Consider the following 132,950-nt stretch of genomic DNA (forward strand, 5'->3'; position numbering starts at 1 on the left):
GATCATGAGAGACTCAGCCTCTGGCCTCCATAAAGTCTGAGTAGCCCATCTGTGGGTAACTGACTGTGTAACTGTGTGATTACTGGGAGATGAGATCCGAATGAGCTTTAATGATGCAATCCAGAACTCAATCATTATGTATTTTCTCAGTCAAAAGATAACAAAAGTACAACTATCACCATATGGTCATGGTCAGGGAAATTTTTTTGGGAAATAGAAAGGTTGGGCTGGGTTCTGTAAATTACCTTAAAATAATTTAAAATTAAAAATAAATAAATAATTAAAAAGGTTGGGCCGGGCACGGTAGCTCACACCTGTAATCCCAATGCTTTCAGGGGCTGAGGCAGGGGGATTGCTGAAGGCCAGGTGTTCCATATCAGCTTTGGCAGCATAGTGAGATCCCATCACTGCCAAAAAAATTTTTAAATTATTATTATTGAGACAGAGTCTTGCTCTGTCGCCAAGGCTGCAGTGCAATGGCGCGATCTGGGCTCACTGCAACCCCCACCTTCCAGGTTCAAGCGATTCTCCTGCCTCAGCCTCCCAATTAGCTGAGATTACTGGCAAGCCTACCACACCTGGCAAATTTTGTGTTTTCAGTAGAGACGGGGTTTCACCATATTGGCCAGGCTGGTCTGAAACTCCTGACCTACAAGCGATTCACCCAGCTCAGCCTCCCAAAATGCTGGGATTACAGGCGTGAGCTCCCGCTGCCGGCTTAAATTTAAAAAATAAAAAGGTTATCAGCTGCCATCCTACACAGCCACGTGGGAGAAACGGCTTTGGGCCACCAGGGGGCGCTGTATCCCTTGTGCAACACCAAAGCTGAAGCCCACGGTAAGCAGGCAGCACTAAACGGAGAGAGGGGTGGGGTCAAAGTTCTGGCCCAGGCTCTATAGACCACACTTAAGACCTGTTAGACCTAAGACTCTGTAAGGGAGGTGTCTCTCCAGAGCTGGGGGAGGTAAGGGTCCTAGAAGGGGGTGACCCATCCCAGGTCTGCAACACTAGACCCACACCTGCATAGGGGCCTCTCTGGCAGCCAGTGGCCATTTCTGACTGGTTGGACCTTGGAGGCATAGAAACAGAGCTTCTCAAATTCCACCTCAGCTATCCTCAGACAAGAAGGGACTGAGAGGAGAAAAGTTTCCTAACAAGGCACGATGGCCGTCCCAAGTGAGTGGCTTCCCACAGACCTCGTGAGTGCAGGGAATCGATGGAGACCTATGCAGTCAGGGAAGCTGTTCTGAAGGTGGAGCTGAGACAATCAGAGGAGAGGAGGAAGGTCACGCCAGGCAGGGAGGTTTGTCTAGAGAAAGAATAATTCTGAGATCTTTGCTGACATGCGGGGACCGCCTTGTCCAGCAATAGAAGGCTGCAGCTCACTTCCAGAAGAGAGGACTGAGAGGCCAGGACCTTCCTTCCACTCCCTTCCCTCCCCTGCTGAACCCCAGGCAGAGCTCCACCCAGCTCCGCCACTCCAGCCAGGACTTTCTCCCAGGGAGGGGCCAGAGAGCCTCACAGGGAGAAGCCAGCCAGAGGCTGAAGCCCTCTCCACTCATAAACCGTCAGGATCCAGAAAATCTTCTGGCCCAACCTGAATATACACTCAAACAGAGGGACACCCACCATGATGAGACACAGGGACTCTATCCTACCATGGGAAAAACAGACAGAAAGATACACATGCACACACACACACGCACACATGCATGCACACGCACATGCACACACACACTCAGGGCTGATTTTAGCAGAACAAATGCAGTAGGATCCAGGGCCTCCGGCCTCCTAGCTTCTCAGGTGGGATTGATGGACTCCGCCTGCCCCGCTCCTGCTCTAGAGGTGCCACCCTTCTCCTTCCCAGCCAAGCCCCACTCACCTGCTCTTCCCTTCTCATGGATTTCAGCTGACTCTGAGTTGCGAATTCTTTCCCACAACCTCTCTGCCCTAACTCCCCTCCACCCCTTGCGTGGGCTGTAGGCACCATCCCTGTCCCCCAGGCCTTGTGCCTCCCAGGATTCTTCCTCCCACCCTCCCACACCTCCGATTCTCCCACAGTGCCTGTCTGAGGTTTGCCAAGTGAGTGCTCCCCAGAAGACAAGGCCAGAAGTGGAGGCAGCCAGAAGAGCAGGGCTGTTCATGCTGGCAAGGCTTCCCTAGGTGGCAGAGGACAGCAGGACAGGCGGGCAGGCCAGCCACTCTGGAGAGGGTGCATGCACCCTACCTACCCCCTTTCTCAACAGGACAGTCTCCCAAGCTTGGAATTTTGGTTCCAGCATTTGCCCCCACATACCCAGCCTGGTCTGTTTCTCCGGGGCCCCAGGGCCTGCTTCCTTACTGCCTACCAAGCTTTTCCCATCTGCCTTCCAGGGAAACCCTCATTCAGGGAATGCAGAGAAGCTGACTTCCTCCAAATTCAAAGTCTCTTCCAGCCTTCTAGAGACAAGGACATATGAAACCTGGAATCGTTGCAGCTGCCCCATTTACAGCCCACCCCTTGCACCTCCCTCCCATCTCATTCCTCCTGCTCCTCCGTGCCTCCCTCCTGCCTCTGTGAAGCCTTCAAGGCTGGGAGGGAGGTCAGAATGGAGCCCATCCTGGCAAAATGAGAAAAGATTAGAGCAATACATTTACTGTCAATGGCAATAAGGCTGCCTGAGCAGGGGAGGAGGAATATTTGATTTCAGGCTCTCCGGGGGTCTTGATGGAAGAGCACTGGCAGCTTGCAGCCCCAGGCCTGACGTAGTGAGGAGGACTGGTCCCAGGCCCCGCTACCTGGGGACCCTGGTGTCCCAACCCTCCCATCTCTATATTGACCCCATCCTCCGCAGTCACCAGCAGGGCCCAAGCTCCCTCCTCCTCCCCGCCCCTCCTCTCTCCCTCTCAACTGCCAAACTTGTTTCCCCGCAGCAGTTTTTCTACCCAGTGCAGGGTGATGGTGCAGAAAGAACACTGCTCTGGGGACTGGAGAGGAGGCCTGGGTTCTAACCCCCCTACAGCTTCCAAGTGCAGGGATTTCGTTCAAGTCACTGAAACTCTCTAAGCCTTGGGGCAGCGTGGGTGGGGGAGAGAACACTGCATTCGGTGGCCTAGACCCTAGCGGAGGCTCAGCCACTCGCCGCTTCACTGATCCTGGGCAACATCATTTAACCTCTGAACTGTGGTTTATTCATCTATAAAATGAGGATGACGCAAATGTAAGGCCTGCGCCCTAAGGTAATAGTGAGTATCAACAAAGCCAGAGATATGAAAGTTATAAACAATCGTACCAATAGCATTGTCCACTTACAAGACAATGAGATTCGGCTGGGTGCAGTGGCTCATGCCTGTAATCCCAGAAGTTTGGGAGGCTGAGATGGGCGGATCACGAGGTCAAGAGATCAAGACCATCCTGGCCAACATGGTGAAACCCCATCTCTACTAAAAATACAAAAATTAGATTAGCCGGGCGTGGTGGCACATGCCTGTAATCCCAGCTACTCAGGAGGCTGAGGCAGGAGAATCATTTGAACCCAGGAGGCAGAGTTTGCAGTGAGCCAAGATTGTACCACTGTACTCTAGCCTGGCGACAGAGGGAGACTCCGTCTCAAAAACAAACAAACAAAAAAGACATTGAGATTCCTGGTGTGTTCCCTGGCTGAAGGCTGGGCCTGGACACGGATTCATAGGGTTCCTTCTTGTCTTAGGATCCCAGTTCTGAGCCCTGCCTCCCGAAGTGGGGTGAGGGCACAGTCTGTCTGGGAAAGGAGAGAGGGCAATTTCTTGGACAAACAATGCTGAACTGAGAGGAGGAGGTGTCAACTCTCCTCAGACCAATCCTGAAAGACATTCTGGAGGGGGAGGTTTGAGAGGCAGTTGGTCATAGTGTGTCCTTCCTAACTCCCCCTACCCTCTTGTCTCCTGTGAATGGTGCCCCCTGGAGTGGTGCAGGGTGGCAGGCCTGCCTGGATACAGAACGAGACAACTTCCACCCAGCCTCCAGTAAGTGGACAAGGTGATAGAGAGGAGACGGTGGATGGAGGCTGGTGATGGAGTGAGCAGGCTGCCATGTGCCAAGCACCATGCAGATATATGAAGTGTTTTTCATCTCTCTGGCCCATACAACAGCCTGAGAGGTAGTAGGTATAGTGGATGTGGCAGTTGAATAATTGCCCGTTGTTACCAGCTGGAGGAACTGAGACTCAGGTTGGATGGATCCCATCGCTCCATACTGCCTCCCATTGGAGCAGAGAGTTGGAGGCCTCAGCCCCAGGCCTGTCTCCCCAGGCCTGAGCTGGAAACTGGACAGATCTTTAAACTGCTCTAAACCATAGTTTTCTCATCTGTTAAAGAGGATGGCACAGAGACTGCTCTGGAAAGTATAGGGTCATGCACAAATGTATAATGCATTATACCTCCATATGCTTCTTTTCTGGTTCCAACCTCATCTCTCACTGCTCTCCTGCTTGGCCTTCCCTCTGGCTAGAGCTCCTCACTTCATTTTTCACCTGAAGCCTCAGGCTGACTCATGTCTTTCCCTTCCTCCTCTGCCTAGCCAAATCTCCATGATCCCCTGGATTTGGGGACCCCTCCTCCATGAAGCCTTCCCTCCCACCCTGACCCACAGTGGCAATAAGCATAGGCTTCCTTAACTTACCACTTTTTTCTTTTTCTTTTTTTTTTTGAGGCAAAGTCTCACTCTGTCACCCAGGCTGGAGTGCAGTGGCGCGATCTTGGCTCACTGCAACCTCTGCCTCCCAGGTTCAAGAGATTCTCCTGCCTCAGCCTCCCTAGTAGCGGGGATTATAGGTGCCTGCCACCATGCCCGGCTAATTTTTTGTATTTTTAGTAGACATGGGGTTTCACCACGTTGTCCAGGCTGGTCTCAGACTCCTGACCTTAAGTGATCTGCCCACCTTGGCCTCCCAAAGTGCTAGGATTACAGGCATGAGCCACTGCACCCGGCCTTACCATTCACTTTATCTGAATGTGTCCTAATCTCTTAACTAGAATCCCCAGCTGATTCTCTGAGGGCACAGACTATGTCTTTTGTCTCTTCATAACCTTGGGGCTTACATAAGGTCTGGCACATACTGGATACTAGGAAGAATTTTGCAGCTACTATTGATGACTGTGGTGATGATGCTCATGATGGGATCCATATTTAAGTATGAAGTAGCGGTGGTGATGGTGGTGATGCTGTGATGGCAGTTTTTGTGGTAAGTTTGAGAGCATGGTGGCGATGGGAGTGATGATGGTGATATTGATGATGTGAATTTGAAGATGGCGGTGGTGATGGTGGCTCTATTAGTTATCCCATTGCTGCATAACAAATTACCCCAAAAACTTAGGAGCTTAAAACAACATGCATTTATAACCTTGCAGTTTACATAGGTTAGAAATTTGAGCATGGCTTAGGGCTGGGTGCCTCTGGCTCAGGGCTCTCACAAAGCTGCTACTGAGATGTCGGCCGGGGTTGTAGCTTCATCTGTTATCTCAACTGGAAGCAACCTACTTCCAAGTTCACACACATGATTGTTGGCAGGATTCAGTCCGTTTTAGGCTCTTGGACCTTGATGAGTGTTGGGCTGGGGTCTTCCTGAATTCCTTGCCATGTGGGCTTCTCCATGGGATAGCTGACAACATGGCAGCTAGCTTTCCTCAGGGCAAGTGAGAGCATGGCCAAGACGGAAGCCACGGGGTTTATGTAGCCTAATCGTGAAGTGACATCCCATCACCTCTGCTGAAGTCTATTCACTAGAAGTGAGTCATTAAATACAACCCACACTCAAAGGGATAGGACTGCACAAGGGCATGAATGCCAGGTGGCGGGGGTCACTGTGAGCCATCTTAGAGGCTGCCTACCACAATGGCAGTGGCGGTGATGATGACAGTAGAGAAGGTGGAGAGTGGTGATTAGATCAGGGATGCCAGGGTATTTGAGAGTGAAAGCATTGGTACCCTACTAGAATTGAAAAGTGGTTCCTTCAAACTGGATCTGAGCAGGGGCATTCACTTGGCCAGAGCCAGATATACGAGACCCACTCTCCCCCACAGTTGTTCTAGCCCCATTCCAGGTCCAGGCCCGCAGCCATTCCCCTAGAGTCCTCGCAACCCATTGCTTTCTCTGCCAATCACTCCCACTCCAGGGTGCTCTTCTCTTTCAGACAATTAATAAGTTAAGTAACGGCCAAATGGAGAGCAATTACCTCCAGCTCTCCAAGGGTGGATGGGAAAAATGTGGTCAGAGGCCCAGGGGAGATGGAAAGGTGCTGCCAGTTTAGGGGCTGGACTGTGGTTCTTTCAACTTGGATAAAGCCATCTACCCTAATCTATACTGAACCCCAGATACTTGGTCTGCCACACCACTGTAGACACCGCCCACCCCACCATCACCTTATCTTCCCTCTCTCAGTCCTTCACGTAGGCTTTAGATCAGAGCTTCACTGAGCCCATGGGAGCCCATCCACTCTAGTCCCGGCCTCCATGTCCTACCTCTAATTCTCCCTACTTCTGATGATCTCCTATTTCTTGAAATCCCCCCAACATCACCCCAAGTTTTTTGTTTTGTTTGTTTGTTTTGAGACAGAGTCTTGATGTATTACCCAGGCTGGGGCTGGAGTGCAGTGGTGCGATCTTGGCTCACTGCAGCCTTTGCCTCCTGGATTCAAGCAATTCTCCTGCCTTAGCCTCCTGAGTAGCTGGGATTACAGGCACCCACCACCACGCCCAGCTAATTTTTGTATTTTGGGTAGTGACAGGGCTTCACCATGTTGGCCAGGCTGGTCTCGAACTCCTGACCTCCAATGATCCACCTGCCTCGGCCTTCCAAAGTGCTGGGATTACAGGCCTGAGCCACTGTGCCTGGCCCACCCCTGTTTTTGATAAGCACAGAAAGTGGTAATCTTTTTTTTTTTTTTTTTTTTTTTTTGAGAAGAAGTTTCACTCTTGTTGCCCAGGCTATAGTGCAGTGGTGCAATCTCGGCTCACTGCAACCTCTGCCCCCAGGGTTGCAGCAATTCTCCTACCTCAGCCACTCGAGTTGCTGGGACTACAGGCACCTACCACCACGCCCGACTAATTTTTTGTATTTTTAATAATAGAGATGGGGTTTCGCCACATTGGCCAGGCTAGTCTCAAACTCCTGACTTCGTGATCCACCTGCCTTGGCCTCCCAAAGTACTGGGATTACAGGCATGAGCCACCACAACCAGCTAGGGCTCATCTTTTCTGAAGCCTTTTCCCTGCAATGATCACCACCAAGTCCCTTAATAAGACCCCAATGCAAGGGCTTTTAGGCCTGGCAAGCCATAATAAGGACTAATTTTTTTTTTCTTTGAGATGGAGTCTCACTCTGTTGCCCAGGCTGTAGTGCAGTGGCACGATCTTGGCTCACTGCAACCTCTGCCTCCCAGGTTCAAGCAATTCTCCTGCCTCAGCCTCTTGAGTAGCTGGGATTACAGGCATACACCACCACACCCAGCTAATTTTTGTATCTTTAGTAGAGACAGGGTTTCACCATGTTGGTCACGCAGGTCTCCTGACCTCGTGATCTACCCACCTTGGCCTCCCAAAGTGCTGGGATTACAGGCACGAGCCGCCATGCCCTGCACAATAAGGACTAATTAATAGCAAAGTCTCTTCAGGCAGCCAGATGATAACGGGTACTACGGGGGCCAAGTCCTCTTGCAGTAGTGTCACCAGGAGTAAAAGATATTAGACAAGGAGTCAACAGACCAGGATTCTAATCCTGGTTTTGTCACTAATTATGCCTGTGATGGTCTCTGGCCTCAGTATCCTCATCTGTTAAATGATAAAGGTGAAAGATGGATTGGACCATCCAGTTCCATAAACACATGCCTGTAATCCTAGCTACTTAGGAGGTTGAGATGAGAGGATCCCTTGAGCCCAGGGGTTCAAGTCCAACCTGGGCAACACAGAGAGACCCTGTCTCAAATACATACATAAATAAGGGGGGGAAAGGGGGAAAAGGTTAACACTGACATAGATAACCTTGCAATTTATACCAATTTGGTTTTTTGTTTGTTTGTTTTGAGACGGAGTCTCGCTCAGTTGCCCAGCCTGGAGCACAGTGGTATGATCTTGGCTTATTGCAAACTCCACCTCCCACGTTCAAGCGATTCTTCTGCCTCAGCCTCCGGAGTAGCTGGGATTACAGGTACGCACCACCATGCCCAGCTAATTTTTTTTTTTGAAATGGAGTCTCGCATTGTTGCCTGGGCTGGAGTGCAATGGCCCAATTTCAGTTCACTCCAACCTCCACCTCCCAGGTTCAAGTGATTCTCCTGCTTCAGCCTCCTGAGTAGCTGGGATTACAGGTGCCTGCCAACATGCCCAGCTAATTTTTTGTGTTTTTAGTAGAGGCGGGGTTTCACTATGTTGGACAGGCTGGTCTCTAATGCCTGACCTCGTGATCCATCTGCCTCGGCCTCCCAAAGTGCTGGGCTTACAGGCCTGAGCCACTGCACCCAGCCTTTTTTGTGTTTTTAATAGAGAAGAGGTTTCACCATGTTGGTCAGACTAGTCTCGAACTCCTGACCTCAAGTGATCCACCTGCCTTGGCCTCCCAAAGTGCTGGGATTACAGGCAGGAGCCACCATGCCTGGCCAAAATTTTTAAGATAAATATTATACTAGAAAAAAAAATAGGTTGGGCATGACTCACACCTATAATCCCAACACTTTTCGAAGCCAAGACAGGCAGATCCCTTGAGCTCAGGAGTTCAAGACCAGCCTAGACAACATGATGAAATACCATCTCTACAAAAAATACAGAAATTAACCAGGTGTGGTGGCATGGGCTTGTAGCCAGCTACTCAGGAGGCTGAGGTGAAAAGATCACCTCAGCTTGGCAGGTGGAGGCTGCAGTGAGCCGTGATTGTGCCCCTGCACTCCAGCCTGTGTGTCAGTGTGAGATCCTGCCTCAAAAGAAAAAAAAAGAAAAAGAGAAAAAGAAACTCGGCTGGGCGAGGTGGCTCATGCCTGTAATCCAAGCACTTTGGAGGTCAAGGCGGGCGGATCACCTGAGGTCGGGAGTTCAAGAGCAGCCTGACCAACATGGTGAAACCCTGTCTTAAAAAAAAAAAAAGAAAACAAAGAAAAAAAGAAACTCATATAATTCTGCTTCCCAGGAAAAGGGTGGAGGTTGAGTGGAAGATGCTCACTGCACTAGAAGACTGAGGGCCACATGGCTGAGACAGTAGTTTCTGTTTGCAAAGGAGAATCAAGCCTAGTCACAATAGGGTGCCTTATTTTCTGTGCATTGTAGGAACCTAGGGCCACCCCAACCTTCCTCTTCTGAATCTGGCCAGGCCTCAGGTACAAAAACTTAACAATTGCCAGCCCTCATCAATGTGTCCAGTCAGCCACCATCTGCAGTTCCCTCTAAGATATTCCTTCGTTTCATCAACCACTATGACCTACAGCCCAGGTGTGTCCCAAGAGACATCCTGACACACCCAGACGGTTCCCACCTAGTTCAGGTCTTCACCACCTCCCTCCTGGGCCTCTGTCACACACTTGTAACTGTTCCCTTGCCTCCCACACTCTCGGCCTATGGGACATGCCTCCTCTCCAGTTCTTCTCCCATGTCTTTGGCCAATCTTTCTCAGGTCTCTTTGTCTTTCAGCCTCTTACCTGCCTCCCCTTTCCGTTCACCCCTTAAATTTGGATGAAACCCCGAAAGTTTCATCCTTGGCAGTCTCATAATAGTAACATAACAAAAGCAGAAACAACCAGGACTTAATGGGGCTTATAAGGTACAAAGGGCTTCACACGTGTTTTCATTTGATTCTATGAGGCAAGCTATTATCCCCCATTTAATAGAAGTCAATTTTGCCTTCATGGAGTGTCTGAAAACTGTCATTTCCTTTTTCTTTCCATTGCCACTGCCCTAATTCGAGCTCTTAATACCACGTCTTAGCCCCTTGCTTCAGCGCCCTAGCTGACAATATTGTAGGTCTTAGCAGCTGATGAGAAGGAAGGGATGTAGTTCCAGTTAACCAATTGACCAAGGGCTTTCGACTTAAGTGAACCAGACCAGGCTCCACTCAGAACAGTGGTTACGTGGTGGGCTGTGCTGTAAAGATAAGGTACTCAAAACTAGAATTATTTGGAGAAAAGATTAGAGTCACACGCACACAAAACTAGAACCTATGATTGGTATGAACATAAAGAGGACAATTTCTGATGAAATAGGTGAAGAGCTGCATAATGAACTCCCAGAGAATCTCCTTGGAAGCCCCACCCTGCCAGGATTTGTGTGCCTGGTCCCAAACCATCTCCAATCAACCCCTTCTGCAGTCTCAGACTGTTGGAGGAGGTAAACCTCTACTCCCTAGTTTGTCAGAAAAAAAATCCTATCTCTGAAAGAAAAAGAATAAGAATAAAGAATGTAATCTTAGAAATATTAAACAGAGAAATTTAAATTCATGAAATTGTTTTCATAATGGGTGGGTGGACTTTTTTCAATAATTGTACTGTTGCATGTTTTGTCTGCTTTTAAAGGTATTTAGAGCCTTTTGTTTGTTTGTTTTCGAGACAGAGTTTAGCTCTTGTTGTCCAGGCTGAAGTGCAGTGGCACTATCTCAGCTCATCGCAACCTCCGCCTCCCGATTCAAGCAATTCTCCTGCCTCAGCTTCCCAAGTAGCTGAGATTACAGGCATGCACCACCATGCCTGGCTAATTTTGTATTTTTAGTAGAGACGGGGTTTCTCTATGTTGGTCAGGCTGGTCTCTGACTCCCAACCTCAGGTGATCCACCTGCCCCAACCTCCCAAAGTGCTGGGATTATAGGCATGAGCCACCACGCCCGGCCGGTGTTTAAAGTTTTTAAGCAAAACTGAGGCAGGAGGATTGCTTGAGACCAGGAGTTTGGGACCCACTTGGGCAATACAGCAAGACCTGGTCCTATAAAACAAAAATTAACCAAGAGTGGTGGCACACTTCTGTAATCCTAGCTACTTGGGAGGCTGAGGAGGGAGGATTGCTTGAGCTCAAGAGTTCAAGGTGCAGTGAACTATGACTGTGCCACTGCACTCCAGACAGGGCAACAGAATAAGATACTGTCAAAAGAAAGAAAGAAAGAAAAAGAAAGAGAGAGAGAAAGAAAGAAAGAAAGACGGATAGATTTATGAAGAGTTTGATGTTTAATTTCATTTGCAAACAATGTTTAAATATTTGAGGAAATATAACATGCTAAATTTGTGGGTTTTTGTTTTTGTTTTTGTTTTTGAGACAGAGTCCCACTCAGTCACCCAGGCTGGAGTGCAGTGGCACGATCTCAGCTCACTGCAACCTCCCATTCCCTAGTTCAAGCGATTCTCCTGCCTCAGCCTCCTGAGTAGCTGGAATTACAGTTGACTGCCACAATGCCTGACTACTTTTTGTATTTTTAGTAGAGATGGGGTTTCTCCATGTTGGCCAGGCTGGTCTCGAACTCCTGACCTCAGGTGATCTGCCCGCCTCGGCCTCCCAGAGTGCTGGGATTACAGGCATGAGCCACCGTACCTGGCTAATTTGTGAGTTTTTGATTTATCGGTTGTATAAATAATATGGGACTATTTGGAGAAAGTTGAATAGAAATTAATGAATTGGACATCAAAGTACAAAAAATAATATGCCTTTCCATACTAAAAGCACCTGGGATGTTAAAGAATTTATCCTAAGCTTCCTGTCTCTAATTTCTGAGTCTTCAATTGATCCCCATTCTATTGTTTGCATCTCTGTGACTCTATTTCCTCATCTATAAAATGGGATGATACTGCCTAAGAAGGTGGCTGTGAGGATTTAATAACTCCTTCTGAAGCACTTACTACAGTGCTACATACTTGCTAAATAAATGTTGGCTATCTTTATCATATCCCAATACTACCTTGATCATGCCAACTCCTGCTCAAAACCCTTTAATTGCTCTCCAGTGACCCCAGGGCAAATCCAAGTTCCTCCACACTTTATGTCCTCACCTCTTCCTGCTTCCCAGCCTTGGTGCTCACTATTCCCTGCCACCTCCAGCCCACCAGACAGATTAAATTCCTTCCTGTGCTTCACCCTGGTCCCCCATCATCATCATTTTTTTCATACTATTTCTCCACCTGAAACGCCTTGCCTCCCTCCCATGCCGTTACATCCAGTTCAAACTCCTATCATCCTTCAAAACCCATCTCAAAAACCCTTTTTTCCAATATCCTTTCATGGATATTGAACTCCAACTTTCCAACTCTCTTGTTCTTGAGAACAAGCAAGAACAACTCTCCCCTGCCTCTGAACACTTTATTAGTACCTCATTCCTGGCAAGCATCACATTCTTTCTTGCATCAGTCAATTACCTATGTGTCTGGTCATCCCTGCTGAGCCATAAGCTCCTTGAAGGCAGGACCCACTTCTGATTGATCTTGAGAAACACAGGGCTGCTTGGCTCAAGGCCTGGCATGTAACAGGTGCTCAGCTAACGGATGGTGGATTTCACTAGCTCTGGGTAGTTGTGTCATCCAAGCAGAAAAGGCAGGAACCTGCAGGTTTCCCAGGCCACCCTCACCGACCTGTGTAGACCACGAGAGCATAGAAAGCCAAGGCAGCCAGCAGTCTGCACGTGCCAGGGTCCACCAAGCAGATGGCAAGAAGACGGCAGCGCCAGATTCCAGGAGCATGTGGAGCTGTGTGTGCTCAGCTCATCAACATTCCCCGACATTTAGCCCCTCAGTCAGTCAACATTGCTGTTTTAGTCTATTCTGTGCCAGGCACTGTGCGAGGTGCAGTAGACACCAGCCTGGTGTCAGTTCCCAAAGAGGTATGCCTGTGTGCCCGGAGCTCCTGTGTGTGCACATACATGAGCCCACGTGCACACTCCACACGGCCTCGAGTTCCAGCTCCTGACAAGCTGAGCCGCCTGTGAGCCGAGGCTGAGAGGGCCGCCTATTACCCTGTTTCCAAACAACTCCCCTTTCTGAGCCAGCGCCGCTCCCTCTCCCGTCTGTTTGCCCCTCGCCGCCTCCTCCCTCTGTTGGGGCTGCCGCTGATGATGAAATTTGGCTTGCAACACCCTTTGCCTCCCCTTCCTGCAGGCCTGGGAGAGGATTAAGCCGCTGGAGTCTGAAATCGGAAAGATCCCAGCTTCTGCTCCCCAGCACCTCCCCTCGCCCCCTCCCCCTCCCCGCCCATGCAAAACCAGAAAATTAATCTCCCCTTCTGCCTGTGATATGGCGGGCTGCATTACAAGCTGGGCGTCGAGATAAAGCGGGGAGCCGCGGGACGGCGGCCCAGCGCCGGGGCCCCGGGTGGGGCCGGCCAGGGAGATAAGGGCCTCCCAGCCCCATGAATTATTCACCGGCACTGCCTCCTCCGGCTCAGCGGCCGCCCTGGGCGCTGAGATTGCGCCTTCCAGAGGGGCCTGGGTAGGGTGGGAGGCGGGTCCGTGGGGAAGGGCAGCCGGCTAGCCGTAGAGGGGTCTTCCTATGGGGAATGGGGAGAAGGGAGGACTGTACTTAGCTGGGGGACAGCTCAGAGACACAAGCGCCTTGAAGAGCCAACGGATGCAGGACAAGAAGGTGTCCCCAGGCCCTGGGAAGCCCAGACCCAGCCTGAGCCCCCGCTGGGGTGCTCATTATACAACTCATTAAACGCTATTGAGAGACTACAATTGCCAGGCTCAGGCCAGGTCCCGGCACCCCAGAGCTGGAGAGCCAGTCCCGCCTGAGGGTGCCCTGAATACAATGCACCTACCAAAAGCGGGCCGTGTTTGGACCTGGACGAATTCCACTCGCACCGCCTGTCTCAGCCACATCCCTCCTCGCTCCCCTCCTCTGGTAGTCAAGACAGCTGCTGCTCGCTCTGGGGGAGCACCCCGACTTGAGGGGGTGCAAGAAGAGGACAGAGGACAGATCTATTCCCAGGGCAGCCAGAGTCCCCAAAACAGAGAAAGCAGATGGTGTCTGGAGGAAGCGGGGGTCAGTGCTAGGGTGGGGACATAACCTGTGAAGTTTCCTGGGAGAGGAAATAAACCTAGGCAAGATGTGAACCTTTTGTTTCTCTCCTTTCTTGCTTGTTCTCAAAGACCCAGAATTTGAAAGCAGGGAAGGACCTTAACAGTCTCTTCCTATCTCAAAGTCTCTATCTTTCCATCTCTCCTTACCTACCCTTCTTTCTCTCTTCTATCCTCTCAATCTCTGTCTTCATTCCTCCCTCTCACTCCATATTGTGTGTCCATCTGCCCTTTGAAGCTCTGCCTTGGCTCCGATTTCTCCACCTCTCTCTTTCTCTCTCTCCACGGAGTCTCCCTCTGTCTCCCAGGCTGGAGTGCAGTGGCCCAATCTCGGCTCACTGCAACTTCTGCCTCCCAGGTTCAAGGAATTCTCCATGCCTCGGCTTCCTGAATAGCTGGGATTATAGGCAACCGCCAACATGCCCAGCTAATTTTTGTATTTTTAGTAGAGATGGGGTTTCGCCATGTTGGCCAACTCCTGCCCTCAAGTGATTCACCCACCTCAGCCTCCCAAAGTGCTGGGATTACAGGTGTAAGCCACCGTGCCTGGCCTATTGTCTTTTTAATGATCCTTTCCTTCTAAAGTCTTGACTCTCCAAATGACATGTTGACACACAAATTGTAATGTGTCATAGAGGAAAGGTGGTCATCTGCTACCCCCACCACCCTAACTGGGGAGAAAAAAGAAGGGTTCAGCATGGTCCTAGATGTGCAGACAAACTGCTGAGACCCAGACAGAGGCAGCAGTATGGGGGGAGAGATGAACTGGCACAAGAAAGAGAGCCTGAGACAGGAAGGAGAGGTGCTGGGAGATGGTGAGGACCAGAGGGCACTCCTTCAGAATTGCAGAGGCAGACACCTGCCTGACAGGCAACCTTGAACCCATCGACTCCTGTAGCAGATATAGAGACCTATGTTCATGAACCAGTGGACAAGGCACATTTGTTGAGACCCACATTTAAGTTGGAGAGAGAAAGGTGCTGAATGGGAAAGGGAGAAGAGATGGAGAGTGAAGAGGGGGCTAGATTAGAAGAAGGAAGAGGGGAGGAGAAGAGGGTGAGTCCCTGAAGGATGAAGAAGACAGAAACTTGAGTGGGAAAAGGGAGAAAAGCTGAGTGGAGGAGGAGAGAGGAGATTAGAGAGAGGAATGAGAGAAGAAAAGAGACAGGATGCATAGGGTGGGGGAGAAAGCGTGGGTGAGGATAGCAGATAAGTGTGGGAGTGGGGTAAGAGGAGGATTTGGACCAGCAAAAAGAGAAAGTAGTGGAGAAGATGAGGGTTATGGGGGCACGGGCAACGTGGAGTGTGGAGGGTGGGGGAGGCTGTGTTGCTGGGTCCCATCAGCCTTAGGTCCCCAGCCCCTTCCCAATGTGTGCTAATTAACTCCTTAATTGTCTCTGCATTTGCTGAGCCGGCAGATGAAGTGGATGCAGACAGATTGGGGCTCGTGTGATTTCACGCACGGGGGAGCGGAGAAGAGCTGCCTGGAAATCCCAGGGGGCTTTGTTCCCCCTTTACCCTCCCTCTTCACCCATCTCTGAGAGGCTGGAGGGCGCTTCTGCACCTAGAGCAGATGGGGCCATCTGCAAGGGAAGCATCCATGGGGAATTTGCCCCCATCAGCCTTTCAGGGAGGATCATAATGCTTGCTACTATTGATGGAACACCCCCTACTGTTTGCCAGACACACATTGTTTCAACAGCGTGGGCATTCGCTGGGTTTTATGGTTTCTGGTGATTCGCTGGGTTTTATGGTTTCTGGTGAAAAGCAAGACTCAGACAAGCTAGGTTACTTGCCCAGGGCCACACAGCACTGCTGTGACAGAGCTGAGGTTTGAATCCAGGTGAGCACAAGGCCAAAGTCCTAGGTGGGTCCTGGCTAGATGCCTCCTGCCAGCAGAGGGAGGGAATATCTTGAGGCCCATTTCCCTCTCAGTCTGCAGCAGAGATAAAGGGTACTGAGGTCTAAGGACTGCAGGGACCAGAGAAAACGAAGCATGGAGAAGAAGCTGGGAGGATGCTGAAGGAGCCAGGATCCCCTGTCAGGCCCTGGACAAGGGCTGGGTGGGTCAGAGAAGCAGAAAGAAGTAATGCCACACTAACCACAGCCTGTGGCCTCCTCAAGTGTTACCTTACTGAGGCCCTGCCAACACCAACCTCTTTTCCTCATCCCTGCCTCACAAACCCCTGTCAGAGTGACTGCCCCCCTGCCTCTCTCTGCTGGCAGCCCTGGCTCAGCCCTCTATTTCACTCCTGGCTTTTGCACTAGAGTCACTGATCAACATGTTTGTCTCTCTTTTCACACCGGGTTATTTTGAGGGCAGGGACTCTGCCAGTCCTCACCGTATCCACAGGGCCAATCTTGGGGCTTGATCCAGGAAAAGCCTCAGTGAAGGTTTGCTGCAGTGTACAGGGTAGGGATGAGGGGATATGTGTGTGCAAGGACCCATCACTTTTCAAATGAAGATGAAACAACAGCATGAGGAATTTAGGTTGTATATAGGAAAGAACTTCCTAAGACTGGGACCTGTGACACTATAAAACCATGATTCAGACCCATAATTTCTGAAGAATGTTGCTCAAGATTGGCTACATGTTAAAGGTCTCAAAAAGTTGGGCGGGCCGGGCACAGTGGCTCACGACTGTAATCCCAGCGCTTTGGGAGGCCGAGGCCAGTGGATCACCTGAGGTCGGGAGTTCAAGACCAGCCTGACCAACATGGAGAAACCTGGTCCCTACTAAAAATACAAAATTAGCCGAGTGTGGTGGCGCATGTCTGTAATCCCAGCTACTCGGCAGGCTGAGGCAGGAGAATCGCTTGAACCCGCGAAGTGGAGGTTGTGATGAGCGGAGATCGCACCATGCACTCCAGTCTGGGCAACAAAAGTGAAACTCCGTCTAAAAAAAAAGTTGGGGCAATCTGGGCCCCACCCCCAGAGATTCTGATTTAATTGGTCTAAAGTGGAGCCATTGCATTGCAGTTTTGTTTTTTGTTTTTTGTTTGCTCTGTCACCCAGGCTGGAGTGCAGTGGCAGTATCGAATCACAGCAACCTCTGCCTCCCAGGTTCAAGGAATTCCCCTGCCTCAGCCTCCCAAGTAGCTTGGATTACAGGTGCACACCACCACGCTTGGCTAATTTTTGTGTTTTCTGTAGAGACAGGGGTTCATCATGTTGGCCAGGTTGGTTTCCTGACCTAAGTGATCCACCAGTCTCGGCCTCCCAAAGTGCTGGGATGGCAGGCGTGAGCCACTGCACTTGGCCAGCATTGCAGTTTTATCTTTATTTTTATTTTTTGAGATGGAGTTTTGCTCTTGTTGCCCAGCCTGTAGTGCAATGGCACAATCCCTGCTCACTGAAACCTCCACCTCCTGGGTTCAAGTGATTCTTCTGCCTCAGCCTCCCGAGTATCTGGGATTACAGGCGCCTGCCACCACGCCCAGCTAATTTTTGTATTTTTAGTAGAGACAGGGGTTTCACCATGTTAGCCAGGTTGATCTCAAACTCCTGACCTCAGGTAATCCACCTGCCTTGGCCTCCCAAAGTGCTGGGATTACAGGAGTGAGCCACCTCGCCCAGCTGGTACTGCAGTTTTAAAAGCTCCCCAGGTGATTCAAATGTGCAGCTTGGGTTAAGAACCAGTGCCTTAGATTCTGCCCTGATTTGGCTGCACTGATGGTTTTACCACTGGAGCCAAATGCTAATGCTAATAATATTTATTGACTTATTGCGGATTTACTAGGTATATGCCAATGTCTTAAGCCCTTTCCATGCATTAGCTCAAGTAATCCTAAAAAAAAACTCCTGTGAAATACATACTATGTCTGCCTTACAGATGAGGAAACCGAGGCCCAGAGAGGTCAAGGGACCTGCTCATGCTAATGAATGGCAGGGACCCGGAAGCTGATTCACCTGATTCATACCTTCTGTCTTCCCCCAGACTTCTCCTAAGGCTGCTCGTTGGCCTCAATTAGTCCTCGCCTTCCTCCACCTCACCTCATCACCTTCTCTCCACCCCCGCTGCTCCCTCAGTAACATCCCAGGTGACTGAAGCAATTTGCAGCCATTTGAAGAGGCTCCATGTGTCAGTCAGCCTGCAAGCGTGAGGAGGTGGGGGAATTACAGATGCTCCAAGATGGTGTTCCCCTCCCCCTGAGGATATTTGGAATTCAGGAATCAGATTCTGCCCGATGCTTCCTCAGGTCTCTCAGACTCTCCCAGGTGATTTCCCACTCCCAAATGCCCCCATGAGTTGATTCTAAGTATCTGGGAGAGTGCTGCCACCCAGTGGCTGCCCGGGGACATGGCAACTCTCCAGTACTGCCTGGTACTGCTGAACAGCTCCCCAACCCAAGACCTGAATGGAAGATCCTCCCTTCCTTTGGGCAGCTAGGTGTCCAGTCCTCTAGTAAATGGATCTCGCCCTCCCTCCTCCACAATCCTAAGTCCACTCTCCCACTAGGGATCTCCAGATCCCTCCTCTGGTTTCCTACATGTCCACTACCCTCAACGCCCGCAATGCCTCACAACTTATCCAACTTCTTTCCAATGTGCCATCCTCTTCTCATTGCAGGTTCTTTCTTCCAACTTAAAGCCTGGCACCATGTCCTAGGAATACATCTTTCAGCATCCTTCTCCCAGAGCCGCACCAGCCTGCAAGTAGAGCGAAGGAGCCACTAGAGACAGCATTCTGGTCCCCCGCACCCTCCTCCTCATCATCTGACACCATCAGACCTCAACAGCCTCTGTGCTAAGAGCCCCTAATGAGCATCAGCAAATTAACAACTTCCCCTTGATTGCTCCTTCTCTGTTAATTGGATAGGGAAGGCCCCCCCCCCCCCCACCCACCCAAGGCCTCTCAGAGAGGAGGAGGAAGGCAGGGAAGGAGAAAGGTGAGAGCCACAGGAGCAGCCCTCAGGCCTGTGTTCTGTGCTCAGACTTCTGCTCCATCCCTGAGCATAGCTCCCGGTTCCAACCCTTCCTTACCCTGTCCCCCTCACTCCCTTTCCCCGCTTCCTTCTATCCAACTTCCCTTGACCTCTGGCTATTTTTCATTCCTTTTCTCTGCTCCTTCTTTGGAGATTTGGCAGTAAGTGGTTGCGACCATGCCCCTCACAAACCCAAAGCTACAAGGATGCGGTCTGAGTGGTCAAGGATGCGTGTTGGCTCACATATGTGCACGTATGCGTGTGTCACATGTAGGTGGGGAGCAGGGATAAGAGCAGGGGTCAGGCCCCGGGATATGTGGGCATCTGTGGGTGTGGGTGTGTGTGGCTGTGAGTGGTGTGGTGTGACTCTGGTCGGTATGTGTGGCTCTCTCCATATGGGCCAAGTGCTTGAATTAGTCAAGTGTGACTCGGAGCGCGTGTGTGTCTGTGTACGCGCGTGTGTGCCACCAGAGGAAGCAGCAGCAAGAGGCAGGATCATCGATCCGAAGGAGACAGCGCGGGGAGGGGGACGCTAGGGGCAGACACCCTCCCTCCTGCGCGCACACGCGCGCGCGCGCACACACACACCATACACAGAGGCACACACACAAGCCATAAGGCCTCGCAGGCAGGGAGACGGCTCCGGGACTGGAGAGAGGCAGCGCCGCCGAGAGCGGCCGCGAGGAGGGGCGAGGCGGCGCAGGGAGCCGTGGGTCTCGCTCTCTGGTCCGGGGCCCCGCGCGCACACCGGCCCAGAGACAACCTCGCAGACACTCGTAGACGCGCACGCGCACCCTCTCCCCTCCCCCTCCCCTCCCGCCGCCTCCCGGCCGGACGATGGATCCCTGCAGATCCCAGGGCTGAGAGCACCGCGCACCGCGCCGAGCCCAGGCGGACCGAGCCAAGGCAGGCGAGCGAGCGAGCGAGCCAGCGCGCGCGGGCGGGCTGACAGATCCGAGCGGAGCCGGGCCGGGCGGGCCGCTCCCTGCAGGGCTCTCCGCGGCGTGCCGCGGCGGCCGCGGGCTCCGGCCCCGGGCCATGAGCCCCTCCACGACTCGGCGCTGAGCCCGCGACTGGCCCCGCGCCCCAGGACTCGCTGCCGGCTGCCGGCTTCCTGAAGCCCCCTCAGGTGGGTTTCCGATACCCCCGCCTTTGGCCGCGGGGCTGCTTGGCACCCCGAAGCCGGGACTCTCCTCCCTCTGGATTTCCCCTGCTGCTGGGGCGGCTCGGTAGCTGGGGAGGGGGGCGGGGGCCGAGTAGGGTATCTGACTGCGACGAGAAGCTGGACTGGGGGGTGGGGGTGCGTCCGGGGCGGGGACAGCTCGCTGTCATAGGGAACCGCGCCCCCCCCTCCAAACATCCACCTCGGGCAGCCAGCCACCCCCCACTCCCAACATACACACACACAGCCTGCGCCTGCGAGAGAACTGGAGATACCCGCAGGTGAGGACTCAGGCTGGGCCCCTCCCTAGAGGTAGCCACCTCCCTGGGGGTTTTCTGATGGGGGACCACAGCCCAGTTCTGGGAATACCAGTGACCAGGAGAGGAGCTCCTTACCCTGGGGTCAGCCCATCTGGGCGAGTTTTCATCTCTAGGATGGGGTGGACATTCTTGTCCCAGAGTGACCCCACATCTGGAGGGAACTCCTGCGCCTGCCTGCAGGAGCATCAGGACTTCCCCCTCAACCTCGGATGACTGTATCTGGGGTCTCCCTGAGCCTGGGAGGCTTCCCTGGGAGAGCATTCTCTTGGCCTGACCTGACCCCCTGTGCCTCTGTATTTGGAGGAACCCTGAATATGTCCCTTGGTCAGCCACCTCTCGGCTTGTACAGCAGGGAAGTCTTCTGCCTGAGTGACCTCTGGAGATGGGGATTCTGGATGGACACGTGGAGGGGCCCCATGTGGACTTTCATCCTAGGACAATGACAGACTGTCCCTCCCTCCTTCCCCAGGATCCCCTGGACAAGGATGGAACTGAAGGCCGAGGAGGAGGAGGTGGGTGGCGTCCAGCCGGTGAGCATCCAGGCCTTCGCCAGCAGCTCCACGCTGCACGGCCTGGCCCACATCTTCTCCTACGAGCGGCTGTCTCTGAAGCGGGCACTGTGGGCCCTGTGCTTCCTGGGCTCTCTGGCTGTGCTGCTGTGTGTGTGCACGGAGCGTGTGCAGTACTACTTCCACTACCACCACGTCACCAAGCTCGACGAGGTGGCTGCCTCTCAGCTCACCTTCCCTGCTGTCACGCTGTGCAACCTCAACGAGTTCCGCTTTAGCCAAGTCTCCAAGAATGACCTGTATCATGCCGGGGAGCTGCTGGCTCTGCTCAACAACAGGTGGGTGGCTCCCCCCGCCGATCCCCACTCCCAGAGCTGTGTGAGTTCCAGTCAGGGTGTCTGCCTCCCTAACCCACCATAGAGCCTAGCCAACCCTGCCCTTTAACCCACCACCACCCCCAAACCTGCCACTCACAGCAGAGGAGTTGGAGTGCTGCTGATCACCCAATTAAGGGCACCCAGCCTCTGATCCTGGCATAGTCCAAAACAGCTTGGCCCCTCCCCAGCCTGAGGTGTGAAACATTGTCACTTTCTCTGGAAGGAGCTTTACCCTCGTTCTGGCCACTCTGTCTTGACCTTCTCATCAGTTGGGGGATGGGGACAGACCATCTTTAAAGGGTGGCGACTACAGTATAAAAGCCACAGCCCCTGCCTTATCTCTCTGCCTACCTTATCCATGCTTCCTCTCACCCATGTGCTGGCATGCCCTGCCCCGGGCCGCCACTACAGATCCTTCTGTCATTTCAGACCCATGTGGTAGATCCTCTGCATGCCCAGCTCTCCTTCCTTGCCTACACCTGGGCCTGATCCCCAGGGCTGGAGGCTGCTCACCCAAGTTGGGAGTGGGACACTGATGGCTGTACTGACCCATGTGTCACTCACCCCTGGGCCCCAGGTATGAGATACCAGACACACAGATGGCAGATGAAAAGCAGCTGGAGATATTGCAGGACAAAGCCAACTTCCGCAGCTTCAAACCCAAACCCTTCAACATGCGTGAGTTCTACGACCGAGCTGGGCATGACATTCGAGACATGCTACTCTCCTGCCACTTCCGGGGGGAGGTCTGCAGCGCTGAAGACTTCAAGGTGGTAAGTCTCCTGGTGTGGGGTGTGAGTCAGCCTGGCTCACAGAGGAGGAGGAGGAGGAGGAGGAGGAGGAGGAGGAGGAGACAAGGAGCAGGCTGGGCCTTTCTGGATGCCTGCTACTCTGGGAGAGGAAGTTGTGTGTTCTGGGGCTTGCTTCTAGTAGAAGGGGACTTTGTTCAGCATAGAGGCACATTTGCACTCATGAGCCTCAGCCTTGCATCCATGATGGCAGGAAAGAGAGTTTACAGTGCACAACTCACACATATATGCACACACATGCGTGGCCTGGCATAGCCACAAACCCAGCAAGCTTACCTTCTGGGCCACAGGTGTCAGAGCTGAGCAGGGAGGTGTGTAAGCCTTGTTACTTGAAGTGAGCTCCAGGACTATCAATTGGGAGCTTGAAAGGAATGCAGGACTTTGCCACCCTACTTCCCAGACCTACTGAACCAGAATCTGCATCTAATAAGATCCTCAGATGACTGGAGTGTACACTAAAGTTTGAGAAGCACCATGAAGCACAAGGGAAACCTCTTAAATAGCTGGACAGTAACTCCCTCTGTGCCATCTGCACCCCATACATATGCACATATACTGTTTGGTTAGGTTCTCTGCTTGCCAGCAACAGCCATAGAGCCAGGGTCTGGGGAAAGGAAGGCCATCGGGATACCCAGTCGTGGCAGCCCTGGAGGCTTCCTTTGCATCTTAAAATGGAGATGCCCCACAAACACATCACACCCCACAGATGTGGCTGCCTCAGGCCAGCACCTCAGGGAGGGTGTAGGAAAACTGATTTTGGCATCCGATGTGCTGGGCAACCCTGGGCAAGTCACACAGATTCCTGAGGGTTACACTCTGGACCGGATGGCAAAGAGACCAAAGGCCCTGGAGCCATGTAGAAACAATACCACCAAGTGAGTGGACACGGCTTGTAACTCTTCAAATGCTTTCTAGGATCCCCTCAGTCCCCTTGATGCATAATCACGTTACCTCTATTTTACAAATGCATGAACTGAGACATAGGGAGGCAGAATGATTTACCCAAACTCACACAGTTGGTGACAGATGACAGGTTCAGGATCAGAACTCATGTCTCTTTCAGCTGAAAATGTCCTTTACTCTTTTCATTAATATTGTGGACCCCGGAGTTATTATGTCCACTTCAAATTCTGGCCAGTCTTTTCTAGGACCCTTTGCTCTCCATGCCTACTCTGCTATCAGATCCTTTCCCTTCCTCCTGCCCATTTTCTCCCCGCTTGCTTGCTTCCTCCTGCAGTATGGGAACATGAACTGTATTTGTGCAGAAAGGACGACGCCATGGTCATGCTTAGTGTTTCCTGCTGAGGTTACACATGACTTCACAATCTCCTTAAGTCTTGCTCTGCAGACCAGTTTCATGGGCCTTTGTCAATCCTGCTGGACAAAGGTTACATGACCAAATTCTTTGCTGAGCCAAGTTGATGGGGAGCTTAGCTGAGATGCAAGGACCACTTCCTTCCCTCTTGGATTCCCCAGAGCTTGAGACCAGAGAGTTCCCGGTCTCACAAATGATGCTCCCAAGAGTAATAGGACTGTAGGTGAAGGTGAAAGCGAAAACCAGAGCCCCTCCCTCCAACACACCCAACACACAAGCAGGAGAGACCCCTGAGAAAGATGGAGAAAACCTATTAGTTTGAATGCTTTGTAGTGTTGGGTGAGGGAGGGAACTGCTTGGCTCAACTTGAGGAGGTGCTGAGATACAAATCTGGGCACAGTTAGTTCATAAAAATTGTTCAGTTGAGGCTCCATCTGTCCATCATGTCCAGAAAGATTCCAAGTGGTGATGCTAAGATAATGTTTGGCTGTTGGTAATGGAGATGCTGAGATGTGATTGGTCCGTGCTGAGTGGACCATTCTAAGGAGTCAGATAGAGATGTGATTGGCTCACAGAGTTCTGGAGCAGTTTGAGTTGTTCCTCTTACTGTAGGGGAGAGACACACAGGCTAGCACCCTGCAGCCCCATCTGTGCCCCTTCTTGCTTCTGGGTTGTCAGGGAAGACTAGGTTTTTGCTGTTTTGCAGCCCATATCAAAGACCTGACCCTGAATTTTGCTGGACACAAACCTCTGACCCCTCCCTCTCTCTAGCTGATTACATTGCCAGCCCCTCTCCATGTCAAGAGCTCTACCCATAGGGATGTTCCCACACAGATGGGCGTCTGGCTGGAGTCCACGTCTGACACCTCCCCAGTGGAGAAGGGCCTAGCAGGCTTTCTCCTCCAGCTCCCCCGTCCTAAGGGCTCCCACACTCCTTGCCTGATGCTCCACCCTCTCCCTTCTCTCGTCGGTCTCATTAACATCCCTGCCATTCTCTGCTAGGCCCACAGGTGTGTTGGGAGTGTGTGTCTAGCCCTGGGCAGATGTAGCACTGATAGAAAACACCTGTCTATAGGGTCAGGGTCTAGGGGAGACCATATTGACATCTTCTGCAGCCTTCAGAGCGGAGGTACTTCACTGAGGAAAAGAGGTGGTCAGAGAAGAGAGGCCTCGTGGTTGGGGCTTTGGTTGCTCTTTCAGTAGCTAGGGAAGCAGCTGCTGGAGACCAAGAAGATTGCTGTGGGGATACCTCACCCCTCACTGTCCAAGACCTTGATCAATGCATTTGCAAAATATAGTGTGCAGGAGCACGTGTGGACTGTTTTGTGGATTTTTTTTTTTTAAGATGGAGTCTCACTCTGTTGCCAGGCTGGAGTGCAGTGGTGCTATCTCAGCTCACGGTAACCCCTGCCTCCCGGGTTCAAGTGATTCTCCTGCCTCAGCCTCCTGAGTAGCTGCGATTACAGGTCCCTACCACCGCACCTGGCTAATTTTTGTATTTTTAGTAGAGACGGGGTTTGACCATGTTGACCAGGCGGTCTCCATCTCCTGACCTCATGATCTGCCTGCCTCGGCCTCCCAAAGTGCTGGGATTCAAGTGTGAGCCACCACACCCGGCCTCGTCTTTTGTGGATTTCTAAGGGCAACCCTCATCTCAACAATAAGAACCCTGTTTCTCAAGGCTGCTTGAGGGAGGCATAAGAGGACAATTCAGGGAGGCTACTCTAGTCACTCGAAGACCCCTGCTCCCCTGACAAGAATCTGCAGTAACAGGCATTTCTCCAGATGTGCTTCTGGATCCAGCTCAACCCCAGGGAGTGCTTGGTGGTCACAGAGCATTTGGCCAGGGTCCAACCCCCAGGTGTGGCTGAGTCAGCTTGGGAGGGTGGGGGTGAATATGGGGAGCCTAGCTGAATCTGGGAGAGACTGGTTTGGCAATCCTTCAGGACAGAAGAGGCAGAAGGGCAGGGCAGGGAGTACCCCCACAGCAACCTGGCTGAGAAGGTCTCAGTAGCTCCCTCCTGAGCTACCGTAATGGCCCAACCACAAGACCCCCTCTTCCCGGCCACCTCCTTTCCTTCCTGGTAGGGTGCTTTGTTGCCAAGGCAACGGGGTCTGCGGTTCCTCTCTCCTGCCCCACCTTGAGGCCAGCCAGGCCAAGGCAGGGCAGGGGTTCCATGGAGCGGGGCTGGGGTGCAGCTGTCTGCTGGTGTCTGGGAGGGGGCCAGGGGAGTGAGCATAGTCGCAGCTGGTGCCAGCCTCCAGCTGCACCTTATCTGTCCCTGGCAGTGGGAGCAGCTGATGTGGCCGGAATGCTGAGCAGCAGCACGGGGAGGGGGCTGGCAGATGGTCGCCCAGTCTGCCCTATGCCACCTCCTCCTCCGCTGAGACCCAGACCCTTTGCCTAGGGGAGAGAGAAGCAGGAATTCATTTCTGGGCCCTGGAAGAGAAGGAAGAGGAGGGCAGAGAGTGGAAATGCTGGGGTGGGTGTGTGGTGTGGATCATAATCTCTCTCAGAAGGGTGCAACGGGGGGACAGGAATCCCTGGGAGGGTCCACAGGAGTCCTTCTCAGGACCCTGGATTGGAGACCGGAATCTCCCAGGGAAGAAGTGGAGTGAAGGAGGTGAGCACAGAAGCCTCCCCTGCAACCTGCTGCAAGGTTCCAAAGGGGGCAGGCATCCCAGGAGCACCTAGGGAAGTAAGATGCCGCAACCAGAGGTGGCTTAGGGCGCCTGATCCTGGGACCCAGAGCGGGGAGAAAGAGGTCATCTTAAAGCAGGAGAGCCAGGGATGACAGCACCCAGCAAGAGCCAGGACTAGCATGGAGCTTCTTCATCCCCAGGGCTCACTCCTTATCCCCACACCCCATTGCCGCCCCATAGAAGCTCAGACCAGAAGTCCTTTGGGAGGGCCTGACCTTACTACTGGGGTCTGTACCCTCCAGCCAGGCAGGGAGTGGAGGGGCTGCTGAGGTGAAAGGCTGCCCAGACTGCTGTGCAGAGAGGGGAAGGGAGGTCTGGGGCAGCCCCACCCAGAGGCCTGGTGGTCCTCATGGGTGGGAAGAGGGAACACACACAGATTGCAGAGGGGTAGAAGAGGCTGACCTGGAGACGTGAGGTTTGGAGGAGGGGTTCATGGGGATCATGAACTTTGGGGGAAGGGTTCCCACCCTAGGGGTTCATGGCTACCGCCTCCTGCCTTATTCTTCTCATCTGTCCCTCCCTCCCAGGAAGTGTCTAAACTGAACACAGGTGGGTGGAGAGAGGAGACAGGAGCAGACCCCATTGTAGTTGCAGGAATCCAGTGGGTGGGCCCTGGGTTGGAGTCTCAGATGGCTCCTTTTCCTTCTCCCTCAGAAACAGATACACACAAACATACTTCGGGTAACCCCGTTTCCTCTCTCACCTCTTCCCCTTCTCCCCAGACCCCAGCCATTTCTGATTCCACCCCTCTCTGACTGCTATCAGCTAAGAGCTACTCTAAGCCAATTGATCTCTGGGCTGTTGGCTAAAGTAATAGGGAATTGAGTAACTAAGTGCCTCTGGGGGCCAAGCCTGGAAGTGGAGGGCTGAGGAGGAGGAACGCCTCTAAGCCTTGGGCCTTTATCACTGTGCAGCTGGTGGAGAACTCCTAGCTGTGGCCTCGTCATGCCCAGTGTGTCCAGGAGGCAGAAGAGGAGACCACAGAGAGGCTTGGAACCTTCTGCTGTGGGTGGAGGTTGCTTCTGAGTATGCTTCAGTTTTGTGGAAAGTAATTTCAATTCTCAGGGGATGGCGAGGGAGATGGAATATTCGGAATGAGAAGCTGGGATTAGAGGAGCGTCAAGCTCCAGTGGATTCATTCCCATAGCAGACAGTGCCACTTCCCTGTGCCAGGTCCTGCATTGGGGCAGTTAAGGGCAGCTCGGGAAGCTCGGGGCTGAGAGCCATGGCGGTGGTACTAAGGAGGCCAGGTGGTGTGGGCATCAGAACAAGGGGGAACAGGCTGCAGATGAGCAGACTCTGAACATCCAGGGGGGGTCCTCCCAATCTCCCCAGACAAGCTCAGCCTCTCAGAAAATGCCAGGTTCGTAGAATGTGTTGGTGTCTCCCTAGCTCAGTAAATCAGCTGGCCAATTCCCTCCAGCAATGGCCATTCTTCCACCTTGACCAGCCCCTGCCCACCCCCACCCCCAAGCGTTCGCTCACTTACATGTTTGAGGTGGCCACTCTAGAAGCCTCTACCCTCTGACCTATAACATCCCAGTTGGAACCCTTGGGTGGGCATTCTGGGAGGCAAAGCTGGAAGGAGACAGCGAGAACGAGAAGGGGTGCCTAGCTGGGTGGAGGATGGGACTGGGCATTACGGCTCCTGGTCTCTATTTTGGGCAAAGTTCCACCTGGCCGCACTTCTTAGCTTCTAAGCCCAATCTATCTCCTGTCGGGAGGTTGTAAAATTATTTTTTATTGAGGGGCAGCCCTTTCTCTAGGATTCTCTGGCCAAGCCCACGCTGCCCCATGTATAATGGATGTCCAGTGCCAACCTACCTGGACACAGGAACTGGACATCTTCGTCATAGAATATTTAAAAATAAGCATGAAGTTGCTGTGTATTCACCTTAAAGGGATGTTGCCTTAAGGCGCTGCAAGGATAGACACTCTGCCACCCCAGGCTCTCCAAGGCTACTCCTGAGGGAGATGGAGGGCCAGTGTGATCTTTTGGAGATCCCATGAGTTCTTGGATTGAAAACCCTTTCCCAGCCTTCTGCATGCCTTCCACGTGGCTGACAGTACTGGAGGCCCAGGAGTTGGGCTGTGCAGTTTAGTGCTGTGTGTCTGTAGTTGGTGTCACATCAGCATTCCAGGCTGGAACATCCCTGGGGGTGAGACTGCTGCAGTGGCCCTGGCCGTGGACAGCAGCCATCTCAGACTTCCTCACAACATGCTAATTGCATGTGCACCCTGAGTGTGTAAGCACACATGTGCACCTCTGTGTGTGTCGGGGGGAGAGTGTGGATATAGCATGTGAAGTGGAGGCATGTGGAGGTGTTTGGGCCTTGCAGCTTGGTGTGTATGGTTGTGGGAGAAAGCTTTTGTGCAGGCAAACCTCTAGTTGCATGCAGAGCACATACCAGCAAAATTAATCATCTCTTTCAGTTGTGCTTTGCAATTGACAAATTCCCTTTACTTTAGCTCATGTGATCTTCGTAATTCTTGGGAGGTAGGAAATAGTTAACATCTTCATTGGAAAGATGAGAAAACTGAGGCTCAGAGGAGTTATGTGACTTGCCTGAGGTCACACAGCTGGGAAATGACAGAATGGGACCCTAACTTCAGATCTTCTAAGTCCAGGTTCTTTGCGTGTGGCTGTAGGAGCAGGAGTGTATATGGAGGAGGGTGGTGCTCAATATATGTTAGCTGTCGTTACAGCTATGTATTTTAAGACGGGAGCATCTTCAGCATGTTTCATTGTCAATGGGATGCCACTTGAGAAGGAGCGACCAACTGTAGAGCAGGCAGAGACAGAATTAGCAGGAGAAAGTTCCTAAAAAGGCAGAAGGGAATCAGATGAAAACACTAGGTTGAGACTTTATCCTAGATAAGATGAATGTTCCCTTCCAAGGCTTGGTACCCAGAAGAAGGACAAGATCTTGTCTGAGGCTTCTGTTTTCTCAGTGAAGTAAGTGGGAGGCAAGGTCTCCCTTGCAGTGTGGGAGGCAGTGTGGGAAGTGTGAGAAGCAGTGTGGGGAGGCAGGAAGGGCAAGAAAGGGTGCAGAGTAGAGACCCTGGGAATTCCATCCCTAAGTTGAGTAGGCCCCGTCTTTTGATGCTTGTCTTTTCATTGCACCATCAGGCCAAGTGCCAATCTTGGGTGAACCCAAAACTGACTTTCCCCAGGGTCACACCAGGGCAGCCAGGACCTATATGAGGGAGTTACATACCAGGGCAGCTTAATATCACATCGTGTTCATGTTCAACACCCTTAAATGAGTGTGCAGTGATTCCTGGCAACCCCTCTGTGCTTTCCTGGTCAACTTGCTCTCCCCAATGACTACTGCAAACTTCTCCACTCTTCTCAGCCATCCTTCCTAGCTCCTCTCTCACCCTCAGAAGATGACCTTGCCTCCCACTTACTTCACTGAGAAAACAGAAGCCTCAGACAATATCTTGTCCTTCTTCTGGGTACCGAGCCCTGGAAGGGAACAGTCATCTTATCTAGGATAAAGTCTCAACCTAGTGTTTTCATCTGATTCCCTTCTGCCTTTTTAGGAACTTTCTCCTGCTAATTCTGTCTCTGCCTGCTCTACAGTTGGTCGCTCCTTCTCAAGTGGCATCCCATTGACAATGAAACATGCTGAAGATGCTCCCATCTTAAAATACATAGCTGTAACAACAGCTAACATATATTGAGCACTTGCTATGTATCTGTCTTTGTGCTAAGATAAAAACTAAAACATACATAGCTCTCAACTCCATAGCACCTGCCAGCTCCCATAGTATCTCTCTGCTTTCCTTTACGAAGTTCCTCAAAGTGATGTGTTTATTTCACTGTTTCCATTTCCTCACCTCTAACTCACTTTCTGATCCACTCCAGGCTGGCTTCTTTCCCTGTCCCCACCACTTCTCCTAAATGGTTCTAGTTAAGGACAGTGGTCACCTTCGTGTTGCCAAATCCAGCAAACATTTTTTTTTATTCTTGATCTCTCAATAGCATTCAAAATAGTTGCCTATGACCTCTTTTTTTTCTTTTCTTTTCTTTTCTTTTTTTTTTGAGATGGAGTTTCGCTCTCATTGCCCAGGCACCACAACCTTCACCTCCCGGGTTCTCGATTCTCCTGCCTCAGCCTCCCACCTTCTTGTGCCTGTAGCTGGGATTACAGGCACATGCCACCATGCCTGGCTAATTTTTTTTTTTTTTTTTTTTTTTTTTTGTATTTTTAGTAGAGATGGGGTTTCTCCATGTTGGTCAGGCTGGTCTTGAACGCCTGACCTCAGGTGATCCGCCCGCCTCAGCCTCCCAAAGTGCTGGGATTACAGATGTGAGCCACCACACCAGGCCCCCACCACCTCTTTTTTGAACTACTCCCTTTCTTGACAATCATACTCTCTTGGTTTTCCTCCTATGTCTACCCACTCCTCTGTCTCTGCCAGTTCATTTTCTTCTACTTGGTCATTTAGTGTTGTCACTACTCAAGGCTCAGTCCCAAGCTCTGATCTTCTTTTAAATCGTAAGAGTACAATGCACCAGTATTATAGCTTGAAGAATATTTACACTGATATGTCTTACAATGTGGTATTTTGCATATTACATTCATTTGTATTTACATTGATATAAAACATTTCCGGCACCCCAGAAAGTTCCTTCAGGCTGTTTCCTAGTCAATGCTACCCCACAAACGTTAACCACTATTCTATCAGTATAGATCAATTTCATTCATGCTTGAACTTCCTGGAATATGCGTATCCTCTATACAGTATATACTCTTTTGTGTCTATTTGTTTTGTTTTGCTTGTGATTATGTCTGTGAGATTCAGCCATGTTGTTGTGTGTGGCAGTGGTTGGTTCTTGTCTGATGCTATATAGTATCTCATTGTATGACTATGCCACAGTTGATCCATTCTACTGATGCTAGATATTTGGGTTGTTACTAGTTTTTGGCTCTTATCTCTAAAGCTACTATGAACATTCTTGTTCATGTTTTTTGGTTGATATATGCACTCATTTCTCCTGGGAATATGACTAGGAGCTATGGTTAAGTCATAGGGTATGATTCTGTTTAGCTTTAGTGGATACTGCCAAATCAGACCTTTTTTTCCTATCTTTTTTTTAACTTTATATTCTATTCTTGGGCAGTCTCATATTCACTCATGACTTCAATTACCATCTACACACTGACAACTGCCAAATTTATGTCTCAGCCCAGCTCTCTCCTCTTAGCATCAGCCCCAGTCGCCAATTTCCCACTTAACGTCTCTACTTGGATGTCCCTAAGACTCCTCAAAACCAGCATGCACAAAACCAAAGCATTATCTTAACTCCCAAACTAGCTCTCTACCTGTGTGCCTGATCTAGTGAGCCACGCCACTGTTCGCCCCATCATGCAAACCAGAAATCAGCCCTGACGCTCCATCTCCCTCACCTGCCTTGACAGGATCTGCCAATTTTGCTTCATAAACATCTCCACTCTGCCCCCTCGTTCTAGGCCGTCCTACCTGCGTGCCTCACCTGGGCCACTGTAGTGGCTCCTTGACAGGCCTTCCAGCAGCCCATCTAGATCCTTCACTCTGCAGCCAGAGGGGTCTTTTCAAAACAAAGCTCTGATCACTTGAAATCCTTCCACAGTGAGTCTTTCATTGTCCTTGAGCCAGAATCCTCACCGTGGCCTTTAAGGCCCTGAGTGACTTGGGTCCTCCCTGCCTTTACCCACCTCTCAAACCACACCTGCCCCTTCTCATATCTCTCCTTCAGGACCTTTGCACACACTCTGTTCTCTCTCTGGAACACCCCCCTCTTCCACAGGGGCACATGCTACTGCACACACACATGCACATACACATGCGCGCACATGCGCACGCGCGCACACACACACACACACACCTCATTACCTAATTATTCCTCTTTCTCCTTTTTTTTTTTTTTTATTGCAACAGTCTTGTTCTATCATCCAGGCTGAAGTGCAGTGGTACAATCTTGGCTCACTGCAACTTCTGCCTCCTGGGTTCAAGCAATTCTCATGCCCCAGCCTCCCAAGTAGCTGAGGTTACAGTCATGTGTTACCATACCTGGCTAATGTTTATATTTTTCGTAGATATGGGGTTTTACCATGGTGGCCAGCCTGGTCTTGAACTCCTGGCCTCAAGTGATCTGCCCACCTCGGCCTCTCAAAGTGCTGGGATTATAGGTGCGAACCACCTCACCCAGCCTCCTCTTTATTCTTTAGACTGTAATTTAAAAATCATTTCCTCAGAGAAAGCTTCCTTGATTCCCCAGTCTGGGTCAGGACCCTCTGTCATTCACTCCGATAGAGCCATAAATTTTTTTTCATAGCACTTATCATGGTTTGCAATTAGATATTTATTTTTTTCAGTTTTGAATTGATGTCTGTCTCCCCTGTTAGACAGTAAGCTCCATGAAGGTCCAGTCCATGAGGGCAGGTCCATGATCTGTTCTCCACTGGGGTAAGGAATAAATGAGAGAATGAAGAAGCAAGGGATTTGGAGACAGATGACCTCATTCCAGCCTCCAGCCCACTTCTTGCTCTCCCTGAGACTTTAACAGCCTGGTGTGGCTCAGTCTTCTCACTTGTCAGATGGGAGTGAAGTTACTCATACCTGCTTATTTCACTGGATTGTGTAAGGATCCCATGAGATAACAATCGAAAATCATGAGGCGTTACACGGACGTGAGGGGTGGCTGGAATGAAGAAAGAGACATAGAAAAAGTCAGAAATCACTCAGTCAGCACACACTGCTGAAGAGAAGGTCTGGGTGGGGAGGGTTGCCTGCTTGGACAGAGAGTTCAGAACTGAGTGCAGCTCTGTGTGTGTGTGTCTGCATGGGCGCCTCTCCAGGGGCCCTCTGGGTATGCCCTTCGACACTTTCCTCACCTCCCCATTACTTGAACGAGATGAAGATGAGAGAGAATGTTAGAAGAATAAGCACTTGCTTGAGCAAGCATACAGGTGATGGAGAAGAGAAGATGTGCAGTTGGGTGTCTGTGTGTGTGTTGGTGTGTGTGTGTTGGGTATGTCTGTGTGTTGGGGTGTATGTGTTGGTGTGTGTGTTGAGGTGTGTCTGTGTTGGGGTGAATGTGTTGGAGTGTGTGTATGTTGGTGTGTGTGTTGGGGTGTGTCTGTGTGTGTGTTGGGGTGAGTGTGTGTGTATGTTGGTGTGTGTGTTGGGGTGTGTCTGTGTGTGTTGGGGTGAGTGTGTACGTATGTTGGTGTGTGTTTGTGTCGGTGTGTGTGTATTGGGGTGTATGTTGGAGTGTGTTGGGCTGTGTATGTTGGTGTGTGTATGTGTTGAGGGGTGTGTGTTGGGGTGTGTCTGTGTGTGTTGGGATGTGTGTGTTGCAGTGTGTGTGTATGTTGGTGTGTGTTTGTGTTGGTATGTGTGTGTGTTGGGGTGTGTGTGTGTATGTTGGAGTGTGTGTTGGGCTGTGTATGTTGGTGTGTGTATGTGTTGAGGGGTGTGTGTTGGGGTGTGTCTGTGTGTGTTGGGATGTATGTGTTGCAGTGTGTGTGTATGTTGGTGTGTGTTTGTGTTGGTATGTGTGTATGTTGGTGTATGTGTGTGTTGAGGTGTTTCTGTGTGTTGGGGTATGTTGGGGTGTGTCTGTGTGTATGGTGGTGTGTGTGTGTTGGTGTGTGTCTCCGTGTGTGTTGGGGTGTGTGTGTCAGGGTGTGTCTCTGTGTGTGTTGGGGTGTGCGTGTATGTTGCCCCACACCAGGGCTGTATGTCTGTGTGGTAATGTGCAGGTGTGCAGTGTGGTCTTGGCTGCTGTGGGGGAAGAGGTATTCAGCTGCACCCAACTTGCTGTCCTTTGGCGCTGTCTGTGTGTGCACACCCTTCTCTTTGCTGGGGCTCCAAAGCTGGAAGCTCTCGCTGCCTTAGCTGCTTCTGGAAATCAATCTACTTCCCCTTCCAAAACATCTGAAGGAGGGGGACAGTGCCCTCTAGTGGGAACATATGCGCAGCTGCAGCTTCCTCCACCCATGCCTCATGCCCCACTCCACCCAAGTCTGGAAGTGTCCCCTCTGAAGCCCTTCATGGGGAATGCGAAGGAGGCCCTGCCCTCTGAGAGCTCAAGATCTGGCAGGCAGGAAAAAGATGCACATGGGACAGGACACACGGGTTCAGGCAGGAGAAGACGGAGGTCAGCAGCTGAAGGTTGGGGGGGGTCTCTCCTAATCTCTGCAGTGACTTATCTCTGGTTGCCCTGGGTATTCCTGGCCTTCCTTGCTTCCTGTTCCTGCACACGGTCTCTTGGTCCTGCTCTATTACTCTCAGTTATTACTCACAGCTGTAGGGCCTTGAGGAGAACTGGACCCTTCAGTTCATTCCCTGAGTGGGCACTAACAGCGCCCTGTGCAGTCCGGGGAGGCTGCTTGGAGGAGGTAGCATGGGAGTAGGGTCTTGAAAAAGGAGTAGGAATTCTTCAGATGGAGTCCAGGGAAGGCATAGGACTGTGGATGAGTCTCGTGTGTCTGGGGACGGGTCGTGGCATCTGGATGCTGGCCTGGGGTGGAGAGAACATTGCATTGCTTTCAGCTTTGTGGGGCCACAAGAGATGACTAAATTTTGACAGGAGGCAGTGGGGAGTGAGAGAAGGTCTTTAAGCAGAAGAATGATTAGAGTCACACAGCACAGACTAACAGTGGGGAGAAACTGCAAGGAGGCAGAGACCCATTGAGAAGTTGTTGTTTCGGCAAAAGAGGATGAGGCCAGTCTGAGGGCAGAGGCAGAAGGATGGAGAGGGGCCAGAGCTTAAGGCACCACTTAGGGGACCTCTCTGTCCCTGGCAGCAAAGCTGAGGCCAAAGGTTCCACATCACTCAGTTCTGCTAGAACCTGGCACCCTGCCTCTCATCCCCAACACACTCTAGGGTCTCTGCAAATGGAGAAGGGAAGATGGTGGGAGCAGGGAGGGAGAAGAAAGGAGGAAGAGGGAGAATGTGGCCTGGGGCTAGGGGATGCTTAAGGAATGGGGGGACCCAAGCAGACACACCTAGCCCCAGTCTAGCCCCATGGCTCCTCCTCTGGCCCTGCAGAGAAAGAGTTAATCTGCTATACCTCCCTCTCCTCTGCCCCCCTTCCCCTCCTCCCCTCAGGTCACCTTCTTGGCCCTGGAGACTTGGCTGGTGGCTCAAGTTCCTCAACCAGTGGCCCTGAGTAATCAGAGGACACAGAGGGCCCAGGGGCCTGGGGGCAGGGAATGGTAAATTAGGGGCAGGAGAGCCTCAGAGACTGAGAGGCCGGGAGTCTGCAAGGCTGAGGGTTTCGGGGGGAACCCCAAGTTGGTTCCCAATACTCTCTACCTGACCCAGGTTCCCCCGCCTCGCCCAGCACTGATCTCAGTTTCTTCCACCCACCAGAGAATTCCTCGAGCTCTAAATTGTTGGGGAATGGGGGGCAAGTTGAAAGGGGTAGTGGTGATCTGCCAGGAAGCTTTCCAGCAGCAGGAGACAGGGTCCCTCCCCACAGTGCCGGGAACTGTCAGAAATGAGTCTGTGGTCAGTGAGAAACCGCTGCTAATGGAACCTGGGCTGGCCCACAAGCCACAGGAGGGGTGAGGGAGAGGAGAGGAACCAAAATACAGCTCAGCATGGGGGGTGGGTTGAGGCTGGTAATGCTGACCTGAAGTAGAGCTGGGGCCAGGGAGGGAAGGGAAGAGAAACAGGGTGGGGACTGGCTAGAGGGACCTTGGGGGCAGGCAGTGATTGCAGGGGAATTGGGGATTCAGCGAGTAACTGAAAAGTAAATTGGGGTCAGGACAGTGATCAGAAAGGAGCTAGGGATGAGAGGAATAATTAAAGGGGAAGTGGGGTCTCGGTGGATTGGGAGAATTGGGGGTCAGTGCAATACTTGGGTGGATTATGGGTCAAAGGAAATGAGAGAGGAATTGGAGGTCTGAGAGAGTGCCCGGTGGGGGGGGTACTGGGGGGCTCAGATATCCCAGAGGAATAACTGGACCAGGGGAGAATAGGGAGAGGACCCAGAATTGGGATAAGGGCACTGAGGGACATGCTGAAGACTGAAGGATGACAGAGAGCATGAGTGTGTATTGTTTGTGTCCTGGGGGTGCAGGGACTGTTGATGCTGTGATCATCATGGCAGTGGGCGCAAAGGATGGCGCCAGATCCCTCCTCACCTGGGAGGGGTAGTTTCCACAAGCCCCAGCCCTAGGCTTTTCCAGGGTTTCCACTCTATCCTAAGACCCCTCTGTGCTGCTGGAGCTGGTGACAGGAAAGGGACTCCAGCCCCCTGCTCTCCATCAGCCTCCCTTTCCCACTGCCATCAATTATTCATCAGCCCAGATGCCCGCCCTCCCTGGCAGGGCAGGCTGGTCCTCCTCCCATGCCCCGCCCCAGCCACACTGCCACAGAGGCCCTGTGAGGAAGGACGGCTGGCCGGGCTGTGGAGACCTGGCTGAAGAGCTGGGTGGCTGGCTCTGCTGGACTCTGCCAGGGTCACATTGCCTTCCACTCTGGCACCTTCCCCCTTCCTCCTGCCAGTCCCTGGCACCAGGAAGCCCCTGGAGAAGATGCCCATCCAGATTTTCTGCTCCATGTCATTCTCCTCTGGAGAGGACGCCCCAGGGCCCTTGGGAGATATCTGGGGTACCCACCACCATCAGCAGCAGCGGGACAACTCAGAATCAGAAGAGGAGGAAGAGAAGGAAAAGGAAGCAGCGAGGAAGGAGGCCAGTGAGGGGCATTCACCCATGGACTTGGTGGCCTTCGCCAACAGCTGCACCCTCCATGGCACCAACCACATCTTTGTGGAGGGGGGTCCAGGGCCAAGGCAGGCACTGTGGGCAGTGGCCTTTGTCCTGGCACTGGGTGCCTTCCTGTGCCAGGTAGGGGACCGCGTTTCTTATTACCGCAGCTACCCACACGTGACCCTGCTAAACGAAGTGTCCACCAGGGAGCTGGCCTTCCCAGCGGTCACCCTCTGCAACACTAATACCGTGCGGCTGTCCCAGCTCAGCTACCCTGACTTGCTTTATCTGGCCCCCATGCTGGGACTGGATGAAAGTGATGACCCTGGGGTGCCCCTCGCTCCACCGGGCCCTGAGGCCTTCTCTGGGGAGCCCTTTAACCTGCATCGCTTCTACAATCGCTCCTGCCACCGGCTGGAGGACATGCTGCTCTATTGTTCCTACCAAGGGGGGCCCTGCGGCCCTCACAACTTCTCAGTGGTGAGTGGGGCCCCATGCCTGGCACAGCACCCCGAGAGTGTCTGCCATGGCTCTCCCGGACTGTCACCTCCTGGGGCTGGGGCTGGGGCTGATGACTGTGCTGCTCCCTACCTCACCTGGTTGACCCAGGCCAGAGCTCACCCGGGAGTCCAGGGCCTGGAGCTGGGCTGATATTCCAGGTCCACACCAGTACTGCTTTTCCTGTTAGAAGCTTGAAACACGTCTGTCTTAGTTGGCCCCTGTGTGTCCTCCAGCCCTACCTGTCCTTCCCAAGACAACCTCATGGTCCAGCAGGGCCTGGGACCTTGCTCCATCTGTGAGGTCAACCTTTGATCTGTTGGTGAACGCCAATGCCTGGCCAGTTGTTCACTATTTTGACTGGCATCTGTGGACTGAAGCTGGGGTGGGTGTTGCCTGGTCTCTGGCGGTACAAGAGAAGGGAGTGAAAGGGAGACAGTAGAAGGGTGGGGACCTCCCCCACCCCCACCCCTTCATGCCCCTTGTCAGCAGCTCCCGCAGCAGGGACTTCAATGCGTCTTCACTTGGTCTTCCTGTGCCCTCCTATGGGCACCCCACCCCACCAGCTCTGTGTGTGTGTGTGTGTATGTGTGTGTGTGTGTGTAAATAAAAGGTCTCTAAATCATATCCCTATCCCCAGCTTTAAGTGGCCAGGGACCCTCTTCCTAGGGGAAGCTCTCACTGGGAACTGTCCTCCTGCTTGGCCCCCCACCCAGGGGTCTAGGGCCTTACCTGCTAGTGGGCCACCTGGCACCCCAATGTCTCTCCTTAGTTCATCTTCCAGGTCTGTCTGGCCTGACTGCTGTCCTGCCCCGCCAGCTCCCAGATGCCAGGCCTTCCCAGGTCCTCCACCCCTTCTCTAGTGTAGGGGCAGGGTGTGTAATCATACCCATGCATCATCGGATGACTGCAGGATACAGAGCCCTGGGGGTTTGGGCCACTGGGCCTCAGGAAGGCTTCCTCTGGTCCTGAGGGTAGAGCAGACACTTCTCACCCAGGCCCACCAGGTGGCAGCAGCAATCCACTTTACAGCAGCCCAGTCCTCTGAGCCAGCACAAGGCTAGGAGTCCTAGCTGGCCTCAGACACCTCTAAATCCCATACAGCTCCTGATGGAGTGTAGGCATGGGCATGGGTCCCACCTGCAGCCTGTGGCTGGGTGTCACAGACCTGGTTGTGGATCTGGGGACTAGGAAGCCTTGGAATTCTCTTTGCCTCATCTCTGTACCTCACCCACAAAATGGGGAGTATGTCTCCTTTTCTGGAAGACAGTGGAGGAGGCTGTTCTAGGAAGGGGCAGGCTACAAAGACCCTATACCCTAGTAACCCATTGCCATTGCTGCTCCAATCTGGCCTGAAACTCTTTTGTCTCTCCCCTGCTCTGGGCTGTATTGACTCACCTTGTGACCTGTTTTGTGGACTTCATTAACATCCAGCAGTAGTAAAAGCACAGCCACCCCAACCTGGGGACATTCAAGGAGGCTGTGGGGAAAAGGCCAAGAACAACTTGTTTGCTTATCTCTCTGCAGCTTTGCAGTCAGCACTGTGACCAGGGTTGCACTGAGGCATGGAGTGGGGAGAAGACTGGGGAGACAGCCCCCAGGGCTGAGATAGCTTCTGAGGCGCTCCTAGTTTTGCAAAAGCATTAACACACATGCCATGCCGTGGGGGCTCAGTCCCAAGTGCTGGGAGGAGAGGTGCTGGTGCGTGGTTGAGCATGATCCTTAGCATGGCAACTGGGTCTGCCTTCAGGTTGTGTTGATAATGGAATAATGATGGACCCAAGGGGCTAGTGGCTGAAGAAAACCAAAAAACTGAGTTTGGGCCGGGCGCGGTGGCTCAAGCCTGTAATCCCAGCACTTTGGGAGGCCGAGGCGGGTGGATCACGAGGTCAAGAGATCGAGACCATCCTGGTCAACATTGTGAAACCCCGTCTCTACTAATACAAAAAAATTAGCTGGGCATGGTGGCGCGTGCCTGTAATCCCAGCTACTCAGGAAGCTGAGGCAGGAGAATCGCCTGAACCCAGGAGGCGGAGGTTGCGGTGAGCCGAGATCGTGCCATTGCACTCCAGCCTGGGTAACGAGAGTGAAACTCCGTCTCAAAAAAAAAAAAAAAAAAAAAACTGAGTTTGGCCTGGCACAGTGGCTCATGCCTGTAATCCTAGCATTTTGGGAGGCCAAGGTGGGCGGATCATTTGAGGTCAGGGGTTCGAGACCAGCCTGGCCAACATGGTGAAATCACGTCTCTACTAAAAATACAAAAATTAGCCAGGCATGGTGGCAGACACCTGTGATCCCAGCTACTCAGGAGGCTGAGGTAGAAGAATCGCTTAAACCTAGGAGGCGGAGGTTGCAGTGAGCCAAGATCGCGCCACTGCACTTCAGCCTGGGCAACAGAGCAAGACTCCATCTCAAACAAACAAACAAAGAAATAAACAAAAAACTGAGTTTGGGTCTTGGGGAAAGCAGAATTTCAGATTTCCAGAGTGAAATCTAGGAAAAGAGAGATGTCTCGGAGGTGGAGGCCTCAGGAGCTTGGGCCTGAGGAAAGGGTCCCAAGCAGGGGCCAGGGATCTGGCCATGATAGGATCCTGGGGATGAAAATGCATATGTTTCAGGGTCCTGGCAGGAAAAAGACAGCCCCTTGATGATTCAATTGAAGACTTTAACAAAGGGACTGTTGACAGAGCTGTGGGCAGGGTTAAGTAGACCAATGAGGGGCGCTGAGGCAGCAAGCAGTACTAGGAAATCGTTATCACTTCTAGGCCGAAGAAGCACAAAAGAAGACAGTGCTGTGTAGGGAGCTCTCCTGGCAGGGTTTGTAATCCTGGAGGGCCTAAGCTGCTACTAGAGCTAGAGGGGCAGGGCTGGGGAAGGACTCATACCCCAGTCTTTCCTCCTGCCTTCTGATCCATGACCGATACTTCCCAATGGTCAAACCCAACTAGAAGCCCATGCAGCTGGCAAAGGAGCTCAGGCAAAGCTCCCTACAAGGAACAGTTTTCCAGGGCACACAGAGGGCAAGGAAGGGTGGGAAACAGGTGGGAGAGGGGAGCAAATGGAGATTGGGCTGTACCCCAAAGGGTCTTGAGATCCCAAAGCTGGGATGGCTGGGAACAGCCCTTGGTGAGCAGAGGGTGCTGGCAGGACTCTCAGGCTCTCCACTCTGCCCCGCCAGGTCTTCACACGGTATGGAAAGTGCTACACGTTCAACTCGGGCCGAGATGGGCGGCCGCGGCTGAAGACCATGAAGGGTGGGACAGGCAATGGGCTGGAAATCATGCTGGACATCCAGCAGGACGAGTACCTGCCTGTGTGGGGGGAGACCGGTACGTCACCCCTCTCAGGGGCCCCTCCACATGGCTTTAGGCCCCAGCCTCTGCCAGAGGATTCCTGGGCTTCACCGTGAGACCTGGGCAGGGCCTGGGCTTTCCCCTCTGCCCCCAGCATCTCACCATCTCCATCACTGACTCTACCTGACTTCCACACTCATATCTCTCTGACTCCCCCTTCCTGGCTCAGTTACTCTCCAAGGTAACCAGCCATCCTTTTCCATCAGCAGCCGCCACTCACTCTATAAATAACTCCCTGTCTTCTCAGGCTGCCTGCCTGTCGGGTCTCGGGGGGGCCTTGGGGCAGAGAGAGATGGGGGAGAAGGGAGAAAGGTGGGGGGAGAAATGGAGAGCATCTGAGACAGTGATACTCTGGGAGAAAGTATTTGAAACACCAAGAAGCAGAGCAGAAGCCAGGTAAGAAAAGAAGTTTGTAGGATACAGGGGTCATGGGAGCAGCACGGAGCTGGTAAACCCAGAAGGAGGCTGGGGTGTGGGCTAGGACCCTATAGACGTCCCCCACCCCAGCCCCAGTGTATGCTATGCTTATTCCCAGGAGAGGTAGGACGCCCCCAGGTCCGAAGGGGATTAGGGAGTCAGGAGCCTCCCAACCCACACACCCCTCATTCCCCTAGACGAGACGTCCTTCGAAGCAGGCATCAAAGTGCAGATCCATAGTCAGGATGAACCTCCTTTCATCGACCAGCTGGGCTTTGGCGTGGCCCCAGGCTTCCAGACCTTTGTGGCCTGCCAGGAGCAGCGGGTGAGAGGGCCATGGGAGGCTGGTCCTGGGGTGGGATGTCGAGGGGTCCAGATGGAGTGGCGGGCAATCAGTAATGGGAAGGACAGGTGAGTGAGGACCTGGGTGGTAGTCTGGCTAGTCAGAAGCATGAGTGATGGAATGAACAAGAATGCTCTGTAAATTCTGAGACCTTTGGAGGCTGCAGAGGGAGAGGGGGGCAGAACTCCAGAGATCTACATCTTGTCAAAGGAGTCCATCAAGCTGATCTGGGGAGAAGTCCCCACGCTCCCCCAGCTCCCTGGCTCTCCCAGCAGCTCATCTACCTGCCCCCGCCCTGGGGCACCTGCAAAGCTGTTACCATGGACTCGGATTTGGATTTCTTCGACTCCTACAGCATCACCGCCTGCCGCATCGACTGTGAGACCCGCTACCTGGTGGAGAACTGCAACTGCCGCATGGTGCACATGCCAGGTCAGGCCCCGAGGCTCCGAGCACACTCCTGGGGCCCCTGGGCCTCCACTGCCCCTCACTAGCTCCCCATCCATATCAATCTCCCCACCCCAGTTCCAGCCCACCCTATCCCATACCCATCTGGCTCTTGTCTCTCTGACCTTAGTTCCTGCCTTCACCTCCAGGGATGGGCGGGAAGGGTCAACGAGGTATGGACTGGGAATGGGTCACTTCTGGGGCAGCATGGGGGCCAACCAGTCCTCTCCTCCCATTCTCTCCCAGCTCACACCTTCTAGGCCTTTATTTGGTACTACCACTATCACCAGACCCCTTGAATCCCCCATCCTGCATCACTGTCTTTTCTCCTCTGTAGGGGATGCCCCATACTGTACTCCAGAGCAGTACAAGGAGTGTGCAGATCCTGCTCTGGGTGAGCGCCCCTAGCCTGGGGCAGTCTGGGGGAGGGAAAAGGTACTGACAGCCACGTGCACGGGGTTTCAGGTCAAGCTCCCAGAAGCCTCAGATAACTCCTGGACCGGGCTGCACCCTCTCCTGTGTCTGACTTTAAAGCTGGGAATGGCCAGGCGTGATGGCTTACACCTGTAATCCCAGCACTCTGGGAGGCTGAGGTGGGCAAATTGCTTAAGCCCAGGAGTTTGAGACCAGCCTGGGTAACATGGTGAAACCCCATCTCTACGAAAAATACAAAAAAAAAAAAAATGTGGGTGTGGTGGCATGTGCCTCTAGTCCCAGCTACTCCAGCGGCTGAGGTGGGAGAATTCCTTGAACCTGGGAGGCAGAGGTTGCAGTGAGCCAAGATTGCACCACTGCACTCCAGCCTGGGTGACAGAGCAAGATCCTGTCTCAAAATGATAATAATCAATAAAGTTGAGAATAGCATCTTCAGAGGCTCCTATGAAAAATGAACAGAGGTCATCTGGGGACGGGCTTCGTCTTCTTTCATCAGCCCCTCAGCCAGTTGACCCTGGAGGGCCCTGAGGAAGTGACATAAGAGTAAGAAATATCCATGGGGAGGCTTGGTGAGGGTTAGCACAAGGTGGACACAGCTGTGAGGGGGCAGCTGGGGGTCTCCTCCCTCTCCTAGTTCTCTCCATCTACATCTTTGGTTCAGTGGCCTGCAGGGTTCAGCAGGTAAAGTCCTCAAACATGCCTCAGGCTGGATGGTGAGGTAGGATGTTGGCAGAGTTTGACATCCCGGCAGGACACGGAAAGAGAAAGGGGCCCAGGGTTTCTCTGGGCAGAGCTAGGATGGGCATGTGGGAAGGTGCTAGCAGAAGGGCACCACTCAACTGGCACCTCTCACCTGGCTGAGTGCAGACTTCCTGGTGGAGAAGGACCAGGAGTACTGCGTGTGTGAAATGCCTTGCAACCTGACCCGCTATGGCAAGGAGCTGTCCATGGTCAAGATCCCCAGCAAAGCCTCAGCCAAGTACCTGGCCAAGAAGTTCAACAAGTCTGAGCAATACATAGGGTAAGGGCTCTGGCTGGGTAGAGCAAGACCCTTGGGCTGGGACTGTGGAATGTATGAGTGGGGTTTGATGGAGGTGGGGGCTGACAGGCAGGAGGAAGTTGAGACAATACAGGGAAGGTCCAAGAGGCAAGCAAAAAGTCTAGGGTGGGTATGCAGGAAGATCAAGCCAGAATAAGCAAGGGAAGCACCCCTTTCTCCTCCCTCTTCATCCTTATTGTTGGAACCGGAGTTGCCTTATACTTGATGCATACGGCATACAGTGCAGAACATTTTTTCATATGTGGCATCTCATTTAACCCTAAAAGGCAGGTATCTCCATCAGCATCTCACTTTATGGACATGGAAACTGAGATTCAGAGAGGCTGACTTGCTAAGATCACTTGGCTAGTAAGAGACAGAGATATGACTTGAACCTAGGTCTCCTCCCCCAACCCCTGTGCAGGGAGAACATCCTGGTGCTGGACATTTTCTTTGAAGTCCTCAACTATGAGACCATTGAACAGAAGAAGGCCTATGAGATTGCAGGGCTCCTGGGTGAGCTGCTGATGGCACCTGTCCCCTTCCCATGCCATGGGCATGACGTGGCTCCTTGTCATCCAAAAGCAGGGTGCTCACTTCTGTCCCATGAGGGCCCTCCTCCCCAGAGGCCCTTCCCCAAACCCTGTTGTCTTGGTAAGTGGTGGAGGAAGGGGACTGAGCCTTCTCTTAGGGCATAGGGGAATAGACAGGTCTGTGGACATGAGGGAGGGATAGGTGTGGAAGTGGAGAGTATTTCATATGCCCCTAAAATTGGCCCCAAAACTAAGAGGGTTGTGGTATTTTGTAAATGATTATTTTTTCTGAAAAACACCTGCTCGTTTTAGAAAAGTAGAAAAATGCAGAACTAAGCTTAGGGAAGAAAATAAAAATTCCACTTGAATCTGGCTTAGCAATCCTTCTGTGCGAAGGCTGCCAATCCCTTTGAGAATACAACTTGCCTACCCCAGTCCCAGTAAGCCCTGTTGCTGCCCCCACGGTGTCCTGACCCCTTGGCCCCCGCCCCCGCAGGTGACATCGGGGGCCAGATGGGGCTGTTCATCGGGGCCAGCATCCTCACGGTGCTGGAGCTCTTTGACTACGCCTACGAGGTAAGCGGGGGCGGAGCCCGGCGCGGGGCCACATGGGGGCGGGGCCCAGCCCGCCCACCTGCCCCGTCCGGTCCTAGGTCATTAAGCACAAGCTGTGCCGACGAGGAAAGTGCCAGAAGGAGGCCAAAAGGAGCAGCGCAGACAAGGGCGTGGCCCTCAGCCTGGACGACGTCAAAAGACACGTGAGGGAGCGAGCGAGGGCGCCCTCCGGCCTGCCCCTGCCTCCAACGCCCCAGGAACCCCCGTCCACCCCCGCCCACCTGCCGCTGCCACCACCTCTTCTCCTTTGCCTCCCCAACGCCCCAGCACTACCTGAGGCTCTTCTGAGGGATAACCCGTCCCTGTCCTGTGCCCTTCCCCCAGAACCCATGCGAGAGCCTCCGGGGCCACCCTGCCGGGATGACATACGCTGCCAACATCCTACCTCACCATCCGGCCCGAGGCACGTTCGAGGACTTTACCTGCTGAGCCCCGCAGGCCGCTGAACCAAAGGCCTAGATGGGGAGGACTAGGAGAGGGAGGGGGCCCCCAACTGCCCCCACATCTGCCCTGGGGACTCCCCACACTCCGGGGCAGATCTTTCCTCTTGTCTGTGGTGAGGAAGGAGTCTTGACCATAGAGTCCTCTCCCTGCCTCTATCCCATTCTTTTTACATTCAACAAAACTAATCTAAAAAAGAACTAAAAAGGGAGAATGGGGCAAGGGATCTCAGGCTGCCCCTCTCTCCTCCATGCTGCCTCCCTAGCTCCCAGCCTGAATTCTGTCTGTCTGGCTGTCATCTGAGTGTCCACCTACATTCTGCTGCCACCAGTCACCAAAGCCCCCTCCCAGTGAGGGGTGGAAGGGATCCCTGGGGCCTGGAATTTGGCCCCAAACCAGAGAATGTACCTTAAGAGGGAGGGCTAGTGTGGGGGAGGGCGGCTTCCCCAGCCTTAAGAGACCCTCTTAGCCCAGTGACTGTCCCCAAACCCAAGTCTCCTGGCAGGAACTAAAACCTCAGCCCCACTCTCTCACACCACATGGAATCTCATGGGGGTCGGAGATCCCCTGAAGAAGTAGAAATGGGGACAAGATGTGGCCCTGGTGCTGTAGGCTACATCCTGATACCTATAAGTTCCCCCCACCCCCACCCCACAGCTGCTGGAGAGAAATCCCAAGAGGCAGCCCTCCCTCACCATCCCATAAAAGACCTGGCTGGTTAGTGTCCAGCTCAGGGAGAAGGGCGCTGGTACCCAACCTCGCTGGTCCCTCTCCTGGAGGCCCTTGTAGAGGGCCACGTCCATAAATTTTCTTATGGAACTCTCCCACATCCTCTTCCCCAACTTCATTTGCTTCTCTCAACAACCTCATCTGCATTTTCTATTTCTATATGATACAGACTCTATATTGCTATATCTCTGTATATACTTTCCCCCACCCTGTCTGTCTTAACCCCATCCCCTCTTGTCTCTGAGAACCATTCTCCCACCCCAACTTCCACCTTCTGTGTTTCTGCCCCCTTCCTGGTCTCTGAATGCCTTCGCCTGTATAAAGAGTTGGACTCTCTCCCCTGGTGTCTGTACTGTGTACACACATCCCTCTGAGAAGCACAAGGAGACGACACGCGCATTGTAACCTTTGCACTGTCTCAGTGGCGACAAAGGAAGCTGTGAATCACAAGCTCTGCCTCTTTCTGGCCTCACCCTCTCCCTGAACCTGGGCACCCTCAGCTCTCCCTGCAGCCTTAACATTCCCTTCCCCTGCTCCTCCTATCCCGTTGCCCTTTGCCCAGCTGACCGTGGCATCCCCAGGGAAGGGGTTGCTGTAGAAATAGCCCCTACCCAGGGGATGGAGGTCTGCTCTGAACACTAAGCCGAACGTGTCAGAGATGGAAGGGAGCTGGGGATTGGCAACTCCTGAAGCTGGGGCAGTGGGATGCTGACAGGCAGAAGCTGAGGTCCTCAGTCAGTGGCCTTTCCTCCTTCTGGGTGCCCAGCCACCTCTTCTCACCTGATACCCAAGTCCACCACTTTTATTTTCTGGTGAGGTGGGCTTGGGAGGAAAGAGAGGCCTAGAGGAGGAGTTGAAAGCTCTGCTGTTCTGTCCCTCCCTATCTTAATGAGAGACAAGTGAGGTGGAGGCCCAACCCCCCTCCCTCCACCAGACACTCCTCCCAGGCCTGAGCCCCAACCCCTCTCCAGGCCTTCTTTCCCCAGATGTGTCTTGGTCTCCAATCCCAGATCAGGACCTGTGGGCAGGTCACCTGTGCATTGGCCTGGAGCTGGAGAGTAAGGCTATCGGATCTTTGGAAACTCTTGGTTCCTAGGAGTTTTTCAGAGATCATACCTCCCCAGAGGGAAGCAGGAATGAGGCCAAAAAGTGTGCACTGGATAGGGAACAGTAGGCAGGGCTCCGGGTGACGCATGCCTCTGGGTCTAATAAACTGGGTTTCAACCATCTCCTCTTCAGTGTTGTTCTCTTATTTGAAAAGTATTTAAGTATTCTCACTAAGTGCCTAGAGCTGAGCTTGGTTTGGGGCCAAACAATTAGGGGATGAGTAAGGAGAAGGTTTGAGTAGGGAGAGTGTGGTCCTTCTGGAATGGGACCGGCTGACCGTCATACCCAGGATAGGTTTGAATCACTGGGCAGGGAAAGAGGGAGAAGTCAAAGGCAAGAAAGGTCCAAAACAATCCCCAGCACCACAAACGATGCTTTAGTGAGAGAGCAGGGTCAAAATTCAAGATAAACTGGAACTTATTATAAAATCTGAGAGCAGGCTGGCACGGTGGCTCACACCTGTAATCCCTGCCCTTTGGGAGGTTGAGGTGGGCAGATCACTTGAGGTCAGGAGTTCGAGACCAGCCTGCAAAACATAGCGAAACTATTTTTTAATATTCAAAAAAACAATCTGAGACCAAGCACAATAACTCACACCTGTAATTCCAGGATCTGGGGAGGCTGAGGCAAGCGGATCATTTGAGCATAGGAGTTCGAGACCAACCTGGGCAACATGGAGAAACCCCATCTCTACCAAAATACAAAACAGCCTGGCATGGTGCACCACCATGGTGCCTGTGGTCCCAGCTAGCTACTCCAGAGGCTGAGGTGGGAGGATCACTTGAGCCCGGGAGGCGGAGATTTCAGTGAGCTGAGATCGCATTACTGTACTCCAGCTTGGGCAACAGAGAGAGACGTCATCTAAAAATAATAATAAAATAATCTGGAAGCAGGTTAGGCCAGAGACAAAGTTAGGTTGAAGTTCCCACATGAGGTAATTATTGAGGCACTTTATCTGTGGAATGAGTCCCCTTATGAGCAAGGAGATCTGGAATCTTGGCTTCGGCTTTACCGCTAACTTGCTGGTTGACCTTTGCCAAGTCATTCACCTTCTGTGAATTCAGCTTTCCCATTTGTAAAATGGAATAAACTGTGCGCTTCCCTCCTCAGCCCCTGACAGTTATAGCAGTAAGAAAATGAAACGAAAAGCAATCAAAGCGTTTTGGAAAGTTAATGCCATGCGTCAAGAAGAAGCTATTACTCCAAGCCCCTCTTCATCAGAGGGCTAGAGTCAGGGCAGGGTTGAGACGGGCTGAGGCTGTGGTCCCCCTTTCCAGGTCCTTGTCTTCCTCCCGTCGGCCTGGGGGCGCCCGCTCACGGGGCTTTTCTATCCCAGAGCTCTTCTCTATGGTTTTCCCTCCCGGACCGTGAAGGCGGGAGGGCGTGGCTAGCACGCCTTTTCCGCTAGTCGCCCCCCTCTAGCCCACAGTCTCGCTGCCCTGAGCCTCCCGTGCCGGCCGGCCGGCCGGGGAAACAGGCAGGAGCTCGGGGGGCGCGCGGGGGGCGGGGGGAGTTCCGGTTCCGGTTCTTTGTGCAGCTGCATCGGCGGCTCCGGGAAGATGGCGGCCCGGGCGGGTTTCCAGTCTGTGGCTCCCAGCGGCGGCGCCGGAGCCTCAGGAGGAGCGGGCGCGGCTGCTGCCTTGGGCCCGGGCGGAACTCCTGGGCCTCCAGTGCGAATGGGCCCGGCTCCGGGTCAAGGGCTGTACCGCTCCCCGATGCCTGGAGCGGCCTATCCGGTGAGTGGGGCAGGAGGAGGGGCGCGCGGGCCGGGGGCGGGGCCGAGCGGGACCTGGGAGTGACAGGGGTCGGGGAAGAAGTAGGAGGGACTCCCTTGGGAGGGGTTCGGGCTCTGGGTGGGGGTTGAGGGAGGCAGTTAGCGTCCCCACCTGCTCCTAGGGGCATTGTTTCCCTGGGGAGTCGGTGGAGAACCAGGGTGGGTGAAGTGGGTCCGGGATACCATTACGAGGGCCGGAGTGCAAAGGGGCTTGAGCAGCTCCATCCAGTGATTAGAGGAACACAGATGTAGCTGGCAAATTGAGGTCAGCTTCTAAAGAGATGGTAGTTAGCAGAGTAAATGTGGAATTCGAGATGTCCGATGTGTCCGATCCAAAATAAGACTGAGGAGAATTTCAATATAATCTGACTCTCTCTTAGCTTTTGGACCCCATTTTTCTATGGAGTCACTACTGGAGCAAAGGGTTCTCCTCTCATTGTCCTCCATTCCATCCCTAAACCTTACTTCATTCAAATAATTCAGGCATCCCCTGCTTTTCTGTCTTGGTGGGGTTTAGCAGGTGAAACCATGACATCTCTGGGTCCTTTCCCCTCTGTAGAGACCAGGTATGCTGCCAGGCAGCCGAATGACACCTCAGGGACCTTCCATGGGACCTCCTGGCTATGGGGGGAACCCTTCAGTCCGACCTGGCCTGGCCCAGTCAGGGATGGACCAGTCCCGCAAGAGACCTGCCCCTCAGCAGATCCAGCAGGTCCAGCAGCAGGCGGTCCAAAATCGAAACCACAAGTAAGATGATCCTAGGGCAGAGGGAGGGAGGGAGGAGGCCTGGGAGGACACAGGTGGTGGGAGTACCTGAACCAAGAAGTGGTGGTGCTTTGTCAGCGATGGTCCTACAGGACTGATCCTTGAGAATGCTTGGTGGTGGTGATGGTGGTGGTGGTGGTGGTTCTTTGATTTGAGAGAAGCTTTGCAATCCCTTCGCATTACTATAAATGGACATGCTGACAGCTTATTTTCACATTCTGACTAGTTCTGTCTCAACCTGATAATGGTATGTATTCCCAACAGTGCAAAGAAAAAGAAGATGGCTGACAAAATTCTACCTCAAAGGGTGAGTCCAGGCTATAGGTCTTCTGGAAAGTGTGGTGAGTTTGAGTATAGAGATGATCATCCTAGATCACATTAATTTTTCTGTTCCTAAGATTCGTGAACTGGTACCAGAATCCCAGGCCTACATGGATCTCTTGGCTTTTGAAAGGAAACTGGACCAGACTATCATGAGGAAACGGCTAGATATCCAAGAGGCCTTGAAACGTCCTATCAAGGTAACACAGGAAAGCACTAGGCAGAGAGCCAAAGGAGAGGACCCAGGAGCCTTCAGCAGGCTTAGCATGAGAAATCAAAGGCACAGCACAACTCTCCTTGGCATTTAAATTGCATCTCTCCCTTCCGCCTACAAACTGAGAATTACATTAGGAGGATAAGAACAGAATGGCAAAGGGGGAGGGGCTCTTGATGTCTCTTGCACTAGAAATATACCCTTGTCCATGTTTTTGCTATAACTGCTCTGCTACCTTGGGAACCTGGCACCTTGCATGACTTTGTCCACCTGGCATCCCACTGTATACAGTTGTACTTAGGCTGATGGCTAGTACTCCTCTTCTAAATGGAATCTTTATCCATCCATCCAAGGGACTGGGTAGACAGTAAGCCAGTCTATTAGGAGTAATTTTGGGGTTTGGGGAGACCCTTGTCTTCAACATCAGACCACTGAAGCCCCACGATCAATCCTGTTTCTGCCTTCCTCAGCAAAAACGGAAGCTGCGAATTTTCATTTCTAACACTTTCAATCCGGCTAAGTCAGATGCCGAGGATGGGGAAGGGACGGTGGCTTCCTGGGAGCTTCGGGTAGAAGGACGGCTCCTGGAGGATGTGAGTTCAAGGTCCATCATGGTTGGCATCTAGGGTGGGAGCTGCTGGGAATGAACAGTGTTGTCTGGTCAGCAGGAAGCTTAACTGGTGCTCACAGCTCCTTTTGGGAGCAGTAGGGAGAGGGATGCTCTGTTCCCTGCACAAAAGACAATAGTCCTTTGTGTTTTGCCCCCACACCTTTGGCCCTCACTGGTATCATTTGGAGAACCTTATTGTCCTGGGATCTGACTTGTTGTTTACCTTCCTCTTGGTGCTGCTGGCTGTTGGATTTAGCCATATTTGTAGATTATTTAGGTTTTTTTTGTTTTTTATTTTTGATCAAGTGAGTTTGCACTCAATTTGAGGCCATGTTTCCTCTCTGAGTCCTTGTGGTATCTCCATCTTCCCAGCTTTCATTGGAGACACCCTGCAGTTTAAGTGGGATAGATTTCTCTGACAGGCTCTTTGTTGCTTCCTGGGGAGCATCAGCTGACAGGTGATAGCCCCCAAACTTCCCACCCCAGAAGCTCCTCGGGGAAGCTCACCTTTCTCTCATTCCCTTACATTCTCTGGCTCTATTTTTAGCTGCTCACAGGCAAGCTAATTGGAATGCACTTTTGCAGGAGATCCAGGGCTCAGTGTCAGAACCTCCTTCTCTATATAGGTCTGGTCCATCTGCTGGTGGTGTCATTCTGTCCAAATAAAGCTGTTTTTGTTCTGACTGCTTATTGCCTGTGATTCATTTCCCCTCTAGAATCAGACTTTTCCCTGCTCAAACTCGCTTAGTTATGTGTAATGGTTTGCTTAACTTGCCTCATTTCCCTTGGGCAAATGAGGTGGGGTGAAACAGTGACCCTGTAGGTGTTCTAGGCTGCTTCTTCAGGGTTCTGTTGCTACCATGACTGGTTTAATACCTGCAGATGCCTCCTTTGCCTGTCTCTCCTAAGAGATATTCAGAAGATATTTTAAAGTTTTTTCCCATTGCTCTTGGGGTTCCTTTTTCATAGGATTTTGTCTTGGGAAGTTTCTTCTGGCTGTTTCTAACATGATTTTTCTTTTTTCTCCTCTAGTCAGCCTTGTCCAAATATGATGCCACTAAACAAAAGAGGAAGTTCTCTTCTTTTTTTAAGTCCTTGGTGATTGAACTGGACAAAGACTTGTATGGGCCAGACAACCATCTGGTAGAAGTGAGTAGTTCTGCCTTCTGGGCTTTGACTCTGATTGGAGGATGATGGACTTGGGAGCCATATTTGAATGTCTAAGAACGGGAGATAGAAAGTAGTCACTTTGGGTGTACACAGTACTACTCCAGGTATACAGTTTGCACATTGACCTCTAGGTGGCACTAGCATGTTTAGTTAGGACCAAGGGCTCTTGTAATCTAACTTGTCTCATCTTTTAATGTTACTATCCTGGTCACTGCCGCCTCTTTCAAGGGAAATTCTACTGGTGGCCTCTTGTACATGCCAGGCCATCTCTGCATCTTGCTTGCTAATGATGGTGATACGTAGTTATCCATGCACCAATCATACTTTTTCCTGGTAGCAGTTGCTGTAATTAGAGGGATTGACTGATAGGGTACTAGTACTTGCCAGGGTCACCATCAGGAACTTCCTCTTGGTCTCTGCTCCGTTTAGATTTACATTCCAATTCACCAAAAATCCTTTATTAAGATGTCTCATGGCACACCGTTTTGAGGCCCATGTTAGCAACAGTAGTCTTTGGGATACAGGCAAAACCAGAATGATAGTCCAGCCAGCACTCCAAGTGAACTTAACCAGCTCCTTTCTTTGCCAGTGTAGCTGCAGCCCCTTAACCTCAACCACTAAGAGACATAGGAAGGTCTTTATTACCACCTAATAAGGGAAGTAAGTCATAGAATCAATAGAAATTTGTAAATATATTTAACTTAATTTTATAGCAATAGAGTATAGTGGTTAAGAATGTGGACTGTAGAATCAGACACACCAGAGCTCAGATTGCAGCTCCACCACTTATTGGCTGTTTGACCTAAGCAAGTTACTTTATTCTGCTGAGCGTTAGTTTTCTCATCTGTAAAATAGGTATAAGTGTGCCTGTCTTGTATAGATGTTTGGAAAGTGATAATCCAGGTAAATGTCTTAGAATATTCTTGCACATGGTACTCAGTAAATGATAGTTATGTTATGTTAACTGTTCACATGTGTATTAGCCATTTTGTGGATAAAATTATCACTGGACATTCAGGCTTATTTAAATGTAGCCACAAACAGAATTAAAAGGTTCATCTACTTATACACAGACAGTAATCCCAAAGCCATATGCAGTTTTTAAAAATGCCTCATGCTATTGCTATTACTCTTCTCCAGTAGCCTCAATAATCAAAGTTGAATATTCAGTCATTACAGAAGCTCTTCCCTCCCACCCCAGCTCTTCCTCTGGGAGAGCACCCCCTGACATCTTCCTCTCTGTAGTGGCACAGGACCGCCACTACCCAGGAGACCGATGGCTTTCAGGTGAAGCGACCGGGAGACGTGAATGTACGGTGTACTGTCCTACTGATGCTGGATTACCAGGTATTCTGTGGTGGTGTGAGGGGGGTCCAGCTTTCATAGCCACATCCAGTCAGCAGTCTCCCCTTAAAGGGTTTATGTCTAGTTGTGAATAATTTGCCACTTTGGCATAGAGATAAGAGTCTTAGTGATCTCTGAGTTCTTTCTAGAATTTTTCTGTCCCAGAGAAAGCTCTACATTGTTTGTTGAATAGCTTGAATGTATTACTGCATATGGACCCAGCTAACTAGCTTCATACCCTATACCCTTTGGTTCCCTGCAGCCTCCCCAGTTTAAATTAGACCCCCGCCTAGCTCGGCTTCTGGGCATCCACACCCAGACTCGTCCAGTGATCATCCAAGCACTGTGGCAATATATTAAGACACATAAGCTCCAGGATCCTCATGAGCGGGAGTTTGTCATCTGTGACAAGTACCTGCAGCAGGTAAGTAATGGATCCATTGTTTTACTAGAATCCATTAGACTACTAGTTACACTCAAAATGCTAACCTCAGGTGCTTCTGCCCTTTGCTACAGATCTTTGAGTCTCAACGTATGAAGTTTTCAGAGATCCCTCAGCGGCTCCATGCCTTGCTTATGCCACCAGAACCTATCATCATTAATCATGTCATCAGGTAGGCCTGTGTGTGAGAGGCAGTGCTGTGCTGGAGCTGCCGTCTACCAACTTGCACAAGCCAGTTGTCAAATTTTCAGGAATTTTGCAAACAGGTTGTTAAACAAAGCTGTTATTTACAATTAAATTACATAAACTTATAATTAAATATATTAGACTAAAAGTGGGTAACATATACTCAAAATGTATTACTTCCTCATTATTACATTTTATTGTATTTGTGCTCTTGAGGTTATTTTTGCCTATTGTATTTGCCTGTTATATTTGCCTATTTTTATCTGGTGGAAATATGATATAATGTGTTTATCTGTTATCGCACATCTCTTCCCAACTCTGAACAGTAATGTGATGTTGGTAGCTTGAAATCAGAATATTTAAGCCCCAGAGATCAGCAAATGCCACACACCCAGGCTCTTCTTCCTGCCCTCCTTTGGAAGATCAGTTGTTAAACATTTACCAGGTCTTCACTGATAGAAGGGCTCAGGGCCCATCTTTTCTCTGGATGGTTCAGCATTCAAGTCTGAGCCTCCAATTACATTACTTCTATTCACTCTTTTGTTTAGAAGATGGAGAGGAAGGCACCTCTAGGCAGATAGGGAGTGAAAAAAAGTCATTTCTTCTCAAAGCAGCATGTCTCTGTAGTTGGATATAGTCTCCTTGCCTTCCTTCCTTTACTCAATATTAATTCCAGTAAGGGTTTGTTTTTTTTTTCTTTTGACCCTGAACCTCCAAGATGATAGAGAGGAAGATTAAAAAAAAAAGATAAGACCCTGAACCATCACTAGTAGTAACTCCTCAACCTATAAATTAGGTCAGTAGAAGTTAGTCTGTCCTGTATTCCTATGCTTAAAGTTAGACCACTTTAAATTTTGTGTTTGACTTTCATTCTGGGGTCAATTTTAGTTTAAAAGGGAGAAAGCCAGGCACAGTAGCATGTTCCTTGTAGACCCAGCTACTCCAGAGGCTGAAGTGGGTGGATTGCTTGAGCCCCAGAGTTTGAATCCAGCCTGGGCAAAGTAGCAAAATCCTGTCTCTGACACAATGAAAACAGGTTTGTTTGTTTAAATATAAAGACTCTCACTCTGTCACCCAGGCTGGAGTGCAGTGGCACGATCTTGGCTCACTGCAACCGTTGCCTCTTAGGTACAAGCGATTCTCGTGTAAGTAGTTGTAATTACAGGCATGTGCCACCATGCTGGCAAATTTTGTATTTTTAGTAGAGATGGGGTTTCACCATGTTGGTCACGCTGGTCTTGAACTCCTGGCCTTGAGTGATCTGCCTGCGTTGGCCTCCTACAGTGCTGGGATTATAGGCATGAGCCACCACACCTAGCCAAAAAAGTTTTAAAAATTACTATTTTTTTTTTTTTTGAGACAGAGTCTCTCTCTTGCCCAGGCTGGAATGCAGTGGTGTAATCACGACTCACTGCATCCTCAACCTCCTGAGCTCAAGTGATCCTCCCACCTCAACCTCCTGAGTAGTTGGGACCACAGGTGTGTGCCACCATGCCCAGGAATTATTTTGAAATGTTTTGTAGAACCAGGGGTCTTACTGTGTGGTGTAGGCTCGTCTTGAACTCATGGGCTTAAGCAGTCCTCTCACCTCAGCCTCCCAAAGTGTTAGGATTACACGCCTGAGCCACCATGGCCCACTAAAAAAAAATTTTTTTTTTAGATAGTCTTACTCTGTCACCCAGGCTGGAATGTAGTGGCACGAACTTGGCTCCCTACCCTCTGCCTCCCAGGTTCAAGAGAGTCTCCTGTGTCAGCTTCCCGAGTAGCTGGGACTACAGGTGCGAGCTACCACACCTGGCTAATTTTTTAGTAGAGAAGGGGTTTCACCATGTTGGCCAGGCTGGTCTCGGACTCCTGACCTCAGGTGATCACCCATCTCGGCCTCCCAAAGTGCTGGGCTTACAGGCGTGAGCCACCACGCCTGGCTGCCAAAATTTTTTTTAAAGGGAGAAAGATAGCAGCGATTTCCTGCTATGGTAGTGATTTCCTCTAAAGAGGAAGGAAACACTTTTCACTGGATACCTTTTGTACTGCTTGAATGTTTACCATTGACTTTTTAAAGAAATCAACTCTATTGAAGTATAATTTATATATAACAAATTATACCAATTGAAAGTGTGGTTTGAAGACTTTGATAGATGTGTATGCCACATAGCTGCCACAATAAACATTTCTGTTACACCCAAAAGTTGGAGTTAGCCCCCTTTTGCAGTTAGCCACCTTTCTCTTCATCCTGGGCCTTCTTTTTGACCCTGTGTAATTAGGTCTTAGGGGGCAAGGACAAGCTCTTTACCAAGCCCTTTTGGTTTCCTGTCTAGTGTTGACCCGAATGACCAGAAAAAGACAGCTTGTTATGACATTGATGTTGAAGTGGATGACACCTTGAAGACCCAGATGAATTCTTTTCTGCTGTCCACTGCCAGCCAACAGGAGATCGCTACTCTAGACAACAAGGTAGGGGTCTGTGCCCTCGATAGTTGGGTACCACCAACCCCCATCACAGTTTCAAGGCCTCCTTTTGATTCTTAGTATTCATTCAAAATATGGTGATACCCAGTATATGTCAGGTACTGTGCTTGGTACTGGTTTGAGCCAGACTCAAATGAATTCTGATTCTGGGGATACTCTTAATAGCACTGAGCATCGGTTTCTGATTTGTAGAATAGAGACCATAGTACCTATTTTTTTTTCCCAGAAGGAATCTCGCTCTGTTGCCTAGGCTGGAGTGCAGTGGTGCAATCCCGCCTCACTGGAACCTCCACTCCCTGGGTTCAAATGATTGTCCCACCTCAGCCTCCCAAGTATTTGGGATTACGGGCACCCACCACCACACCCAGCTAATTTTTGTATTTTTGTAGAGACGGGGTTTCACCATGTTGGCCAGGCTGGTCTCCAACTCCTGACCTCAAATGATCTGCCCACCTCAGCCTCCCAAAGTACTGGTATTATAGGCATGAGCCATAGTACCTATTTTAAGCCCAGCCCATAGTACCTATTTTAATCAGGTTGCTATGATGATTAAATGAGGAATTGTATGTAAAGACATGAGTCCGTATCTGGCACACAAGAACAACAAGTGGTAACTCCTGCTACTATTATTGTTATCGTTATTATTAGACACAGTTCTTGCAAATAAAGCCAACAGTTCTTTGGAAACACGAAGGAGAAAGGGAGGCTTTCCTGGAAGAGTTGATGTCTCAACTAAATCTTGAAGGACAAAGTGGGTGTTAATGAAAGGGCAAAAAGGATAGTGGTGTTAGGGGGGGTATAGGAGGCAGAAGACATTCCAGAAAGAGGAAATAGGGCACGTAAAGGTCCACAGAGGAGAGAGAGCGCCTGGTGTCTTCAAGAAATACAGGCTGTTTAGTGTGCTAGAGGCAGCATAGGGTGCCAGGGACAGGATGCTTTGGGAAGACAAGCTAGATAGAGAGCCAGATACCTAGTCATGAAGAAGCTTTGATTCAGAGAAAACTGGTTTATGTTTTATCCTGACGACTGTGTATGGCAGCTGGTTGAGAGATCATTACCAGTGGAGGGACTGATGCTATTTGTATGTAGAATGATCATTGGAGGAAGGTGGAGAATAATTTGTCAGAGGGCAGGGCTGGAGGCAGGAAGCCCAGTTAGGAGACTGGTGCAGTAATCCATATGAGATGTGTTGAGGCCCCAAATTTACAGTCCCGACAGTGAGCATGGAGGTAAGTAGATAGATTTGAGAGATGTCAAAGTGGAATTGAAGGAATTTGGCCACTGGTTGGATTAGAGTGAGGGGTGAGGGAGAAGGAACTGTTAGGATGACTCCCAGGTCTCTAGCTTGGGTAGACGGTAGTATTAGCTATGACTGGGAAGAGGGGAGGAGGAGCAGGTATTGGAGAAAGGGTAGTGAATTTAGTTTTAGAGATGTCAAGTTTAAGCAGTTGGATTAGTTGGAATTTATAAAATGGACTCTGGGCTGTAGACTGGGGATTCATTACCCTGTCATTGGTAATGGAAGACATACAAGTCAAAGAAATTACCGAGAGGAGTATGTAGAATGAGAAGAGACTTGAAAACAAAACCCAGAGATGCGAGCTTTTGAGGCAGTCCCATATGCCAGTCCTTTTCTTCCTGAGAGCACTTTTGGACTTACTTGTGCTGTGGAATAAGTATTCATCGTGTAGCCTTGCTCATGGTGGGCATTGAGGAGACCTAAAGGAAAACTTTCCATGCAAGGGGATACAGAGAGACAGAGACGAGGGCAAATTACCTGCTGAAAGAATGCCAAGGGTCGGAGCAGTTGGAGCTCTGTATGGTGGTGCCAGCTCTGGGCAGCACTGTGCCTAGGTTGGGAGTGGCATGTGGAGTTGTCAGGTACCACCTGCTATTTAACTTCTCATTTTTCTAGTTTGAAAATGGTACGAGCTGCGTTTTTCCTTTCAGATCCATGAGACAATAGAAACCATCAACCAACTGAAGACTCAGCGGGAGTTCATGCTGAGCTTTGCCAGAGACCCTCAGGGTTTCATCAATGACTGGCTTCAGTCCCAGTGCAGGGACCTCAAGGTAAAGAACCTAGGAGAGCCTGGCTAACACGGTGAAACCCTGTCTCCGCTAAAAATACAAAAAATTAGCCAGGCGTGGTGGCATGCGCCTGTAGTCCCAGCTACTCGGGAGGCTGAAGCAGGAGAATCGTTTGAATCTGGGAGGCGGAGTATGTCTCAAAACAAACAACAAAACAAAACAAAACTAGGAGAGGTCTAAAGGGACTTAGGTCAGTGAGGCACACAGCTGCTTTTTATATGTAGCAGCTGGTAGGAGAGCCAGAGTAAGGAATGAGGGGCCAGATTTTTCTTTAGCACGTTCCAGGGTCCATTTTGCAATTAAGTAGGGAAATGGGGGCAGAGCCATCAAGTGTTAATTTAGTACGTACTTTGTCACTCTGCTTCATCTTGTCAGGGATACAGAGTGGAAGACCTGATCTCTGCTTTCAAAGCAGCGTACATTCTGTCTGAAGAAACTAGGCTAGTATGGCTGGGCGTGGTGGCTCACGCCTGTAACCTCACTTTGCGAGGCCGAGGCTGACGGATCACTTGAGGTGTCAGGAGTTTGAGACCAGCCTGTCCAACATGGTGAAACCCCATCTCCACTAAAAATACAAAAATTTAGTAGGCATGGTGGTGCATGCCTGTAAACCCAGCTACTTGTGAGGCTAAGACAGGAGAATTGCTTCAACCCGGGAGGCAGAGGTTGCAGTGAGCTGAGATCGTGCCACTGCAATCCAGCCTGGGTGACAGAGCAAGACTCCATCTCAAAAAAAAGAAACTAGGTGGCTGGGCATGGTGGCTCACTCCTGTAATCCCAGCACTTTGGGAGGCCGAGGCGAGTGGATCACCTGAGGTAGAGAGTTTGAGAACAGCCTGGCCAACATGGTGAAACCCCATCTGTACTAAAAATACAAAATTAGCTGGGTGAAGTGGCAGGTGCCTGTAATCCCAGCTACTCAGGAGGCTGAGGCAGGAGAATCACTTGAACCAGGGAGACGGAGGTTGCAGTGAGCTGAGATCGTGCCATTGCACTCCAGCCTAGGCAACAAGAGGGAAACTCCATCTCAAAAAAAAAAAAAAAAGAAACTAGTATGATAAAAAGTAGTAAACCATATAAGACATTATCAGTGGAGGGACTGATAATGGCTGGGCACAGTGGCTCATGCCTGTAATCCCAGCACTTTAGGAGGCTGAGGAAGGCAAATGACCTGAAATCAGGAGTTTGAGACCAGCCTGACCAATGTGGTGAAACCCCATCTCTACTAAAATACAAAAATCCGCTGGGCGTGGTGGCATTTGCCTGTAATCCCAGCTACCTGGGAGGCAGAGGCTGCAGTGAACTGAGATTGTGCCACTTGGACTCCAGCCTGGCTGACAAGAGTGAGACTCTGTCTCAAAAAAAAGACATTATCAGACTGACCAGGACCAATAAGATAATTCAGAGAAGGGAGATAGCAAGGCTGGAATCTCTAAGGCTTCATGGAAAATTTGGGATTTGAAGACATTTCCCAGATAGGGAAGCACAGTAAGCTCAGGCAGTAAGATAGGAATGGGCACAAAGTGTATACCCATCAGTTCTCACCCCTCCTGTGACTAGTCAGACGGAGCAGAGGAGCAAGGGAAAGGGGGTGCCAGGAAAGATCTCAGAACAAGGCAGCAACTTGCTGATTGTAGGAGTGACTGGCTGTTGTATCATTTTGCTGAGGCTGCTGTAGCAAACTACCATAAACTGGGCAGCTTAAACAACAGGCTTGTCTCACATTTGTGGAGGCTGGAAGTCCAAAATCAGTGTGGGCAGCGCTGCTTCTTTCTGCGAGCTGGGAGGGAGACTCTGTTCTGTGCATGTCTCAACTTCTCGTACCTCAGGCGTTCCTTGGTTTGTAGGTGGTGGTCTCCTTGTGACTTCGTGTTGTCTCTTCTTCTGTACGTGTCTGTCCAAATTTCCCCTCCTTATAAGGGGACCAGTCATATTGGATTAGGGCCCACCCTAATGACCTCATGTTAACTTGATCATCTGCAGAGACCCTATACAAATAAGGTCACATTCACAGGTACTAGGGGGTTAGGACTTCAGCATTTTTTGGGGGGATACAATTTACGCAATAATGGGTGTGAAGGAAAGAAACAAGCCTTTTCTCTCTCTTCCCCCACCGTGCATCTCCATTTCCCTCAGACAATGACTGATGTGGTGGGTAACCCAGAGGAGGAGCGCCGAGCTGAGTTCTACTTCCAGCCCTGGGCTCAGGAGGCCGTATGCCGGTATTTCTACTCCAAGGTAAGTACCGGAGGTGCACGGGGGAAATTGACAAAAGACACGGGGTCTTCACCCCTGATGGGGGTCAGTAGTGTTAAATACCAACTTCTGGTTTGTCTCATCTTCCACTCCCTTCACTATTTTCTCCTTAGGTTCAGCAGAGACGACAAGAATTAGAGCAAGCCCTGGGAATCCGGAATACATAGGGCCTCTCCCACAGCCCTGATTCGGCTGCACCGATTCTTGATTTGGGCCCTGTGCTGCCTGCCTCATAGCACCTGCCTTGGTCTTGCTTGGGGCGTTCCAGGGGATGCTGTTGGTTCAAGGACAACATCAGAATGAAGAGGGTCTCACATTTCTGTCTCATAAGACACCTTTTATCCTCTTCTCTCACCCCATCCCTTCCTACCCCCAGCTTCCCTTTGCCCCACAAAGTTCCCATGTGCCTCTATCCTCCCCTGGTCTACATAAGACCTCTAGATAGTGTTAGAGAGAGAACCTGTAGTGGTAATGAGTGCTCAGAATGGATTGGGCCTAAGGCCAGGTGGTCTTTGAGGGGACCAGCTACACTGATCCTGCCCTTCAGAGACCCAGGAGTTGGGAGTTTTAGCCCCTTCTCCAAGACTCAGGCCTGGGGGCACTCTAAGCTAGTTGATCTTGACTCTCCTGGTAACAGAATCCAATTTCCTTCCTTCCCTCCACAGGTTTGGAGCAAACTCTCCCTTCACTTGTTGCCCTGTAGCACTAAAGAAACCCTGGTTCTTGGGCTCCACGGGGCCCCAGGTCAGTCCCCAGCCCTCTGGGTTGGCCTGCTCTCTCAGTGCTTTTCTCACTCCTTAGTTGGGGTCCACATCAGTATTGGAGTTTGTTCTTTAACTTTCGCTCCCTCCCAGACACTCCCTGTGACTGTCCTTTGTGATTCCCTCAGATCTGCCCTAACCCCAGGCATTTGGGTGGGGGAATCTTGCCTTTCCCTTTCAGAGCCCCAGAGTTCTCATCTGGGGAACTGTCACTGCCAGCAGAGGCTGTTCCTTCCTGCTGTTGTTTGGAGATGTGACTCATTCATTCACTCCATCCTGTCTCCCCATCCCTTAATGGAGAAACAGGCCTAAAACCAAACGGGTAAAAAGCCCTGGGCCATCCCTGTCTTCCTGTCCCTTGCCTGCCCAGTTGACACCTACTGGTGACTTAGGGCACTGAGGAGTGAAAGCGCCTAGGGCTGGAGAATAGCGCTGAGTTGGGTTTGTGACTCTTCCCTCTCCCTGCCTCACAGGATTGTGACTCCCCAGCCCCCGCCCTCAAAGCTTCAGACCCCTCAGGTAGCAGCAGGACCTTGTGATCTTGGCCCCTTGGAACTGAGATGGTTTTTGCATCTTTCCAGGAGAGCCTTACATTCTTCCAGGTTGTATCACCCCCGAGTTAGCATATCCCAGGCTCGCAGACTCAACACAGCAAGGGTGGGAGACAGCTGGGCACAGAGGGGGAATTCCGTTCAGCATGGGCTCTAAACCCACAGAACTGACAAAGCCCCTGCTTCCCCACCCCCTCCTCAGGCTCCTGCGAGCACACCCCCACCCCCAAATCCCTGCCTGTTCTACACTGGGGACAGCAGAATTTTCTTCCCATCTTCCCCTTCCCACCATTTTCCATCCCTTGAAAGGTTGACACTGGACAACCTTGGGGCCGCTGAGCCCTGGCCTGCCTCCTGGCTGGAACCATGAGAAGGAAGCTCAGTACTTCCACAGTGTCCCTGTTGAGAACTGTTTTTATTAACTGAATTATTATGTTTTTTTCATGGACCAAAATTTTTTTTGTACTGTCCCCTTATTGATGTTACCCAATTTTAATAAAAGAATCTTCTGAAGGATGAGTCCCCCTACCTGCTGTGAGAGAGCTCTTCCCTGAGCTCTTCTTCCTTCAGTACCATTAGCCATGCTCATAGTGTTTGTTCATTTTATTTGACATATATTTATTGAGCACCTGCTATGTGCTAGTTGTGATGCTAGACATGAGAGGTACAGTGGCAAATGAGATTTCTACTTTTGTGGACCTCAGGGTCTTAGAGATTGCTCTGTCTGCCCCAGTGGTCCAAGCAGGCTAGTTGCTAGTTGGGATTATTGGGCTTCACCACTGGATCTTAGAGCCCTTCCCCAACTTTCCTTGTTAGGCAGGTACTAACAGGTCAGTAGCAGTCATCTTCCCCCTTGTCCATCTGAGCTCCTCAGGGCACTTGCTGGCTGGAGTGAGCTTTGGATGCCTGTGATCCCTTAGGTTTGACGAACCTGAGCCTCCTTTGGAGGAGTTTCACTTCACCCCCAGGGCTTCTCTCTAGATATGGGCAGGACCTGGATGACCAAAGACATTTTTGCTTTTTGTGCTGGCTGCTCTTTAAGGTTCCACTTTCATGGTTCGGGTAGGAGTTCAGTTCTTAAGAGCAGCATGGAAGTTCTGTGTTGTCATCCTCCTACTGTAGACAACCAACCCCTCCTTGGCAGAGTTGGGAAGACAGCTCAGGAGGGATTCCCATTAACAATCACTTGAAACTCTCCTGCAATTCTTCCTGCTTCCCACTTGGGGGCTCATGACTTTTTTCCTTCGCCATTATCGGAGAGTGGGGTTTGGAATACAGGATGAGTGCAACCACTTTCCAAAGTTGTAGTTTAAAATTATCCTTTGCCTCTTTGGATGAGAACATTCTAATATTGCCTGTTCAATATATGTAATCAAACCCACCAAAAAATCTGACCACTGTTCCTACTGTGGAACTTGGGGTTTTATCAGACTTGAGAAGGGGAAGCAGAGAGTAGTGGTTGGGCCGATAACTAGGAGTGGAGAAAATTGATGTCAAGGACATTGAAATGGCATCTGTTTTTACCCAGGCTAATTACATGTGTAATGAATGGCTGATGACCCATTATTAATTTCAAGCAAATAATCTATAGTTTGCTCTTGGGAAAAGAGCTCTAGTGATACAGATAACTTCCTGTGACAAGCCAATTCTGAATCTCTGCACCCTCTTTATTCCCATGTAAATGAGCACATTCTTCGTCTCCACACTACCTAAAATGATTGTAGGAGCAAAATGAGAGAGGGAAGCATTTAGGCAAAAACAAGGGGGTTATTTTATGCATAAACATCCATTCTTTGGGGCTCCCGTCATTTGTGCCAGGGACAGAAGCATCCTTTCTCTTCCATCACCCGTAATCAGTGCTCCCAGCTGGCAGCCTGGCACTGGAGCCTTCATCTCAGTGCCAGTGCAATAAAGGAGTGGTCTATAGGAGGCTGTTTCTGTATTAGGCACTGTGCTACGCTAAACAGCCAACTACTGATTTCATGTCCGTTTCCCTATGGGAACCCACTGGCCATGGAAGGAGAATATGGTTGGCTTTTCCTGGGCGGTCCCTGGAACTTAGCCATTTCTCCCCAGTCTTGACCTCCTGCCCACTTACCCTTACCCATGGGTTGCACACAAACTCCCCTCTAGCCCAGTGCTTGTTACCAGTTGCTAACCAGCAACAGCCCAGGAGGATGGCAACACCCACCTAGCTATCTGCCAACCCACGAGGTCAGCACGTGAGCACACAGTGCTGTCTGCCTTCTAGGCCAAGGTGCACAGTGTTGGGAACCTCTTGTTCCACTCTCCAGATTAGCCTGGAAACCAGAGCTTCCTTTGTCTTAGTCAAACAGATGGCTGTGGGCGGTGCAGAGCTCTGAACAGCTGAGTGTGTTCCCTCCCCCAAAAACACACACCAACCTTACCCCAATCATGCGTCTGAGACCACAAAGCCCCATAGACACAGCTGCCCCGATCCTGCCTCCCTTCCCCTTTTCTGGTCTCTGCAAACTAACCATTCACCCGAGGACGTCCCCAGGGCAGTAACTTGGAAACCCCTGAGAGGAGGAGTTGAAGGAGGCTCAAAGCCTGTCAAGGGCACTGTGTACTATGCTTGCCTCCTATCCTCTCCTGTCCTCTTAAGCCCAGACTCTACAACAGAATTGTGTGCCACAATTCTGACAGCCGTCAGCTTTCACCTTTCCCGCCTTCCCTAGAACACATTTTTGGGTGGGGATCATCTGAGGTGAGAGGCCTATGGATATGTAAGTCCCCGAGATGACCTCTGTGGGTGACCAAGATGACCTTGTCTTTTGAGGTTCCTGGCGTCTCTTATCCTTCTTTGAGCTGGGCTGTCTTCAAAGCAGGCCCTTACCTCTTATATGGCCTCATCTTTAGAGTGGGAAAGATGGGCCCACAGCTCTCACCCCAGCCCTGCAGTGGAACTAGCACGGGCCTGCTAGAGGACAGAACTGTAGAACGGGGTCCTGGGAGGGTACATGGCAGCGCTGGGGATAAGGCGTCATGGAGGAGAATTCCTACCTCTGAAAAGCACTCCCCTCGCTGCTACTGAAGCTAAATCCAATTTATTTCATGCTGGGGGGCAGAGGGAGTGAGGGAGACCAGTCACCTGCTCCTTATCTGGGCTATTTTCTTGGCAGACCCCAAAATGGGACGATGGTGGGGAGGGAGTGGGAAGTTGGGCTGGGGCCAAGGGAAGAAGCTTGCCAGCACTGTCAGCCGAGCCCAGGAGGAAAAGCCGGGCCTAGCCTCTGCCCCATTCCTGTTCCCCACCTGTCTCTACCCCGTCTCCCCTTTCCCTGGTTCTTCCAGACTATCTCCCTGGGCACCAGCCTCCCCACCCACCCCTGGAGGGCGGGGCTTGGCTGCACCCACGTGTGGTGGAGTTAAATGCTCCTAGCCGGCAGAGGAGCTAGGGAGTGTGGCACTGAGCCGGCTCAGGCAGACGCGGCACCATGGCTAGCAAGAAAGTCTGCATTGTAGGCTCCGGGAACTGGTAAGCAGCTCTCTCAAGCGATAAGGGGGAAGGGTGGGCCCCCCAGGACAGAGGTGGGTAGGAGGCAGGGTGGGTGGGAAAGGCCCTCAGGTTCCTGTTCAGCTCCTGCTGCTATCTTCTATAATAGCAGCACAGGACAGACGGTGCCCAGCCCTCTCCTGGCCCCTGCCCGCCTGGGCAGCTGCACCTGTTCACCACGGGAAGGCGTCTCCAGAGCGCTCGTGTGAAAAGCCACTCGAGTTGGGGGTGGGGAAATGAGAAGGCGGGCTCCCTTCTCTAGCAGCAAAGGGTGAGGAGACTGAGTCTCCTTTCTACTGCCAGGTCACTGTGGACATACTTGTCCAGGGAGCAGAGGTGATAAGGAAGGTGGGAGTGAACAGCCTGAGGGGCTGCTGTGAGATCCTGAGGTGGGGCACTGCCCCAACTCCTGCCGCTGTTCCCTCCTCCTCCACTTTCCTGTGCTCCCCCTCCCTCCAGGGGCTCAGCCATCGCCAAGATCGTGGGTGGCAATGCAGCCCAGCTGGCACAGTTTGACCCACGGGTGACCATGTGGGTGTTTGAGGAAGACATTGGAGGCAAAAAGCTGACCGAGATCATCAACACACAGCATGAGAATGTCAAATACCTGCCAGGGCACACGCTGCCCCCAAATGTGGTGAGCCCCAACACCCTGCAAGGAACAGGGAGACGGAGGGAGGGCCAGGAGTTGGAGCTGACCTTACTCAACAGGTGCTTCCCACTGAGGGGGCCGCTTCAGGTGCAGCAGGACTTGGGAAGGCCTCAGGAGGGCTGCTCCGGGTCCTTTCCTGAGGATTAAGGAGAACGTGTGCTTTCCCCTCACAGGCTCCAAGGCAGGTGGGTGGGGAAGGGATGGGAGAACAAGTTGGTCTCCACGGCAACCAAAAGACAGGGCTCCCAGACTTGGGGTCCGGTAGTGCCTGCCTCAGGCGCTAATCCTGTTACTCATTCACTGAGCAATTAGCCAACTTGGAGGCTGCTCCTTGGACTTATGGTCTTTGGTGAAATCCACGTGGCTCTCCCCACCTGGAAAGAGGAAGCAAGGAAGAGAGCAGAAAGGCTGGGGCTCCCCCTTCCCAGCTGGGGTCCCTAGGAGCTCGGTGATGTAATTTTATTTGAGCTCTTTCTTCTGCCAAGCCCAGGCTGCTTTTGGCCTCCCTCAACTGTCTCACAGCCAAGGGACAGGAGAGTGCTGGGATGAGGTTTCCAGGAGTCCTCAAGAGCCCGGGACAGCTGGAGGGAGAGGGAGTGTGGCTGCGGGGAGGGAGTGGAGTGTCATTCCTCCAAGTTCAGTCCTTCTAGATTCAGTCCTGTTAGAGACAGAATATTGACTTGCTGAGAAAACTTTTTGTCTGAATGCTAATTTTTCTTTGCAGCAACTAGGAATATGCATTCTGTCTCAAACAAGTCCCAAACAAGCCTTCCTTCTCCCTTACCGGCCTCACTCTTTGGCTCCCAGATCTCCTGAATGGGGTTCCACAGGGGCTAGGGGAGGTCTGCCAGGCCCATGAGCACTTGGTCACCCCCACAGGTGGCTGTCCCAGATGTGGTCCAGGCTGCAGCGGATGCTGACATCCTGATCTTTGTGGTGCCGCATCAGTTCATCGGCAAGATCTGTGACCAGCTCAAGGGCCACCTGAAGGCAAACGCTACTGGCATATCTCTTATTAAGGTGCCAGGGACACCTTCATGTGGATGGGGGAGGGTGCAGCTCACTGCTGTGGGGCTCAGGGTGGGTGAAGCAAGGAGAACAGAAAATGGCAGACGTGGGCCGAGACTTTGTTGGAGAGAAGGGAGGAAGTGGCTCTGGAGAGGCTTAAGAAAGCAGTGAGGTGCCGGGGACTGATGGAAGGGAGGCTGAAGGGAGGAGATGAGAGATTGGTTTGGAGGTCCTGTTTCCCGGGGAGTTTGAGAGGTGTAAAGTGATGTGGGGGGATATGAGAAGGGGGCTGGTTTGAGAATGTGAGTAGCTGGTCTGGAGCAGTGACGGGTCTCTGAATGGAAGTTTGTTGGGGCAGTCAGGCGGGGTTGCCTAGGGATGTGGAGGGACCCGTTGCCTTGGAGAGGTAGGTTGGTTGAGGGTATGTGGCGGGAGAGTTTGTCACATGCTGTCTGGCCTCCTCACAGCAAACTCGAGCTGGGTTGGAATGGGGCAGGACCTCTGGGGAGGCACACAGATGAGCAATGGATTTGGAAGAGATAGAATTTCTGGGCGGAAGCCCACAGGTGGGCACAAAGGCCACCTGGCCTGAGCTCCATCCTGTGCTCAGGGGGTAGACGAGGGCCCCAATGGGCTGAAGCTCATCTCCGAAGTGATTGGGGAGCGCCTCGGCATCCCCATGAGTGTGCTGATGGGGGCCAACATTGCCAGCGAGGTGGCTGATGAGAAGTTCTGTGAGACAACCATTGGTGAGAGCCCCCTGCCACCCACATAGACAGTGCATCTAGTTGCATCCCCTCCCCAAACTGCCCCAACCCCACTTAGCCATCTCCTTCCCATAGGCAGAGAAAGGAAGATCCAAGCATCAGAGATGAAGGAGGCTGGGACACCCTCAGGAAAGGGGCTGCAGGGCCTGCTTAGGGCAAGTGCTGCCATGTACCCTCCCAGGACCCTGTTCTACAGTTCTGTCCTATAGCAGGCCCGTGCTAGCTCCACCGCAGGGCTGGGGTGGGAGCTGTGGGCCCTCCCTCAGAGCCGGTCCAGTGGTGCACCTGTGGTCCCAGCTACTCAAGAGGCTAAGGCTGAGGTGGGAGGATCACTTGAGCCCAGGAGTTTGAGTCCAGCCTGGGCAACATAGAGAGAACCCCATCTCTATGAAATAAATATTTTTTTAAAAGAGTCCTTCTCTCAAGTCTTGCCCCCTCCTCACTTTAGGCTGCAAGGACCCAGCCCAGGGACAACTTCTGAAAGAGCTGATGCAGACACCCAATTTCCGTATCACCGTGGTGCAAGAGGTGGACACAGTAGAGATCTGTGGGGCCTTAAAGGTGAGAGGGGCACAGAGTAGCTATGGGGTGAGGAGAAGGCCCCAAAGGAGGCCTGTCTGAGCTCTGCAAGGCTGCAGGCACTCCAGGCTCTCACTGTTGAGCAGTGGTTCCCCTTCCCTACCATGTCCCACGCATATAGGAGGGGCTGCAGAAGCAAGGCCAGGGCCCTTCATGCTGACTATTTACCATCAGACCGTGGAACCCTTGTTCCCTTCCCACTTTAGCCCCGTGTGGGACCCCGTAGCACCTGGCTCCAGGAGGTGGTCCAGGGGGATGAGAGGATGCCCAGGCTAATAGGAGACAAGACGTCCACGACACCCAGACAGACTCATGGCCAGAACTATGGATCCTGGACAGCTGTTGACTTGAGGGCTATAAAATGGAATAGTCATAGATGAGAGACTATTGACAACTAGAGAGAAGAATGGTTTTCAGAAAATGTCTTCAAGGAGGGAGTATGGGGCAGGGCTTAAGAAAGGGGGTGCAGCAAAGCAGGGAACCAAGAGGCAAAAGTAGTTTAGGAGCCTACACACTATACCTCACTTATGCAGTGGGTGTCATGGCTGATGAAAGGAACATGAGGGGGCTCCACGTGGGGACTACAGGAGGGGGTCTTTTCTCATCGATGACCTCCACTTCTTCAAGAATGTAGTGGCCGTGGGGGCTGGCTTCTGTGATGGCCTGGGCTTTGGCGACAACACCAAGGCGGCAGTGATTCGGCTGGGACTCATGGAGATGATAGCCTTCGCCAAGCTCTTCTGCAGTGGCCCTGTGTCCTCTGCCACCTTCTTGGAGAGCTGTGGTGTTGCTGACCTGATCACTACCTGCTATGGAGGGCGGAACCGGAAAGTGGCTGAGGCCTTTGCGCGTACAGGAAAGGTGGGCCGCGGGAGAAGGGAGAACAGAGCGGGGGCCCTGTAGGCATCCAGGTAGAGGTGCTTGGCAGGAGGCATCTCTGGAGCACAAACATTAAGACTGTTGTGAACATCCCCATCCCTCTCTTCCTCCGAAGACCCCACTTCCATCTGAGCTCATCTCTCTACCCCCCACTGACAGCCATCCTCTCCCATTTCCATCTACTCGTCCTGTTTTCTGCACAGTCCATTGAGCAGCTGGAGAAAGAGATGCTGAATGGGCAGAAACTGCAGGGGCCCCAGACAGCCCGGGAGCTACACAGCATCCTCCAGCACAAGGGCCTGGTGGACAAGTAAGTGTTGGCCACAGCCCCACTGATTAAGGGAGCCATGGCCAGAAGTGCTTGCCCTGTTCATCTTCCTGCACCCACCACAAATCTGTGAAGTGGACAGAGAGGGGAGTGTTATGTTTCAGACAGAGTCCAAAACTTGCAGAGTCTGGCATTCCCATTGTCCCCCAGCTAGTTCATGGTCTTTGAACTCCTTCCAGTCTAGTGCTCTTCACACTACATTACCTGGATCCCTTTGTGCCCCTCCTTCCTTGTCCTCTGCTCTGGGGATTGGAGCTCTGGGGCAGCAGAAATAAGCTCATCGGCCAGGCGCAGTGGCTCATGCCTGTAATCCCAGCACTTTGGGAGGCCGAAGCGGGCAGATCACCTGAGGTCAGGAGTTCCAGACCAGCCTGACCAATACGGAGAAACCCTGTCTCTACTAAAAATACAAAATTAGCCAGGTGTGATGGCATATGCCTGTAATCCAGCTAGTCCCGAGGCTGAGGCAGGTTGGAATCGCTTGAAGTCGGGAGGCAGAGGTGTTGCAGCAAGCCGAGATTGCGCCGCTGCATTCCAGCCTGGGCAAAAGAGCAAAACTCCATCTCAAAAGAAAGAAAGAAAGAAGCTTATCCCACTTTTGTCCATCACTCCCAGTTTGAATCTCTCCCCCAAGGCCAACCCATCTGTTCCCTGAATCCTGTCCTGGGTGCTGAGGTGTAAGGAGAACGATGGGCTCTGCTTCAAGGTACTCCTTTTCAGGGAGCAGAAAGATAGCAGGGGTGACTGGGCTGATCAGAGCAGAGCTGTGCTGGTCTGAGAAAGACTCCTAGAAGAAGAAAGTATGAAACAGGTTCAGAAGATTCACTCATGGCTGGTCATGGTAAAGCCTGGAAAAGGGAGCAGCTGGGCAAAAGGATGGGAAGAAAGAAATGGGCATTTATTGAGCACTTTCACATCATACCTAATTACATCTTCACATACACAATCATATCTTCACTCCTTTGTTATACTGGCCCCATTTTACAGTTGATGACACTGAGGCTCAGAGAGGTTAAGTGGGTTGCTCAATTGGAACAAAAAAATCCAAGCCAGAGAATCATGCTGGCCAGTTCAATATGGTAGGGAGCAGGGCAATTAGGAATCTGACCTTAAACCCAGGGCTAAGGAGTCCACATTCTCAGCAGGTAGAAATTCACAGCCAGCCTTCCTGAGCTCCAACATAGGGCAGGGGACGGGAGGGTTAGGTGGTGAGTGGAGGTGGGGGTGGAACGAACCAGGAGTGGGAGGCTAAGCTGGGCCTTTCCCTCTCCAATCTAGGTTTCCCTTGTTCATGGCTGTGTACAAGGTGTGCTACGAGGGCCAGCCAGTGGGTGAATTTATCCGCTGCCTACAGAATCATCCGGAACATATGTGAGTGGGGTCAGGGCCCAGGCCAAGCCACTTCTTTACCCCAATGGAGACCAGCAGAAGCCTGGGGTACCTAGTCATCAAGATCTCCAGGACTCCCAGGGAACAGAGTCTTCTAATCTTTTCACTGGAGGACAGGAGGCTATGGGGCCCAGCTACACACTTGGAGATTCTGAACTGTCAAGTCACTGGCAGCCTCTTGCCACCACATTTGCCAGAAATGCAGTTGCCCTGTCCCTCTCCAGATGTAGGGCTTTCTCCTTGTCCTCTGGGAGGGGTGGAATCAAGCCCCAGTGCTGCCTGCTTGGCGGGGTGGGTGAGTGGGGTGTATGTAGGGAAGGGTGTGGGGAGAGGGTGGCAGGGCAGGGGCTGCCAGTGGCTGTTTCACACAGAACAGGAATCCTGTTAAAGGGCTGAAGAAATAACTTAGCCACAGCAGCAATGAGGCAAGGATTGTCAGGGAGGGGTCTGGGCTTCTGAGCTGATGCAGGCCCCAGGGACCCCTTTGCTGACCTTTGCCAGGACCCACACAGCTTTAGTGGATCTCAGTGTTTGTTAACAAAATACAAAGATCTCAAACAACCCGCTTCTAGCTTCTCCTAGCAACATCTGCGTCCTCAGAAACCTCTGGTCCTCCCCTCTCCCCTTCCCCCAGGCTGCCCTGGCACCCGAGTTGCTGCCATGCTGGCATCTCTAGCCGGGTGGCTTGACATTCTCCCCAGGGACTTCCCGGTTCCTAGTTCTTTGCCAGCTCCTCCCCGTTCTGTGTGACCTTTCCAAGCCCTCCCTCAACCTCCCCGCCAGCACCCTCTTTAGGGAACAGGAACTTAATCTGCTGACAGAGCTATACCGTTCACAGCAGGCTCAGATCACTGGGCTCCCTGTGACCTTTGTGTTCTCCCGGCCTCCCTTCTCAGTAGCTCTAGCTGGGGGAGGTGTCAGCTGGGCCCCTCCTGTGCTATCTCCCCAGAGGACATCCCTGACTCCACCCCTTTCCTCCTCCCAAATCCTGCACCTCTTCTTCAGCTGCTCCAGACTGGCCAGGGTAACCAGCTAACCTGTGCCTGGCATCTGGAAGCCAGCAGGCCAGAGGGTGGCCCAAAGGCTGATGAAGGCTAGGGAAAGGTAAGCAGGTGAGTGGGTATCGATATTCCAAGGGCAGCTCATTGCTAAATGAGGGCCTCCTTGTGAGGTACTGACCACACCGGCACCTCAGTAGCTGGGAAACTTAGGAGGAGGAAGAAAATAAAAACCACCCTACTGCCTGGGGTGAGGGAAGAACAGGAGGAGGGGAGGAGGAGTGTGCTCTGCACTGGCCTTGCTCCAGGATGGGGTGGCAGCATTAGAATGTCACAGGTCAGCAGCCTAGGCCTCCAGCTATAAATAATCCGAGGGCCTGAGAGGCTCCCGCCCGTCCAGCAGGGGTCTCAGCTTCCTGTGTGGCAGCACCTGGCACACTGGCTCTGGCCAGAATTATGCTAAAGCCCTCTTACTCTCCAACGACCCAGGGAGGCGGGCTCCTCTCTGCGACTAGCCCTTGAGAATTCTGTCTTACCAGTGAAGGGCGGAGCTGCCCAGATCAGGCAGCAAGAGTGAGGGCCACAGTTACCCCAGGCCTGGCTGAGCCCAGGTCTGGGCACTGAGTGACTTCAGAGCTGCCTCCCCAGGAGGTTAAGGTGGAGGCAAAGGGGAAGCTTCAAACACTTTTGCCTACTTTTGTTCATCAGGTCCACCTGTCTACCCAATAAAGCGTGTTTTTCCAGAAACAGGAAGAGTTGGGAGAGGGAGCTTCAGTGCATGTGGCAGTGCGTGTGCTAGCGTGTATCATTGCACGTATGTTTTCCCTCTTACCGTAGGAAAAATGAAAAAAGAAATCCCTCCTCCATAATCGCAGCCACTCCAGGGGTCAGCGGCAGTGCCCACTCAGTACCCTCCTCTCTCTCCCCTCTCCCGCCAGCGCCCCTTCCCGCCCTCGCCACAAGCTGGCTCCCAGCCTTCCCCGCGCTTCTTAGGGGCTTTGTCATGCCTCCTGCAAGAAGAGAGGTCATACACGAGACAGAAACGTTACACACTCATCCCTCGCGCCCATTCCTTGGTCACGGCCCAAGCTGCCGCATCCTTGGCAGTCAAGGCCTCGCGGTGCCCCTCCGGTCCCTACCTGGACTCGGCACGCAGCCTGGCTCTAGGGGGCGCGCGGTCCACCTCCAGAAGGCCAGCTCCGAGAATCTACCTAGCTACTGTAGACGTCACCATGCTGTAGGCCGAGGATTGGCTGACTCTGATTTAGCATCCTAACACTTCCGGTTCCAGAGCTTGGCTCGCCAAAGACCTGCCCCTCGAGGGAGCGAAACCACAGCCCCCAGAATTCAGCGGGCCTCTCGGAGAGCACGGCGAGTCTGAGGATGCGTAGTAAAGATAACGGGCCCGGAAGCCGGAAGTTCAAAGCTGGCCTCCAGCCGGAGTGGTGGCCGTCGCGAACTGCCGCCTTAGTGGGAGGAGTTGTGCAGCGTCTGACGCGCGGTTCCCTTTCTAGCGTCTCAAGCCAAATCCTAGAGGCTAACCCGGCAGGTGGGAGGGAGAAAGTCGCCTTCCGCACCAATAGCTGAGGCGTTCAGGGTTGTCCAGGGACGCTACCCTCTTGTGTCTGGTTTTGAGTGCTGCGTTCCGGCGTGCTGGAAAGTTGCGCAGACAGTGGCAGCGAGACGCTGCCTGCCTGAGGAGGCCTCAGTTGGACGCGAAGGAGCTGCAGCATCCAGGTACGCCGTCGGCCAGGGCCGAGCAGGGGCCGCCGATCCCGCTGCTTGCGCGCGCACCTGGGTCAGCCTCCGCTTGCCGCTTCCTCCCATCCCCCAGTCTTCAGGCCTGGTGCCCTTGAATTCAGTCACCCGCGTGTGCTGCGCCGTGGACCGTGAGCCGCACTGTTTCCTGCCCAAGCCCCTCGCGGCAGTAGTTCGGCCTTTCTAGCGCGCAGCGCTGATCCTGTCAAACTCGATTCCTGCCTGGCGTCTCGACCCTCCATGCTCCTACTCCAAATGCCCCTTCTTTGCCTTGTAGACCTCTGCTCCCTGATAAGTGGCTCTCCGGAGCACCCTTCGTGCATATCGGTTATCCAGCTCCACCTCTTGGCCGCTTTCACTTCCTGGAATGCTCTCCCTGCTCGTCTTCTCCAGCCCACCCTTCTAAAAAGACAGTTCCACCCCCACCCCGATTCCCACCCCTACACCTTTCTGCTAACTTTTCTCGAGCCCCCACCCTGTCTCTGAGCTCTTGTTTCTGAACTCTCACAATACCTCTCCACCAGACCATAAGCTCCATTATGACAGAAGCCATATTCTTTTTAGCGGCCTTCATAGCAGGATGTATTTAATTTAATTTTATTTTTAAGACAGGGTCTTGCTTTGTCGCTCAGGCTGCAGGCACACCCCACTACGCCCGGCCTTTTTTCTTTTTGTTGTTAAATAGAGACATGGTCTCGCTATGTTGCCCAGCCTGGTCTCCAACTCCTGAGCTCAAGCCATCCTCCCGCCTTGGCCTCCCAAAGTGTTTACCAGTGTGAGCCACCGCGCCCAGCTGATATACTCCCTAAGTGCCGAATAAAAGTAGATAAATACTGATGGATACCCTAAAAGTCCTGAGCTGACCACTATACAATCTATGCTTGTAACAAAATCGCACTTCTACCCATACATTTATACAAATTTTTAAAAACAAGTGAATCTAAGCCGAGATGATAGATGAATTTGAGGGAATGAGTTTTCCAGGGGAGAGGAGAAGCCTTAGTCTCGAGGTCCCTTTGTGTTTAGAAGGCAGAACAAGAGAAAAGCCACATAACCTTTGCAAATTGCACCCCGTTTTCTGTAATGATTCTGTTTTCTCGCAGTGTTCTGAAACTTGCAGCCCAACCCCATCACTCCATAACAAAGACCCAGTGTTTTGTGCTTTATTGAGAAAATGCATGTCTCTCAGATAAAAGGGTGCCTCTGCTAACCTCAAAAGTTTCCCTTATTTCCAAGGTTAATCCCTCTACTCAGGCATATAATTTTTTTTTTTTTTTGAGCCGGAGTTTCACTCTTGTTGCCCAGGCTGGAGTGCAATGGCGCAACCAAGGCCCACTGCAACCTCCGCCTCCTGGGTTCAAGCCATTCTCTGTCCTTTGCCTCCTGAGTAGCTGGGATTATAGGCATGTGTCACCACGCCCTGCTAATTTTGTATTTTTAGTAGAGATGGGTTTATCCATGTTGGTCAGGCTGGTCTCGAACTTCCAACCTCAGGTGATTTGCCCACCTCTGCCTCCCAAGGTGCTGGGACTACAGGTGTGAGCCACTGGGTCCAGACTGGGTGTATAATTTCATCTTTTCCTAGGCCATTATCTCTCTTGTTCTATCCTGCCCACCTCACTTCTTTTATCCTCAGTTTAGCCACCAGCTTCATCCCCTTTAAAACACATTCTAGGCTGGGTGTGGTGGCTCACACCTGTAATCCCAGCACTTTGGGAGGCCGAGGCGGGTGGATCATTTGAGGTCAAGAGTTCGAGACCAGCCTGGCCAACATGGTGAAACCCCGTCTCTACTAAAAAACGAAAAATTATCCAAACGTGATGGCACATGCCTGTAATCCCAGCTACTAGGGAGGCTGAGGCAGGAGAATCGCTTGAACCCAGGAAGCAGAGGTTGCAGTGAGCCAAAATTGTGCCACTGCACTCCAGTCTGGGTGACAATGAAATTCCATCTCAGAAAAGAAAAAAAAATTCAGATCTTTCTCATTAATAAGCAAAACAACAGTAGAATTTTCTTAATCTTGTTACCTTCTCAAGCTGCTGTCTCATCGCTCCCATTAATACTTATCTTTAGGGTGAGATAAGGGTAAGGATTATGATTCTTGTAAAAATGTTTCTCTGTCCTGGAAAAGTGGTAGACACATGTGAATCTTACAGGGTTCATAGGCCTGCTGAGGCCTTGGCTAAGAATCTGTGCTCTTGATGTCTGTACTGCCCTTTACTTGATGCTTATACTACCTGTTCCAGTTCAGTGGAATAAATTGACTAGAACCCTAGGCTTACCAGTGACCTAGTCACCGGTCCCCACCCAGTGTTCCCATCAGACCAGTCTTCATAGTAGTTAACTTTGCAGTAGTAGTGCCCAATTTTTTTTCTTTTTTCTTTTTTTTTTTTTTTTGAGACAGTCTTGCTGTGTCACCCAGGCTGGAGTATAGTGGTGCGATCTCAGCTTGCTGCAACCTCCGCCTCCCAGCTTCAAGCAATTCTCATGTCTCAGCCTCCTGAGTATCTGGTACTACAGGCACCTGCCACCATGCCTGGTTAATTTTTATAGTTTTAGTAGAGATGGGGTTTCTCCATGTTGGCCAGGCTGATCTTGAACTCCTGACCTCAGGTGATCCACCTGCCTCAGCCTCCCAAAGTGTTGGAATTACAGGCATGAGTCACCTCGCCCGGCCTGAAGAGTTTTTGCTAATTGGATGTTAGGGGAAACCTCAGCATGAATTAAGACAAGAGAGAGAAGTAAGGGTCTAGACACCAGGATTATGTTTATTAGTTGGTTTTATGTCACTTTTCTAGCCAAGCTGTACCATCCTGTTTTTGTTGGTTGGTGAATGCTTCCAGTTCTTTTCCTCCAGCCCTTGGAAGAGGTGGTCCTACAGTTGTTAAGCATTTGGCTAGGGTGATGGGGAGTGGGGATAAGAAGAATAAGTGATGGGGGAAGTCGAAGGCTGAAGGTCTTTTTGCAGGGTGCTTGTTTACTACCTTAGTGTCCGGCTCCATGGGTGTGTGTTTTCTTCACTGTCTCATGCACAGCTTGGGGTGATTTCAAATCTCAGATGACCTGAACACAGTCCTTTCTCATCTTGAACTTGTGTCACTTTGTATTCTTCCTCTGACTTCATTTAATGTCACTTTTCCATAGTGGGATTGTATGTCAAAAGAAGCTGTGCCTCAGTACAGCTTGGGTCTGCACTCAAGGCCTGGCTCAAAGGCAATGTTCAGCCTTAGGGTTTACTCTGAGAAGCATTTACATGTAAATGTATCCATCTCTGACCCCTCTATACCAGCAAATCGTGAGCTTTACTTTCAATTTTTTTTTTGTTTTTTCGAGACAGGGTCTCACTCTGTCACCCAGGCTGGAGTGCATTGGTGCCATCTCAGCTCACTGCAGCTCGACCTCTTGGGCTCAAGCAGTCTTCTTGTCTCAGGCTCCTGAGTAGCTGGGACTACAGGCACATGCCACCATGCCTGGCTAACTTTTAGAAAAAAATGTTGTGGAGTTAGGGTCTCACTATGTTGCCCAGGCTGTTCTTAAACTCCTGGCCTCAAGCGATCCTCCTGCCTCAGCCTCCCAAAGCATGGGATTACAAGTGTGAGCCACCGTGCCCTGCCTAGGTTCTTGACTTTGTGTGTATGCTTCAGCATTTGTGTGTATGTTTCGGTGTGTGTGTGCACATGCACGTGGTAAGGGGCAGGATTTTAAGTGTCTCTGCCTACAGTGCTGAGAGCCAGTAGTAAGTGGAGAGCAAGCTGCCAAAACTAAAAATAGGGTCCTCTTAGGCCTCACTGACAGGCTTATGGGAGCCCAGTTCTCTCCAGGCTCCTCAGGACTGGGTCTGAAGGTCCCTGGCTTCCACCCTGGCACTGTTTGGCTCTCTATTTTTTTTGAGATGGAGTTTCTCTCTTTTGTCCACACTGGAGTGCAGTGGTGCCATCTTGGCTTACTGCAACCTCTGCCTTCTGGTTTCAAGCTATTCTCCTGCCTCAGCCTCCTGAGTAACAGATTACAGGAACGCGCCACCATGCCTGGCTGATTATTGTATTTTTTAGTAGAGACGGGGTTTCACCATATTGGCCAGGATAGTCTCAAACTCCTGACCTTATGATCCATGTGCCTCAGCCTCCCAAAGATTACAGGTTTGAGCCACCGCACCTGATCCCCAATTTTTTTTTTTTTTTGAGACAGTCTTGCTCTGTTGCCCAGGCTGGAGTGCAATGACGAGATCTTGGCTCACTGCAACCTCCATCTCCCAGGAGATGAAGGCTCAGGAGTTCTGCCTGAGCCTCCCACGTAGCTGGGATTACAGGCACGCACCACCATGCCCAGCTAATTTTTGTATTTTTGGTAGAGATGGGGTTTCACCATGTTGGCCAGGATGTTCTTGAATTCCTGACCTCAGGTGATCCACCCACCTCGGCCTCCCAAAGTGCTGGGATTACAGGTGTGAACCACTGTGCCTGGCCCCACCTTGGCACTCTTAACACAGTTTTGCCTTTCCCTGCTATTTCTATCAGTCTTCGTGTAGCTTGGACATACCCCTAACCTGTCTTTAATGAACACCATGCTCTGGTTTTTGTCGTTTATTTAAAAATATATATGTATTTTTTATTTTTTATTGAGGTACTCTTCCTGACTTTTAAGAATCCTATTAACTAATTTCATTCAGTCTTGTAATTTCAATTCCCTCAACAGAGATGTGCCTAGGAACATATTCATAGTCCCAAATTGAGGGATATTTTGTTCCAGATGAGGGATTCTCTACTAAACTTTCTCGTTTCCTAGCTTGGAATATCCAGGGAACAGTTAAATTAGAAGTAATGTATGTCATGCAAATGTGAGTTAACAATTTGCTGGAGACCCAGTAAGTTTTTTTTTAGTCTGTGGGATAGGTTCTTAGTGTTGAGTTTAGAACTTAGGATTAATGCTATAGAAGGTTAAGTATAATTGAAATAATATAAAAGTACTTTTGATACTATTTCAGTTATATTATGGCTTAAACAAGCTTTAGTGTTGACTTGGAAACCTAACCACTGTAAATAAGATTGTTTTTATGGGGAAACAAATTGGATATTGCCTGAAACGTTCCCATTTGATTTTCCTAGAGAGAATAATTCACTGCAAATGTTTCATTTCTGCTACCTCCATTAGTTCCCTCCTAGCTAGGAGAACGGATGCTTGCTTAAAGTAATGTTACCAGTTAGAGCAGCCCTGGCTGGTGCAATGGCTCAGCCCAGTACAAAATCCTAGCGCTTTGGGATGCCGAGGTGGGAGGATCACTTGAGCCCAAGAGTTCAAGACCAGCCCTGGCAACATAGCTAGACCCTGTCTCTACAAAAAATAGAAAAACTGGGCAGGTGTGGTGGTACACATCTGTACTTTCAGCTACTTGGGATGCTGAGGTGGAAGGGTGGGCTTGAGCCCAGGAAGTTGAAGCTGCAGTGAGCCATGCTCACACCACTGCACTCCAGCCTGGGTGTGCAGTGAGAACCTGTCTCAAAACAAAACAAACCCCAGCAGCCCAGGCTGGTCCATGCCAGTCACTTCTCTCCATAGGCATGGAAGGCCAAGTGTCGGCTGTGATGACATTCAGAGGCACCTGGTTCCAGGCTTGTTTCTCTATCTTGTATGCAGACTTGATTTGCCCTTTTGAATCAGAGTTCCTAAATGATATCTTCCAGTATGATTATGAGTCTTTACTTAGGTGTGGGGCCAATCAGTATAGAGTGCACACAGATCAGGCAGGAGGCAGAAGTTATGGAATGGCCTTAAACAGGGAGATGGGCCAGGCAGATGAGGCCTTATCCTCAGGTCTAAATTCAATCTGTCTTTGTAGGGGACAAGATGCCAACTGCCAAGCAGCTAGCTGACATTGGCTATAAGACCTTCTCTTCCTCCATGATGCTCCTCACTGTGTATGGGGGGTACCTCTGCAGTGTCCGAGTCTACCACTATTTCCAACGGCGCAGAGCCCGGCGCCAGGCCGCAGAAGAACAGAAGACCTCAGGAAACCTGTAGAACTGAGGGGCTTTTTCTCCTGAGCAGAGAGGCCCAAGGCATGCTGTGGAGAGACCTCACCTGCCACCATTTCCAAGTCAAGAGGACTAGAGCCTTGATGGTTTTCAAACTCTGTTGGAAGAAGGTGCCCATGGTTTCTCTGGTTCTGCCAGTCTGTGCCAGTTTAACAGTGTGTGGAGGCTATTGAATCATAATAGGAATGTGAGGGTGAGGTACACCTACAGACATTAAATATTTTGCCATGTCTGTGTCTTAGTGTTTTTTTGTTTACCTAAGTAGCGTATGGACCACAAAAGGGGAGCCTTGACTACCAGTTTTCTGGGTGTGGACTAGATTACCATATCTTGAGCTCTTGGCACCCATGAAGTGGGTGATATACAGTTCCAGGAGTAGTATCTGCCCTCATGATCTCAGAAGAAAGATTGTCCTAGGATTTATATAAATCCCCTGAAAGAATTCTGTAAGGAGCTTTTCTGTGGGCAGTGCCCATTCCTGGGCTGATTACTGTGTCTAGGTATCGGGTTACTCTGGCCAGCATGGCCACATGTGCAGCTCTGCATCGAGGAAGGCAGAGGTCCTTGTTTGACAACTGTAATCAAACTGCACACAGTGGAGAAGGATAGGTCCCAAGAGGATGGGCTGTTGGGCAGCGTATGGTAAAGCAGTTCACCTCTTTAAGCTCAGTGGGTGTAGTAGAGCATAAGGATAGATTCACTGTGCTACTGCACAGGAAACCTACCTGGAGGTCTTACTGCAGAGATGTGAAGAGGATTTGAAAGAGAACAAAGTGCTTTCAAGATAAGACCTCATTAGGAAGTAAGATATCCTTGCCACTATTCCATTTTGAGCTTTGAAGCTAAGCTGGTTCACCTCCTTCTTGGTGATTGCCCAGAATATCAGCTCCTCTGGACACCTGTCCTCTCCCATATGCTCATGTGCAGACTGTGCTGACCTTTGCCCCTGCTCATAAACCTCTTTCATGATTTTAAAACCAACTTTTGACTGGGCACAGTGGCTCACACCTGCAATCCCAGCACTTTGGGAGGCTGAAACAGGAGGATCTCTTGAGCCCAGGAGTTTGAGACCAGCCTGGGCAACATGATGAAACCCTGTCTCTACTAAAAATACAAAAATTAGCTGGTTATGGTGGCGCGCGCCTGTAGTCCCAGCTACTCGGGAGGCTGAGGCAGGTGAATTGCTTGAACTCAGGAGGCAGAGGTTGCGGTGAGCCGAGATCGCGCCATTGCACTCCAGCCTGGATAACAAGAGCGAAACTCCATCTCAAAAAAAAAAAAAGAAAAAAGAAAAAAAAAATTAGCCAGGCGTGGTGGTGCACACTATAGTCCCAGCTACTCAGGAGGCTGAGACTGGAGGATCACTTGAGCCCAGGAGGCTGAGGCTACAGTGAGCTATGATCATGCCACTGCACTCTAGCCTGGGTAACAGAGTGAGATCCTGCCAACCAAAATCCATCCATCCATGTGTACATACCAACTTCCCTATATCCTCAACCCCTCTACTCCCATCTTCTCTGTGTTACCCAGGGCTCTCCCGCCTGCTCTGCTTTCTCACAGTAGGGTCATAATTCTCCCAGATCCTCAGTGCCACTTTCAAATATTACCTTCCCTACCCAAGCATGAAATTAGTCCTTTTTGACAAACTTTCTTATATTCTCATTCCTACTCTTTTAGACCTTGGAGACTTGAGGTCTCTTGCTTCCATTTTCCCCAGTCTGTCAGCCCCCTTTGCCTGCACTGCTTCCTTGTCCAGCATATGCCCATAGCTGAACCCCTGAACAACTCACTAACACCCATGGTCTCTGTCTTCATCTGTCCTGCTACCAAGCCTGGACCTGGCTCCTTTAATTACCTTCTCTAACTCACCCTCTCCTTTTGAGTAGGTAAACTTGCATAAGACCTTCTACCCTGCACTAAAACAACTATTCAAGGTTTTTTGTTTGTTTGTTTGTTTTTTTAGATGGAGTCTCGCTCTATCACCTAAGCTAGAGCGCAGAGGTGTGATCTTGGCTCACTGCGACCCTCCATCTCCCAGGTTCTAGCAATCCTCCCACCTCAGCCTCCCGAGTAGCTGGGATTACAGGCGCACACCACCACGCCCGGCTAATTTTTGTATTTTTAGTAGAGACAGGGTTTCACCATGTTCGCCAGGCTAGTCTTGAACTCCTGACCTCAGGTGATCCTGCCGCTTCGACCTCCCAAAGTGTTGGGATTACAGGCGTGAGCCACTGCACCGGGCCCCTGGGATGGTCCTGTACAACAAATTGTCTTAAGTCCTTCACAACTATCAGATGTCCTAGATATTTGGTAGGTGAAAAAACAGTTTACATAATAATTAGCTGAGCATATAACCTAACTCCCTTCTACATAAAGTATTTTTGCACGGTTCTGCAGGCATGCAAACTAAATGGAGGCAACAGTATATAGTAGTGTGTTCTATTCAGAACATCTGTTCACCATTTCAGAAAATTGTGCCATTGATGGCAGAGCCAGCTCCTGGTGTTTGAGTCTCTGATACAATAGAATTTATATCAGTTTGCACAGGATGGTAAAGTGTTGTCAGGTCGGGTGCAGTGGCTTACACCTGTAATCCCAACTTTGGGAGGCTGAGGCAGGATTGCCTGAGCCCAGGAGTTAGAGATTACTGTGAGTCATGATTGCACGACTGCACTCCAGCCTGGCAACAGAGCGAGACCCTGTCTTTTTTTTTTTTTTTTTTTTTCTTATTTTGAGACAGTCTCACTCTTACCCAGGCTGCAGTGCAGTGACGTGATCTCGGCTCACTGCAACCCTCTGCCTCCCGAGTTCAAGCAGTTCTCCTGCCTCAGCCTCCTGAGTAGCTGGGACTATGTGTGTGTGCCACCACACCTGGCTAATTTTTGTATTTTTAGTGGAGAAGGGGTTTCACCATGTTAGCCAGGCTGGTCAACTCGAATTCCTGGCCTCAAGTGATCCACCCGCCTTGGCTTCCTAAAGTGCGGGGATTATAGGTGTGAGCCATGGTGCCCAACCAAGACCCTGTCTCAAGTAGAAAAATAGTGGTGGGGGGAGGGGTGGGTGCAGTGGCTCACGTCTGTAATCCCAGCACTTTGGGAGGCCAAGGCAGGCAGATCTGAGGTCAGGAGTTTGAGACCCACCTGACCAATATGGTGAAACCCTGTCTCTACTAAAAATAGCAAAATTAGCCGGGTGTGGTGGTGTGCGCCTGTAGTCCCAGCTACTTGAGAGGCTGAGGCAGAAGAAACGCTTGAACTAAGGAGGTGGAGGTGGCAGTGAGCCAAGCTCACGCTATTGCACTCCAGCCTGGGCAAGAAGAAAGAAAGAGGTCGGCGGCTGGGGGAGGGAGGGAGGGAGGGACGGAAGGAAGGGAAGTGAAGGAAGGAAGGAAAAAGAAGAAAAGAAAGAAAGGAAGGTGGGGTCGAGGGCAGGTATGTGTTGTAAATATAGAAAGTAGCCCAAAGGCTGGGTACTATCGCACATGCCTGTAATCCCAGCTATTTGGGAGTCTGAGATAGGATGATCACTTGATCCCACCCAGAAGTTTGAATCAGGCCTGGGCATCATAATGAGACTATCTCAAAAAAACCCTAAACTCAAAAGGTATTGGGCCTTATAGATGAGAACCAGTAGGCTACTGGGTCAAGGTCAGTGTCTTAGTTTGGGTGGCTAAAGTAAATTACCGTAGATGGTAATAGCAATTTATTTCTTATAGTTCTAGAGGCTGGGAAGTCCAGTATCCAGATGCCAGCAGATCCAGTGTATCGTGAGGACACTCCTGGTTTGCAGATGGTTGTCTTGCTGTGTCCTCACATGGCAGAGGAAGCAAGCTTTCCTTGTTTGTCTTCTTATAAGGACGCTAATGTCATCATGAGAGGTCCACTCTCAGAACCTAATGACCCCCTAAAGAGCCCATCCAATGCTGTCCCACTGGAAGTTAGGGTTCCGACATTGGAATTTTGAAGAGGACACAAACATGCAGTCCATAACAGATTCCCTATCATGATATGCAAGACCTCTTTTTGAGACAGGGTCTCCGTTGCCCAGGCTGGAGGGGAGTGGCATGATCATAGCTCACTGCAGCCTCAACCTCCTGGGCTCAAGTGATCCTGCCACTTCAGCCTCCTGAGTAGCTGGGCTACAGGCACATACCATCATACCTGGCTACTTTAATTATTTTTGTAGAGAGAGGGTCTCACTGTTGCCCAGGCTGGTCTCAAACTCTTGGTCTCAAACGGTTCTCCCACCTTGGCCTCCTAAAATGCTGGGATTACAGGCATGAGCCACCACACCTGGCTATGATGGTTAATTTTATGTCAACCTGACTGGGTCATAGGGTACCCAGATATTTGGTCTTATTCTGGGTATATCAGGATATTTCTGGGCCTCGTTCAGTACGTTGAAGGCCTGTATAGAACAGGAAGGCTGATTAAGAGACTCACTCTCTTTAAGGTGGAACATCAGTCTTCTGCCTTGTGATGTGGACTCAGACTGGAACTTATACCGTCAGCTCTCTTGGTTTTCAGGCCTTTGGACTTGTACTGGAACTATACCATTGGCTCTCCTAGGTCTTCAGCTTATCACCTGCAGATCTTGGGATTTCTCAGCCTCCAGAACCATAGAAGCCAATTCCATATAGTAAATTTCTTTCTCTCATCTATATATCTTATTGGTTCTGTTTCTCTGGAGAACCCAGACTAATGCATCCATATTGACAGGAAAATGGTTCATTCATTGTAATTGCTGTGTAGTATGCCACTGAGTGAGCATATCAATTTGTTTTGCTACCCTAGTGAAGGGTTATTGGGTTGTTCCCACTTTTTTCCTCTTACAAATCAATAGCAATGCAGTGAGTATTTTGTATGTTTACTTGGGCCTATGTGTTAGTTTCTCCAAAGGAGGAAATATTACTGGTTATTTAGCTTCACTAGTTGTTAAGTTGCTTTTCCAAAGTGGTTATGTGAATTTTACTGTCACCAGCATTTCCCTATTCTGTTGGTGTTGAGTGGTTCTATTAATTTTAATTTATATATCATTGATTTCTGATAAGGTTGAGGACCTTTTTATTGATTTATTGGCCGTTAGTATGTTTACCCTCTGGGAATTTCCTATTTACATCCTCCCCTCACCCCCACTTGTTTTTCTGTCACCCAGGCTGGAGTGCAGTGGTGCAAACTTACCTTGGCTCACTGCAACCTCCGCCTCCCGGGTTCAAGCGATTATGCCTCAGCCTCCTGAGTAGCTGGGACTATAGGCATGCACCACCATGCCAGGCTAATGTTTGCATTTTTAGTAGAGACGGGATTTCACCATGTTGGTCAAGCTGGTCTGAAACTCCTGACCTCAGGTGATCCACCTGCCCCAGCCTCCCAAAGTGCTGGAATCACAGATGTGAGCCACTGTGCCAGGCCCCACTTTTCTTGTTATCTTCTTTGAAAAAACAATTTGTAGGCAGTGCCTTATATATTCTGGATACTAGTATTTTATTAGCTACATGTGTTGCAGGTTTGACTGAAATCATCTTTTGGAGTTTTTATAGAGTGGGGATGGCTATAGAGTTCCATGTTGCCTGCATCACATGTCTTTTCAGAGAGAACCTGTGGACAATAGATCCGAAACCAGTTTTTATGCACTTTCTTGGTTGGGGATTTGGTGGGGATGGTGATGGTTCCCAGACCATACAGAAAGTGCACTTGTTATACACATGAGGAAAGTTCTAAAATTCACCTAAGGTGCAGGCCCAGGATTCAGAATTTTCAAGAATCTCCTGACCCCACAAGCCTAGGCATTCAAACTTCCTTGCTTTTTCCTTTTGCCATCCTTTTGATGGTTTCTCCTCTTTCTCTAAGGCTGTTGCTCTTTCAGGGTCCCAGCTTTAACAGGGGTTTCAGTTTCCTGCTTGGAGCCAGGCTTGTCTTTAGTTGTCAGTGTTAAAACAAGTCCTTAAGTTACGTTTCCCTTATCACTCCAGTAACTGCATTGGCTATTTTTATGTCTGCTCTAGTTTTCAATTCCTTTGTCTTTTGTCTTTCTTGGAAGCTCCGCTATTTATTTTTTAAAAACAGCTTAGAAAATACTTCATCCATTTTAGATGTGTGTCTCAGTTTATTTTAGTCTGCATTTAGTTAGAACTGCTAACTTTCATATACTCTCACATCTCTCCTAAACATAATACCCTTCCCTTCCATTGATTTTTTGCCTGGCGAAACTCCACTTAACTCTAATGGCCCAGCTTTACTTTCAAGTTTTCCTCCATCTTGCCAAGAATAATTTAGAATAGTTCTTATCACATTGTATTTTATTTCCCCCTTACTGGAGTGTGAACCCTTTGAGGATAGAAACCAGATCTTGTTCATCTTTATGTCCACAGCTCCTGCCATAGTGCCTATCATAAAGTAAGTACTTCATGACTGTGTTATTGAGCTGAAAATCCTGCAAGAATACTGGATATTTTTCTTTTTCTTTTTTTTTTTTTTTGAGGCAGGGTCTCACTCTGTCACTCAGGTTGGAGTTCAGTGGCACGATCTCAGCTCACTGCAACCTCTGTCTCCCAGGTTCAAGCGATTCTCCTGCTTCAGCCTCCCTAGTAGCTGAGGTTACAGGTGCCCACCACTGCACCTGGCTAATTTTTGTGTTTTTATTAGAGACAGGGTTTCACCATGTTGCCCAGGCTGGTCTCGAACTCCAGACCTCAGGTGATCTGCTTGCCTTGGACTCCCAAAGTGTTGGGATTACAGGCATGAGCCACTGCATCTGGCCATGAATAAGTCTGAAAAACTTCATTTATCATCCAATAAATAAACTTATATAATTATTTTTAGGATTAGGATGGACAATCTGGTTTTTGTTTTTGTTTTGTTTGAGATATGGTGTCATTCTGTCACCCAGGCTGGAGTGCAGTGAGGTAATCACAGGTTACTGCAGTCTTGACCTCCAGGTTCAAAAGATCCTCCCACTTCAGCCTCCTAAGTAGCTGGGACCATAGGTGCACGCCACTACTTGTGGCTAATTAAAAAAAAAATTATTTGTAGAGATCGGGGGTCTCCATTTGTTGCTCATGCTGGTCTCAAACTCCTGGCCTCAAGCATTCCTCCTGCCTCAGCCTCCCAAAGTGCTGGGATTACAGGTTGTTAAACCACCACACCTGGCGTTTTTGTTTTTAAACAACTTCTGAGACTAGGTTTCCTCATTGTGGCATATTGAATCTTTCATAGATGGCTGCCGCAATGTCTCTCATTCCACTGCTCTTCAGTGACCCTGTCACTTCATCAAGAGGTAGAGTCTATCTTACCACCCTGCCTTGCATCTGGGTGGCTCCATGATTACTTTGATAAGTAAAATACAGTGGAAGTGATGGGGGCCTCATTCTGTTGCCAGGCTGCAGTGCAGTGGTGCCATTATTGCTCACAGTAACTTCAAACTCCTGAGCTCAAGAAGTCCTCCCGCCTGAGTCTCCAGAGTAGCTGGGACTACAGGTATGCATCACAACATCTGGCTAATTTTTAAATTTTTTGTAGAGATGAGGTCTTGCCTTGTGCCCAGGCTGGTCTCAAACTCTTGGCCTCAAGCAGTCTTTCTGCCTCAGCCTCCCAAAGTGTTTTTGTTTTGTTTTGTTTTTTACATACTTGGCTCAGCCAGTATTTTTCTTTCTTCCTTTTTTTTACAGAAGTGTTTTAGGTGTTATTGATGTATGTGAAATCTCTTTTGGCCAGGCACGGTGGCTTACACATGTAATCCCAACACTTTGGGAGGTCAAGGTAGGTGGATCACTTGAGGTTATGAGTTTGAGACCAGCTTGGCCAACGTGGTAAAACCCTGTCTCTACTAAAAATACAAAAATTAACCAGACATGGTGGCACAAGCCTTGGTCCCAGCTAGTCCGGAGGCTGAGGCAGAAGAATCACTTGAATGTGAGCCAAGATCGCGCCATTGTACTCCAGCCTGGGAGAAAAAAAATCACTTTCTAAGCTATAAAACACTATACAAACATAAGTGATTTTTCAATTAATAATAAAGCTGCTTGGGAGCCAGGAGGATCATTTGAGCCCAGATCGAGGCTGCAGTGAGCTATGATCAAGCTACTGCAGTCCAGCCTGAGTGACAGAGTAAGACCCTATCTCTAATAATAATAACAATAATAAAAACCCTTTTAAAACCAACAGAAGAGAGGTAACGCCTTATTTCTCTTAAAAATACTCCTGGTTTGGCTGGGCATGGTGGCTCACACCTGTAATCCCAGCACTTTCAGAGGATGAGGCAGGCCTATCACCTGAGGTCGGGAGTTCGAGACTAGCCTGACCAACATGGAGAAACCCCGTCTCTACTAAAAATACAAAATTAGCTGGGCATGGTGGTGCATGCCTATAATTCCAGCTACTCAGGAGGCTGAGGCAGGAGAATCGCTTGAACCTGGGAGGCAGAGGTTGCGGTGAGCTGAGATTGTGCCATTGCACTCCAGCCTGGCAACAGGAGTGAAACTCTGTCTCAAAAACAAAACAATAACAAAAAAAACCTCCTGGTTCTCTGGTATAGATGATGTGAGTCTGTAGCTAACCTACTTTCCACTAATTTGGGTCCTTCCTCCCAGGCCATCTACAAAACTGGTTTTCACAGTCTTGGTGCACTAGTAAAGGTTATGTTCTAGCTCTGTATTCCATCTCTAGAACTCTACCTCTCTCCCGCACTCCAACCATATGCACATAGTTCCTTCTCAGAACAAGATTCTGTTCCTGTAATTGACCCTCATCTTAATTCACTTATCCAGTGCAAACTATTTAATATAATCAGTCTGTGCCTCTGGCTGAATGTTTCTGCAACATCTATTCTTCCTCATTATGAAATCTTGGGAAGTGCTGGTAGAGACTGCAGAGTGGTTAATTATGGTATAGATAGTATGGTGATTAGGAATAGAGAGGAAGGGTTAGTAAGATAGGAATAGTAAGGGTTTGACTCCTTACTAGCTGTTTGACCTTAGCAAGTTAACCTTTTTGCCTCCTATTATCATATGTGTTTAATACAGTGCCTAGCATGTAATAAGAGTTATGTGTTAGCTATTATTATTTTTATTGTTTTATTCAGTTGCATCTTTTGTCAGGTTAGCTATACCAGTCAATCCAGTTTGTATTAACAAGGCAGTTATTCAACTTTCAGAAGGTAAAATACATATCTCGTCTGACTTTCACAAGCACTTTCATTTATATTTCACAGTCTATTCAATATAGCAAGTTGAGGAACTAAAAGACCTAATTTTTAGTCTTCCTGATTAGCTCTGACCAAATGACTTCTTAGAACTTAATTTTCCTATGCCCCACAGTCTTTTTTTCAGCAAGCAATACAGTATTTAATGTTCCTTAGAAAAAAATAAATCATTTCAAGCTGCTACTGTTCACCTGTTAACCCTTTTGGGATTTCATGGTGTCAGGGGTGGAGTGGGAGAGTAATCTATAATTTGCTTGGCTGACAGATAATACCCCCTTCCCAGGTCTGTCTTTTAAAAGGCCATTTCTTACGTAATGGAGAACAGAGGCTGCAAAAACAATAACCTCTTGATCTGCGGCAGTCACTGCCTCCCAGAATGAGAAGTTAGATTTTCTTCTTTCATTTCATTTATATTTTTACCTGCACAGTACACGTGCTGCTTCCTACGGTTGGCAGCTTCCATTTCTTTCCTCTGTAGCTTAAATTAGCCTGTCATCATCGGCAAATCTTAATTTACAATTAAGTGCCAATTAAGAGCTCCATTAAGTGGGTCCATTGATGGTTGTTGATGTTGATGTACCTCAAAGAGAATGGGGCTTCCTCAGTCTTCTCCTGGACTGGACTTTCAGTTTTGGAATTAATTGTTGAAGCTGCTGCCTGTGTTCTGCTGATGGGTCTGCCTTTTGGTCCCGCTAGTGGGTTTGTTTTCCGCCCCCTGTTGATATCCAAGTTGTTTGTCCACCTAGAATCTTGGCAGGCGTGCACCACTGGGAGGGCGGGGTGGGTGGCTGGAGGTAAGGAGGTGCATGGCAGTAAGTCTTTCTAAAAATCAAGTCTGTTAGTAAGGTTAAGTTTAGTAGGGTCAATATCCCTATGATGTCAGTGAACATCAAGTGAGTATCTGATTCTTAGAACAATAACTCATTTCTTTCCATTTTCATTCCTCTCCCTGACATTCTCCATATATCATAATGTACATAAGAGCACTTGGAAATATTTTGATAATCTGAACATTCACCAAATGGAAAATTATTCTAGGAGATGAATACTTCATTTGGTAATTTTGCCAAGACCACAGAGAAAAGTCTGGATTAGGATGACTGATTCTCCATGCGCTAAAAGAGGAAACAGAACTAAAACAAGAAACATCTCAGACTTATTTATCACAACCTTAAAATGTTAATTGGGTTGGACGCAGTAGCTCATGTCTGTAATCCCAACACTGTCTGAAGGCCAGGTACTTGAGACCAATCTGGGCAACATGGGGAGACCTCATCTCTACCAAAAAAAAAAAAAAGTTAATTGACCATATCTGTATTGACTAAAGTAGGAAATACACGTATCTACCTAATGGTGTCTTGGCTTTTCAACCAAAGCTTTTGTTGGTTCACTATATACACTGTTAAACCCGCCCAGGTCACAGTCTTGTGACCCACTAAACCTATTTACTTTTTCTGAAAACATAAAAGCGCTAAAATATAAGCACCCTGGCTGACTGACTTCCCACCATGCACAGAAAGGAAAAATTTGGTGTCCAGGGCCTCCTGAATCAGACCTGGAAAAGCTCTTAATTAGCTTATGGATTCCGCAAATGGTGGACAGAGTCACTAAAGAAGTACAGACAGTAGAGGTGGGTTGAAGCACTTTTAATCACAGATTAAACAATAATAGTAAAGACTGAACAGCTCACTCAATGGCTGTTGTCCTCCTCCAGGCCTCAGCTCACCCTCTTCCCATGCCCCTTCCCTGGGTACCATTGAGTAAACAGCAGGGTATAGGCAGCTGTCCCTGTTGCTATCAGGTGGTAGGAAGGGGATCTAGCTAGGGACCACAGCATTCCTGGCCATCTGTCCATGGTGCTGTTTCTATTCAACTTTATCATGCAAAATAGTCCAGCTGTGAAAGAGGAACAGTGCAGAAATCTGGGACTGAACTTGGCTGCTCCATTCAGATGGTCCAGGGGTTTAGAACCTCAAGAGCCAAGGGCAAAAAGGGAGGGGATAGTCTGGAGTCGGCATAATTCAAGATGCACCAAATGTGGAACTGAGGTGGGTCTAAAGGGGACCAGGGAAGGCCTCATGGCCCCAGTCCAGAATTGTGCCCCAACCCTGGCAATGAAACTCACACATATGTACAAATGCACATGAACAAACACACACAAACACACAGAGCAAATAACATTACTGAAAGAACCTGGAGGCTGTTAAATACAAAATGGCAGAGTTTTCTTTTAAAGCGAAAATATTTGCTTCTTTGATACTCCTCAGTGCCTTGCAGTCCCCTAGTCACAGAAGAGTAGATACAGGAAGGGCCGAGAGGATTATGTTGCCAGTGGCCCTACAAGTCCATGTGTGCTTAAAAATTTCCATAGCAACCACCTTACTCTTCAGCCCAGTAGCTGCTTCCCATGTGACCATTCACCCGATTGGCACCATTGCTGCAGCTACTGTCACAGGGACTTTTTGTGCAGGTGGTCCCATCGTCTTCCTCTGAGCTGCTCTCCACATCACTGCGATCATCCTTAGATACCTGGGTGGGATGGGACCAAAGACAGAAAAGTAAGGACAGAACTTTTCTGGAGAGAACCATAAGAAACACCTAAGCCCAGAGACCCAGGTTTGGGCACTGTGTCCCCAGTCTGGTCTGCTTTCTGGTGACACCTGACTCAAAGTATTGTTTGGACCATGGCTGCTGTTATGACTGTGCTTTACCTGCTTTCTAGTTTTCTCCCTTTCATCTCCAATTCTGTTCTCTATGGAATAGAAGCTACTTTGGTAGAGGGGTGTGTCTTTTAGGACCAGCCTAAGAGAATTGACATCATTCATTGAGACCTGGTTTAGGTTTCAGGGAAACTCCAGATACCCTTTCTCTTCTTCCACTTCAAAGACCAGGAAAGGCCAACACAAACAATACATATGACTGTCAGGACTGCTTCTGTCTTCTGGTGGTTGTGGACAATGCATTTATTCATACTGGTTATGCTGTTTGCCTTATCCCCAAATCTGATCCATAATAGGCCTTTTTTAGTAGTTTACCATTCCTGGGCTCAACTACCACTAACCTATGACACTGTTTTCCAATCTTTTTCCCTTTCCCAAAAGCAAGATCACTTTTCTTGTGAAACTTCAGCATCCCTAAGATACACAGTATAGTGAAAACAAAAATGGATTGGCAGTCAATGAGAAAAGAATCCCAGTTGTAATCATGCTACCATCTGTGAATGCTTGTTAACCTGGGCTTTTTTGTTTGATATTTTCAAATGAAGCATCTGGATTACAGCAGTGTTTCCCAATCTAAACTATCCTGCATATCAAGCAAAGTATTTCAATTTCTCTACCATGGGCCAGGCATGGTGGCTTACACCTATAACCTTAGCACTTTGGGAGGTCAAGGCAGGATTGCTTGAGCCCAGGAGTTTGAGAACAGCCTGGGCAACATGGTGAGAGACTTGTCTCTACAAAAAATAAAAAATGACAAAATTAGTTGGGCATGGTGACATGTACCTGTAGTCCTAGCTACTTGGTAGGCTGAATTGAAGCAGGAGGATCTCTTGAGTCCAGGAAGTTAAGGCTACAGTGAGCCATGATTGCGCCACTGCACTCCAGCCTTGGCAATGGAGCAAAACTCTGTCTCAAAAACAAACAAGCAGAAAAAACCTCTATCCTGGACTCTAAAAGAACAGAAACTCAGTGAGACCTGTGTAGGACTTCTGACCTCCAGAACTGAAGGATAACAAATATGGTTTAAGTAAAGGAGAGAAGGAAGTGAAAAGGAACATAGCTGTAACAGCTGTTGCCAAGGAGGTGAGCATTTGCTTTGGATTAGTCTCTTGAATTTGTGTTCGATGGCTCTCCTATGATTGATTATAGCTGCTGACATCTGAATGCAGATGACTGATTACCTGATCTTTAGGACATTTCCACCACAGGGCAGAGTGTCTCTAGACTTCAGGTAAACAGAGACTCAAGAAAAGAAAAAAAAGTAGACTCAATTCTTGCCTCAATTTAGGAAAAAATCTGGCAACTGCAGCTCCAGTCAATAATGGTCCCATAAAGTCAGGAGAGAGGGCATGCTCTGAGACAAACACAAGGGAACAGAAAGGACAGCAGGAGGAAAGAGAACCACATTCAGAAGGACACGCTTCACTGAGTACTAGAAGCACAGATACACTTACATGCAAGAGATGATACTGTCCAGCTCCTGCCAGGCATAGAAAAAAGGAAGGAGGTGAGGAAAGAGTGGAGAGTACAGGGTCTAATTCTTCCTGGACAGGTCACCTAGTCAGGAAAGAAAAGCAGGAGAGAACAGAGATGTCCAGTAGCTACAGCAAGATGCACAGGCACACTGAGCAAGTTCTGAGTCAATGGCAGCCATAAGGAATAATGACATAGGAGATCATCAGTATCTAGGCTACATTCCATCAGTTGGTCCTAGTATCAGTATCTCCTCAAGCAGAGCCCCTCCCGCTTGGGATTCTGTATTCCTTTAGGCTGAAATCCTTAGCTCTTGGACTAACTATAGTGTGACTGCCTCAAAACTTGCAAAGTTCAATTATGAGTATATCATTAAGTAAGTGACACCTTTCTTTGGCTCTTGGCATAAGATGGGTATTTGAAACACTACATACTCATTCACTTAGGACACTTGCCTCATATATCAGTGGGGTGAGGTGGGTATTTAGTTTCTCATATAAACCAAATCTTGAATATCACAGCATGGTAATCTTGTGGTGGCTTGTGAACTACCATACACCACTTCTAGGTAACTTAACAATCTGCTTTTATACAGTTTATACAGCTCTGCATATGATTTAGGGGGCCTTGAAAAAGGCCCCATGTCAAAAATGAAAATATGAAATCTACTGAAGTAGTTAGGTAAAGGGGAGGAAATGGTTGAGGCCATCTCTTAAGAAACTCTTAACCTTTGAAACCACATCTGGTATAGAAATTAAAAAAAGAAAGAAAGAAAAAAACTTTTAACCCTATCATCATCCTTTATTTATTTTGAGATGCAGTCTCACTCTGTCTTCCAGGCTGGAGTGCAGTTGCCCGATCTCAGCTCACTGCAACCTCTGCCTCCTGAGTCCAAGTGATTCTCCTGCCTCAGCCTCCTGAGGAGCTGGGATTACAGGTGCATACTACCATGCCTGGCTAATTTTTGTATTTCTAGTAGAGATGAGGTTTCACCATGTTGGTCAGGCTTGTCTTGAACTTTTGACTTTGTGATCCGCCCACCTCAGCCTCCCAAAGTGCTGGGATTACAAGCATGAGCCACCGTGCCCAGCCCCCTATCATCCTTTAACAAAAGCCATTCCTAAGGGACAGGAAGAAGGCAGAACTTTCCTCTTGCATCCAAACCACATCTTAAGAGGTAAAACAGGCTTGTTGTGGTGGCTCACACCTGTAATTCTATTGCTTTGGGAGACCATGGTGGGAGAACTGCTTGAGGCCAGTAGTTGGACACTGGCCTGGGTAACAGTGACACCCTATGTACAAAAAAATAAGACAATTAACCATGCATGGTGGTGCTCACCTATAGTTCCAGCTACTTGGGAGGCTCAGGTGGGAGAATCCCTTAAGCCCAGGTTTGGGGCTGCAGTGAGCCATGATCATGCCACTGAACTCCAGCCTGGGTGACAAAGCAAGACTTTTCTCTCTTTGGAAAAAAAAAAAAAAACGCTCATAGAAAAGGCAAAGACTTTGGAGCCCTAGGCTTTTTGCTTGGCTTGAGTAGATGGGGTTTACCAGGTGTGATAGAGAATGTCTGTTGAGTAATCCCTATCTTCCCCCACACCCCAAAGAAGCCATCTTTCATCCTCACCTTTCCCCTGATCAAGGCTTTCAAAGCAATCCGTGCAATCAAGTAGGACCAGATGACATGCAGAACCTGTAGGATCACCAGAAGGCCATTGAGGAGCCACCAGGAAGTGTAAGGCCCGATTATTTCCCAACTCTCAAAGAGGGTCGTGTTCAGAATCCTAGAAGTGGGAGGCCAATAGTCAGATTCTAGAGTCAAAGCTCAGCAGAGAGGGATGAAGCCAAGTTCTAGGGATGCAGAGCCCTGTGTGTTTCCTTCCCAGCCCTTTTGTCAGCTGAAGTTCCAGGGACTGTCATCCATAGTAAGAAAATAAAGAAAGGGAGGAGCCTGTTGTGTTTTCTATCTTTAGGGATAAGGAAAGAATAAATCTTAGGAACTGATGGATTAAGTCATATTATTAATCACTTCAAATATGCCGTTTCATGAAATTAGGACAGCAGTGGGACTTTAATCATAGGAATGACTCAGCTCCTCAGGCACATATAGGATAGGATAGTAGGCAACTGATTTCCATAAAGCAGTGAATGTAGAAGTGAAAGGAGACAGGGAGAGGAGGGGGGGGAGAGAGAGAGATAGAGAGGGAGGGAAGGAGGGAGGGAGGAAGGGAGAGAGAAAGAGGGGAAGGGGGAGGGAGGGGGGGGGGGAGAGAGAGAGAGAGAGAGTGTCAGAAAAACCAGAAGCATCCATCAGATACTCTGAGTCTGGATCCGACCTTGCTAGAAATATGGTGTGAGGCAGCAGAGGTCCTATGAGTCCATAAAAGGTCAGCACAGGCCAAGGTAAAAGCAGGGCAATAGGGTTCTTGGTGTTCTATCGGCAAAAATAGAATAGAATAGAACATAAAAACTGAATGGGCAAAATGAGAACTGGCAAAAAGGTATCATTAGGCTCACACCTACCACAGCTCTATCGCCCTGCCGCTTACCAGAATGGATAGATTCCTAGACGTGTAACCATAAAAACAGCACTGAAGATCACAAAAAGGGTGTCACAGAGCCGCTGATACTTGGCATAATTGGCCAGCTTGGCTGCCTGGAGAAAGGAAGGTAAGAATTGAGTTGAGGAGAAAGTTCTCACACAGGAATAGAAGAAGAGAAGGCGAAGAAGATGGAGGAAGAGAGACTGGGTTTTTACCTCCAGCAAGAAGTCCGAGACATCATGTAGACACATGACCAGAGTTCCCACTCGAACCATATTGTTGATGTAGGAGAAGGAGATAAGCCCAATGGTGACCAAGTGATGTACAAACATGATCAGGAAGTCCTAGGAAGGAATAGAAATAGAAGAGGGAGGTAAAGGCCAGGCCATAGAAACACCATCCAACCCAATGTCCTGCATTATTCTCTGAGGATCTTACCCACCCTGTATATAATAGTTTCCATTCTGCTTAGACTCTCCCTTAGCTACCTAGCATTTAACTGAACACTCCTTACATCAGTGACTGACCCATACTCTATGTTAATGCAGCTGAAAGCCCAGAAAGTAACAAGTTCCTTTGGTAACTGCAGAATCTGCGGGTAACTTCCCAATGGGACACCTAAGCCTTAGAATTCCCTGAGATTCTATTACTCTTCTGCTTTAATCAGAGAAATATCAACCAAAAGACCTAATAGAAAGGAGAGGTTTGTGGCTCTGATTTCCTCTTGGGTTCAAATGTTGTTAGACCTGGGGAAGTCTTAAGTACTTGAGTTATCAGACACATCTATTAAATAATTCTCAGTCTATTATTTTGAAAACATATATGTATCTCAAACTCTCTTATATGTATCACATATTAAAATAAAATTTTAACAAAGTGACCTGTATCTTCTGACCATAGGAGAGTAAAAGGCTTAAAAAGTGAGTGTCAAGTTTCTATGTCAGATAACACTAACAACCCGGATAAGTTTTAATTCATTCCCATAAATACTAACCCTGATTTTCTTCACCAAAGTGAAACCTGAGTTAGTGACAGATTATGGTTAGAGCTGCTGGAACCACATTATTTCAGGTAGACACTAATAAAAAGGTAAAGATTCTGTCTTTTCTATTTTGTTGTATAAACTTAAGTTATTTCCAACTCTTTCACTATCTGGGCAAGTCAGCTCCCTTCTCCCAATCACTGCCTCCTAAACAATAGCAGGAAGAGAGTAAAACTCCTTCCAGTTGACCTTCTTTGAGTAAGTGGGGTAACCCAAAAGGGAAAACAGAGCAAGGGTCCCTAATGGTATATGAAAGCCATATCCAGCTATTCTGGAATCAGGTGTTTTTTCAGAATAAGGCATTGGTACCCCCCAATTCTGACTAGTTTCCTGAGCTTTAGATATGTAAGAGGCTTAAAGAAGAAAACAAAAGAAAGTATGCTTCTTAGCTGGTTAACTGTTCTCATCCTGGGGCTGCCATAAATGTCTTAAATATACTTCATCATTAGTTAAGTCTCATTTCTGGGAACATTACAACAAGCTAACAGTCTCATCAAACCAACTTTCTCCTTTTGCGGTCCCAGTCAGGGAAGATAATCCATCATAATGGCAGTCATGGAAGCTGCTAGAAAGAAGGATGCAATAAGTTGGGGGACTGAGGGAGCCAACGTCCTTACCTTTCTTTTAATGTCTGTAAACTGAGAAAACATAAGGGACCAATAGAAGGCCAATTCCATGATATAATAGTAATAAAGTCCACTTGACAGAGGCTGGAAGAGAGAAAGAAATAGTCAGAATACCAGCTAGTCAAAGGTGCATTCCATCTCTCCAACATTCTCTGCCTTGGAGGACCAATACAAATTATTAGACATCTCTCCTCCCCATTCTCTCCCAAGACATGCAATAGCTAACAGACTTTGGATTGGTGTGGAGACTTCCCTTGCTCCTCTGCACGTACATCTTCAGCTGTCATCTTGTAGAGATGACATACAGTTAACACATACTATAACACAATCAAATCAGTATGTCTAGGATTCTGGGCAATTAGTGCTTTTCACAGGATTAAATACACATAGGCCTTTCCTCTTCCACCCTTTAGCAATTCCTTGACATATTTCCAGTATATATTACAACCAAGATGCTCTTAATGGGATTCCAAGTTACCCTTGATACAAAAAAGACATCTGAACCAGAAAGTACCTCATTAAATACCAGAAAACTGCTTTTCTTTCTAGCCCAATTAGGGTGAATATAATGGGGAAAATCAGAACAAAAAACTCACTGGATTTCACTGCTATGGGGGCCTCAAGAATAGATACCTCATATGACTGTTAGCAGTGGGGGAAAAAAAAAATAGATACCCTGAATACACAACTTAAAGGGACTCAGCCCCCAATCCCTCAATCCCAAGGAAATGTACCATCTGTCCTGGGGACTGGCAAAGGACCCTTACTCCCTCCACCTTATATACATTCAAGACCCCTATCCTGAAACAACTGAGATCCTACCTGAAATGGATAGTTATACCAGCACTGTCGGATGTCCCAAAACCAAGGTGACTAAGAGAAAACAGATAATCCACGTCAGTCCTCAAGATTCTCACCTGGCTTCAAGAGCTACCCCATGTATCCCCTTCTCTCTAGGCTGGGGCAAACGAGAGACAGGAAAGCCCCTGAACAGATTTTAGGGCTCCCTAAAGGATCAATAAATAGCTAGATTGTTCTTCTACAACAGAGTGTTGTAAATAGAAAAACTATACTTTGAGGTAAATAAGAACAGTGAGAGCTTTACGATCATTTTTTTTGGAGATGGAGTCTCACTGTATCATCCAGGCTGGAGTGCAGTGGCCCGATCTCAGCTCATTGTAATCTCCGCCTCCCAGGTTTAAGCGATTCTCCTGCCTCAGCCTCCCGAGTAGCTGAGACTACAGATGCGTGCCACCACACCCAGCTAATTTTTGTTTATTTTTAGTAGAGACAGGGTTTCACCATGTTGGCCAGGCTGGTCTCAAACTCCTGACCTCAGGTGCTCCACCCACCTCAGCCTCCCAAAGTGCTGGGATTACAGGCGTGAGCCACCGTGCCTGGCTAGGATCGTTTTAGGAAACATCACCACCTAGAATATATATACAGGAAGACAATGATTCCATTTGATAACTAAGAAAGATAACTCCATGCCAGGTTCAGAAGTCAAAAGTAATCATCTCTAATGGAATAATGATTATGTCCTTTAAGGAGTTTGTTTACATCATCTTTGCTGCTGGACTTCTTATCATTAAATTGTTCATATTATTGTCTTATTATCCTTTCAATGACTATAGGATCTGTAGTGATAACCCTTCCCATATTGATAATTCTTTTTTTTTTTTTTTTTTTTTTTTTTAAGAGACGAGGTTTCACCATGTTGGCCAGGATGGTCTTGGTCTTGATCTCCTGACTTCAGGTGATCCGCCCGCCTCGGCCTCCCAAAGTGCTGGGATTACAGGCGTGAGCCACCGTGCCCAGCCATTTTTTTTTTCATATTTTCCTTTTTTGTTGGAGTTTGTCAATTTTAATCAAACCTGTCAAAGAATGAACTTTTGGGTTTATCCATGGCCAGGCACAGTAGTTCACACCTGTTAATACCAGCACTTTGGGAGGCTGGGGTGGGTAGATTGTATGATCTCGGCTCACTGCAACCTCTGTCTCCTGGGTTCAAGTGATTCTTGTGCCTCAGCCTTCCCAGCAGTTGGGATTACAGGTGTGCGCCACCACACTCTGCTAAATTTTTTTTGGTTTTAGTAGAGATGGAATTTCACCATGTTGCCCAGGCTGGTCTTGAACTCCTGAGCTCAGGTAATCCGCCCACCTCAGCATCCCAGAGTGCTAGGATTACAGGCGTGAGCCACTGCACCAGGCTGACTTCCAAATATTTTCTATGCCTCTCATTACAATTGACTTCTAATTTAATTCCATTATGGTCAGAGAACACATTCTTTAAGATTTCAATATTGTGAAATTTGCTGAGACTTATTTTATGGCCCAGCATTAGTTTATCTTTCTACATGCTCTTGAAAATTATGTGTATTCTTCAGCTGTTAGTGTAGTGTTCTATAATGTCAATAAGGTAAAACTGGTTGATCATGTTGTTCATATCTTTTACATCCTTAGTGATTATTTTTTGCCTAGGGTTTAGGTCAGTTACTGAGAGAAAAGTATTAAAATCTTCAAATACAACTGTATATTTGTCTATTCTTTTCCTTCAGTTGAGCCAGTTTTTTGTCTATAATATTTTGAAAACATGATGTCCTTTAGAGAGAAACAGTATGGTATGGGGAAAAAAACATGAACTCAAGAAACAAAAAGCCTGAAATTCTTCCTTCTTTTTCTGAGGCAGAGTCTTGCTCTGTCACCCAGGCTGGAATGTAGTGGCTCCATCATAGCTCACTGCAGCCTTGACCTCCTGGGCTCAAGCCATTCTCTCACCTTAGCCTCCCAAGTAGCTGGGACTACAGGTGCATGCCACCACAACAGGCTAATTTTTGTTTTTTTTTTTTTGGTAGAGGTGGGGTTTCACCATGTTGCCCAAGTTGATCTTGAACTCCTGGGCTTAAATGATCTGTCCATCTTAGCCTCTCAAAGTGTTAAAATTAAGCCACTGTGCCTGGCCCCCTGAAATTCTTGACTCTGACAATTAACTAAAAAGTGGGAATAATACTTGTTTCACTCATTTTAAAGGGTTGATTCAGTTTCTCCTCTTTCAATTTTTGTCAACTGCTTTGCAAACCATTAAGTATTATGCTGATTTAGTTATTACTAATATCATTAGTATCATCTAGGGGAGAAACAGCAGAGTTATAAGATTACTGAAGTCAGGCCCTAGACAGAAGACAATTAGGATATAAGTCTGGACTATGGGCATCACAGAGGAGAAAAAGTTGGGGAAATATAAAGATCTAAAGGTATTTAGGCCGGGTGCGGTGGCTCACAACTGAAATCCCAGAACTTTGGGAGGCTGAGGCGGGTGGATCACCTGCGGTCAGGAGTTCAAGACCAGTCTGGGCAACATGGTAAAATCCCATCTCTACTAAAAATGCAAAAATTAGCCAGGTGTGGTGGTGTGCACCTATAGTCCCAGCTACTCAGCAGGCTGAGGCAAGAGAATTGCTTGAACCTGGGAAGCGGAGGTTACAGGGAGCTGAGATTGTGCCATTGCAATCTAGCCTGGGTGACAGAGCGAGACTCCAGCTCAAAAAAAAAAAAAGATCTAAAGGTATTTAACTCTTACTTCTAGAGATCTCGGCATGATTAGAATCCAACAGAGAACTAGAGAAAGTTAAGACTCACCGACCAGAGAAATCTAATTCCATAGCAGAATATGAATAAATAAAAAGTGAATCTCCACCTGGGTGGGCAAAGAGTAGAGGTTAGACACATGTCCACTCCAACCAAAGTCTCTGAGGCTAGGGAGGTCAAGATAGCAGATTTGGGGATAAGAGAGTTACTGGTGAGAAAGGACCAATTCCTAGAATAGGGGTAACTACTATCATTTAAAGAGCCAAAGTCTGAGCCATTTTCCATTAGGAAAAATATTAGGCACTATTATCAGACTCCCTAACATTTTTCTTTACATGACAATTATTAAAACAGTGCTCAGAGGATAATTAGAAAAAGCTCAATAAAATGAAGAATAGTATTTCCCAGAAAAGGAATGCTTCCTACAATTTTTTTTTTTTTTTTTTTTTTTTTGGAGACAGAGTTTCGCTCTTGTTCCCTAGGCTGGAGTGCAATGGCACTATCTTGACTCACTGCAACCTCTGCCTCCCAGGTTTAAGCAATTCTCCTGCCTCAGTCTCCCAAGTAGCTGGGATTACAGGCATGTGCTACCATGCCTGGCTAAGTTTTGTATTTTTAGTAGAGACAGGGTTTCTCCATGTTGGTCAGGCTGGTCTTGAACTCCCGACCTCAGGTGATCCACCTGCCTCAGCCTCCCAAAGTGCTGGAATTACAGGTGTGAGCCACCGTGCCCAGCCAGAATGCTTCCTACAAATTGTCAACTTATAGCAAGCAAGCCAGTACTCTGTTAAAGTATACATGTATGAGTACATCTACTTACGTAAGTACAGTTATGAGAACTTACTCCCAATCTATTTGGAAAAAGGGAACCAAATGGAACCACACCTAGCTTTGTGGCAACATGTCTAAGAACCTTAAGGGAATCGGTGTTCCAGTTCCCTTCTTTGGTACCTATAATAGGCTGAGTTAGCCCTCTGTAGCCATTAACTGCTGTCCTAACAACAGAAGTGATTTCCAAAAAGAAAACTTCAGTCCAGTTGTAACCCACCCTCTCCCTTATTCTCTCCCTCCCTCCTTGCATACTTACATGCTTTCACAGAATTTAGTGAGCGTTGGGGGCTTGTCCTGATTCCTCCGATGGCGAAACCAGCATTGGATTTTTCGGACATTCCAATCCAGCTGCTTTGACAGGCCCTCCAGCCTTTTCTTGTCAGGATACTGTAAATGTATAACCAGAGTCAGAACACCACTGTCTCCTCAGACCCCTCCTTCAATCCCACTGACTAGCTGAGTGACAAGGTATGATAGCCATATAGCCATAGTGGCTCAAGTGATGTTTATCTTTCCAGGTTTTATCCCAAAGTCATTTTTAGTCAGAAATTTTGTCTTACATATCAAGGATTTTTACAGCTCACCTATATACATCCTTGTTTTGTCTTTTCCTCCAGCCCAAGCTGAGTGAAAAAGGAAATTAAAAACCCAAATTGGCCATGCCTGTAATCCCATCACTTTGGGAGGCCAAGGTAGGAGGATCACCTGATGTCGGGAGTTCGAGACCAGCCTGACCAACGTGGAAAAACCCCATCTCTACTAAACGTACAAAATTGCTGGGCATGGTGGTGCATGCCTGCAATCCCAGCTACTCAGGAGATAGAGGCAGGAGAATCACTTGAACCCGAAAGGCAGAGGTTGCAGTAAGCAGAGATCGTGCCATTGCACTCCAGCTTGGGCAACAAGAGTGAAACTCCATCTCAAGAAAAAGAAAACCCAAACTGCATGCCAGGCCATGGTGGCTCATGCCTGTAATCCCAGCATTTTTGGAGGCCAAGGGCTGAAGGATAGCTTGAGCCCAGGAGTTCAAGCCCAGCCTGGGCAACATGGCAAAACCTCGTCTCTCCAAAAAACAAACAAAAAACCCAACTGCAAAGGCTATCAGTACCATCTCCATCTCAATTACATAACTAGGCAGTGACAGAAACTGGAACAAGGAGAAAAAAAACAAGATATGGTGTGTGTTTGGGGAAAAGGGGTAAAGGTGGCTGCTGGGCCTAAAACTCAAACATACTACAATGTAAACTTGACATATATAGGGCCCAAAGGTTTTCCCTGAGGGGATAAATCTCTCCATATAGCTATATGGACTACTCAAACATGAAAGATCATCCCATTCTATCCTTACCCTTAGAGGTATGTGCTGTCTATCCTGCCCTGCCCCATGGAACAACCCCTTATGTAAATTTTCCTATTTTTTGCCTACTTACCTTAGTAATAGATATGAACACCTTTTCAAGGATGGCATTGGGTTGGGCCTGATAAGGACCACTGTCCTCGATGCCAATATGGAGTGCACAGGGTTTGGCAATAAACCTGTAATAGGGAAAACCCAAGGGCCAAATCTTTTTTAAAAAATGTATTTATAATTGACACATAATAATTGTACATATTTATGGGGTACAATGTGATGTTTCAATGCATATATACATAGTATAATGATGAAACTGGGGCAATTGCCATATCCATCACTTTGAACATTTATCACTTCTTTATGGTGACAACATTCACTGGCCTCAGCCTCCCAAAATGCTGAGATTACAGGTGTGAGCCATTGTGCTGGATGGACGCTTTTTAGAAATGCATAATCTTGAGCCCATCTCAGACCTGCAAAATCAGAATCTGCATTTTAACAAGATCCCCAGGTGATTCACATGTCCATTAAAATGTGAGAGCCACAAATCTACTTCATAAGAATCTTGTAAGAATTCAGTGAGATAATGTGTATGAAAGACCCTGGCACAAAAAAGGTGATTAATAAATGGCAGTTTTCCTTATATCAAAAGACCAAGATCTGAATTGGAGGGAAAAGCAGAACTGAGACTGAGCTCTTCCCACATATATATATCCTGGGTCTTGGAAACCTTCCTGCCTAACCAAGATATTACGGAAATACTTAGAACTTTCAGGAGTCTGGAAGAAAGAAATCAGAAAGCTAGGAAAAGTGAGAAGGAAATTAAATTACCTATTAGCACTCAATCTTAGTCTCAGATATACTAATAAAGTATATAAACTTGGCAAAATCACTTATCTCTTCGGTCTTGGTTTCATCATCTAAAAGAAGAGGTTGTATCAAGCAGAGTTCCATGGATTTAAGTTTTTAAAAAGAATGAAAAATAAAAGGTTATACAAGATTATTTCTAAGGTTTTTTTTAATATCTAAGATTCTATGATGCTATCATTGATTATAATTAATTTCTAACTTTTGGATCTTTGAAAATTGAGGAACTACTCTTTGGTTCTTCAAGAAAGATTTCACTCTCCCCCACAACCAGAGATTTTTATGAACATCAGCACTAGCAAAACTCTATATTGCCACTTTCAGGATAAGTCAAAACCAGTTTTAGCCCTTAGCATCTTAGGGAGTCCCATAATGAAAACGTGACTGGGAGGTATACAATGGAGTGCCGTTGACCTATTTTCTTGAGCTGCATTAGAATCTAGAATGTATTATCTCTAAAGGAGGGATTGAGAATAAGAAACTTTATCTCCCTCTGTGAAAACTTCTTTTACCTTATCACCAAAGTTCCTGAGCCATAGGGTAATATTTATTCAGAGCATAAACTCAGCCACATTTGTAACACATTCTCTTTTATACAGATGGTAAAAAAAAAAAAATAGTTCCATTCAAAGGCCAATGTTAGTAGATACCTTAATTTACATTTACTGGTATACTATTCTGTATACCAATAATATTTTAATCCCCAACTTATGTTTAAACTCCTTATAAACACAAATAGACTGCTTTTCTATTTACCAAGGTACTGTGCTTAGCAGCTGCTCAGAAACTGACAAGCGACAGGTTAGTGAAACACACTCTTGTTCAGACCAGGATTAATCGGCATTCAGAAGAGTAAATGAGGCAGTCATTCTTTGTTGTTGAGTTGATGCTATATCAGAGATAAAAATCATCTCAACAACTCTGTCTCCTCCTCCTTCTCCTATTGACATAATTGCATGAAAATCCAAAGGGAAAAAACAGCCTTTCCAATTCCTACTCTTACCCCTAACCCAGGCTTCTTTAATCCAGAGGCAGTCAGCTGATTAAAACTCAGGACCTGCAGTTAGACAGATTTTACCAGCTGAAAGACCTTGTGACTATTATACACCCATAGAATGGAGATAATATCCACCTCACAGGGTTATTTTAAAGATAAAATGAAACAGTGTATGCCTACACCAGTACATTACACTTAGTAAACATTCATTAAAGAGTAGCTATTATTATTTCACTAGAAACATATTTCAGTCTGGGTATTCTCTGGTACCTCCATCAGAAAGTGAGAAGCAAGAAATCCTCTTTGATAAAACAGGTCTATATTCTGCTCACGTGGGTGAAGCCAATTTTAAAATTACTATTATCTGGATCCATGGAATGGACTTAATAATCTAGAGTTGTCAGTAGCTCACATCCTGCCCTCATTAGTTCAGAGTTTAGTGAAAAGCATAAAGCTACTCACATTCCAGCTATATGGAGCCTAAGAACATTTATTTGACAAAATACTTGTTGAGTGTTTATTTTGTGCTACAGAATGAAGCTTTATTATGGTATTATGATATTTTCCAGACGTGATTGGAAAATAATCATTTCTAATTTAGAATAAAAATTAAATATATAGATTTAGTTATGCAGTTAATGAATTACCTCACTGAAGAAAGTGAAATTATAGCTTTTGAGAAACTATTAATTCTACATAATACAAAAGGCTGGCATTTGGAATAACTTATAGGTATCTAGGCTGGTCAATTTCCAGAGCTCGGCATTCATCCTTTCTGCTAGATAAGCACTTCTCAAAGTGGTTTAGATCTCTGGGGGATCCAGAGACCCTTTCAGTAGGTCAAGGTCAAAACTGTCTTCATAGTAATTCTATCAACTTATAAAAATCTCTCTCATTCTTTCATGAGAGTACAGTGGAACTTTCCACAGGTTACATGACATATTACAACAGACTGAATGCAGACACTGACATGAAACTTCAGCTGCCAGATATTTTTTAAAATGTTAAAATGCTACTCTTGGCTGGGCTTGGTGGCTCACGCTTATGATCCCAGCACTTTGGGAGGCTGAGGTGGGTAGATCACAAGGTCAGGAGTTCGAGACCAGTCTGGCTAATATGGTGAAACCCTGTCTCTACTAAAAATACAAAAATTAGCCAGGCGTGGTGGTGGACACCTGTAGTCCCAGTTACTTGGGAGGCTGAGGCAGGAGAATCGCTTGAACCTGGGAGGTGGAGGTTGTAGTGAGAGCTGAGATGGTGTCACTGCACTCCAGCCTGGGTGAGAGACTGAGACTCTCTCAATCAATCAATAAAATGCTATTCTCACAGTTTTTTTGTTTTGGAAAGGTTATTTTTCATAAAATGTAATGAGTTAATTGTTATTTATTTACTTATATTGAGACAGGGTCTCACTCTGTCACCCAGGCTGGAGTGCAGTGGTGTAATCACTGCTTACTGTAGGCTCGACCTCCTAAGCTCAAGCGATCCTCCCAACTCAGCCTCCCAAGTAGCTGGGACCACAGATGCTGGCCATGCCCAGCTAATTTTTAAATTTTTTTTGTAGAGACAGGGTTTCTCCATGTTTCCCAGGCCACTGTGATTTTTAAATAAATTAATAGATACGGGCTGGGTACAGCGGCTAACGCCTATTATTCTAGCACTTTGGGAGGCTGAGGCAGGTGGATCACTTGAGCCCAGGAGTTTGAGACCAGCCTGGGAAACATGGTGAAACCCTGTTTGGTGTGGTAGTTCATGCTTGTGGTCCCAGCTACTTGGGAGGTTGAGGTGAGAGGATCGCTTGAGCCTGGGAAGTCAAGGCTGCAGTGGGCTGTGATTGCACCACTACACTTCAGCCTATGTGACAGAGCCAAATCCTATCTCAAAAATAAATAGGCTAGGCGAGGTGGCTCATGCCTGTAATCCCAGCACTTTGGGAGGCTGAGGCGAGTGGATCACTTGAGGTCAGGAGTTTGAAACCAGCGTGGCCAACATGGCAAAACCCCATCTCTACTAAAAATACAACAACAAAAAATTAGCCAGGCGTGGTGGCGCACACCTGTATTCCCAGCAACTCCGGAGGCTGATGCAGGAGAACTGCTTGAACCTGGGAAGCAGAGGCTGCAGTGAGCCAAGATTGCACTACTGCACTCCAGTTTGGGTAACAGAGTGAGACTTCATCTAAAATATATATATACACACACACACACATATACACATATAGATATCTATATACATATGTATGTAGACATTTTATACATGTGTAAATACATGTAGAAAACATGGACATTTTCCTCATTTTTCTTCTGAAACAGTAGGCATTGACAGATACTATCCACATAAACAAAACCTCTTTGGGATCCTTGAACATTTCTAAGATTGTAAAGGAGTCCTGAGATCATAGCTTAAAAATTTCTGTGCTAAATGACACTGAGAAATCAAACTTTTAGTGTGACTTTCTGTTGTCTCCAGGATCAATCCACTTTTTAAAATAATTTGTCAGACAAGATTTTCCTTTGCTGGCAGATCTTAGTAAGTAGGCATTTAGTGGTCTATAAAAATAAGCTACTACTTTCCACCTGTTAACTCCAGGAACATGAGTCTAGTGAACCATCCTGACAGTATTAGATTTGTCCTACTTTGTAGAGATCATTTCACTCTGCCCTTTTCCTGCTCTCCAGATACATAGCAGCAGTTGACCTAAGCCTGGGTTAATTAGGATAAAATTACCTATTGCTTTCACTTTTTCACACCAAAGATAGGAGCTATACTAATAATGCTACCTTTGTGATTCATTACACCACTGATGAATTATACACAAATAAATCCAAAGTCTAGATTAAGCTTCTCAACTAGTATATTGTGGTAAGTAACACAAATGGGCTGTACTTATGCTGAGATATATCTTAGCTCTCACTGTGGTCCATGGGGCCTTCAGATAGCCAGAAACCTTTAGTCTATAGCCTCTGGCCTCATATACCTTACTTTATAATGCAAATGTTATTTATTTATTTAGAGACAGAGGCTTGCTCTGGTGCCTGGGCTGAAATGAAGTGTGGTAGCATGATCCCGGCTTACTCCAACCTCCAACTCCTGGGTTCAAGTGATTCTTGTGCCTCAGCCTCCCAAGAAGTAGCTGGGACTACAGGCATGCACCACCATGCCAGCTAATTTTTGTATTTTAGTAGAGACGGGGTTTCACCACATTGGCCAGGCTGGTCTTAACTCCTGCTTCAGCCTCCCAAAGTGCTGGGATTACAGGCGTGAGCCAGCACACCCAGCCACAGATTTTTCATGTTTGCAGAAGTATGACCAGATTGAGAAGCACCAGCTTAGATCAATTTCTGGAAAAATATAAAGTGCCAAAGTAGATACATAAAAAGAACAGGAGTTTAAAACCAGCCTGGACAACATGGTGAGAACCAATCTCAAAAAAAAAATTAGCTGGGTGTGGTAGCATGTGCCTGTGGTCCCAGCTACTGAGGAGGCTGAAGCAGGAGGACTGTTTGAACCTAGGAAGTGGAGGCTACAGGGAGCCCTGATCACGCCACTACACTCCAGCCTGGGTGACAGAGTGAGACGCCATCTCCAGAACATAAAATAATGAAATAAAATAAAGCTTTGGAGTGAAAGATGAGTTAAGTTTTGTGTATGCTGAATCTGAAGTATCCATGCGATACTGAAATGGAACTGTCTAGGGTGAAAATACACTTGGAAAAGGGGCTTGGGTATGATACATATATAGAGAGAGAGAGAAAGAAGAATACAAATGAATGAGAATATAAGTGGTAGCTAAATTTGTGAGGGTGGTTGTGATTGCATACGAAAGGAATATAAACTTAAATGAGAACTGAGGTCAGAACCCTGGAAAACATCAGCATAAAAGGTGAATTTAGGGGACAGGAAGGTCAGAGGTGGGGTTGTATCAAATAAGGGAGAGACCAAAACAAGGACTTCAGTATCTACTAGATTTGGCAATTTAGAGATCTGTAGTAACCTTTACCAAAGAAATTCCAGTAAAACAGGGACTCTAAAAGAGCAGTGAATTAAAGAAGTGAAATATATAGGAGGAAAGAAGTAGAAATAGCCAAGACCCTCAAGAATTTAGGCTAAGAAGAAAAGGGAATGGTCTCAACTTCAGCATCAGAATCACTCAATCTAAACTAATCACATGTAAAACAATCTCCCTGTGCTTTAGACCCAGTCTCTTCCTGATCAGAAATTTCATTCTACTTATCCCTCCTTTTTTTCTATTATCTTCAGCCTCACTCTCAACTTGTTTCTTCTCATCAAATCTTAAATATGCTTAAGTTTTTCACATCTTAAAACAGCCCTCCCTGTCCCTAGCACGCTCTGGCCTTCCCCGACATCACAACTAAACTCCCATTCATTTCTCAGCTCTCCTTCTTCTCTCCTCTGGCTTCTGTCCCTACACTCCACTGAAGCTGTTCTTGCCAAAGTTGTCAATGATCTCCTTATTGTGAAAACAAATGGATGCTTTTCAGTCTCTTATCTTACTTAACCTTTCAGCAGCATTTCATTAGGTTGGTGCAAAAGTAATTGCCATTACTTTTAATGGCAAAAGCCCCAATTACTTTTGCACCAACCAAATAAATTAATGACTAACCTCCTTCTTGAAATGCCCTTTTCTCTTCCTTACTGCCATATTCTTCCTATTCTTCTCCCTCTACCTCTTTGGCAGTGGAACTAGACTGCCTGGTAAGCATTGCTAGTTGAGTCACCTTGGACAAGTTACTTTGTGCTTCAGTTCTCTCATCTGTAAAATGAGGATAACATTAGTGCCTACCTACCTCATAAACTTACTAATGAGGATTCAATGCTTAGCATTTAGAATATTAAACACTCTTTTTTTTTTTTTTTTTTTTTTTTTTTTTTGAGACAGAGTCTCCCTCTGTCACCCAGGCTGGAGTACAGTGGTGTGATCTCGGCTTGCTGCAACCTCTGCCTCCCAGGTTCAAGCAATTCTTCTGCCTCAGCCTCCCGAGCAGCTGGGATTACAGGCGCCAGCCACCACGTCTGGCTAAATTTTCTATTTTTAGTAGAGATGGGGTTTCACCATGCTGGCCAGGCTGGTCTCGAACTCCTGGCCTCAAGTGATTCACCTGCCTTGGCCACCCAAAGTGCTGGGATTACAGACATGAGCCACCGTGCACAGCCTAAACCAACTATTAATATTATCAAATAACGTATGACTGTCATTTCTCTATCTCCTTTGCAGTTTATTTTTCCCCTGCCTTTTCCTATAACATGGTGTTTCCTCAGGGTTCACTTAGAGGCTTTCTTCGGACTCTACACGCTCACCCTCAGTAACCTCTTTCAATTACAGTAGAGGGTCTCAAAGTATGGTCTGCAGATGATTCCTGAGGCACTCTCAGGGGCTCTACAAACTAAACTATTTTCATAACAATATTATTATTTGCCTTTTTCACTGTGTTGACATTTACAGTGATTGTGTAAATCAATGGTAGGTAAAATGTTATCATACTTTAGCCCAAATCAAGGTAGTGACACCAAATCATACTAGTAGTTACTATACTGCAGAGCTGCATCTTTTCAATTTTTTTTTTTTTTTGAGACAGAGTTTTGCTCTTGTTACCCAGGCTGGAGTGCAATGGTGTGATCTTGGCTCACCGCAACCTCCGCCTCCTGGGTTCAAGCAATTCTCCTGCCTCAGCCTCCCGAGTAGCTGGGACTACAGGCGCGCGCCACCATGCCCAGCTAATTTTTGTATTTGTAGTAGAGACGAGGTTTCACCTTGTTGACCAGGATGGTCTCGATCTCTTGACCTCGTGATCCACCCGCCTCAGCCTCCCGAAGTGCTGGGATTATAGGCGTGAGCCACTGCACCCGGCCCTCAATTTTTTTAAACATGTCGGTTTTGCTTAAGAATGTCCTTGATCCGAGTCACGGCACCAAAAAAAAAAAAAAAAAAAAAAAATGTCCTTGATGGGCCAGGTGCGGTGACTCATGCCTGTAATCCCAGCACTTTGGAGGCAGAGGCAGGCAGATCACCTGAGGTCGGGAGTTCAAGACCAGCCTGACCAACATGAAGAAACCCTGTCTCTACTAAAAATACAAAATGAGCCGGGCATGGTGGTGCAGTAATCCCAGCTACTTGGGAGGCTGAGGCAGGAGAATCACTTGAACCCAGGAGGTGGAGATTGCAGTGAGCCAAGATCACAGCATTGCACTCCAGCCTGGGCAACAAGAGCGAAACTTCGTCTCAAAAAAAAAAGAATGTCCTCGATGAAGCACTACAAATTATTACTTTTGTTAAATCTTGACCCTTGAATATATTTTTAAAAAGCATTCTGTGATTGGGCACAGTGGCTCATGCCTGTAATCCCAGCACTTTGGGAGCCTGAGGTGAGCGGATCACTTGAGGTCAGGAGAGTGAGACCAGCCTGGCCAACATGGTGAAACCCTGTCTCTATTTATTCTGTGATAAAATGAATGTACTCATAAAGCACATCTGATGCAAACCAAAGTATATGGCTCTCAAGGAAAAGCATTTGTATAATTATTGTGAGCTGAATAAACTAAGTCACTTTTTCTATAGAATACCATTTTTACCTGAAAGGACTGACAAACTAATGTTACTCAACTCTGAGTATTTAGCAAACACTTTCTCAAAAATAAATGAGGCCGGGTGCGGTGGCTCAAGCCTGTAATCCCAGCACTTTGGGAGGCTGAGGTGGGAGTATCACCTGAGGTCAGGAGTTGGAGACCAGCCTGGCCAACATGATGAAACGCTGTCTCTACTAAAAATACAAATATTAGTCAGGTGTGGTGGTGGGCATCTGTAATCTCAGCTACTCAGGAGGCTGAGGCAGGAGAATTGTTTGAACCCAATAGGTGGAGGTTATAGTGAGCTGAGATCACACCACTACACTCCAGCCTGGCGACAGGGCAAGACTCCGTCTCAAAATAGTAATAATAATAATAATAATAATAATAATAATAATAATAATAAATGAAATGAGCCCATCATTTCACGAAAAACATTGTTGCCAGTGATAAAATTCAAGCTTCCAAGTGAAACTTAGAATGTTTAGAAAACTTTCATCTGCCTGGCAGGGTGTGGTGGCACATGCCTGTAATCCCAGCTACTTGGCAGGCCGAGGCAGGAGAATTGCTTGAACCCGGGAGGTGGAGGTTATGGTGAGCCAAGATTGCACCACTGCACTCTGGCCTGGGCAACAAGAGCAAGACTCTGTCTCAAAGCAAAAAAAAAAAGTAAATGAGATGGAGTCTCACTCTGCTGCCCAGGCTGGAGTGCAGTGGCGCGATCTCGGCTCACTGTAACCTCTGCCTCCCGAGTTCAAGCGATTCTCCTGCCTCAGCATCCCGAGTAGCTGGGACTATAGGTGTGTGCCACCATGCCCAGCTAATTTTTGTATTTTTAGTAGAGACGGAGTTTCACCATGTTGGCCAGGCTGGTCTCGATCTTCTGACCTTGTGATCTGCCCACCTCGGCCTCCCAAAGTGATGGGATTACAGGCGTGATTTTAAAATATTGTATAACATATTGACATGTGGGACATTTGTATAACTGAGTGAACCAGTATTTTCCAAATGATGGATACATGATATCCATTCAAAATGTAATATAGGCCAGACATGGTGGCTCAAGCCTGTAATCCCAGCACTTTAGGGAGGCTGGTAGGTGGATCACTTGAGGTCAGGGGTTTGAGACCAGCCTGGCCAACATGGTGAAATCCCGTCTCTACTAAAAATACAAAATTAACCAGGTGTGGTGGCGCATGCCTGTAATCCCAGTAACTTGGGATGCTGAGGCAGGAGAGTCACTTGAACCTGGGAGGCGGGGTTGCAGTGAGCTGAGATCGCGCCATTGCACTTCAGCCTGGGCAACAAGAGCAAAACTCCACCTCAAAACAACAACAACAACAACAACAAAACAAAATGTAACATAGAACAATGGATCTTAAATAATAAAATCAAAAGCTCATTAATATGGCTTCAGATTCTACCTAGCGATCAACATTTAAGAAACTGGTACATGTGTTTCGGTGTAGTATCAAAGATAATTATCAAATTATTTGATGTAATCCCAGCACTTTGGGAGGCTGAGGTGGGTGGATCACGAGGTCAAGAGATCGAGACCATCCTCGTCAACATGGTGAAACCCTGTCTCTACTAAAAATACAAAAAATTAGCTTGGCATGGTGGTGCGTGCCTGTAATCCCAGCTACTCAGGAGGCTGAGGCAGAATTGCCTGAACCCAGGAGGCGGAGGTTGCGGTGAGCCGAGATCGCTCCATTGCACTCCAGCCTGGGTAACAAGAGCAAAACTCCGTCTCAAAAAAGAAGAAAAAAAAAATTATTTGAAAGACCTGTTAAAATACTTACTGCTTTTCAATGACAAAGCTATGTGAGGTCATCTTTTCTTCATATACTTCAATCAAAAAAAATATCAATATCACAAGAGATTAAATGCAGAAGCTGCTAGGAGAATCCAGCTGTCTTCTATTAAGCCAGACATTAAAGAGATTTGCAGAACTGTAAAATCAACGCCGTTCTTCTTTTTCTTTATTTTGGAAAATAATTTCTTTCTTTTTTTTTTTTTTTGAGATGGAGTCTCGGCTCTGTTGCCAGGCTGGAGCACAGTGGCGTGATCTCAGCTCACTGCAACCTCCGCCTCCCTAGTTCAAGCGATTCTCCTGCCTCAGCCTCTCGAGTATCTGGGACTACAGATGCGCCCCACCATGCCCAGCTAATTTTCATATTTTTTAATGGAGACGGGGTTTCACCATGTTGGCCAGGATGGCCTTGAACTCTTGACCTCGTGATCCACCTGCCTCAGCCTCCCAAAATGCTGGAATTGCAGGCGTGAGTCACTGTTCCTGGCCCCGGAAAATGATAGTTTTCAAAAAGCTTACTTAACATGTAAATAGAGTTATTAATTTTTTTGCCTATTTTCTCCTTTTTGTGGAGAACAAGGTTTTGCTATGTTGCCCACACAGGTCTTGAACTCCTGAGCTCAAGCTATCCTCCTGTCTCTGCCTATCTAAGTGCTGGGATTACAGGTGTGAACCACCTGCACCAGGCCTATTGCTATTTTTAATGAATTAATAAGTATTTCTTAAATTTCTTTCTTTCTTTCTTTCTTTTTTTTTTTTTTGAGACAGAGTTTTGCTCTGTCACCCAGGCTGGAGTGCAATGGTGCTATCTCGGCTCACTGCAACCTCTGCCTCCCAGGTTCAAGTGATTCTCCTGCCTCAGCCGCCCAAGTAGCTGGGACTATAGATGTGTGCCACCATGCCTGGCTAATTTTTGTATTTTTGGTAGAAATGGAGTTTCACTGTGTTGGCCAGGCTGGTCTTGAACTCCTGAGCTCAGGTGATCTGCCCACCTTGGCCTTCCAAAGGGCTGGGATTACAGGTATGAGTCACTATATCTGGTCAGCATTTCTTAAATCTCTCAATTTAATTTCAAATATGGTAAAGTTGATGGGTATACATTACCCACATAAACAAAGGCTCCTTAGGGTCCTTAGTAAAACTGAAAAACAATCCCTGAGAACAAAAAGTCACAATGTATTTTTCTGAGTAAATTCTTAAAGAATAGGATTCCCTGTGTACAAGGTACTGCACTTTTCAAGATATCTATACCACCAAACCCAACATTTCTTGCATGGTCTGTGCTCAAGTAATCTTTGCAGTTTCTTTGAGAGCCATAAAAAAAGAAAAAAAAAAAATTGGCCCAGCCTGAGCAACATGGTGAAATCTTGCCTCTACAAAAAATATAACAATTAGTGGCTGGGCGAGGTGACTCAAGCCTGTAATCCCAGCATTTTGGGAGGCTGAGGCAGGTGGATCACCTGAGGTCAGGAGTTCGAGACCAGCCTGACCAATATGGTAAAACCCCGTCTCTACTAAAAATACAAAACTTAGCCGGGCATGATGACATGCACCTGTAGTCTCAGCTACTTGGGAGGCGGAGGCAGGAGAACTGCTTGAACCTGCACTACAGCCTGGGCAACAGAACGACATTCCATCTCAAAAAATATATAATTAATTAATTAAAAAAAAAAAAATATATATATATATAACTGGCCAGGTATGGTGATTTGCATGTGGTTTCAGCTACTGGGGAGGCTGAGGTGGGAAGATCCTTTGGGCCCAGGAGGTGGAGGCTGTAGTGAGCCATGATCGTGCCATCGCACTCCAGCCTGGATGACAGAGTGAGATTTGATACATATTTAAAAAATTTATCAGTCTTAGTTTTTAATAGAGAAAATATTGATAGATATAACCCATATAAACAAAAGCTCTTTGGAGTCTTCAATAATTTTTAAAAATATGAAGGAGTCCTGAGAGCAAAAGATTTGAGAACCTACTGCTATACAGCATAGGAATTTCAGGAGTCAAGAAAGAAATTATGTAGCTGGGCCTGTAGTTCCAGCACCATGGAGCCTGATGAGGAGGGGTGGACTGATTGAGGTTAGGAGGTCAAGGCTGTAGTGACATCAGGCCTGTGAATGGCCACTGCATTCCAGCCTGGGTAACTGTGATGGTTAATACTGAGTGTCAACTTAATTGGACAGAAGGATGCAAAGTACTGATCCTGTGTGTGTCTGTGAGGGTGTTGCCAAAGGAGATTAACATTTGAGTCAGTGGTCTGGGAAAGGCAGACCTGCCCTTAATCTGTGTAGACAACATCTAATCAGCTCCCAGTGCAGCTAGAATATAAAGCAGGCAGGCTGGGAGCGGTGGCTCACGCCTATAATCCCAGCAGTTTGGGAGGCTGAGGCAGGTAGATCACGAGGTCAAGAGATCGACCATCCTGGTCAACATGGTGAAGCTCCATCTCTACTAAAAATACAAAAAATTAGCTGGGCATGGTGGCGCGCGCCAGTAGTCCCAGCTACTCGGGAGGCTGAGGCAGGAAAATTGATTGACCCAGGAGGCGGAGGTTGCGGTGAGCCAAGATAGCGCCATTGCACTCCAGCCTGGGTAACAAGAGCGAAACTCTATCTCAAAAAAAAAAAAAAAGAATATAAAGCAGACAGAAAAACGTGAAAAGACTAGACTGGCCTACCCTCCCATCCTACATCTTTCTCCCGTGCTGGATCCTTCCTGTCCTCGAACATCAGATTCCAAGTTCTTCAGTTTTGGGACTCACACTGGCTCTCCTTGTTCCTCAGCTTGCAAATAAACTACTGTGGGACGCTGTGATCATGTGAGTTAATACTTAATAAACTTTCCTTTATATATCTATCCTGTTAGTTCTGTTCCTCTAGAGAACCCTAACTGATAGAGATTTTTGGGACTAGGAGTGGGGTCCAGAACAGGCTCTGCAACAGGTCCAGCCTGCTATGCAAGCTGCTCTGCCACCTGGGCCATATGATACAGCAGATCTAATGATGCTTGAGGTGTCAGCAGCAGATAGGGATGCCGTTTGGAGCAGGCCTTCACAGGTGAATCACAGCAGAGCCTCTAGGATTTTGGAGCAATGCCCTGCCATCTTCTGCAAATAACTCTCCTCTTGAAAGCTTGGCCTGTTACTGGGCTTTGGTGGAAACTGAATGTTTGACTGTAAGTCATCAAGTCACCATGAGACCTAAACTGCCTATCATGAACTGGGTGCTTTTTGAGATGGAATCTTGCTCTGTCACCCAGGCTGGAGTGCAGTGGCCAATCTTGGCTCACTGCAACCTCTGCCTCCCAGGTTCAAGCAATTCTCCTACCTCAGCCTCCCGAGTAGCTGGGATTATAGGTGCCCACCACCATGCCCAGCTAATTTTGCATTTTTAGTAGAGATGGGGTTTTACCACATTGGCCAGGCTGGTCTCGAACTCCTGACCTCAGGTGATCTGCCTGCCTCGGCCTCCCAAAGTGCTAGGATTACAGGCATGAGCCACTGTGACTGGCCTGAACTGGGTGCTTTTTGACCCAGCTAGCCATAAAGTGGGTCATGCACAGCAGCAGTCCATTATCAAATGGAAGTGGTATAAATGTGATCGGGCTCAGGCAGGTCCTGAAGGCACAAGTAAGTTACATGAGGAAGTGGCTCAAATGCCCATGTCTCCACTCCTGCCACCCTGCCTTCTCACCCCCAACCTTGCACTGATAGCCTCATGGGGAGTTCCCTATAATCAGTTGACAGAGGAAGAGAATACTAGGCCCTGGTTCCAGATGGTTCTGCATGATATGCAGTCACCACCTGAAAGTGGACAGCTGTAGCATGACAGCCCCTTTCTAGGACATCCCTGAAGGACAGTGGTGAAGGGAAATCTTCCCAGTGGGCAGAACTTTGAGCAGTGCACCTGGTTGTATACTTTGCATGAAAGGAGAAATGGCCAGATGTGTGATTCTGTAGCCAATGGTTTGGCTGGATGGTCAAGGACTTGGAAGAGGCATCAATGGAAAATTGGTGACAAAGAAATTTAGGCAAGAGGTATGTAGATGGACCTCTCTGAGTGGTCAAAAGCTGTGAAGATATTTGTATCCCATGTGAGTGCTCACCAACAGGTGACCTCAGCAGAGGAGGATTTTAATAATCAAGTGGATAAGATGACCCATTCTGTGGACACCACTCAACCTCTTTCCCCAGCCACCCATGTCATCACCCAATGGGCCCATGAACAAAGTGGCCATGGTGGCAAGAATGGAGGTTATGTATGGGCGCAGCAACACGGACTTCCATTCATCAAGGCTGACCTGGCTACAGCCACTGCTGAGTGCCCAATTTGCCAGCAGCAGAGCCCAACACTGAGCCCTTGATATGGCACCCTTCCTTGGGGCAATCAACCAGCTATCTGGTGGCAGGTTGATTAAACTGGACCTCTTCCATTATGGAAAGGGCAAAGGTTTGTCCTCACTGAAATAGACACTTATTGCAGATATGGGTTTGCCTATCCTACATGCAATGCTTCTGCGAAGACTACCATTTGTGGACTCATAAAATGCCTTATCCATCATCATGGTATTCCACACAGCATTGCCTCTGACCAAGGCACTCACTTTGCAGCCAAAGAAGTGTGGCAGTGGACTCATGCTCATGGGATTCACTGGTCTTACCATGTTCCCATCATCCTGAAGCAGCTGGATTGACAGAACAGTGGAATGGCCTTTTGAAGTCACAATTACAACACCAACTAGGTGATAATACTTTGCAGGGCTGGGGCAAAGTTCTCCAGAAGGCTGTGTATGCTCTGAATCAGTGTCTGATATATGGGACTGTTTCTCCCATAGCCAAGGTTCATGGGTCCAGGAATCAAGGTGGAAATGGAAGTGGCACCACTCAACATCATTGTCACCCCTAATGATACACTAGCAAAATTTTTGCTTCCTGTTCCTGTGACATTATGTTTTGTTGGGCCTAGATGTCTTACTTCCAGAGGGAGGAACGCTGCTCCCAGGAGACACAACAATTCCATTAAACTGGAAATTAAGATTGCCATCTGGACACTTCGGGCTCCTCCTACCTTTAAGTCAACGGGCTAAGAAGGGAGTTACAGTGTTGGTTGGGGTGACTGACCCAGACTATCAAGATGAAATCAGTCTACTACTCCACAGTGAAGGTAAGGAAGAGTGTACGTGGAATACAGGAGCTCCATTAGGGCATCTCTTAGTATTACCACACCCTGTGATTAAGGTCAGTGGGAAACTACAACAGCACAATCCAGGCAGGACACAAATGGCCCAGATCCTTCAGGAATGAAGGTTTGGGTCACTCCACCAGGAAAAAAACCACAAGCTGCTGAGTTGCTTGCTGAAGGCAAAGAGAATACAGAATGGGTAGTAGAAGGCAGTCATCAATACCAGCAACCACCACATGACCAGCTGTAGCAATGAGGACTGTAATTGTCATGAGTATTTTTCCTCCATCTTTTGTTAAAAACCTGTTTGTGCATGTATACACTTGTACTAAGAAAATATCTTCATTTATTTCCCTTTTCCCTTATCATTGACATAAGATTTATTGACTTCATATCAGCATTTAAGTATTGTTAACTTTATGTAACAGTATTTGGGTTGGGGATTGGTGTGTTTCTGGTTGTACGAAGGACAGTTATGTTAGGCATAATTATGACATTGTTATTGTCTCTATTTGAAGATTATGTATCATCTAAGGAGATGTGTATGGGTTCAAGTTGACAAGGGGTGGACTTGGGATGGTTAATACTGAGTGTCAATTGATTGAAGGATGCAAAGCACTGATTCTGCATGTGTCTGTGAGGATGCTGCCAAAGGAGATTAACATTTGAGTCAGTGGTCTGGGAAAGGCAGAGCCACCCTTAATCTGGGTAGGCACCATCTAATCAGCTGCCAGCAAGTCATGCAAGCAGAAAAACATGAAAAGACTAGACTGGCCTACCCTGCCAGCCTACATATTTCTCTCGTGCTGGACCCTTCCTGCCCCAGAACACTGGACTCCAAGTTCTTCAGTTTTGATTCTCAAGACTGGCTTTCCTTGCTTCTCAGCTTACAGATGGCCTATTGTGAGACCTTGTGATAGTATGAGTTAATACTTAATAAATTCCCCTTTATATATATATATATCCTATTAGTTCTGTCCCTCTAGAGAACCCTAACTGAAACATTAATACAGCAAGACTCCATTGCTTAGGAAGGAAAAGAAAAAAACAGGAAAGGAATTAGTGTACTAGAGTCACAACATCTCAAGCAGAAGTAGGTTTCAGAATCATTTCATTCAATAAACACTTACTGAATAGCTAATATGAATGTACAAAGCACTGCATTAGATACCTACAGTTTCGTGGGGGAGACAAGTCCATAAACAGCCCAATCTGAAGGTCATCCCCAAAGAATAGGGCAGCTCATTCAAAATCTCTGAAATGGTTCTCTCTTCAAATTTCAACTGTGACCTGACAAATGTTTCTGACATTATTCACTTTACCTAGCTCCTTGACTTCATTACGGACACACTATGGAGAATATTAGATGAGGAAAAAAGAAATTATCCAGAAAAAAATGATCAAACCTGAAACAATAATTGAGACTATCTAGACAGAATCTAAAAGAATCTAGACTATCTAAAAGAATCTACTGTAGGCCAGGCATGGTGGCTCACTCCTGTAATCCCAGCACTTTGAGAGGCCGAGATGGAAGGATCACTTGAGCTCAGGAGTTTGAGACCAGCCTGGGAAACATAGCAAAACACTATCCCTACAAAAACTACAACATTAGCCTGGCACAGTGGCACCTGCTTGTAGTCCCAGCTTCTTGGGAGCCTGAGGAGGCAAAATGGCTTGACCCCGGGAGGTGGAAGTTGCAGCGACTGCAGTGATACCAGATTGTGCCACTGCACTCCAGCCTGGGTGACAGAGCAAGGCCATGACCCCCACCCTCCAAAAAAACAAAACTACTATAATAGATGTTTTTAAGGAACGCATGTAGATTGTATCTTTTTGTAAATCCGATCATTCTAATGTACTAGAAAAGTTCTACTGAAAGGTCACTAAAGTGAATTCATGCCAAAGTGGTAGGATAAACCCCCTCATTCCTTTCATTAAACATATTTATCTTTTTTCAATGGATGAATAATTATACAACTTAATGCATTTGCTTAAAGCAGAAACACAAATATACACAAGTGATAACCACTGATTTTCTTGCTCTCTCCCAGGGTAGAGATCACGGTTTATTCACCTTTTCAACCTTGGCACATAATTTGATACCTTATTATTTATTTATTTTTACATTTATCTTGTCCGACTTCTAAAACTGTCACATATAGTTTGATATGACATATCCTAAGCTTTCAATAAATAAATGTTGAAGAATGAGCAGATGAACAAATGAGTGAAAACTTAATTCTCAACTAAGAGGCAAAGTGTTTCAAGGAAATGTGCCACCTGCAAGGATGAAATTAAAACTCAGCCTTATCCTCCTGGGTCATCAGGTCATCTATCAGCTTGGTGTTTATCAAGTGTAGGAGATCATTGATTTCTGGGGAATCAGTAGATATTCAAGTTAACCAATTTCAGTCTATGACTGGAGATTTCCCTAAACACAACCACAACAATCTGATTTAGTTTGAGATACTTTATGCCTGTAATTGAGACTGCTTACTAATGCTGACAATACCCAAAAACGAAAAACTATAAAGAATATTCTTATAAGAAATCTTGTATTTTACAGAAGAGATATAGTAAGAGTGTGATTATTCTCATTGCCTTATCAGGGCTGTGCAGCTCTGCATGGACATTTACCTACTTGACAAACTTGTTTGTTTATAGATCATTAACTGAGAAGACATATGTTAAAAAGGCAAAAATATAGAGCAATGCTTGGCTAGAAGCAACTGTCAATCAAAGATTACTCAAAACAGAATATAAGCCGGGCGCGGTGGCTCACACCTGTAATCCCAGCACTTTAGGAGGCTGAGGTGGGCAGATCACCTGAGGTCAGGAGTTCGAGACCAGCCTGACCAATATGGTGAAACCCTATTTAAAACAAACAAACAAACAAACAAAAAACCCAGAATATAACCAGTCATTTGAATATTTCAGGAAATAATTTACATTTTAAAATCTTATTTTTACTAAAATTTCTTAGAAAGATTCATTGTTTAAAGGAACATCCAATACCTTTGTATCATCGTTTGATCCTAAAAACTAAATCAAATGTGAATTTACATTAAAATTCTCTTCTAATTATTATTGTCTCAATTACTGTCATCAGCACTGTCCAACGGAAATATAATGTGAGTCACATACGTAATTTTTTTTTTTTTTTTTTTTTTGAGATGGAGTCTTGCTGTGTCGCCCAGGCTGGAGTTCAGTGGTGCGATCTCGGCTCACTGCAACCTCCACCTCCTGGGTTCAAGCAATTCTCCTGCCTCAGCCTCCCGAGTAGCTGGGACTACAGGCACGTGCCACCATGCTGGGCTAATTTTTTGTATTTTTAGTAGAGTTGAGGTTTCAGCATGTTAGCCAGGATGGTCTCAATCTCCTAACCTTGTGATCTGCCTGCCTTGGCCTCCCAAAATGCTGGGATTACAGGCATGAGCCACTGTGCCTGGCCCACATATGTAATTTAAATTTTTCTTTTTTTCTGTTTTTTTTTTTTTTTGGAGACAGGGTCTCGCTCTGTTGCCCAGGCTGGAGTGCAGTGGTGCGATCTTGGCTCACTGCAACCTCCACCTCCTGGGTTCAAGCAATTCTCCTGCCTCAGCCTCGCAGGTAGCTGAGATTACAGGCACCCACCACCACACCCAGCTAATTTTTATATTTTTATTAGAGATCAGGTTTCACCATGTTGGCCAGGCTGGTATCGAGCTCCGTACCTCAGGTTATCTGCCTACCTCAGCCTCCCAAAAGTGTTGGGATTACAGGCATGAGCCACGGAGCTCAGCCTGTAATTTTTTTTTTTTTTTTTTTTTTTTATTTGAGACGGAGTTTCGCTCTTGATACCCAGGCTGGAGTGCAATGGCGCGATCTCGGCTCACCGCAACCTCCGCCTCCTGGGTTCAGGCAATTCTCCTGCCTCAGCTTCCTGAGTAGCTGGGATTACAGACACGCGCCACCGTGCCCAGCTAATTTTTTGTATTAGTAGAGACGGGGTTTCACCATGTTGACCAGGATGGTCTCGATCTCTTGACCTCGTGATCCACCCGCCTCGGCCTCCCAAAGTGCTGGGATTACAGGCTTGAGCCACCGCGCCCGGCCCAGCCTGTAATTTAAAATTTTCTAATATCCACATTTTAAAAGAAAAAGAAACAAGTGAAATTAATATTGATAATGTATTTTAATTTGATATGTCCAAAATACTGTTAATATGTAATAAATTAAAAATGGAGGCCAGGCATGGTAGCTCATGCCTGTAATCCCAACACCTTGGGAGGCTGAGGTGGGTGGATCACCTGAGGTCAGGCGTTCTGGCCAACATGGCAAACTAAAAATACCCATCTCTACAAAAAATACAAAAATTAGCTAGGTATGGTGGCACGTGCCTGTAGTCCCAGCTACTTGGGAGGCTGAGGTGGGAGGATTGCTTGAACCTGGGAGATGGAGGTTGCAGTGAGCCGAGATTGCACCACTGCACTCCAGGTCTGGGTGAGGGAGTGAGACTCTCAAAAAAAAAAAAAAAAAAAAATTAGATAGCTTACCTTCATTTTTTTTTTCTGTACTAAATCTTTGAAATTCAGTGTATATTTTACAGATATAATAATCTCACTTCTGACTAGTCACATGTGAAATCCCTAAAAGCCACATGTAGCTAGTGTCTACTGTACTGGATAGCACAGTTCTAGATAATTCAGATAATTATTCTTTGTTATTGTTTTTGTTTTGTTTTGTTTTAGTCAGAAAGGCTTATGGTTAGCTCCTTTTACAGAAACACCTAAATTAACTTCCCTAAAGATATAATAAGGATTTAAGTACAAAGAGGGCAAAACTCAGTAGATTCTTTTTTTTTTTTTTTTTTTTTTTGAGACGGAGTTTCGCTCTTGTTACCCAGGCTGGAGTGCAATGGCGCGATCTCGGCTCACCGCAACCTCCGCCTCCTGGGTTCAGGCAATTCTCCTGCCTCAGCCTCCCGAGTAGCTGCGATTACAGGCACGCGCCACCATGCCCAGCTAATTTTTTGTATTAGTAGAGACGGGGTTTCACCATGTTGACCAGGATGGTCTCGATCTTTTGACCTCGTGATCCACCCGCCTCAGCCTCCCAAAGTGCTGGGATTACAGGCTTGAGCCACCGTGCCCGGCTCAGTAGATTCTTTAGAAGGCAGCCTTTATTTGCCTAAAAATACCTCTGGGGAGGAAGTCAAAATAGTTATATCTCCCATTCCCACTCTAACGAAAGTACGGCTTTCACTTGCTATTTCCTCTGGATCTCTTCTTTACCTGTTTAGGAGACCCTAGTTTTCTGAATGAGGATGTGCTTACAGCAAAAATATGTGACATGCTTCTTCTCAGTAACGAATATATTGTCTCCAGGCGTAAGTCAGGAACCTGATCTCAGTCCTGACAGTATCGAGCCGCCTGGGAGCATCAACACACACTGTGTAGAAAGGGCTAGGGAAAGTTCTGCCAGAGCCAGGTAGGGACAAAGGAGGCTGCTGACAATCTGGAATGTATTAAGAGGTGAGTTCTTAGATACAGGCAGGGCCATGCAGCCTTTTCCAATCTCACTCTGCTGGATCTGCAAACTTCACTTAATTCTGTGATTACAATTCAGTAACACCCAACAGAATACCTCTAGGGATGTACAGAATGGGCTGTCTCCCTTACAAACTAATAGCAGCTATAGCCATTCTTCCCAAAGCCTCTCTCCTTGTCTGAAGGACCTACTAACATTGGGCCACAATACTGTGACATGGCACGAATCTGGGAGGAGGGCAGCAGGCCATTCAGGAAGAGGAAAAAAATTTTTCCTCCATCTAGACAGCAGAAGTGGGGAAAACAGCAGTGGGTTGGGGGTGGGGGGCGGGCAGGGGAAGGGGCAGAAAAAAAAAGCAAAGTTCAAGTCAAAAGGATAATATTAAATAACTAAGAATAGGATGAGTACAGATTTTTTTCTTTTTGAGACGGAGTCTCACTCTGTTGCCCAAGCTGGAGTGCAGTGACACATCTCAGCTCACTGCAACCTCCGCGTCCCAGGTTTAGGCGATTCTCCTGCCTCAGCCTCCTGAGAAGCTGGGACTACAGGTGCGTGCCACCACACCCGGCTAATTTTTTGTATTTTTAGTAGAGATGGGGTTTCACGATGTTGGCCAGGCTGGTCTCAAACTCCTGACCTCAGGTAATCCACCCACCTTGGCCTCCCAAACAGGTATGAGCCGCTGTGCCCAGCTGATTTCTTTTCTTTTCTTTTCTTTGAGATGGGGTTTCACTCTGTCACCCAGGCTAGAGTGAGGTGGCGTGATCTTGGCTCACTGCAACCTCTGCTCGTGGGTTCAAGTGATTCTCCTGCCTCAGCCTCCTGAGTAACTGGGACTACAGTTGTGCACCATCATGCCCAGTTAATTTTTGTATTTTTAGTAGAGACAGGGTTTCACCATATTGGCCAGGCTGGTCTCGAACTCCTGACCTCGTGATCAGCCCACCTCAGACTCCCAGAGTGCTGGAATTACGGGCGTGAACCACCACGCCAAGCCTTTTTTCTTTTTTTAATGTATGTTTAGAATGTTACAGGAAATGAATTTGTTCTTCAAATCCTAGAATACTAGAACTGGAGGTTAAATCTTAATACTTGAAAGGGCGTTTAAGAAATAGGAAAAGATTGATGGCCGTATCATACAGTGAAAGAGCACTGGGCTGGGGAAAATGACCAGTTGTGTACTGCAACCTCTGAAAAGCTGGAGGATGTTTCTACGCCTTAGTTACTGTCGGTAAAAGGAGGTTTGAGTTCTAGCTTTTAACAGTCTGATTACTACATGAATCGCTTCTACAAACTAAATAGGTAGGATTTGAGAATGCGAAAATATTGAAAGGATGCTGGGTTCTGAAAAAGAAAAGAGAAAATGTAGGAAAGATGACTAATCATCCGAATATACCTCTTTCTCTCTCTCTCTCTTTCTTTTTTTTATTTTCTGTGACAAGAGTCTCGCTCTTTGCCCAGGGTGGAGTGCAAGTGGCATGATCTTGGCTCACTGCAACCTCTGCCTCCTGGGTTCAAGTGATTCTCCTGCCTTGGCCTCTCAAGAAGCTGGGATTACAGGCACATGCTACTATGCCCAGCTAATTTCTGTATTTTTAATCAAGACGGGGCTTCACCACGTTGGCCAGGTTGGTCTCGATCTCCTGACCTCAGGTGATCTGCCCACCTCAGCCTCCCAAAGTGCTGGTATTACAGGCATGAGCCACTACGCCCAGCCTCTATAATTTTTTTTTTTTTTTTTTTTGAGACAGAGTTTTCCTCTGTTGCCCAGACTGGAGTGCAACGGTGCAATCTTGGCTCACTGCAACCTCCACCTTTCCAGTTCAAGCGATTCTCATGCCTCAGTCTCCTGAGTAGGTGGGATTAAAGGCATGTACCACCATGCCCAGCTAATTTTTGTATTTTTAATAGAGATGGGGTTTCACCATGTTGGCCAGGCTGGTCTCGAACTCCTGGCCTCAAGTGATCTGCCCACCTCGGCCTCCAATGTGCTGGGATTATAGGTGTGAGCCACCACGCCCTGTCCCCTCAATTTTTCTTTAAAATTAGCTCAGCATAGTGGTGAGCACCTATGGTCCCAGCTACTTGAGAGGCTGAGGCAGGAGGGCTGCTTGAATCAAGAAGGTCGAGGCTAGAGTGAGCTTTGCACCACTGCACTCCAACCTGAGTGAGACTGACACCGAGACCCTGTCTAAAAAACAACAAAAGAGTGGAGTGGCTCTATTTCCTTTATGGAAGACCAGAACAGTAAGAAGAGGAATTGGCAATTCAGCAGTGAATTCTATTACTGAGGTAATGGGTCTTAAGAGAAACAAAATAGCAAGAGTGCATCTAGGGTTAAACTTTCCTAAGAGCAAACATGAGACAAACAAGGTGCCTGTCCTTACTGGCCAAGAAATACCATACCACAATGCTTTCAGCTCAGTATTCCCATCCACCTGTACTCCCCTGACACTGGAGCACCATAGAAACATTCAGATAGAATTCCTACAGGTGAAGGATCCCTTCCAGCAGCTCTGCCAGGGGATATATGTCTTCAGCCATCTGAGAGAACACTTTGGAATCTGAAGAGATACATAAGTTGATATAAAGTGGGTGTTTGTAAGCAACAAGCTATTTCCTCTTACCACTAACATGGGGAAATTCCCATATTGGCACACATTTATATGAAAAGCAGAGATCATTTTCTATGACAATCACCTTTTTTTAAAAAAAATTGTCCTGACTTGTGTATTTTCCTTTTTAGTCATTACACTGCCTTTCTCCTCATATACAGAGACTAAGGAAGAGAGTACTTGGATCTAGTTTATTCCTAAGAAAGACAAGCAGCTTGTGCCTCCACTCCAGGAAGACTAAATACAATGACTACACTTAAACAACAAACAAACAAACAATCAAACAAAAAAAGGCCGGGGGCGGTGGCTCACGCCTGTAATCCCAGCACTTTAGGAGGCCGAGGCAGGTGGATCACGAGGTCAGGAGTTCAAGACCAGCCTGGCCAACATGGTGAAACCCCATCTCTACTAAAAATACAAAACTTAGCCGGGAATGGTGGTCGGTGCCTGTAATCCCAGCTCCTGGGGAGGCTGAGGCAGAGAATTGCTTGAACCTGGGATGTGGAGGTTGCAGTGGGCCGAGATTGCACCACTGCACTCCAGCCTGGGTGACAAAGTGAGACTCTGTCTCAAAAACAAAAAAACAAAAAACCAACCAAAAAAACGAAAAACCTTGCTACTCCAAGTTCCTGAGGTCCCAGGAAAGCCATTTAGATCTTTGGGTTTCATTTGCTTCACTTAAGCATCTTTATTTTTGCACTTGAACATCTGGCAGAGCATTTTGATGATACACAAATACTATGAATAAATGGATGAGTGACTAGCTAAATAGAACACAATATTTTGAAAGATTTGAGTCAAAAATAGTAGGCAAATCAAAGAAGCAATCCCAAACAGATGCTCTCGTTTAGAAATTAACAGATTATTTCACCTGCAACATATTCCCATCCTAGAAAGGGCGTTCCTGCATTGCAATCATTTATGCTTGGATAAAGGCAAAACGAACAGATGTCCGAGAACCACCCTCATTACCTGAGACCTATGGCAGAAAGATGTTTCCTTTCCTGGAGTCTGAGTAGACTTGATCAAAGTCACCCACAGCTATAAATTCACATTATAATAATATCACACACCAAAGCCTCAGTGAATATCTTTATCTTGGACAAACACATATGATCCATTCACTTAAAGGTGAAATCACACGGTTGGACAAATTACATCGCAATTCTGTTAAACTCATTTAGAAGCTGGCTCAAGACCGGGCGCGGTGGCTTACGCCCGTTATCCCGGCACTTTGGGACGCAGAGACGGGTGGATTACTTGAGGTCAGGAGTTCCAGACCAGCCTGGCCAACATGGCAAAACCCCTTCTCTACTAAAAAAACAAAAATTAGCCGGGCTTGTGGCGCGCGCCTATAATCCCAGCTACTGGGGAGGCTGAGGCATGAAAATCGCTTGAACCAGGGGAGGCGGAGGTTGCAGTGAGCCGAGATCACACCACTGCACTCCAACCTGGACAACAGAGCAAAACTGTCTCAAAAAAAAGAAGCTGGCTCAATATAGCTGCTCTCTGATAAGCCCTACGGCTCTCCATCCCTTCCAACACTCCTTCCATTTCAGGCCCCAAGGCCTCTTCTGCAACTAATCTGACATCTTTCCATACTTTGGAAGCCTCAGCGTTCACCACACCCTATCCCAACCAGATTTCTACCGTCCTACCAACAAACGTGCATGAGCTGACATACCAAACCAACTCTTATGGCCAAACTAATCCTGTTCCCCTAACAAATCTTAGAGTCTGATGAATCCATTCCTTTCCCTTGGAACGTCTGGCCCTTGCGTTGACCCCTCGGCTCCATGGCCACAACTAGCTCTGGTTCTCCTGGCCCCTTCCTGTCCCTCTCTTCGGGGCCTCTGCCAGAGCTCACACTGAATCTGTTTCCTCATCTGTGGGATCCTTGAAGGTTGAGAGGAGGCCTATAAGACCCCCCTTCCAAGCCAACTCTGAATCTAACATTTAAGGGCACAGCGTTCCCCTAGACCCCCTCTTTCACTTGCCCACGCCCCAAACTCCTTCTCCACCCAGGCTCCGCGACCACCTCGCCCACGCGCCTAGCATCACCCGCCGCGGCCCAAGCTTCCCCAGCCCCTGCTTCCAGGCTTTCCCTGCAGGCAGTTCTGCTTCCGGCCCTCGGCCCTTCCTACAGCAGGGCGCCCCCGGCCCGCGCCCGGTCCCCCGCGCCGCTCGCTCGCGGGCTCTCACCTCTCGAAGAGCAGCCTCACAAAGAAGATGCCCGCCGCCAGCGGGAACACTGAGAGGATATGCTGGCCGCGCGGGTACCCGTAGCCGTCCGCTGGGCCCTCCAAGTCAGCCCAGCTCACGTTCTGGGGTAGCCAGAAGCGCTCGCTCCACAGCCAGCCCCACAGCAAGCTTAGGGCTCCCGCCGCTGCTGTCGCCATCTTACGCCCACCCCGAAGCCACTGCCGCCAGCGCAGCCACAAGCGTCAGCTGCCGCCACAGCCAACGGAACCCGCGGGGAGGCGGCCCCAGGGCGGGGCCCGGCCGACGGCCACCCCCTTCCGATGACCCTTCTGGTCATTGCCGCGGATCCGCCCGCCTTCCCTGCAGGGCCGGGCCTCTTCACCGCCCATCTCTCCTCCACGCCCACTTCCCTAACCGCAGCTCGGGGACCGTGTCCGGGGGCCACGCCCCTTCCCGAGCCTCTGACTCGCTCAGCCCGGCCCTGGGGCCACGCCCTGTCCCTTCCCCGCCCCGCCTTCGAGCGGCCCTGGCTCCGCCCTCTTTTGCTACTGGTCACGGCCACGCTTCTCCTCCTCCCGTACTCTTCCATCCAGCCATGGCCACACCCCTTATTTCAGGCCTAGCTCCTTTACCACGAGGATCTCTTTTCTCAGCCTGTCGGAATCATATCCGTTCTCGCTCCCACTCAGGCAGTATCTCTGTATCCACTCCCGGAGGCCAGATAGATCTCTCAGGTCAGGGCTTCTCTGTCATCTCAGCTGGTCCCACCCACTACTCTCCACCACCAGAATTCTTTTTGCTCCCAACCTTTTCTTCCCTGCGTGCCCCATGACCTCAGCCTACTTTCACTGCTTTATCCCTTACAAGTTAGTCACTTTTCCTCAGAAACAATGGACTTAACAATTTATAAAAATCCTTTTATTCTTCTCTTGGGGAAAAGGAAATGGAAGAAAAACAACATGAAAAGGAAGGCACTCAAAAGAAAATATACGTAAAAGCAGGCTGGGTGCAGTGGCTCACCCCTGTAATCCCAGAATTTTGGGAGGCCAAGGAGGGCAAATCACCTGAGGTCAGGAGTTTGAGACCAGCCTGGCCAACATGGTGAAACCCCATCTCTATTAAAAATACAAAAATTAGCCGGTTGTGGTGGTGTATGCCTGTAATCCCAGCTACTCGGGAGGATGAGGCAGGAGAATTGCTTGAACCTGGGAGGCAGAGGTTGCAGTGAGCTGAGATCGAGCCACTGCACTCCAGCCTGGGCAACAGAGCAAGACTCCATCTAAAAAAACAAACAAACAAACAAAAAGACAAACGCTGACATGTAACCAATCCGGTTGTGTCTGTACCTCACTTTCCTTTTGCTGTCCATGAATCTTCCACCACATGGATATACTGGGTCTCTCTGAATCTGCTGTGATTCAGGGTCTGCCCAATTCGAGAATCATACATCGCTCAATTAAATGGCTTTAAATTTAATTTGGCTAGTTTGTTTGTTTGCTTGTTTTTTTGAGGAGTCTTGTACCCAGGCTGGAGCACAGTGGTACTATCTTTGCTCACTGCAACCTCTGCCTCCAGGTTCAAGAGATCCTCCCTTCTCAGCCTCCTGCGTGGCTGGGACTACAGACATGTGCCACCACGCCCAGCTAATTTTTGTATATTTTGATAGAGACTGGGGTTTCACCATGTTGATCAGGCTGGTCTCGAACTCCTAGCCTCAAGGGATCTGCCTGCCTCAGTCTCCGAAAGTGCTGGGATTATAGGCACGAGCCACTCTGCCCAGCCTGAAGTTTTTTGTTTTTGTTTTGAGATGGAGTCTCATTCTGTGGCCCAGGATGGAGTGCAGTGGCGGAATCTCAGCTCACTGTAGCCTCCATCTCCTGGGTTCAAGCTATTCTTCCACCTCAGCCTCCCAAGTAGCTGGGATTACAGGCATGCACCACCACGCCCGGCTAATTTTTGTACTTTTAGTAGAGACAGGGTTTCACCATGTTGGCCAGGCTGGTCTGGAACTCCTGACCTCAAGTGATCCACCCACCTTGGCCTCCCAAAGTGTTGGGATTTCAGGCGTGAGCCACCACACCCAGCTGAAGTTTTTCTTTTAACACTAGAATGTCTTTAAACTCCAAAACTCTTAGCCCTTATCCTATAAACTGCCTTAATTTTAAGTTACCACACTGAACATCAAACTCTTGTGGATCTACATTAACAAGGAGGGCACTCATAGTGCAGCCACCTTCAAAAGGCTAAAAGTGGAATATAGAGATTAGCATGCCTCCTCCACAAGGATGACATGTAAAAAAAACAAAAACAAACAAAAAACCCTGGCTACAAGGTTAATTACCAGAGGCCAACTAGAATGATCTGAAAAAAATTTGAAAGTATCCCTACCTCCTGCCTGAGAACAGGCAAAGTAACTTTATAACTAGTAAAGCGTGCTTGCACCAGAGTTAAAGGGTTGCAAAGGGATAAAGAGAAGAAAAAAAACAGCAGCAGCAGCCGCCGCCGCCATCCCAAGGAGCATACCAAAAGGTTTGCTTTATTTTATTTTTATTTATTTTTTGGAGACAGCATCTCGCTCTGTTGCCCAGGTTGGAGTACAGCGGCGCCATCTCGGCTCACTGCAACCTTCACCTCCTGAGTTCAAGCCATTCTCCTGCCTCAGCTTCCTGAGTAGCTGGGACTACAGGCATGTGCAGCTAATTTTTGTATTTTTATTAGAGATGGGGGTTCACCATGTTGTCCAGGCTGGTCGCAAACCCCTGACCTCAGGTGATCTGCAGGCCTCGACTTCCCAAAGTGCTGGGATTACAGGTGTAAGCCACCGCGCCCAGCTGGTTTGCTTTTAGTTCAGTCTCTCTCAAACTTTAGCATCATTCAGACATTAGCTTGTCCCATCTTGCACAAGTAGAGTTTCTTTAAGTTTCTGGAACCCATCCAGAGAGATTCCGCTTTCAGGACTTTGGTGGTAGGATCTATGAATTTGCATTTCCCCTTTCTAACAAACTCATAGGTGATGCCACTGCTGCTATTCTGTGAACCTGCCTGAAGCCACTTCCATCCAAACGCAGCAATAGCTTCATGGTAACTATACTATATTAAGATACAGTTTTAAAGGACTGGGCACGGTGGCTCATGCCTGTAATCCCAGCACTTTGGGAGGCCGAGGCAGGCGGATCACTTGAGGTCAGGAGTTCAAGACCAACCTGGCCAACATGGTGAAACCCCACCTGTATAAAATACAAAAATTAGCCAGGCATGGTGCCAGGTGCCTGTAGTCCCAGCTACTCGGGAGGCTGAGGCAGTAGAATCGCTTGAACCCAGGAGATGGAGGTTGCAGTGACCAGAGATTGTGCCACTGCACTCCAGCCTGGGTAACAAGAGCGAAACTCCGACTCAAAAAAAAAAAAAAAAAGAAAGAAAAACATATATATTTTAAAAGGAAGTAACCCCCAACCCCATGGGATTTTAAATCAGCACCCCAAGGAACAGAGAACATACTAACTTAGCATGCAGGAACCACCAGTACACAATGATCCTGGTCTGAGACCCTATTCATGATTTTTGTGTGTGTGTGTGAGATAGAGTCTTGCTCTGTCATCCAGGCTAGAGTGCAGTGGCACAATCTCTGCTTACTGCAACCTCCACCTCCGGCGTTCAAGCAATTCTTCTGCCTCAACCTCCCAAGTAGTTGGGATTACAGGCACATGCCACCACACGTAGCTGATTTTTTGTACTTTTAGTAGAGACTGGGTTTCACCATGCTGGCCAGGCTGGTCTCGAACTCCTGACCTCAGGTGATCCTCCTGCCTTAGCCTCCCAAAGTGCTCGGATTACAGGCATGAGCCACGTATCCAGCCCCCTATTCATAATTCTATCCCCAGAAAAATGCACATGTACCAATTCCCAATCTCTTGGCTATTGGGAAGCATTGCTAATGAAATATGTAATGAAAATAAATTTGCTTTCACCTTGGTCAAAGGTGATCTAGCAAGCCACTGGAACCAAGCTGACCTTGTAGCAGTAATGAGCAGAGCCTCCTTAACCATCTCAAGTCCCATGCTGGCCCGTTTTCTGCTTTACCAACGGAAAAACTCTCATCACCCTATAGTCACCCAGTGATATACCAAGTCCAAACAAGGTTGCCTTCA

General features: G+C 48.5%; 5 protein-coding genes and 1 long non-coding RNA gene across 15 annotated transcripts; 4 read left to right on the forward strand and 2 right to left on the reverse strand.

Moving 5' to 3' along the window:
• The first annotated feature begins 19,711 nt into the window (after positions 1 to 19,711).
• ASIC1 (acid sensing ion channel subunit 1) lies at positions 19,712 to 46,895 on the forward strand. 3 transcript variants are annotated; one of them, XM_064377057.1, is made up of 13 exons: positions 19,972 to 20,036; positions 20,859 to 21,236; positions 21,853 to 22,048; positions 40,265 to 40,357; positions 40,495 to 40,645; positions 41,284 to 41,411; positions 41,705 to 41,861; positions 42,214 to 42,270; positions 43,179 to 43,332; positions 43,775 to 43,866; positions 44,380 to 44,459; positions 44,537 to 44,641; positions 44,823 to 46,895. In XM_064377057.1, the coding sequence occupies exons 2-13, from the start codon at positions 20,875 to 20,877 to the stop codon at positions 44,925 to 44,927; spliced, it is 1,680 nt and encodes a 559-aa protein (XP_064233127.1). In that variant the 5' UTR covers positions 19,972 to 20,036; positions 20,859 to 20,874; the 3' UTR covers positions 44,928 to 46,895. The 3 variants fall into 3 exon arrangements, with proteins under 3 accessions (XP_012296901.1, XP_064233127.1, XP_012296900.2); XM_012441478.2 differs by lacking the exon at positions 40,265 to 40,357 and having other exon boundaries at positions 19,712 to 20,036; XM_012441477.3 differs by lacking the exons at positions 19,972 to 20,036; positions 20,859 to 21,236; positions 21,853 to 22,048; positions 40,265 to 40,357 and adding an exon at positions 36,642 to 37,298.
• Positions 46,896 to 48,306: 1,411 nt separating this feature from the next.
• SMARCD1 (SWI/SNF related, matrix associated, actin dependent regulator of chromatin, subfamily d, member 1) lies at positions 48,307 to 62,313 on the forward strand. 2 transcript variants are annotated; one of them, XM_012441313.2, is made up of 13 exons: positions 48,307 to 48,511; positions 49,109 to 49,296; positions 49,579 to 49,621; positions 49,713 to 49,835; positions 50,320 to 50,442; positions 51,492 to 51,608; positions 52,875 to 52,976; positions 53,236 to 53,397; positions 53,490 to 53,587; positions 55,920 to 56,055; positions 58,021 to 58,143; positions 60,298 to 60,399; positions 60,531 to 62,313. In XM_012441313.2, exons 1-13 carry the CDS (start codon positions 48,335 to 48,337, stop codon positions 60,582 to 60,584), a joined length of 1,548 nt encoding a protein of 515 aa, XP_012296736.1. In that variant the 5' UTR covers positions 48,307 to 48,334; the 3' UTR covers positions 60,585 to 62,313. The 2 variants fall into 2 exon arrangements, with proteins under 2 accessions (XP_012296736.1, XP_012296737.2); XM_012441314.2 differs by lacking the exon at positions 50,320 to 50,442 and having other exon boundaries at positions 48,413 to 48,511.
• Positions 62,314 to 65,120: 2,807 nt separating this feature from the next.
• On the forward strand, positions 65,121 to 71,409 carry GPD1 (glycerol-3-phosphate dehydrogenase 1). Its single transcript, XM_012441315.3, has 8 exons — positions 65,121 to 65,228; positions 65,706 to 65,883; positions 66,778 to 66,918; positions 67,517 to 67,655; positions 68,122 to 68,234; positions 68,880 to 69,113; positions 69,335 to 69,441; positions 70,738 to 71,409. Exons 1-8 carry the CDS (start codon positions 65,188 to 65,190, stop codon positions 70,832 to 70,834), a joined length of 1,050 nt encoding a protein of 349 aa, XP_012296738.1. The 5' UTR covers positions 65,121 to 65,187; the 3' UTR covers positions 70,835 to 71,409.
• On the reverse strand, positions 67,754 to 73,526 carry LOC135275380 (uncharacterized). Its single transcript, XR_010342975.1, has 3 exons — positions 72,986 to 73,526; positions 68,773 to 69,998; positions 67,754 to 68,606 (listed from the first exon to the last, which is right to left on the reverse strand). It is a non-coding gene; the product is annotated as an uncharacterized LOC135275380 (long non-coding RNA).
• On the forward strand, positions 71,497 to 79,868 carry LOC105709450 (cytochrome c oxidase assembly protein COX14). Its single transcript, XM_012441316.2, has 2 exons — positions 71,497 to 73,583; positions 79,441 to 79,868. The coding sequence occupies exon 2, from the start codon at positions 79,449 to 79,451 to the stop codon at positions 79,620 to 79,622; it is 174 nt and encodes a 57-aa protein (XP_012296739.1). The 5' UTR covers positions 71,497 to 73,583; positions 79,441 to 79,448; the 3' UTR covers positions 79,623 to 79,868.
• Positions 79,869 to 87,654: 7,786 nt separating this feature from the next.
• CERS5 (ceramide synthase 5) lies at positions 87,655 to 129,006 on the reverse strand. 7 transcript variants are annotated; one of them, XM_064377060.1, is made up of 11 exons: positions 128,803 to 129,006; positions 103,088 to 103,193; positions 101,914 to 102,044; positions 100,878 to 100,935; positions 98,061 to 98,111; positions 97,230 to 97,322; positions 95,786 to 95,914; positions 95,577 to 95,683; positions 94,655 to 94,811; positions 93,009 to 93,111; positions 91,273 to 91,363 (listed from the first exon to the last, which is right to left on the reverse strand). In XM_064377060.1, exons 1-11 carry the CDS (start codon positions 128,997 to 128,999, stop codon positions 91,356 to 91,358), a joined length of 1,140 nt encoding a protein of 379 aa, XP_064233130.1. In that variant the 5' UTR covers positions 129,000 to 129,006; the 3' UTR covers positions 91,273 to 91,355. The 7 variants fall into 7 exon arrangements, with proteins under 7 accessions (XP_064233135.1, XP_064233128.1, XP_064233134.1 ...); XM_064377063.1 differs by lacking the exon at positions 93,009 to 93,111 and adding an exon at positions 94,367 to 94,489 and having other exon boundaries at positions 91,288 to 91,363; XM_064377062.1 differs by lacking the exon at positions 91,273 to 91,363 and adding an exon at positions 94,367 to 94,489 and having other exon boundaries at positions 93,026 to 93,111.
• Positions 129,007 to 132,950: the final 3,944 nt, after the last annotated feature.

The sequence above is a fragment of the Aotus nancymaae genome, unplaced genomic scaffold (assembly GCF_030222135.1).
Source record: "Aotus nancymaae isolate 86718 unplaced genomic scaffold, 86718_ANA_hifiasm-v0.15.2.pri h1tg000016l, whole genome shotgun sequence".
NCBI lineage: Eukaryota > Metazoa > Chordata > Mammalia > Primates > Aotidae > Aotus > Aotus nancymaae.

What these genes read in the sequence shown, in the direction of transcription:
- CERS5 (XM_064377065.1), bottom strand. Translation starts at nt 128,999, where the DNA reads ATGGCGACAGCAGCGGCGGGAGCCCTAAGCTTGCTGTGGGGCTGGCTG. An exon ending in TGTTCATATCTATTACTAAG is followed by an intron (nt 102,045 to 103,087) that starts GTAAGTAGGCAA and finishes ATACATTTACAG; the next exon opens with TATCCTGACAAGAAAAGGCT. An exon ending in AAGCCTTGATCAGGGGAAAG is followed by an intron (nt 88,120 to 94,654) that starts GTGAGGATGAAA and finishes TTTGTTTTTGAG; the next exon opens with ACAGAGTTTCACTCCTGTTG.
- SMARCD1 (XM_012441313.2), top strand. Translation starts at nt 48,335, where the DNA reads ATGGCGGCCCGGGCGGGTTTCCAGTCTGTGGCTCCCAGCGGCGGCGCC. An exon ending in GTGACAAGTACCTGCAGCAG is followed by an intron (nt 53,398 to 53,489) that starts GTAAGTAATGGA and finishes CCTTTGCTACAG; the next exon opens with ATCTTTGAGTCTCAACGTAT. An exon ending in GCCGGTATTTCTACTCCAAG is followed by an intron (nt 60,400 to 60,530) that starts GTAAGTACCGGA and finishes TTTTCTCCTTAG; the next exon opens with GTTCAGCAGAGACGACAAGA.
- GPD1 (XM_012441315.3), top strand. Translation starts at nt 65,188, where the DNA reads ATGGCTAGCAAGAAAGTCTGCATTGTAGGCTCCGGGAACTG. An exon ending in ATTGTAGGCTCCGGGAACTG is followed by an intron (nt 65,229 to 65,705) that starts GTAAGCAGCTCT and finishes CCCTCCCTCCAG; the next exon opens with GGGCTCAGCCATCGCCAAGA. An exon ending in CACAAGGGCCTGGTGGACAA is followed by an intron (nt 69,442 to 70,737) that starts GTAAGTGTTGGC and finishes TCTCCAATCTAG; the next exon opens with GTTTCCCTTGTTCATGGCTG.
- ASIC1 (XM_012441477.3), top strand. Translation starts at nt 36,642, where the DNA reads ATGCCCATCCAGATTTTCTGCTCCATGTCATTCTCCTCTGGAGAGGAC. An exon ending in GTGTGCAGATCCTGCTCTGG is followed by an intron (nt 42,271 to 43,178) that starts GTGAGCGCCCCT and finishes GGCTGAGTGCAG; the next exon opens with ACTTCCTGGTGGAGAAGGAC. An exon ending in TGGACGACGTCAAAAGACAC is followed by an intron (nt 44,642 to 44,822) that starts GTGAGGGAGCGA and finishes CCCTTCCCCCAG; the next exon opens with AACCCATGCGAGAGCCTCCG.
- LOC105709450 (XM_012441316.2), top strand. Translation starts at nt 79,449, where the DNA reads ATGCCAACTGCCAAGCAGCTAGCTGACATTGGCTATAAGACCTTCTCT.